General features: G+C 31.8%; 13 protein-coding genes across 20 annotated transcripts; 6 read left to right on the forward strand and 7 right to left on the reverse strand.

Annotated features, from left to right (window-relative positions):
- Positions 1-2,842: 2,842 nt before the first annotated feature.
- LOC111020994 (cinnamoyl-CoA reductase 1) lies at positions 2,843-4,491 on the reverse strand. The gene is made up of 4 exons (XM_088128070.1): positions 4,081-4,491; positions 3,811-3,993; positions 3,282-3,634; positions 2,843-3,185 (listed from the first exon to the last, which is right to left on the reverse strand). Exons 1-4 carry the CDS (start codon positions 4,366-4,368, stop codon positions 3,020-3,022), a joined length of 990 nt encoding a protein of 329 aa, XP_087984196.1. The 5' UTR covers positions 4,369-4,491; the 3' UTR covers positions 2,843-3,019.
- A 4,700-nt stretch (positions 4,492-9,191) lies between these two features.
- LOC148209453 (cinnamoyl-CoA reductase 1-like) lies at positions 9,192-10,945 on the reverse strand. Its single transcript, XM_088128149.1, has 4 exons — positions 10,566-10,945; positions 10,295-10,477; positions 9,802-10,154; positions 9,192-9,705 (listed from the first exon to the last, which is right to left on the reverse strand). The coding sequence occupies exons 1-4, from the start codon at positions 10,851-10,853 to the stop codon at positions 9,540-9,542; spliced, it is 990 nt and encodes a 329-aa protein (XP_087984275.1). The 5' UTR covers positions 10,854-10,945; the 3' UTR covers positions 9,192-9,539.
- A 9,992-nt stretch (positions 10,946-20,937) lies between these two features.
- Positions 20,938-25,731, reverse strand: LOC111020985 (cinnamoyl-CoA reductase 1). 3 transcript variants are annotated; one of them, XM_088128006.1, is made up of 5 exons: positions 25,481-25,731; positions 25,224-25,378; positions 24,152-24,328; positions 22,903-23,255; positions 20,938-21,382 (listed from the first exon to the last, which is right to left on the reverse strand). In XM_088128006.1, the coding sequence occupies exons 1-5, from the start codon at positions 25,611-25,613 to the stop codon at positions 21,208-21,210; spliced, it is 993 nt and encodes a 330-aa protein (XP_087984132.1). In that variant the 5' UTR covers positions 25,614-25,731; the 3' UTR covers positions 20,938-21,207. The 3 variants fall into 3 exon arrangements, with proteins under 3 accessions (XP_087984132.1, XP_022153491.2, XP_087984133.1); XM_022297799.2 differs by having other exon boundaries at positions 24,152-24,334; positions 25,481-25,729; XM_088128007.1 differs by lacking the exon at positions 20,938-21,382 and having other exon boundaries at positions 22,899-23,255; positions 24,152-24,334; positions 25,481-25,730.
- Positions 25,732-35,631: 9,900 nt separating this feature from the next.
- On the forward strand, positions 35,632-40,700 carry LOC111020988 (Ribosomal protein L1p/L10e family). Its single transcript, XM_022297801.2, has 10 exons — positions 35,632-36,297; positions 36,599-36,670; positions 37,267-37,308; positions 37,397-37,499; positions 37,874-37,938; positions 38,059-38,103; positions 38,187-38,294; positions 38,406-38,493; positions 38,698-38,744; positions 40,266-40,700. The coding sequence occupies exons 1-10, from the start codon at positions 35,668-35,670 to the stop codon at positions 40,353-40,355; spliced, it is 1,290 nt and encodes a 429-aa protein (XP_022153493.1). The 5' UTR covers positions 35,632-35,667; the 3' UTR covers positions 40,356-40,700.
- A 3,288-nt stretch (positions 40,701-43,988) lies between these two features.
- Positions 43,989-46,973, forward strand: NIP6;1 (NOD26-like intrinsic protein 6;1). Its single transcript, XM_022297711.2, has 5 exons — positions 43,989-44,477; positions 44,961-45,185; positions 45,270-45,464; positions 45,667-45,728; positions 46,481-46,973. The coding sequence occupies exons 1-5, from the start codon at positions 44,259-44,261 to the stop codon at positions 46,683-46,685; spliced, it is 906 nt and encodes a 301-aa protein (XP_022153403.1). The 5' UTR covers positions 43,989-44,258; the 3' UTR covers positions 46,686-46,973.
- Positions 44,780-48,107, reverse strand: LOC148209454 (uncharacterized). 5 transcript variants are annotated; one of them, XM_088127563.1, is made up of 3 exons: positions 47,581-48,107; positions 45,626-46,710; positions 44,780-45,523 (listed from the first exon to the last, which is right to left on the reverse strand). In XM_088127563.1, exon 1 carries the CDS (start codon positions 47,988-47,990, stop codon positions 47,652-47,654), a length of 339 nt encoding a protein of 112 aa, XP_087983689.1. In that variant the 5' UTR covers positions 47,991-48,107; the 3' UTR covers positions 44,780-45,523; positions 45,626-46,710; positions 47,581-47,651. The 5 variants fall into 5 exon arrangements, with proteins under 5 accessions (XP_087983689.1, XP_087983688.1, XP_087983686.1 ...); XM_088127562.1 differs by having other exon boundaries at positions 44,780-45,518; positions 46,566-46,714; positions 47,581-48,097; XM_088127560.1 differs by having other exon boundaries at positions 46,566-46,714; positions 47,581-48,097.
- A 1,071-nt stretch (positions 48,108-49,178) lies between these two features.
- On the reverse strand, positions 49,179-52,071 carry GOS11 (golgi snare 11). The gene is made up of 5 exons (XM_022297808.2): positions 51,821-52,071; positions 50,786-51,025; positions 50,142-50,309; positions 49,650-49,763; positions 49,179-49,435 (listed from the first exon to the last, which is right to left on the reverse strand). Exons 1-5 carry the CDS (start codon positions 51,869-51,871, stop codon positions 49,322-49,324), a joined length of 687 nt encoding a protein of 228 aa, XP_022153500.1. The 5' UTR covers positions 51,872-52,071; the 3' UTR covers positions 49,179-49,321.
- Positions 52,072-64,057: 11,986 nt separating this feature from the next.
- On the forward strand, positions 64,058-65,273 carry LOC111020971 (zinc finger protein 1). The gene has a single exon (XM_022297776.2). The coding sequence runs from the start codon at positions 64,342-64,344 to the stop codon at positions 65,161-65,163; it is 822 nt and encodes a 273-aa protein (XP_022153468.1). The 5' UTR covers positions 64,058-64,341; the 3' UTR covers positions 65,164-65,273.
- A 2,800-nt stretch (positions 65,274-68,073) lies between these two features.
- On the reverse strand, positions 68,074-71,485 carry LOC111020934 (uncharacterized). Its single transcript, XM_022297733.2, has 4 exons — positions 71,235-71,485; positions 70,829-70,878; positions 70,680-70,732; positions 68,074-68,756 (listed from the first exon to the last, which is right to left on the reverse strand). Exons 1-4 carry the CDS (start codon positions 71,459-71,461, stop codon positions 68,349-68,351), a joined length of 738 nt encoding a protein of 245 aa, XP_022153425.2. The 5' UTR covers positions 71,462-71,485; the 3' UTR covers positions 68,074-68,348.
- Positions 71,486-76,446: 4,961 nt separating this feature from the next.
- On the forward strand, positions 76,447-79,158 carry LOC111020936 (deSI-like protein At4g17486). Its single transcript, XM_022297735.2, has 3 exons — positions 76,447-76,837; positions 77,619-77,906; positions 78,688-79,158. Exons 1-3 carry the CDS (start codon positions 76,705-76,707, stop codon positions 78,951-78,953), a joined length of 687 nt encoding a protein of 228 aa, XP_022153427.1. The 5' UTR covers positions 76,447-76,704; the 3' UTR covers positions 78,954-79,158.
- Positions 79,159-81,345: 2,187 nt separating this feature from the next.
- Positions 81,346-85,290, reverse strand: LOC111020935 (defective in cullin neddylation protein (DUF298)). Of its 2 annotated transcripts, XR_002602766.2 has the most exons (10): positions 85,038-85,290; positions 84,265-84,349; positions 83,870-83,944; positions 83,747-83,783; positions 83,260-83,343; positions 83,083-83,143; positions 82,865-82,971; positions 82,402-82,467; positions 81,612-81,764; positions 81,346-81,512 (listed from the first exon to the last, which is right to left on the reverse strand). XR_002602766.2 is itself a non-coding variant. In XM_022297734.2 (9 exons), exons 1-9 carry the CDS (start codon positions 85,117-85,119, stop codon positions 81,669-81,671), a joined length of 693 nt encoding a protein of 230 aa, XP_022153426.1. In that variant the 5' UTR covers positions 85,120-85,289; the 3' UTR covers positions 81,346-81,668. The 2 variants fall into 2 exon arrangements, 1 of the variants encoding a protein (XP_022153426.1); XM_022297734.2 differs by having other exon boundaries at positions 81,346-81,764; positions 85,038-85,289.
- A 1,958-nt stretch (positions 85,291-87,248) lies between these two features.
- Positions 87,249-92,942, forward strand: LOC111020954 (protein RAE1). The gene is made up of 11 exons (XM_088127912.1): positions 87,249-87,358; positions 87,452-87,506; positions 87,736-87,813; positions 87,914-88,107; positions 88,928-89,069; positions 89,184-89,287; positions 89,499-89,617; positions 90,712-90,788; positions 91,483-91,554; positions 92,484-92,564; positions 92,661-92,942. The coding sequence occupies exons 1-11, from the start codon at positions 87,249-87,251 to the stop codon at positions 92,712-92,714; spliced, it is 1,086 nt and encodes a 361-aa protein (XP_087984038.1). The 3' UTR covers positions 92,715-92,942.
- A 2,096-nt stretch (positions 92,943-95,038) lies between these two features.
- LOC111020953 (ethylene-responsive transcription factor ERF003-like) lies at positions 95,039-95,952 on the forward strand. Its single transcript, XM_022297755.2, has 2 exons — positions 95,039-95,179; positions 95,453-95,952. Exons 1-2 carry the CDS (start codon positions 95,097-95,099, stop codon positions 95,883-95,885), a joined length of 516 nt encoding a protein of 171 aa, XP_022153447.2. The 5' UTR covers positions 95,039-95,096; the 3' UTR covers positions 95,886-95,952.
- Positions 95,953-104,699: the final 8,747 nt, after the last annotated feature.

Here is a 104,699-nt window from a genome sequence, read left to right on the forward strand (position 1 = left end):
CATGAAAATACCTTTTTTCTTAAATTAAAAAAGGGAATGAATGAAGAGGGAGAGTACATTTAACACAATTCAACCAAAGTGGAGGCACTTGAGACATAAACTTGAGAATATCCATTTGGGGAAAGAAAAAAAAAATGTACAACTTTTTATAGTGGAGAATAAGGCCTAGAAAATGTATCCACCCATGGCTTAAGCTTAATGGCGAACACTAAATAAAAATGGGGCCAATATAATTGGAAAAATCATAAGCACTTTCTTCAAAGAAGCTTCTCCTCTCCTTCATTATTCAATCTGCCAAAACTTGCATTGTTTTGTTCTCTCATAATGGATGGCCACTTGGAAGTCAAAATAGAATAATAATACTAAGTTTCCCTTGTGGATTATATTAATGTGGTTTTTGTTCTTCTTTCTGAACCCATCTTAATTTCCAACCTTTATATATATTATGGTTGTTTATAATTAGAGGCTCGGAAAGGGGCTTACAAGTTTGATCTTACAACATTTAAGATAGGTGGCCATCATGGATTTGAATCAAATTCCCTCACTCTCAATTAATTCTAGTCCCTTTGGACCAATGATCTATGATCTAGATCATGTTTTTGAACTTTAGTTTGTGACGATTTAGTATTAAGGAGGAGAGAAGAAAGGTGTCTGGACCATGAACACCCGAAAACGAGCAAGGGATAACAGGAAGAGGATAGGAAAGATTCGATCCGGCTCAGAGAGACGACTTGAGATTCCCGAGTACTTTAGATTTTGTAATTTAGTTTGATAAGTATTAATTTCATATGTATGCATAAATAGCTACAAGGTAAAAACCTTTTAAAAAATATTTTCATTTTCTATAAAATAAAAAGCTTAACGATCAAGTTTAATTTTTTATCGACCAAGATCAGACAAATTGTTTTATAACATAGTTAATTAACATGGACGGTTTTATCAACTTTCATTTAAAAGAATAAAAAAAGAAGAGAATATTGGAATTTTTTTATCATCTATTTAAAAACAGAAAATTTAAGCTTAATATTCTCAACTTATTTTTTATAGTGAAAAAATTGGCCTACCAGAGCTGACCCACCTACCAAAGCTCAACTGGGTACTGTTTAAGAGTAAGAAAATCTAGATTTTTCTGGCACCATCCCATTTATTATTTGTCAAATTATAATATTTAAGAATGGCATAGAACTTATAAAATAAAATATTATTTAATGAAAAATTGCCTCAAAGAGAACCAATTTAATTAAAGAAAAATATTATATTATATTCCACACTGTAGGTTAATTTATCTCTTTAGTTTTAAAATTTTTATTTTTTTCTTTAAACTTAGAATTTATTAATTCTTTTTAGTTCAACAACAATATAGAGTGAGACTAACATACGTTTAGCTCGACAGTAATTTCCACCTGTCTCTGACCAAGAGATTTTGAATTCAAATTCTCATTCCCTTCTTATCTTAAAGAAGAAGAAAAAAACAACATGGGAGACAAATGAATAAAGACGTGAGAGTTGAAGAAAGTAGAGTGAAACATATACGGATTGATATATTACTTAAAAAAATATGACATGTTGTACATGTCATATTATTTGATGAGATGAAGAAATTTAACAATAATATTTTAATTAGCTAAAAAGTACGTTTAAATCAAACCAGAGTCCAGTGTAATTTAAAATTTTAAATTACACCAATGATCAAATCAAATACTCATGTCTCCTAAGTCCTGCCTCGAGTTATGCTTATATTAAGGGTCTGACGTTTGATAACATTTTTGTTTCTTGTTTCCATTTCCAATTTGTTGCAACACAAATAAAGATTTTTTTTTTTATCATTATTGAATCTATGGTGCTGAGGTCATGCATTTCTACTTTCTTTATTAAAAAATAAGAAACAAAAATAAGAAGAAAATATGCATTTTCTTTCGTGGGTATAATATTGGATCAACTGCTCAAGTCAAAAATGGCTAACACATTATTTCAAACACATTGTTTTTTTCTTTATTTGGTCAAAAAACACATCCTACCATTTGAATTTCGCATCATTTTCTTCGAAGCTTAGATTTTTTTAATTTTATTTTCATTTAATTATTTTCGAAGTAAAATTTAATCTTAAAATCTCATTTAAATTTAAATAAGCGATGAAATTGCATTATCACTTTTCAACACTTTGTAATTAAATATAGATATTCTTATAGTGGATGAGCACATATTTTAGTTGGCTTTGATTTTTGTGATGTATTTGGCATTTTTCTTTGGCCAAGTTTGAGTGTACGTTGAGTTTATTTTAATATTTATATATGTGATCGATCCAAAACTAATATTATTTTTATTGATTCGCTTTTAGGTAATTTTCTATTTTAGTTTAAGTGGGAAACGCCTAATTTCCACTATCTATTTAAGTTTAGACTTTATAATTTAATAAAATTAAAATGGACTAATTCAGTTGAGTCGTTAGAAGCTAAAAGTTTAAATCTTCAAATTTTTCCGTCACTTTGACTCGGATTGTATCACAAATTTTACTAGCAAATGTCCTTTCTTGAAAAAAAGATTAATTTATTTTATTATTTTATATTATTTCAAGTATGTGTAATTTTCTTAGAAGCCGCTGACCTTTCTATATCAATATCAGTACTTTTTACCAGAGATTTTAATTTAGAGATTTCCATTTCTAGAATTTTCCAACTTTCTTTTTTTTTGTTAGTACAACAAAACTGTCAATTATAGTTGAGTTATACTCGTCTAGACAATTCTCCAGACTATTTGATTGGAGCAATTCGAGAATTTCTATGTGCATTAATTCAGGAGGATTTCTTAGAAAATTTCTTGAATAGGTGAAAAAGAAGGTAAGTAGTCCAGAATTCATATGTGAAATTAAATATATAATTAACTAAAGAATTACAATAGCTTGAATTGCAATTGATATTTCTAAATTACAAATAAAACTTTGGCATATAAAATTTTCTAACAATGCCCAAAATATTGTCTCAAAAAAAAAAAAAAAGGGCAATGGGAAGCCATGGAGAGATCATTGTTGAAATTGGGAGGGAAGTGGAAGATGACCCTTCTCTTGGAGGCTCTTCACAGTTTCATAGATGCATTGTTTGATTGGTGTGAACTCCATTCCCAATGACTTGAGCTTCTCAACTGTGTATTTGTAAGGCTTTTTCTTGGGATTCACCTCATCAGAGCACCTATAACACAATTTCCTCCATTATCATCAAAATGCTTCTAACAGAGATTCAACCAGGTGACACAAAATTAAATTATGAGAGCTAAAAGAAACTTACTTGGTGGGAAGAGGATATTCAGGAAAGTACTTGGCCAGAATATCAACCAATTCTCCACGATGAAGCATGCTCTCAACACAAATATATCTGCCAGAGGCCGAGGGAGTTTCATAAACCAAAACGTGGGCCTTTGCCACATCTTTAACATCAACGTAGCCTTGAACTGCATTCACATATGTCTTTGCGGATCCAGTCAAATACTTCATTATATGAACCACACTTGCATTCACACCAGCTTGCAGCAGAGGTCCCAACACCAACATTGGATTCACCACCACTAGATCCAATCCTCTTTCTTCTGCCACTGCCCATGCTGCCTGCTCTGCAATTGTCTTTGCATAGCAATACCAATTCTGTACATAACATATATAGTTTCATGGTCAAATCAACTGGATTGTGCTAAAGGTTGTCTTATTATAATATAAGTGGACTATTTCTGAATCTAAGTTGGTTTGGAAATAGAATCTCATGAATATTAACAGTTTGACTTGTATTTTTCGAAGTTTATTCATAAAGGTTATTAGGTTACCTTGGTGTTTTTGCAAAACTCAAGGTCACTCCAACAAGACTCGTCCACCACCGTGTCGGGGCTCCGGTTGGGGTTCATGTATACGGTGCCAATCGATGACGTGAACACCACTCGTCGGACTTTTGCTTCAGCCGCTGCAGTCATGACGTTCTTAGTCCCAATTATGGCTTGCTCCACCTTTTCCTGAATGTCGAATGAAAAATTAAATTTTTCCGTAACCCATCAAATAAACTTTTTAGATTCGAGAAAAGGGATGGAATTTGTTCTTACGGGGTCATCGGTCACGGGAGACGCGGTGTGGAAAACGCCATCACAGCCCATAATGGCGGATTTGAGACTCTGAAAATCAAGAAGATCAGCACTGAACAAAGACAATCTGTCGTGAGCTCCTTCTAGATCCTTCAAATGAGCATTCTTCTCATCGTCTGGGTTTCTAACAGTTCCTCTAACAGTGTATCCCTTCTCAAGGAGGAGCTTCACCAGCCAAGAGGCGATGAAGCCGCCGGCGCCGGTGACGCACACAATCTGGCCTGAAACTACTGACGCGTCAACCGGCATGGTGAATATGAAACGGGTTTTATTTGATTTTGGGTTTGAGGAATTTGAAGAGGATTATTGAGATGCACAAAAACGAGTTGAGATTTCGGGTGCTTTTAAAGGAGAAGAATTCCACCTACCCATAGCTTTAAAAAGTGGCACATGTTCATTTAAATCTCACTAATTTAATTTGGCTCTTATATTTAATATATTTTGGGTCAAAGTTGGACTTCTCGAATCAAATCAAGCTTCCACGAATGTTCTCTCTATATCTTAATTATCTCATCATTTTGTAATTTTTATTTTACTTTATTTTTAGTACTGCGTGGTTAAGAATGGAAACTCACTACCTATTTGACATATATGTAAATTATCGTTGAACTATCTCGTTTTAATCGTGATAATTGATTAATGGTTTGCAATTCTACTATTATTTTAATTCTTAATTTAACTAATTTTGTAATTACTTGGAGTCACTTTAATTCCTGATATATCTTCGCAGGTATTTAAAAGATTTGAAGTAATAGATCAAGAATAAAATAAAATTGTATTTGGTTGATAATTTTTTTTCCATGTGAATATACCTTGACAGATCTATTTTTAAAAATTATTTTGAATTTTGTGATTGAAATATTAAAAATTCTATAAACAACATTTTTATTTTTCAGTGTTTTCAATATTATTAAAAATATTATAAACACATAAGTAAAATATTGTACTTTTTTTCTTCAGATTAATTCGAGCCTACCCCAACAATTATTAAAAAGGTTATTTAATTGAACATATTAACTAGTAACTTAACTAATCTAAAAATTTGCTCGTTTATCGTGTGACATGCTAGATATTTAATGGTTTGATTTTATAGATAGACGACGTGTTTTTTTTCTTTTTTTCCATTCCTTCCTTCCTACACACGTTTAAAATATAATTATATATCTTTTTAAAATATCAAATACAGCTGTAATTGATTATCCACTAATTTAAAAGTTTATTTTGTTTATGTAAATAATTATCGTTTCTATTATGTGTAATTTTCGTTTGTTATTATTATTATTATGATTATTTTTGAAACATTTTTTCATTCGTTATTATGGGTAGTTCATTCCTCTTTTTCAAAAAATATTATATGTAACTTGAAATTCATAGGCTCCATTGACCGAGCAGAAGGTGGAGTGTTGGTCGTTGTTTTGGGAAATTGTTCTCATTTACTTTTCGAACAAATTTGATATCGTTTAAATTTAAATCACGGTTAAAAACTTGAATAATTAAGGGGACGTTGGATAACGATTTCTATTTTAGTTATCGGTTCCTTCTATATTTTCTGGTTTTGATTTTTAGTTTTCTATTTTCGAAAAACAAAAACCATATATATTTGATAACTATTTTTTGTTTTTTTTTCTTGAAAAATAGAAAAACAAACTTGTTTGATATTTTGGTATTCTATTTGTTAAAAAGTTACGGGGATAAAAAGATGAAATAGGGTGGGATGACACCGCACCCACCCTCCCACAAAAAATTTTTAGTCATCTCCATCTCATTCCCTGATTCTTAGAATCGAGATCCTGATCGAGAAATCCTCATTTAGGACATTCGATCTAGTAATTTAATTTTAGTTATTTTCAGAATTTTTAAAATAAAAAGAATAATAATATATATAAATTATATCTATTTTGCTGAAAGCTAATTATTTACGGTCTAAATAATTAGTTTTTTAAAATATTTAATATTTTATTCTAAAATAGTTAACGAAATATATGTTAATTATTTAGAAAATAAAGTGGGATCGAGAAACATGAAGGGAAATGCATTATCTGTTCTTAGAGCGGTAACCTAATCCTGTAGAGATTCTTTTCCTCCATATCTAATATAGAGACATGAAAATAAAAATTTAGAGAGATAGAATGAAATTTTTTAAAGAGAAAGAATAGATTTAGAGGAAAAAAAGTAGTGAGAGAAAAGTTAAAACAAAATGAAAAGAGAGAGTAAAGTTGAGAGTAAAAGACAAATAACAAAAATTAAAAAGAGACAAAAATTCTAGTGAGACAAAAATTTGGACACAAAAAAGCTCAAGATAATATTTGTTAGAGAAAGAAATAATTAAAAGAAAAAAGGAAAAAAGAGCTATAATGAAAGAAAATTGAAAAAAAAGAGAGAGAAAAGTTCGAGATATATTTGTTAGAGAAAAAATAAATTAAAAAAATAAAAGAAAGTTATAAAAGCGAAATTTGAGATTGAGAAAAGTTTATAAAAATATTAAATTTTTAAAGAGAAAAAATTAGAATGACATGTTAATTAGAACAAAAATAAAGAAATCAAAATTTTGGAGATATAATAGATAGATAAAAAAATTTAGAGTGAGAAATAAATTTGTTTGACATAAATATGTCAAAAAACAAAAAAGAGAAAATTGATCATGAAAACAAAAAATAGATTTTGAAAAACCAAAATCTTCCTTTTGTAATTGACATATACCTCAAACAAAAAAGAGAAAATTGATCATGAAAACAAAAAATAGATTTTGAAAAACCAAAATCTTCCTTTTGTAATTGACATATACCTCAATCAAATCAAGAGGTTGTGAATTCGAATCCCTCCCTAATATATTGCATACGCAAATTAACACCCACCAAAAATAAGAAATGAAATGGTTATTCAAGAATAAGTTTGAAACACGAGAATAAAGTATTCGTTCTCCCGTGATAGTAATATATCCATATTGGATATCCTTAGTTTTGTTCATTAATATTTCCATGGTATGTAATAACTATATATTTTTTTAAATTATTAGAATGAGGTTGACATTATGGTCTTTTAATAAATTTAAATTGCATGTTTTTTTGGGAGTATAACATGCAGAGAGGGGATTTGAACTTAGAACCTTTAAGTTTGAGGTATATATATCAATTATCGTTGAACTAGACTTGTTTTGTCAAATTTAACTTGCGTGTTTAGCACACATACTCGGCTAAATTTGACCTGGAGTCCAACAAAAAAATTTATATATATTCTGACTAATCTCTCATCAGCCTTTTAAAATATGAATTGCTTCACTTGGTCTTCTTGGATGATTAAAAAAATTCAAGCCCTCTCTCCCTTCAAAATTTGAATGGACCCAGAGAAATTTTTTATTCATTTGGATTTGGTTTTCAATTCATGCATGGATATGGAGTAACGGTTAGAAAATAGAGTCAAAATACTGAGGATTTAGCTACATCATCAGCCGCCTTGGATGGAGAGGACAGCACGGCAGCGCGGTTGCAAAGGCAAAATCAATGGTTGCTCCAAGTTTGCATCACCGTCACTGTCTAAGGCCCTAAGCCATCCAAGTTACTTTTTGGAAACAAAGATCTCAAAGATCTTTTCTAGTTGCAACGATATTTTCATATGAAGCCTAAGTAGATATTATTGTGGTATTTAGAAGTTAAATAGTCATTGTTATGTATTTGAGAGTCTTGTAGGAGAGTGAAAGTCTTATTATAATTATTGGTGCAGTATTCCACCGAGTACCGCAGGTCGGTTATAAACTAACTAGAACGAATTGTCGAGGTGCAACGTTTAAGACAGTAGGACTTGCACGAGTAACAAACACTCCAACGTTCAAGTTAATGTGAGCATGAACTGTGTCAAGTCGTTCTTGGGGCAGAATAGCGTACCTGGAATATGGGGTGGATTGTCCCTTTTATAGGCCGGCGGAAGGGACAAAGTAGTTGGAGCCGTTGCAACCGGCATTTACGGTTGTCGGGCTAGCCCCCCAGGTTGGTGGTCAGACCTGAGGTCGGTGAAGCTTTATCATCCTTCTTAGATCGATGGTGATCAGGTTGGCAAATAGGGATAGTCCGACTTTACCTCTTTGATGACTCCAAACTGAGCATAAACGTCCACATGTCGCTACTTAATTTTACCTCCAACAATAATGTTTACGTATCATACGAGCAACGCCCACGATTTTTCCCAAAATTGTTGACGCGTGGATGATGTGATGAAAATAGTTTAATTTGGGTTTGAGCTAGGTTTGAAAAAGAGGCTCTTAATATTGAATAATTGGGTCAATAAACTACCATGGCTTTCACACGTATGAAACTTCCACACCAGACTTTCCTCTCTTTGTTTTATATAATAGTGAAACACCGTGTTAATATAATTTTATCTCAACTTGATGATGGTGGTTGGAATTAGTACTTTTTTTAATCAACTGTTAAGTGGGTAAGATATATTAGAGGACAAAGCCTATTAAAGGGTATTTAATTGAACATATTAATTATTGTGGTGTCGTGAGCTAGATGTTCAGGGATAAAATATAGTCCTACAAAAATGTGTCTACACTCCTAGGGACAAATTCATGTTGGGTCAGGGTCACATGCCCCCAAGTATAATATAGTTTGAATATTTAATCAATAATGAAGTTTTGGTCTGTTGGCTATTGGCAACTCCATTAATATAGATCCTCTGCATAATACTAAGTTCGAGGGCATCGTGCCCTAATTTAGTCGCCGCTCTCAGGGAGCATATAGTCATAATTGATTCTCCCCAATTTTACTTTCTTCTTCAATTTTATCTTCGAAATTTCTGTATCGTTTATTGATTACTCTTTACATTATATGTAACCATCGGTTATTGTTTTGGAAATTGGATAGATTCACTAGTTTATTTTCAACTTAACACATGGATATCAAACTATTTTTTCTTATTTCCTATTCTAAAATTTTCTTTTCTTTAAATCACACGTTTTTACCTAATTGTTGTGCTCTTTGTTTTGCGTACACATTTGTCTCCTCTGTCTACCAGAACCATAGTCAAATACCATTTTGGCCAATAAAGTAATTAACCCTATATGAAATATAATATTAATAGACACCCAAATAAATTATTCCCTTTAATTTGATTTTTTGTTTCAAGTCATGCTATGGGGTCATGAGACCACCCTGCTCTAGAATTGTAATTTAACTAAAGAATAACATGCACTGAATTATATAATATTTCTAAATTACACAGGAAGTTTTTGATATGTCAACTTAAACATAGTTCAATTGATTTAGATATCTATTTTGAATCGAGAGGTCGTGAGTTTGAATCTCCACCCTTAATGTTGTACCGAAAAAAGTAATAAGCTTTAGGATATAAATTTTTTTTTGGATATATGTATATAAAAGTCGAGAGGAAGCCATGGGAAAGAGAGGAAGCCATGGGAAAGATTATTGTTGAAGTTGGGAGGGAAGTGGAAGATGACCCTTCTCTTGGAGGCTCTTCACAGTTTCATAGATGCATTGTTTGATTGGTGTGAACTCCATTCCCAATGACTTGAGCTTCTCAACAGTGTATTTGTAAGGCTTTTTCTTGGGATTCACCTCATCAGAGCACCTATAACACAATTTCCTCCATTATCATCAAAATGCTTCTAACAGAGATTCAACCAGGTGACACAAAATTAAATTATGAGAGCTAAAAGAAACTTACTTGGTGGGAAGAGGATATTCAGGAAAGTACTTGGCCAGAATATCAACCAATTCTCCACGATGAAGCATGCTCTCAACACAAATATATCTGCCAGAGGCCGAGGGAGTTTCATAAACCAAAACGTGGGCCTTTGCCACATCCTTAACATCAACGTAGCCTTGAACTGCATTCACATATGTCTTTGCAGATCCAGTCAAATACTTCATTATATGAACCACACTTGCGTTCACACCAGCTTGCAGCAGAGGTCCCAACACCAACATTGGATTCACCACTACTAAATCCAATCTTCTTTCTTCTGCCACTGCCCATGCTGCCTGCTCTGCAATTGTCTTTGCATAGCAATACCAATTCTGTACATAACATATATAGTTTTATGGTCAAATGGCCTGTACTTATTGTAATATAAGTGAGCTATTTCTTCGTCTCAATTGGTTTTGAGATAATCTGACCTGTATTTTTTGAAGTTAATTATTGAGGGTTATTATGTTACCTTGGTGTTCTTGCAAAACTCAAGGTCACTCCAACAAGACTCGTCCACCACCGTATCGGGACTCCGGTTGGGGTTCATGTATACGGTGCCGATCGATGACGTGAACACCACCCGTCGGACTTTTGCTTCGGCTGCTGCAGTCATGACGTTCTTAGTCCCAATTATGGCTTGTTCCACCTTTTCCTGAATGTGGAATGAAAAATTAAATTTTTCCATAACCCATCAACTTAGATTTTTTAGATTCGAGAAAAGGGATGAAATTAGTTCTTACCGGGTCATCGGTCACCGGAGACGCGGTGTGGAAAACGCCATCACAGCCCATAATGGCCGATTTGAGACTCTCAAAATCAAGAAGATCAGCACTGAACAAAGACAATCTGTCGTGAGCTCCTTCTAGATCCTTCAAATGAGCATTCTTCTCATCGTCTGGGTTTCTAACAGTTCCTCTAACAGTGTATCCCTTCTCAAGGAGGAGCTTCACCAGCCAAGAGGCAATGAAGCCGCCGGCGCCGGTGACGCACACAATCTGGCCGGAAACTGGTGACGTGTCAACCGGCATGGTGTTGTAGAAAAGGGTTAATTATTACTTATTAGTTTGTTTGGGGGTTGAAGAGAGAGATTGAAGATATGGATGCAGAGAAATGAGTGGCGATTTGGGTGGTTTTTATAGGGAGTAACAAATTAAAACTCACCTACCACAACTTTAAAAAAGAGGAAACAAAATTGCACATTTCTTAAAAGGGTTTATTGGGGTTTGCCAATATTATTTGAATATTTGGGTCAAAAGTAAGACCCACGATGCTTCACCGAAGATGCCTGCCTGTAGCTGCTCTCTCTCTCTCTCTCTCGGAATAATTTCTCATCAATTTGATATATGGTACTTGTTTATCTTTTATTTTATCATTTAAAAAATTTAGCTTTTCTTTTTTTTCCTTAAAACTTTTAACTCTTTTATAATATAATTTATGTAATTTTAGTTTTATGATTTAAATGTTTAAATCTATCGGCCTAAAAAGCACTCAACCCAACTGTAGTCCATCACCCAAAATGTCAAATTCGAATTTTACAGACTTGAATATAATTTAATTGATTAAAAGATAATTTTTTGTAAAGTTACATCGATTCTCAATTCTTCACTTTACTCATCGTTGATGAATTAAAAAAGAAAAACAACTCACACCGATAATTTTACTCAATCAAACCTAACTATAAATCTTTAAAAATAAAAAGTAACAAGGGAAGGTTTAGATCCTATTTTAGTCTCTAAAGTCTATGGTCTCTTATATTTAAGTAAAAAGATTTTGCCAACTTGATATAATTCTAACTAGTTAAGGTAGCTAATAGATCGTAAATTCAAATTTCTACCTCTACAATACAATAAAGGAAAAAAAATAAATTTAGTTCATTAACTTTTAAAATATCTATTTTAATTAATTTGCCATCATCATCTAATGTTCTACTACCCATGGCTCAAACTCAAACAAGTCCATTCAAACATTTATCTCTGAAAAATTTATTTCTCACCCTAAATTTTTTTTATTTCTAAATTTCTTCCTATAAACTTTATTTTTCTCTCTTCAAATTTTCATATTTTGAATATTTATTATTATTTGTCTCTCTTCAAATTTTTATGTATTTTTGTTTTTTTTAACAAACTAGTTTCATTTCTTTTTCTAAAATTTTAATATTTTTCCTAACTTTTTCTCTCTAAAATTTCATCTTTTATAACTTTTCTTTCTGTCCGTAATCTATTTTTTCTTCTGAAAATTTTATTTTATTTTTTCCTTCAATTTTCTTTTACGGTAACTTTTATTTATGTTTGTATTTATTTATTTTCTCTAAAAATTATATTTTGAATCTTGTTTATATCTCTAAATTTATTTCCACTGTAATTTTTCTCTTTCTTTATAATTTCTTTTTTTTAACATATCTTTTCCTCCCGACTTTACTTTTTTTCTCTAAAATTTTTCACTTTTTGTCTTTAACTTTTCTTTCACTATTTTTTTCTAAATCTTTTTATTTATCTCTAAAATTTATCTTCCAAAGGTTGATTTACATTTATCTAAATTTGTATTTTCATGTCTGTACATTAGAGGGTGACAAAAATTTCAGCACGGTTGTGTCCCAAAAAATAGGAAATGCATATCCTGACCCCGTCCCCGATTCTATTTTTTAAATAATTAATATATATTTATTGCACTTTTTTATACTTAAATTCTAAAAATAATTAAAAACAATAATAAAACCGATAATTTTTCTCGAGAATATCTCTCGGACCCAAGAATGAGGTGGAGACAGAGACTGAAAATTTTCACGACCACAAGAATGGGGGAGAGCATCCTCACTCGCACCCACACCATTGTCATCTCTACTCTACATCAAAATTTTCTCTCTCTAATATATATTTCAATTTTCTAACTTTTTAAAAACAAAAAATTAAAAATGGTTACCAAATATGTTTTGGTTTTTTATTTTTTAAAAATAGAAAACCAAAAACTAAAAACAAGATAAACCACTGTCAAAACCTAAAATGACGATGAAACGGACCTAAGGAATTTTTAACGGTCAGCAGTTTTCATTTGACAAAGACGACAACCTAGAAGTTGCCGAAGAACACGACAACAACAAATTGGGCCCAATTTGCTAAGTCATCGATGATATAAAAAGGAGTCAATTTTAGCAGCCTCTATAAATAATAATAATGCCTGATTAAAAAAAAACCTAAATAAATATCATATAAGTTCATTTCTATTTTTAATCTCTCCTACTTCTTCTTTAAAGTTTCATTATTGGTTTTTGTTTTCAATTAGAGTTTGCAGGCCTTTCTATATTTTTATTTTTTTTTAAATCCAACATGTGACAAGGTTTTTTTTTTTAAAGCAAGTGACAAGTTTATTTATAGTTGTGGTGGATAGACTTTAATTATGTGATATTTTGTTCGAATAACTTGAGAATCTAATAAATTATTTAGGGTGGAAAGTATAAATTCGAGTACTTTAAGATATATTTAATTTTGCAAGAGAGCAAGAGCAAGGTTAAGGTAGAAGTGTTTAAAAAATTCGATGATTCGAAAAGGTCTTTTGGTTGGGTTGTCCTATAAACTAATTTAGATTAGATTGGGTTCAAATAAATAAAAAACTCTATGAATTGAATTAGTTCACAGGTTGGTTTGAAGTAAGTTTGAGTTGGTTAAACTAATTGGAATGTATTATTAATTTAAACCCATTTTTTTTACACGGATATATTTATTTTAATTTTATTTCATTACATAATTCTTTACAACAACTTCTAAACATAACTTTTAAGTTTTTTAAGTGTAATTTTTCACCAATATTGTTGAAATACAACACTAACTATCTAGAAGCTTCTTGGAGTCTCTACATATTTCTCTTATGGGTAATAGTTAGTCAACTAGATTGTTCTTGAAGATTGTAAATAAATATCTAAAGAAAATGATCTAGAAATATCTTAGACTTTCCCTTAGGTTCCAAAGGATTCTAGCACTACAACAAATCAGAGTTTTAATGTCGGACAAAAAAAAATACGGAGGAAATGATGACGGACACAAAAACTTGAGGAAACCAGGACGGACCAGTTAAAAAGGGCGTTAAAATAAAATAAAAATAAAAATAAAAATTTTAATGACGGGCCAAGCCCGACATTAAAGATTACCCAATTTTTAAACCTAACTCTAGTTTTCACCCAAAAAAAATATCTGCCTCCCAGCTCCATAGTCTTCGTGGAAGGGTGCACGAACGGCAGTGGGAGCGACGGAGAACTCCGACGATGACCTCCATCTCTTCGATCGATGGCGACGTTCATCTCTTCAAGCGCAACACCTTCATCCCTCCGAGCGACATTCAGTTTGGTCCCTATATTTTTCCATATTTTTCTCCTTCCTCTCGATCTTCTTTTCTCTGTTTTCTCTATTTTTATTTTTAGATCATCTGCTGGAAAAAAGGACGAGAAGACGGGAAGCTCATTTTCCTTTCGATTTCCCCTGCTTTAATATGACTTTCTACTATATCTATGCTCGATCTCATCTACGATTGCGATTTTCTTTTCTTGTTTGTTTTTTGGACGATTTATAATCTAAATGAACTTTTATTCTTTCGTGAATTTGTGCAAGAGAGGGATCTTGATGCTTTGAGGATCTTAGAAGGAGAGTCCCTTATTGTTCTTCTCAGGCTATGAACCACCGGTTGAAAGCCCTAAATATCAAGTACCCACTCCCCTATTTCTTGAGGATAAATGTTTGTTAACTTGCTAATTTTGTTGATTAACTATTGCATACTTGAGTAACTTGATTGTGATCATTGGGATACACGAAACTTAGTTGAACGGTGAACTTCACAATAGAATGGTGTTTTTGCTGTTTGCACTCCGCCATGGACTCCACAATGGTAAGTTAGAGTGTTCGTTTCAATTACTATTAGTGTGGTACTCGCATTATTTCTTTAATAGCCACAATAAGTTTCAATTACTATTAGTGTGGTACTCGCATTATTTCTTTAATAGCCACGATAAAGGAAGTTAGTACATATAATTTTCTTCTCAACTGGAACTTTTCTTATTCTTGATGTTTACATAACTCACACTCGGTAGTGCATATTCTCCTTCCCCCATTTCATTTTTGGACGCTTTCGTCCTTTTATATTGCTTTTGTCTTCTGAGTTATTCGAATTTATATCCTCCCCTCTGATTTTCCCCTTCTCGGTATTGGACAAATTGGACTAATTGTACTCCTCGTATTTATGGTTTTGTTTGAATTTCTGTGATGTTTTTTCCTCATGGTTTGGTTTTCTGTTGAATGATTTGAGTATCTGCTCATCTGGGTTGCTTTTGTTTTGAGAGAATTCTATGGCATTTGGTTATTTCTGATTGTACTCTTTATGTATCTCTAGTTTCTTTAGCTGCAATACTTTGTTGGTCTTTTTGTTTATAATAACTTATTGTTATGTGAATGGATGTTTGGTTATGGAACCATAATTCTTGCATGAGTTGGTGTATTTGGTATTTTTGAAAGAAAATTAAGTTATATTTAAAATTGGACTTGAGTGAGTGCATTCCTGAGATGAGATTTTAAAAAGCATATTATCTGGAAATTTATTGTTTCTAGTTTTGGCCTTGATTCTATAAGAATGAGAAAGTTGGAATAGAGTAACTCTTGGTATTCTAATAAATGGAAAATATGCACTTCTAAGAATGAGCTAGAGCGCCTAGGCGTTATAGAAGAAAAAGGTGGGTTGCTAGAAGTAGACTTCCCCTCGGGACAAAATTCTTGCTTAAATTCCCAACGACCTTCTACTTAGCCTTGTGCTATATAGCTAGCTATTGAACGTAGAAGTTGGAGGATGAGATATCTTCTCTCTTTATTTTTTATATTTTTATTAAAGGAGGATGAGATATCTGGTTAAGAAAATAGGTCGTAGATTTAGAGATTCCATAATGTTTTGACTTGTTGGTATTATGAAAGTGCCAACTTTCATTGAGTTATTTTAACTTATTGTTTTCAAATTCATAAGTTCTATTTTTTTTTTTACACACTTGTGTTTGTTTCTTCCGAACATTTTGTCTTGTTAAACTAAAATGTAATTCTCCTAATGCAATGAAATTTGTTATGCAAATGAATCATTGTTTTTCTTAACATCTTTTGGTTACACGTTCCTTTTCTTTTGAAATGAATCCAAAATTTTCAATCATTAGGGTTCCTGTTATATGGTCATCTTTAAACTTTCATATATTAGAATCATATTGCCTCTATTATGAAGTATGCTCTCATCTCGATGTATTTTGTGTTGCATTGTATTGTTAAACATCCTATAAGCATGAAAGTGGTAATGGTCACGAGCCATATTACAGTTTGGAACGAGAAGAAGAAGAAGATTTGATTGAACGCCATGGTGAACGAATAACTGGATCTATCAGCCAAAGAAAAAAAGTTAACTCATTCTTGTACTCTTTTTAGTTATCCAAAAAAGAAAAATGAACTTGCACACTTTTTGTGATTTGGTTGGCTATTCAATTCTCTGTGTGGAGACAAATTATGGACATTTATGTTTGCAGAATTATCTACTATTTGATGAAGATATTGGGTCGAAAATCTTTCAAAGCCAAAGAGCTGAGGTATTTTTCCTTTAGTTTATAATTGAAATGAAATCTATACTCACTCTTGTATCTTCATTTACCTCTTTTAAATTTTAATTTTCTCTCCCTTTTTGTAGAACTGCTTTTCTCGCTGAGGATGGTTTATTTGACATGATTCGTACATCATCTTGCAATAAAGCTCTTCCAAGACAAGAAAAACTCACAGAGAAAGTACAATCAGTACAAGCAAAGAGTAAGTTTGCCTACTTATCTGATTGGAATACTGATGACACTAGGATTGTTGTTGTCAAACTTTTTAGGTGCCAATATTTCTGTTTGGGTTATTGTTGTTAGGTTGCAAATTGTTTATGCAATCATTTTCTTAAACTTCATCAAATTTTCATTGAAATCTTTTTAGTAACTCATAATTATTTTATTTTTCAAATCTTCTAGATGTAGTGTGTCCTCGTCAAGAGGGGTCTATAGAGTGTCGATACTACGTGCAAAAATATATACCGAGGAAAGGTGCAGAACTCTATTACTCCAATAAATGAACTTGTACATATTATTATCTATCTTTATGTGTTTATATATTGTATTTATTCTTATATTCAGATTATCTTTCTTTTTTTGTAGTTTAACAGAAAAAATGCATATCAACAAGAAGAAATTGACGAGGTTCGAATAGAATGGGCAACTTTTGTAAGAAGATTTGTGTAGGCCTACTTATGGATTCACTCATTTTGTTCATTTGATGTAAGTATTTGGGTCGGGTTACTTTATGTAGTTGTATTAGTATAATGGAAATACTTTGTGTTTATATTATTGTTGAATTGTTGTTGTTTCTGTAGTAGTATTAGTAGAATGAAAATACTTTTTTTGTTTATATTAGTGTTGGATGGTTGTTGAATGCACATTTGTGGAGGAATGGTGGTCTTATTCGTTTTTTTTTTATAGAAAGATGTTAAATATATATGGATGTTTATATGAAGTGTTGAATTGTTGCTGAGTGTAATTTTTTTTAGGAATATATGAGTGGTTGACCCATTAATTTTTAAATATGGAAGTTTATACAGAAGTGTTGGATTGTTTTGTTTATAATATATAGAAGTCTGGATTCTTATGCTGAATGTAGTTTTGTTAGAGGGACGGGCGGTCCCATTTGTTCTTGTATGGAAGGGTGTTAATATAGAAGTGTTTGTTTTCTTTATAACCATGCTAGTTTTGAGTTATTCTAAAAGTGGAGAGGTTATGTTGAAATTTGTACTTTTGATTATTGTGTGATTATTTGTGTTTTGAGTCTAAGGTTAGTTTTTGAGTTAAGTTTTATAATAGATATTGTTTTATAATGAATGAATGTGTTAAAAGTTTTAGTTGCATATTGAGATAATATCATAGGTTTGAAAGAAATATATATAGTTGGTTAGCCATGTCTGGGCAACCAAATATTTTTTTAATTAATTTATTCACAAAATAATGATGGTCAATGCCTGTCACGAAATATAGTCATTCCATGACGAACAGACGATGGCGTACAAACAATGACGCACATACAATGTTGGTTGTCACCCGTCATGGTTATCATTTCATGACGGGCATGTCCGTCATGAAAAACGCTATACATGACGGGCGCTGCCCGACCTTAAAATAGTCCTTTCATGACGGCCATGTCCGGATGGAAAGAGAATATACATGACGGGTAATACCCGACCTTAAAACTGTCCGACATGAAAGGGAAACAAGGACACTCGTATAGATGTCGGTCAGTGACCGACATGGTTATTATTTAATGACGGGCAATGCCCGTCATGAAAAGGCAAATTTGTTGTAGTGTAGAGAAATCTTTTGGATAAGAATAAATAAAGAAAGATCTAGTAAGATTTGAGAGGAGCCTAGAAAGTTCTTTTTGCTTCGGCTCCAAGGATCTTTCTCCTATAAATAGGAGAGATGTCCATGTGAATCAAGTGAAAGTGTGAAGAGGGTGAATCAAGAGAAGTGAGTGAAGAAGGAGAGGAAAGTTAGAGAGTGTGAGAGAGTCTTCCATCAAGAGTGTTCATATTTCTACTTTCCTAATAAAAGTATCTTTCTTCGAGCGATTGTCTCTTTCCTATTATGCTAATTCATTCAACACTTCGTATCAGAATTGCGCTAATTAATTCAACAAATATAAATAAACATTGACTTACGGATCTTGATTTAATGTTAAAAGTATGTAAATTATAAATGCTTAAGATATTAACATTTACTTTTTTTTTTGTTATGCATTATTTTGAATGAGGTGATCTGAATAACTCGAATCAACCCAACTCAAATATTGTACGGTTAGGTTCATTATTTAATAAAAATTGTTTGGGTTGAATAAATTTACAAGTTGAATAATTGGGTTCGGTCCTAGTACCTTATCCCAACCCAGCCTATGAAACACCCCTCAACTAAAGGGTTAATCTTGTTTTAGTTGAATTTTTATTACTTCTTTTATATCAAGTGCAACCATGTAACCAGAACGAAGCGACATATATCTTCAACCAAGAGATTGTGATCTCCAACCTCCACATATTGTCCTAAAAAAAGTGCAACCATGTATAAAATTGTCTTTTTTAATTTCTTTTTCTCTACACTAATTGCAAAGATGTCTTAGGAAACTTTTAGTGGGGTGAATAAAATTTTTCAAAATATAAAGATCAAAAGTGCTACTAAATTTAGGGAATTAATCTCCTTCCACTAAGACACCTTGTTACTTCTTAAGAATTAGAGGTTCGATCATTCGGTTGTACTAAAAAACAATAGTTTGATTCCATTTCATTATTGCTTAGATCTCCATCTTCCTCGTGTCAAATGCCACATCATACTTTGATTAACGGATAGATTGAAAATTAAAAAAAAATATTTAGGATTGTGATGATTGAAAATTAACATAAAAGTATCATTAGTAAATTTTAACTTTTATACACAAAATAGTGGGGACTTCAAGGAATATCTTTTGGCTTTCCTTGATTTTGAACTCGCTCCCCGCTAGAGAATGAATGTTGAAAACTCTTCGATGACATGTTTTTTTGAGTGCACAATTATTTCTTAGCAGTGTTTGTTTGGTACCGAGCTCTTTGAGGGCCTTTCTTTATCCATTCATGCTAAAAGGTAGTAAGTGGAGTCAGGCACAAAGTGATCCTCGACTGTTGAAAGAAGCCTTGTTCGATCTCCTCTTGAAGTGGTGACTCACCTGCAACATAAGTTTTTCAAACCTAAGTTCATTCCACTTCCACTTGACGAAGGCAAAAAGAAAGATATCTAATACGACAGTTTTTCGAGAATATAGAGAATGATACGATCATCTAGCCTTGGTCCTCATCATCTTATTCTTAAAATGCATGGATATGGGGACAATGTGCATACCCCAGGTATATGGACATAAATGTCGAAAGGGCTGTCGACCCTAGGATTTCAAAAAAAAGAAATAAAAAATTTATCATAACAACCCCCCCCCCCCCTCCCCCATTTAATTTTTATTTAAATTCACCTACCCCATCATTATTGATCAACCCCATATATTATATAAATATATCCAAGTGTGGAACGTAGTTTTGTAATAACTTTGACATGTTGGTTAGTTAGACGACTTTCAAACACGAAGTTCCACTTTCGAGTAAAATCGCATGATTGAATTAAAAAAGAAATGTGTTGATGACGTTAATATGACATAAAGATGTACGGAGTATTGATTTTAAACTTATAGAAATACTAATTTATAAATAGTTCATATGAATGAATGAAATTCCAAGTGAAGTTTATAACATCCGAAAAAAATAAAATAAAGCTTAGATTTTGTCAAAAAAGAAAATGCTTAGGTTAGTAAATTTATTTTTCTATGTGGAATATAGTTTTATTTAACCTCAAGTAATTTCATTTGACTTATTACAAAGATAAGTAAAGAAATTTATATATAAATAGAGTAATTTGGGAACATTTGGTAGTTGGTTACTCTCTCTTTTTTAGATTAAATTGTTTTGTATTAATCTCTTTTTTGTGTAATATATAGTTTTAATCTTTTTCTTTATAAAATGTTAGCTAGATTTACAAAATTAGAAGTCATTTGCAAAAGAAACAAAAAAAACAAAACAGAGACGAAACAAAACAAAATTAGAAGTCTATTTAATGATGATTTTATTTTTTATATTTTGAAACCATGCTTGTTCACCATTATTTTTAATCTACAAAAAAAGTGAAAAAAAAAACAACAGTCGTTAATTAGTAAACAAGTTTAATTTTTTAGAAACATGAAATAAAAAACAAAAAAAAAAAAATCACTTTTTTGCCTCTAATTTTTAAAAGTTAGCTAAGATTCCTAGAATCCTTCTTAAAACTTATACAAATTTGTAGACCATTTATGATTCCAAATTCGATAGACTTAATTTCATGTGATGATATGAATGTCATGTAAAGTTTCTACTCAATATGCTAAACGTTTTTATACAAATGTGAGACATACAAAAATGAAATATTTTTTTAAGCATATATAAATATACTCAGGAGTGACTTTAACTTGCACATGACTCAAGTAATTAAAGCATATAATTAATATATATATATATATATCATGGACCAAAAGGTCTTGTCCCACATATTGTTAAATCAAAAAAAGGGTAAAAGTTAACTAAAATATATATAAGACTTAAACTTATATATATGGACTATGCCTCGATGGATCGAGATAGAGAGTTTAAACTAAATACATATATGAGATGAGATGGGAATATCTTAAGGATCTATAGACTAATTAATTTAAAATACACATTTGGATTACATTTAAGGGTAATAAGTATGTAATTAAGTTAATTGGCTTCAGAGTGAAGCTTGGTTGGAAGTGGAAGATGGCCCTTCTCTTGAAGGCTCTTCACAGTTTCATAAATGCATTGCTTCACAGGTTTGAATTCCATCCCCAATTCCTTAAGCTTTTTCACACTGAATTTGTAGGGCTTTTTCTTGGGGTTCACCTCGTCGGAGCACCTACCACATTAACCATTGATCTCAAACACTAATTTCAATTTATTTATAAAAGCAAAAAAAAGGGTCAAACATATATATGAAAGCACTAAAACAAAATGCTTAAAATTCAATGTCTCTAATGGCTATAATTGTACAACTACATCCAACCATTTGACCCTTTCCAATTATGTATGCTCAATCGTTTTCTATAGCCACAAAATAACAAGTTTTATCCTTGATGGTTTGATTCCATTATGTTGAAGGCACGTCCCTATCATAATTTGTTTGGTAGATTTCTAGAATGGTGTCTCACAATTTCAAAAATAAATTTTGAGATTAGTTGAGAGATGAGTACGGTATCAACTTTGACATTACAATAAGTATTCACATCAAGTTTCGAGTTTTTATTTTTTAATTAAAAAAATATTATTTGTTTATTTTCATAATTATGTTTTTAGAATTCCAAATATATATATTTAAAAATTAGAAAAAATGATATAAGCAAGCTTTCTCATGTTTAGGTACATTTAAAACTAATTTACATGATTTAGAAAATAAATAGGAGTTGAACTAGAACTAGAGATTTTCTGTTCATTTGATATAGACATCATTTTGGAATCTTGGGAGATAGGTTTTATTGAAAGTCACTATCTATCCAACCTAAAAATGGAAAAATATTGCTTAATTATATATATATATATATATATATATATATATATTTTGGGGGGTAGTTGAGTTGCACCAAGAAGTCATACTTGGTAACATTTTACCAAACACATGACCAAAGCCAAAAGAAATTCTACATCCCTTTGCCTACTTTTTATGGGTCAACTAAAACCTGAAAATTGATCCTATGTTTTGATTGCAAAGCTCTAGTTTTCATTTTAGCTCCTTTTTATAATTTGATCCAACATTTTTTTTCTGTTCAATATTAATCAAATTAATTTGGCAAAATTACAAAAAAAAAAAAAAAAAAAACCCTCTCAACTTTGCCCTTTGTTTCAAAAATAATCTCTACCATTTCAAATATTTCAATACTACCATTGATCACTTTCCTTTAAAAAAAAAAAAACATTGACCTTTCATAAACATTTCAAAATAAGCAAACATCCATTAATATTTTGAATGGAAAATTAATAACGTGGCAATAATTAACATGTAAACTTGTGACGGTCTACCCAATTTTACCCTGAAAATTTATTTCTTTTCCTTGTCAATAGAGTTTACTTCTCTATTGTCCATCCAATTTAAATAGCTTCTTCCACATTTTCTCTCTTTTCAATTCAATCCACTATCACGTCAACTTTTTCCATTCAAACCTTAAACAAATATTTGCTTAAATGGTATTTTTGAAGATGATGATAAAAAGGTCAAGAGTTGTATTGAAATGTTGAAATGATAGAGGTACAAACCAAGTTCGTGGAATATATTTTATTTCTTTCTGTAAATTTAACCCTAGAAATAACTATTCAAAACAAATACACGAATTTGAAAAAAATAAAAAATAAAAGTAGAGAGATAAGTAAGAGATTTAAACTTACTTGGTGGGAATGGGATACTCAGGAAAGAACTTAGCCAAAATTTCAACAAGCTCTCCACGATGAAGCATAGTTTCAGCACAAATATATCGACCATAGGCCGAGGTTGTCTCATACACCAAAACATGAGCCTTTGCAACATCCTTAACATCAACATAACCTTGTACTGCATTTGCATATGTCTTGGCAGAACCTGTCAAGTACTTCATTATATGAACAACACTTGCATTTACTGTCTCTTGCAACAGTGGCCCCAGCACCAACATCGGATTCACTGCCACCAAATCCACCCCTTTCTCCTTCGCCATCGCCCACGCTGTCTGCTCTGCCACTGTTTTTGCATAGCAATACCAATTCTGTATGTGTGCATATGTCTTAATTATATGCTCTTTTATGTGTGTATAAAGTTAGAGTCAAAACACAATAAAGATACCAAAACAAGCATAAATCAGCGATAAAAAGTTTGTCAATTCGATCGTCCACTCCACATATTGTACTTAATAAAAGGTGAAAATATATATAAAAGTACTCACTATAATTGGATCCAACCTCACTTTACTTTTTCTACTCAAGAAAAAAAAATTGGCTTTAACTTTTTGGTGGTTCAATTGAATATAAATGACGAGGATATATATAAATGACATCACTTTACTTTTTCTATTCGAGGAAAACAAATCACTTGACTTAATTTGGTGATACAATTGAATATATAAATTATGACGACAATATATATGGGTGACATCATTTTACTTTTTCAATTCAAGAAAAACAAATGATTTAAGTACCTTTGGATGATGACTATTTGGTTTTTGATTTTGTGTTTTTAAAAATTAGATTTACAACCACGGGTTCTACTATGTATTCCTTTGTATTGTTATTAACTTTTAGAAAACATTTCAAAATCTAAACTAGATTAAAAAAATAGTTTCCAAAAACTTGTTTTTCATTTTAAATTTTGGTTTAGAATTCAAATAGAGAAAAGGTTAAAAACATATCGAAAAAATAAGCATAATTTTTAGATGTTAAAAATGAAGTTGTTGTCAAAGACGATTTCAATGGAAATAAATGATCACAATAAGATATGGTTTTTACTCATAAATAGTACGAGGAAATTCTCCTATTTAAACTCGATAATAAACTAAATCAACAACTTTATAAAACACAAAAATGAAAAGAAAAGGGAAAATTCAAAAACAACAGATTATGTAAATTTGAGAAAGTGCCAAAAGTTAAGATGGTATACGTTACTTACGTTGGTGTTCTTGCAAAATTCAAGGTCACTCCAACAAGATTCATCTACCACCGTTTCAGGGCTCCGGTTAGGGTTCATGTGTACCGTTCCGATCGACGACGTGAACACCACCCGTCGTACCTTCGCCTCTGCTGCAGCCATTATGACGTTCTTCGTCCCGATTATTGCCTGCTCCACCTTTTCCTATCAATCCAAAGAATTAAATCACCACTAAATTCAAAAGTTTAAGTCAATAGATTATAGAGATCCAACCGTTGACTATCAAAATCAATTAAGAAGGAAATGACATTACAGGTCAAACACAAGTAAAGGAATGATTGTACCTGGTTCAACACAAGGGACCTACCCAATTTAAACCATAGGTTAAAATGTGTATAATAATTTATTTATAATACTCTTAGAAATCCCCTGCTTAAAGATTAGCACAATACCAAAGAAATGTAGATACCATATTAAATTATTAAGCTTAAATAGGCAAGTTTAATATATATAATCAATCATTTGTTCATACCCTTGACTATCTATGTGTTAGAATATGAATAAATAATTAAGGTTATATCCGATAACATTCCTATTTCTTGTTTCTCGTTTTCAATTTTTTTAAGAAATCTTTTTTTCTATAAACATTGTCACAGTTATATAAAAAATTTTAAAACAACAAAAATAAGTTTCTTTTTTCTTGTTCCCATTTCCAATTTATTTCAAAACATAAATAAAAAGTCATACTTGAATTAGTAGAGGTGGAAATCATGTCATGCATTTTTCTTCCTTACCAATAAAGAAACAGAACGTTACTAAACGGGTCCTAAATATACAGTAATTTATAAACAATTTTTAAGTTCGATGATGATTTAATATGGTACCAAAACCAGTCTCACGTTAATAGAGAAGAAGAGTGATCCATGGTATATAGATGAATCTTCCATTATTTGGTGCAACAAAAAACAAAGTCAGATTATGTCCAAAATAGACAATATTAGTGAAAATAGTTGGGTACAACCAACGTAAAGTTTAAGTTTTTAGGTTCAACCAGAGAGTTCGACGTAAAAGAAAGACGAGTCAGTTAAGTTACCGGGTCATCGGTCACCGGAGAAGCGGTGTGGAAAACACCATCGCAGCCGATAATGGCAGCTTTGAGGCTCTCAAAATCAAGAAGATCAGCGCCGTACAAAGTCAATCTTTCCTTGGCTCCATCCAACTCCTTCAAATGAGCATTCTTCCGATCATCTGAATAAACAAACAAACAAAAAAAAAAATGAACAAATTGGACAAAATGATATGTTATATATAAAACAGTAATTAAATTTAATTAATTAAGCGATGGAGGACCTGGGTTTCTGACAGTGCCTCTGACAGTGTAACCCTTTTGGAGGAGGAGCTTCACGAGCCAGGAGGCAATGAAGCCGCCGGCGCCGGTGACGCAGACAGTTTGGCCGGAAGCTACGGCGGCGGCGAGTGGCATGGCTAGATCAGATTTTGAACGGTGGGAAATAAATTAAATGTGAGGGAAGAGTTATGAAAGTGGGTGGGAAGAAGGGAAACTGAGGAGCCAAATGTAAGGTAGAATGGAATACACAACAAATGAGTAAGCATTTTGGTTTGTTTTTATAAGGAAAAACAAGACAACTCTTGCTACTTACTAGAACTAATCTCTCTCTTACACCTACTACCCATTTATTTCATCATTTTATTCTTCTTTTTTTCTTTTCTTTGTTGACTTTTTCTTTTAATTTTTCCAAAGTGATGGGTGTGATTTACGCTGTGAATCCCTCTAATCGAAGCTTGTTACCTAAATTGAGACCTAAATTGAGGAATACAACGACCAGTAAAATTTTAGAACTGAAGAGACCAAAATAAATTTGAAAACAATGGATTCAATGAAAACAAAAAATTGTGTGTTTAGTAATATATTTGTAAACTAGAGGTAGTTACAAACTAAATATTTAGTTTAATCTAAATTTATATTAATTAATTAATTAATATTTTTTTATGAATTTTGTATAATTATTATTTTACAAGAAAACATTATATTTTACATATTTTAATTTTATATTAACGAACATAAAATGAGTTTATAATATGAAATAATATATTTATCAAAGTTTTTATCCCATATAATTCTCTATCTTAAAGTTTTCAAATTCTAAATTTGAAAACACAATTTCTGATATTCTCAACCAGGCCCTAAGAAATTGATATATGATTTTAAACTCTTTTGAAACTTTAAAATATATCTCTTAATTGTTAAAGCGGACATAGCTTAACGGTAATTGACATATATCTCCAACTACGAGGTTGTGAGTTCGATCCCTCATCCCTACATGTTGTATTCTTTTAGTATTTCAAGATCATCCTATTTAGTAATTTTGTTAAACAAAAATATTTTTTTAAGTACAATAGATAAGGGCGTGAGTATTCGTACATATGATTTCTTCGTAAAAAATCATTTGTCAATTACGTTGAACTATGCCCCATCATGTTACAATGAAAATTTATTGTCCATGAACTAAAATAAAATAAACAAATAAATAAAAACTCATATATAACATAAAGACAAAATTGCAACCTCATATATAGTTTAAAGGCAAAATTTAAAATCTCGAAAATAGTATAAAAACAAGTATGAGCATACCAATAGTTGGCACGCATCTCATATAAGTGTCATTCAACAGGTAATATATTTACTTCTTTTTATAAAATTGAAGGTTTGAATTCGAAAATATTCGAGTGCTGACTCATTTTACTATTTTACTGTTGATTAGTACTAAAAATTTCTATTATAATAAAAATTGGTACATTGTCCTAAAGCCGGCCTAAATAAATAAACCACATGTTGCCTTTAGTTTTTTCATTTTAAATATTCTACTCTAGATTGTTTAAGTCAAGTCCTAATAAATTGGAAAATTGTAATGAGTAGCGAAAAAATATGTCATCTATTTTTAAAATTTTTAAATATAGCAAAAATTTTTATACATATTGTACAGACACTCAAATCAGTAATATATCAGATGTATATCACATACATTAGTGCAATTATATTAAACGCTCATATTAATAATATATTAGATGCACATCACGTATATATATTAGTAGTCAGATATATTACAGATATATACAATGTTGTCATTTTAAAATTGGACATTTATATTGTTTAAAATGCTATATTTGAAAAAACTAAACGTGGTTGCTATTTTACTAATTTTATTAAATATTTTTCTCATATTTGTAATTGTCTCTAACAAATTCATATGATAAGTTAAAACAATTCGGCTTGGATCAAAATCATTTTGATTTTGATTTTTGTTTTGAAAAACTAAACTTATAATAACACTACTTCTACATATATATTTTTTAATTTTGTTATGTTCTGTTTTCAAAATCTAAGTTAAAGATTTTTATTTTTTTTTTGAAAACTTAAAGAGTTAATTTTTTAAAACTTATTTTGGTTTTTAAAAATGGGCCCAAGAGTCATATGTGCTTTTTTAAGAAAGGTGAAAACTACTAAATTAATTGTGAGAAAATAAATTTAATTTTTAAAAATAGAAAATAAAAAATAAAATAGTTATCAAATGGAATCGAGAGTGCTCATGTCATCAACTTGTTAATATTCAATATTTAACAAAATCAATAATTTATCAAGATATTATTTGATAATTTTAAAATATTATGCAATAACAATGGAGTAGGTGGGATGAAAAATAGAAGGGATAAGTATTTTTGTTTTACTTCAACATCGTGTGGCGATGATTCAAACCTCCAATATTTTGAATGAGAATATATACCTTAATCTATTGAGCTATTCGTCGGTTGATGAAAAATAAAATAAATATTATTTTGTAGGTATAGCATTACTTATCTAATAAGAAAAAAGCTACGACGCTACTATTTTTGTAATTTTTTTTAATACAAGATACGTATGAGCGAAGATTATAAAGGGAGATGCAACTGAGCTTAGATTGATACTATTTTTGTAGTTGTTGTCATTGAATTCTGCTGTCTATTTTAACTTCTAAAGATCTAAAAGAGAGTAGGATTTTTTTTTCTCTATTCGAGTTTTGATTGAAAAGAAAGGTAATTATATTGTCTTCTTCATTTTCATTTTTAATCCTATTACCTTATTTACTTAACTGTGCTTGATTTGGCTGATGGAAAATGGAATCGAGCGGCCTCATTTCAACAATTTTATTTTTCTAAGTTTGAGGGCTGAGGCAGTACTTTACTAAATTAAGAATCTCATGCCAATTTTTAAAACAATTATTGTTATTTATGTTTTGAAAAAATTGGAAATGAAAATAAAAAATATGTTTTTGTTGTTTCCCAAATTTCTATATAATAATTTTGGGAATGAAACTAAAAATAAGAAACAAAAAATATAAATAGTTGTCAAATGTTTAGATTTCTCAATAAAATTGAAAAAGAAAAACAAGAAACGAGAATGTTACCAAATGAGTTCGGACCCTTTACAACTTTTTTCTTTTCAGTACAACAGGTAAGGGTGTGGATGATTAAACTTACAATATTTTGGTTTGAGATATAAGTCAATTACCGCTGAGCTATGCTCGCTTTAGCGTAATTCTATAACATTAAAATTATTGTCTAGTAGAACGTAACTTAACGTAGCACGGAGAAAATAAAAAAACAAGGTAGAAGATAGCTTAGAGAAAACAAGAAAAGTAACTCTCAATTTGACCAAAGTTATTTGGAAAAAAGAAAAAAAAATACATATACATGCATATATATATTATTCATAAAAACGAAAAAACAATTTTTTGAAAACAACTCAATAAGTAGCTTGAAGAAAATAAACATGACCTTGTTAGATTGTCGATATTAAGGAGCTCTAGAAGGATACAAATTAAACAAAAAGCAACCGCGTTGAAATCTATTGATATACCTTCATTAATTTTTAATTAATCATCTATAGGGAAATAAATTCTTCCTAATTTTTTTAAATTATTTTTGATTTATTACCATATAAGACGCTCAACAACAATAATCGACACGTGTATCTAAATAAGAGGTCGTGAGTTCAAATTCCACTCATAAGTTGTACTTAAGAAAAAAGAAAATGAAAACCATAATTTTATGCCCACCTTATTATTATTGTTATTATTGAAAGGAAAATGACTTTTTTGTTTCAAAAATTGGTTTGGATATATTTTTTTTATTCGTATGAATTTATTGTTTTTCTTCCTTTATTTTAATTTCCCTTGTTGGGTGGTGGAGGGGAGGGTAGGAATTGAAAATTAGCTTGTTGTTTGCGCATATAGCATAGTAATCTTAATTAATTAGATATGTATAATATTCAAGTTTTTTTAAAATAATTCACTCGGATTTTTTTTTTCTTTGTGTTGGTGGGTAGAGGAGGTTGGATTGGACATTTATATGCGGTAGACATATACTAACGTTAATTAATTGAATGTATGTTATATTTTCAAAATGGTTTTAATTAATATTTTATGTATATAATAAGGTTTGGCTTGAAAAATAATTTGCTATGACTTCTTCAATTTCAGAGGGATTGTTTTTAGTACAATAATGCGAGGGTGAAGATTTGAATCTACAACTTTTTAATCTTGATATATAATTTAATTAGTTGAATTTCGAAGAGATTGTTAATACTTTGACGTATAACTATACTAAAATTTACATATATTAATATTAATTTCTTATAATTTGTAGTCAATATATTAAAACAAAAATGGAAAATATATATATATATATTTATTTATTTATTTATTTATTGCGACAGAAAAACGTAATTATATATTGAATTACACAACCATGAATAGCTTCTCTTTTTTTTTTTCAATTCATGTGAGATATTTTTACCACTATATCAAACCTATACCTAGAGTCTTGTGATTGGATCTCTGTAACACTAACAAAATTTAATAATAGGATTTTAATTGGGACACAAATTTAGAAGATAATTGTTCAAATTGTTTGTTTAGATTTGTTTCCAAACAAAACATTATCACCGCACAGTTCTTCCTAACCTGTCCAATATCATCTATTTATATTTTCTTTAATACAAATATTTGGGATGAAAATTTGATTTCACAACTTTTTATAAAACATAGGTGCCTTAATTTATTGAGTTATGTTGCGTTGGCAATATCATCCATTTATATAATCGCTGATAATAATATGAACTAAAGAGTATATAGTTTAAAATATAATTATAACTTTAAAATGATGAAAATGTAAATATTAAATTAAAAGTTTGATGTCTGAGCCATAAGTCTCCATTTAAAATTTTTGTTGTTGTGTGTATATGATAGTTACTCAAAATTTTAGTTTTATATCTAATATATCTTGATTTATAAGAAATTTTATAAAGTTTATAATTAAATCTATTGGATACAAAATTGAAAGTTTACGAAATTTGGTAAACACTTTGTTTGATCCAAAAATAGTCAAGCTCAGAATCCCTTAAGATTAGTACTTACCTAGACGATCTACCTTGCTCCTCCAAAGAATCTGTAAAACAAGTTTAACACTCAAGTCAGTCACAGTCTGATCTAACGCTCAGGATGCTAATGAATTCACGTACCTTGCATAAGGGGCAGACATCCCCTATTAGGAATGATCTCCAACAAGGCTTCCGACAATGGCATAACGGCCATCTGACCGCCCGTAAAACATGGCGTGTTGTTGGAGAATAGTGTCGCCAACATCCCAACAGATATATGCCTATAGGACGACTCAGCAAATGCGTACTGTCTCAAAAATATCTATCCTCATCGACACGTGGTAGGCGGTAAATAGCCTCCAACATACTCTTTGAAGTTTAAAAGCCTATAAAGTATAACAATTAAAATTTAGAGATCTATTAAACACTTTTCTAAAGTTCAGAGATTCATTATATACCCCACTTTCAAAGTTTAGAAACCAAATTTATAGTTTAAATAAATATAAATTAAAAAGTTGTTGGGGAAAAGGAGAGAAAAAAATTTAAATAAATATAAATTTAAAAGGGTTATGTATGAAAGGAATAAAAAAAATTTTGGTCAAACAGAGAATAGCCCGAGACGACACTCAAAACTTCAACATGTTAGGTGTCGTCATGCTGAAGGCTCCAACTTGAAGTCTTTCTTCACCAAACTCATGAAAATATTTGAAGAAAATGACATATCGACTCTTTTTTTTCAAAAGTTATAGTTAGATGTTTTCCTGGTCGGTTGACATGGTTCAGTGAGATAAGTTTTGTAATCTTCCAACTTAAAAAAAAAAAAGTTGCAACTTTAACCATTTGATAGAATTTCATTTGAAACATCGTTGGTAAAAATATTATCATATTTGTCAAATGAATTCGAAAATATGTATTTGGTATGAAATTTATAGAATTTAGATTAAAACGACATTATTATAGTTAAGTTTTGTTTTAACATTATAGTTGGTTTTGGTTTTCTTTTACTTAAATTTGTAAGTTTTTAAAAATTATTTAATGGTGCATCTTGTACATTAATCCAACTTAATTAATAAACTTGATTTTTATTAAATTAGTGAGATTTTTTAGAGTTTTTTTTTTCTTCAAATTAATGGGTTTGGAAAAAACATAATTAAAAAACTAAGGACATGGGAGAGGGAGCACGGCGTTTATGCTCTAAGAAAGCCAACGGATCAAAGAGGCTTTTGCCTAACAATGGAAACACCATATATTATATACTAAAAATCTAGGGGTATGTGCCCTTAGTCCCTTCCTGTGTCCACCCCTACTTCGAAGACACTCTCATCTTGCCCATGCTTTGAAGACACTCCTACCTTATACCTTTTCGACGTAGACAATTCACTCTTGTGATATTGGTTAAAACTCAATAAGTTGTAGGTAGAGACTGTTCAATAATGTAATGAGTGTATTTGATAACTTTTTTTAACTTAAAATCTAGGGTTTGATAAATTATCTATAAATTTGAATATAATTACATCTAATTTGAAAATAGTATATCAAAATTTGACATTATTTGTATGAGGTAATTTTGGTAGCTGTGGAAGGTTAATGGGGAGAGAATTTGCAAATTCTTTATGTTCAATAATGTAATGAGTGTCTCTCTCTCACAATTCTTTACAATTGCGAGAGAGAATCATGCTTTATGTTCTTCTTTCGACTTGGTTAATATTTTTCTTTAAAAACATATTGGTTTGGTTTGATAAAGATTTTATTTTTATCTCTAAAAAATTATGGTTATGCTTTCAACTTAATTTTAGTCGTGAGTGTTCAGACCAAGAAACGCATAAAAGTTACTAATTCTTTAGGTAGGTGGTCATCATGGAGTTTGAACTCATTCCTTCCTAATTAACTCGATCAATGAACCACGTATGACCGTTTACAAGTTTAATTTAAAAAAAATAGAAAACCGAAAACAAAATGATTATCAAATGAAGCATTTGTTTTCTAAATTTTTTGAAAAGTAGACTAAGGAACATATATGCTATATTACTGACAGATAATTTGTATTTGACTTTTCTTGGTGTTTTTAATCAACTAGGTGGACAGGTGTTGGTGACCGAGCTCAAGTCTTTTAATCCAACTCATATGGGTATTTTTTACCCATCCAAACAAATTCGATTCCGGTTTTTTATTCAAGTGGGCCTTTACCCAAGAAGTTAGTTATGCCACCTACACATAAATGCTTGTTGGGGTGGCAGAGTGTGGGGGAGAGTGCGTGAGAGAGAGAGTGAGAGAGATTGAAAAGAGAGAGCCATTTTTGTAATAGGGTGACGAATTCTTCTTCCATCCTAGGGTTCTGATTTTTCAATCTTTTTGGATTTTTTGTGGGAGCTGGGTACTGTCCAAGAATTGGTGTTTAGTGGCTGTAAATCTCCATGGGAGTGCATGAAGAATAGAAGCACTGATTTGAACAGAGTGTTGCTTCGATTCTTTGTTTGAGTTGCTGATTTCTTGATCATTGTTTAATAGATGGCCTTCAACAGTGGATGTAGATCTTCTTGATCGAACCACTTTAAATTTGTGTGTCCATCTCTTCCCTTAAACTCATCTGTTTTCATCTTTATCGTTGTTTAATTTTGTTGAACACTGTTTTGGTTGAGCTGCTGTTTAAGATTAAATTTGTTAATTGTTGTATTAGATCTTCTATTAGTAAATTAGATCTAATATTGTTTTTCAATATATGTAGGTGGTAGTGTTACAAGCATAATTTTCAAAAACAACCAACAAAAATGGTTACCCAAAAGATTAACTATTTCATCTTTCTCAATTCTCATTTTCAAAAGATGTTCGTAAAATTAAACATATTTTTTAGAAAGTACAAGTTTGGTGTTCTAAAAATTAAGTTATTCTTGAAAATAAACTTAAGAAATTATCAGAAAAAAATTTGAGGAAGTTAAACAAATTTTACAAAACTTTTATTCCGTAAAACAGAATTTTTCAAAAGAAAAAAAAATCTTAATAACTTAAGAAACCTACGTTTCAAATCTCCCATTTTCAATGCTTATCATTTCCATTATTCCAATAGCTTTGACACAAACAACAAATCTAAAACCAAATACCAATTAAAATCTACAGGTCTTTTAACCGGTTGTGAATTCGAATCCACAATCCATATAGGTTGTATATTATATAGAATATATAGGTCTTAACAATCCACTACAAAATTTTTCTACCATTTCAAAACGACGTTATTGCACCATTGAAAAGTTAGTAGATTAAAGAGTGATAGAATAATGCAGGCAAAAACATTCTTAGATTAGGTTGCGTGGCATTTCGAGATATATCACCTAGTTATTTGGTTTGTAAATTTTTCCGATCTAAACTATTCTTATTAGATAATAGACCCAAATCAAATAAACTATAAACCATTTTATTTGAATTCAAGTGAGACTATCACAAAATTGTTTCTGCCGTTGATAAGAAGACCCGGTGCTTTAGGTTATAAAACAGTATTACAGTTCGTGAAAATTGTCTCACCATAAAAAATAAGAAAAAGTTAGGGGAAATAAAATAATTAACTAAAAGAGATACTTTTTAATTAATAATAAACACACATTTGTTTGGTTCAACCGGAACTATTTTTAAAAGAGATCATGAATCTAATCAAATGGATAAAGTTTTGATATTTGAACTCAAAGAGGTGGAGATCGAGGATTAGAATTAAAACATGATAAAAAGAACTAGATTTTTTTTAACTTTTTATTTGGAGAGGTGAATCATAACGCTTGATAAAAAAAGAATTTGAATAAATACGGTAATAATATGTGGGTTGAAAATGGAACTCACAATCTCTTGATCGGATATATATGTCAATTAGGACTGAACTATGCTCGCTTTGACCTAATTGTTTTATTCATTACCAACAACAGAAAGATTATAGGAAGCTCTCAAAGTGACAAAGAGGTTGTCTATCTGTCTACCAATGCAACTTGGCCAAGATGATTCCTTCTAGGGTGATGTTGGTTCCATCTCTTCCAGTATTGAAATTAGATATATAGATAAATATTCGAACTTACGATTTTTAAGCCATATTATTAACAATTTTAGGACGGGAGCATCTTTTCAAAGTTTAGCAAATTATCGCTCAGAAACACAAATCGAAGATAATACTTTGAAGCTAAATTTTGTGGAGGAAATAAGAAAATCACTTTAAGGATTTGTTTGAACATGTCAAAATCACTTTTGCCATTATCAAAATCACGTTCTTTTACATTGATCATGTGGCAAATTAAAAAATTGATTTAGAAAATTTTAAAATTACTTTAAATGATTTTTAAAGTATCACTAGAATGATAATTTTGGAAAATCAATTATACTTAAATTTCTTTTTTTCAAAATCACTTATTCTACCATCACTCTCAAATACACCCTAAATTTATAAGTGAATAACCGTAGGGACTTTGTTAATCTATCTAATTACGAAAGTAGAGAGAATAATGAAAAATTATTGTTACATACATATGGACAAATTTTAGAAAATCCAAAACCCCTAATTTAGGTTCAAATCTTATTTTGATAACATTCTAAGTATTTATTTAATTTTAATCTCTAAACTTTTAAAATGCAATTTATTTTGGTATATGAATTTTCAAATTTAGTTTATTTTACTTCTTTAATTTTTTTAAATATTTATTATGTTCTCTAAATTATTTTTATAAAGTAATTATTTTGGTCTTTTTACCTACGTAAGTAGATAACATAGTCAAATAAGCCGTGATAATTGACATATATCTCCAACCATCTTAATTATGAGAAATCTGATTCGAGGGTAAATTTCTGAATAGTAATTAGTTGATTTTTTTTCCCTATTTGGTTAATTGTATTAAGACATAGAGCTAAGTTTTGGTTGTTTCGTTCCGAAAAAGAAAAAGAGAAAAAAAGTGAATATTGTATATCTAAAATTTTAATCTATTCCCATTTCCCCGCTGGAGCCCGACGCATCCACTGGAACCCGAGCCGGAATGACCGAAACCGACCCGTTTTTCTGAAACCCATACCCGATTAGAGGTTAAACCTCTAAACCCACAGTCCATTCTCTCCTTCTGGAGTTTGGAAGGCAGCCATGGGAGTGTTGAAGCACATCCTCACTCAATCTCGCCGCCATTGCCTCACCAAACCCCCTTCTCTTTCGACTCCTCAATTTCTTGGGTTCCACAGATCCCTCTCCTCCGAACCCAACCCCGATGCCGATTCTCCCCCCAACGAATCCTCCCGAAGAACCCCTCGCTCCGTTCCCATTCAGCCTGTCTCGTACTCTGTCAAGCCCAAGCCGGAATCGGCTCAGGATCAGGACTCTCCGGAACCTCCCCAAGCACAGTCTCCGCCGTCTCCTCCTCCTCGGCGGCCGCGGGAGCCGTTGAGTCCGGAGACCCGACGGACCTGGACTCGCGAGGATGTTCGGTATATGAAGGATGCTCCGTCTATAAATCCGGTATCTTATCCGACGCGTGTTGCTCCGCTTCCGGAAGATAAGAGCTCGGCTTCGGGCGATGCGGCTTTGGGAGAGGGTCAGGAGAGTGCGCAGATGGAGGAGGAGAGGAAGAGAATTGAAGCGGAGAATCAGTGGAGGAGGAGGGTTTTCAGGGTTGCGGAAGAGGATAAGGTAACTGCTCCATTTCCAATGCTGATCAAGGTCGAGAAGAAAGAGCAGAAGGTGGTTCTTGATTTGATGGACGCAATCCGGCAAGTGAAGGTCAGTACAAAAGATTCTGAGAAATTTCACTACTCAAGGGTGCATTTGGAGAACTGAAAGCTGTTTTCTTTCAAATTAAAAAGAGTTTAGAATACCAAAGAGGTAGATTTTAGAGTATCTGTCTACATGATCGATGGAATGGTAAAAGGAATGTGATTTTCAGTTGGGGGAACCAATATATGTTATATATTTTTAGGCAGACTAATGCCCATATATCTGTTATTAGATTTTAACTCATGAAGCAATTATTAACAATCTCACTGTTTAATCTTCAATGCTTTCTGATTTTATTTAAGTTCAGGCTAATGGCAAGCGGAATTTTGATGAGACTGTTGAAGCACATGCAAGATTGGGGGTTGATGCTAGGAAAATGGTAATGTATCTATCATCTCTGGACTCTCTGTAATGTTCTCTCTTGGTTGTATTGAGTTCGAATGATACTATTACCAGTGTTAAAATAATGGAATTTTAGGGTAGAAAGGAAGCCTGAATTTTCTGAGTCATCGGTTGATTTGAATGTGGTACCTGTTGTTAGTTTGGATTATGCTGGCCTTGCCGTGCACTATGCAGTAGAGTTCTCAAAATAGCTTTGTATGTGAGAATGAGAGATCCGAACTGTATCTTGTAGCATTATGATCTATGCAGTTGTGGTATAGTTGTGGTATTATGTATAGTTTGTGTGCCCTTTTTTCAGAGAGCATATATACAAATGATTTGGTTGTCTTATTCACGATTTGAATTGGTTGAAATTTAAAATTACCATGTTGTATGTTCTGTTACATGTTTTATCTAACTTTTTAAAGTTATCCACATTCTTCTTTATTTGAGAACATGGGGTAAAAATGATTCCTTCATTTCTCCTGCTGATTCTATGCACAATGATATGTCCTTTCCTTATGTGGTATTCTACATTATTTTTTTCTACTACAATATTGTTTGCACTCATAGCTTTCTTTTTCTGAAATGCAGCAAGTTCTGGGTAACATGACTTTGCCCCATTCCATTGGAAAGGTAGCATCTGAACTTTGTATGAATAAGCATGTCATGTTGGAACTCAATATCGTAGCTGATTTGTTGGAAAACCAATATCATTTTACAGTCTGTCAGAGTGGCTTTCTTTGCTGAAGGAGCTGATGCTGAGGAAGCAAGGGCTGCTGGAGCTGATATTGTAGGTGGCGTTGAACTAATAGAGGAAATTGCAAGTAAGAATTGATATTTTTATTTTTTGCTCTTGTACTCAACTTAGTGAGTCAATTTTAACTTTTTGAACCCTTAAGTAGTGAAACTAATATCTTAATCACATTTTAGGCCTCAATGTATCCTCTAGGATTGCCACTCAGAAAATAGTAGTTTCAGAAACTTTGTGGCATCAGCACCCAATTATCCATATCTTCTCCTTCGATCTAAATCCCTCACACAATATAACGTATTTCAAAAAGTCCCAATGAAAATGATCAGAAGCTTTACAAAATCAATTTCATCCTGACCTCCCTTGTTAAAATTTTATTTCTGAGTTCAGACAAACTTGGATTTGTAATTGATCAATGTTTGAGACTTCATTTCTCTATGTGTGCAGCCAGTCGGAAATTCAATGTTGATAAGTGTTTCTCAACACCCGAAATGATGAGGCGCATTGGCAAGGTTTATAGAATTTAAACTTTTTGTGAATAAGTATTGTTGTTCTATGCTGATGGCTTCCTATTCGAGGAGAATCTTGTAATAAGAAATTCACTCTACGTTTGATCTTACTGCGTGTATCAGATATCAAAGATTTTGAGACAGCGTGGGTTGCTACCAGATCCTAAAGTGAGCCCACAATTCTCTGTTTCTATGGTGTTGTTAGCTTATAAATTGAAATATTCTCTCTGATGTGCTGATTTATTGTATAGCTAGGTACTGTAACCAGTGATGTCAGAGGGGCCTTAAAGAAAGCAAGAGAAGGTCACATGCACTTTAAAATGGATGCTACATCAATTGTGCATGTGGGGCTTGGGAAGGTAAATCACTTTATTTAAAGTAGGTTGCTTGGTTTTTCTAAGGAATCAACATGCCGAGTGAAAGTTTCTAGGAATGCAACCTTCTAAGTCCGCTTTAACTACTTTCTTCAGGTGAGTCATTCGGAAGAGTCCTTACGAGAAAATATTGGCGCATTTGTGAATGCTCTTTTGCTTGCAAAGCCTGCAGGCTTGAAAAAAGGCAAGTTGTGTCTCTTATTTTTTGTTAATTTCTGGTTGATGAATGTAATGCAAGTTTTTCATCATTGAACTTAAGTGCTTCTGTCATCTTCACGGGATAAAAATATTTCCAGTCTTCAAACTATTTGTCAGCTGCAATAAATTTTGCTAGTTGGGGCGCGTTTTCTTTGGTTCTATAACTGAAATTACCCGTTATTACTTGCAGCCTCAAAATATGCTGGATATGTAAATTCCTTCCACATATGTAGCACGGTAATTCTAATAACCCTTGTTGTATTACTTGTAATATCAGAATTTCATATGGGGCATAGTGATAAACTGTTGAGTTCGACTAAAATGATTGTGTCAAAACCCCTTAGGAATCTACTTGGATTGTACAATATCCAAAGTTACTAAATCATACATTACTTTCTAATTGCAACCGTAATGAACATGGTGGCAGTCTTTATGCTACAAAAATTGCGATAATAGATCACAAGCTTATTTTCATTGCAACGTTAAGATTTCATTTTGATGTTTAGGCAGTCTGGATATTTAATGCTACGTGCTGCAAGTTATATGGCATCTTTCGGTTTGTTTCTTGCGACTCTTGGATGGATTAGTGAATCAAATGTATGAAAATTTCATGTCATAATTTACTAATGCCTTGGCACGAAACGAAAAGTTGAATTACTCCAACAATTTTTTTTTTAATTTTATAACAAACCGAGCTTACAGAGAGGATAAATGAAAGAATATACAAGGGACATACAAAAAAACAAGCCTAAAGGAGATTCACCAGATCCAATCCAAAATAATGACACATGACTGACTGCTAACTAAAAAAGTCATAGAAATTGACACCCAGAAAGAGGTATTTCTCCCAAGACCTCCCCGCCCCTTAAAAATTCTACTATTCCTCTCGATCTAAATACCCCATAAAATAGTCTAAAAAAAAAGAAAAAAAAGATCCCTCTACCCCGATAAGGGTACCGAGTATCTGGAAATCAGAAGAAAAATCTCAAAATATCATTCCCCCCCCCCCCCCCCCCCAAAAAAAAAAAATGCTCCACAAAGGATCCCTACCTGCCCGATAAGGGGTACTGAGTATCTTGAAATCATAAGAAAAATCTCAAATACTATTTTGCCAAAAAGGGTACTGAGTAATTCATTTGTAGCATGTATAAAAGAGTTACGGGAAGATCTGATGTATCTCCTCACTATTTCTCTATTCAATATCAAAGGATATAGCCCTCAGCCATTACAGAGCTAACCCACCAATTCGAGAGAGACTCTCCTAACCTATCTTTTCCTTTTCCAAAGGCACAGAAACAAATGTATACCCTAACCAGCTACCAAGCACCAAGCACCAAGCACTCATTCTCTCTCCTTACCGTTATGGCTACTTCTCTTTCTACCCTTCCTAGAGTAAGTATTAACAATGGGGGCCTCACAGAAGATTAACTATTTCGACAAATGTTAAATCTTATAGACCATAAACAACTCCTTAACCTGTGCAACTAATTTAGTTCCTCAAAACCATAATCTTTTAGGGTAACCTGTTGCTGATTTGAAAGAGTAGACAATACTACGTCGTCCCTAGTAATATTCGAGCATATCTGGAGCAGCCATTGGTCCTATTTTCTGGGGATACCAAACTAGAGATGAATGTTGTGGGAGTGATTGTTGCCGAGTTTTGTGATACGTATCTCTATAGGATCTTATATCTTTAAGTTGCAACTACTAAAATGTCTCATAGATGGTGAAGCAATTCATTGTTCTTCTTATGTGCAGATGGGTCCTGGATTCCCAGTTACGATACAATCTTTGTCCAAAGTTGCAGATCAATACAACAGAAAGTACTTAAGCGGTGTGATCCGCTGACATCTCTAATATAGATCCTTTCTTTTTGTAGCCATTTTTTCCGTCTTTGGTCTCCCCTGCCCCCAGTTATAATTTTATTGTGACAAATCGGGAAGCAGTCTAGATCTGAGTAGATTTTCTTCAACCATTTACTGAGGGCATATTTTCGTTTACTGAGGTACAAATTGTTAGCTTTTTTACCAAATTGTGGCAGAGTCATTTTGAATTTGCTCTGCTTTGTTGTATTTAAATGATCATCTGGGCTCTTGCCAATTTGTTTATCACTGAACTCGAGCTATGGTTTTTGTGACTTGAAAACTCACGTCACCTGCTTGTTCTGGAAAATAAAAGGCAAGTTTTCTGATAGAGTGGGGATTTGATGGAGACTGGATTTGTTCATAACTTATTGAATGAAACATGGATTTGTTCTTCTAATTTGGGTCATTCTGTATGATCTTGATGGTTGAAATTTTCTCGGTTCTCTCTTAGATTTTACTTGAATTTGCATTTGTTTTACTGTTGTCGTTATTTTTTTTATTTTTTGTATGTTATACAAATTTTACGATATTGGATATCGGAGCTTCAATAATTTTGTAGTTAGAGATGTGCATAAGTTGAATTAATCACTTAAAAAAGAAATGAGACATATATTTAGAACAAACGTTTACAACTTCGTTTTTCCATTTTTTGTTGCAATTTAGCTTTTCTTTTTCTTGCTTTTAGACTACGTTACATTAGTTTAAATCCTATTTCTCTAAATTTTTATGTTTATTATATCTCAGTATTCTTGAATGTTGTATACAAAAATTAATTTGATTATTAATTGTTTTTTTAAATTTATATTAGTACATTTTTTGTTCATTCACTAAATAATTAAAAGCCAAAGTCACGTATAGTATGATAAATAGGTTTGATTTATTTATTATTATTTTTAAAAGATGTTGAATTTTATTAAATAGAGTCGAGCATTTGTTATATAATTTTTTTAAAAAGTAATATTAGATTCTTAAAATTTGAACTTACAACATTTGAGAAGAAGTAATTTTGGATTATTTTATACTTCTCTCTAATTTCAAAAGCATTGCCTACTTTATATATTTTTGAGAAGTGTTAGCATAGCCTACCTTTTTAAAACTGTTTCATAATTTATATTTTGAAAATTTTGCTTATTCTAAATTTTAAAACTTGATGTGTATTCTTATGCTTATTATAGGTGTAATGTGATTTTATGTTATGTTGCACATCCTATATTTTCTAAACATATTACATATTCTTAGGTTGAAAAAAGAATACGAGTCCTTAAATTTTAAAAGTTTTGCTAGTTATTACCATTTTAAAAGTGTTACATTTTCTTTTATTTTAAAAGTGTCGGCTATTCTATATTTTAAAATGTGTAATGTATTCTAATAGCTATATTGAGGTATATAACATATTGTACTGTGTTAAAAAGTGACATGCATTCTTAAATTTAAAAATATGTTCTGTATTATATATTTTAAAAAGAATACTGTTATTCAATTTTTGCAGGTCTTTGAAAATATTACACGTCTTTCTCTCTTTTGTCAATATATATTATTTTTCCAAAATATCTCTAAGAAAGCTTCCAACTTCAAACACGAAGGGTCATTGCCAAAGGGAGCAATGGTAATTAATATATGCCTCCAACCAAAAGGTTGTGAGTTCAATCCTCCACCTCCACATGTTGTACTAAAAAAAACTACGAATGGCCATTCAAGTTTTAGCATAAGTTCAAGAGGCGATTAAATGACAAATCTGAAAGCTTGTTTGACAAGAAGATTGAAAATATTAAATTCTTTGTCACCCAATTACGAGAGAAGTTGAACAAAAGATGATGAGAAATTAGGCATTTAGGGTCACACATGAATGATCTAAACTTGTACCACCTACTCATATTCTACCTTATTCTAACTTTTTTAGGTTCCTCCCCTTTTTCAATTTGATTCCAACCATATTATTCTTGCCTTTTTCTTTTGTCACAAATGTTGATATTGTGTAGCGGGTTTGATTTTGTTTCGCTTTTTGATGAGTCAATGAGAGTAAGAGGTGAATAAAAAATGTAATTTTAATTGTAGTTTAGTTTACTGGTAACAACGTAATGTACATTAAAAAGAATCATTCGTTATTAAGTAGAACCACAAATTTGTTTTGCCTATTCATATTCGGCCTTACTCCTACATTTTTAGGATTCCTCCCTACTTTATCAATTGGGTACTTTTTATTATATTACTCTCTATTTTAAAAAATTATATTCGCTCTTAGGGAAAAAGACATAACATCCTCTATAGTTTTAGAATAATCTCAATTGAATGTTAGAATTCAATCACTTGGAGAATTTGAAGTCCTAATTATGTATAACTTTTGTGCTTTGTGTTGGACACACTCATCAATGTTGTAAAGAAAGCATATACTTTGAGCAAAAAAAGTGAGCCATTTTAGGAGCCATTTTAGCCTCACAATCCCAACGAACACAATTTTAATCAATCAATCTTAAACTATTCCTACTTCATAAATATCAATATGAATATAGCCCATCTGGTTAAGGTATTTATCCTCGACCAAAATATCGAAGGTTTGAATCTCCACTATCTACCTATCGGTAAACTAATAAATAAATCTTAATCTTAACCTCTTTTGGGGTTTTTTTTTCCTCATAAGGATTAAAGCAAGAAAAGCAAAAGCATAAATAGAAATTAGAAAGGAATGGATCAAAACCTAGCCACTTATTTTGAACAATACTTATGAAACAAATTTGGAATAAATATAAATAGTTTATATATCAATTAGAGAGATTCTCTGCACCACCACCTTTGATGGTTTATTTATCTTATACTATTAAATTAATTAGTGGACTATAAAACTAATTAGCTAAAGACTTTCAAGGATACTTTCTTAATTATATCACCAATAATCATGTGTTTGGGACAATATTTTAAGGTTTATAATTGGTTATAATGATTTGAAGCCAGCTCATGTGTAACTGAGATGTCACAAGTCCGTATGCTATGGTTTCACTTATAGTTTAAATAATGATATCTTATGGTTATTGAGTTAAAAGATTAAATATGTTATTTAATTTCTAAAATAATGTACATTGTTTTTTTCAATTTCGTCTTTACTGTTTAAAAAATTTTCAATAAGACTCTTACTTAGTATAGTACCATTGAAATTGAATAATGAAATTGTAGCATCAAATTTGGATTTTCTTATGACCCAACCAAGTATGTCTCGACAACTTCTTGTAGTTACCACCTCTACTTTCGAAACAAAAAATCAGATATGACACAACATTGATCATTTTCTTAAAATAATAATAATAATATATCGGATACGACGCACATGCATTGGTGTTTCATGTCAGATTTGAAAATAAAACAGATGACTTTAAAATATTAATATTAAACACAATACAAAAATTCAATAGCTAAGATCGAAAATAGTTTTAATGTTATCAAAGCACACATTGCTCAAGATAAAATATTCTCAAATAATCGAAACTATCTAAGTGTTTAGAACCATATTATTTCCATCATATCATCATTTTGATTCAGAAGATCACCAGATTGGAAAATTGTATGGAAGTGAGCATATATAGAAGAATGTATATTATTGAATGCATGTAAACAGTGGCATTTGAGAGAGAGAGAGGAACAATGATTTATTAAAGATCAAAACTTTGAGGAGAGATGGTCCAAAATTATTTGCAGCAATTCACTTCTGTTTCTCTCTTTTTTCTCTTGGGATTCTCTCAAGTCAACCAATTTTCTTCTATAAATATTAATTCAGCATTCAGCTTGGTTCACTCTCCTAAGACAAAGGGACAAAACCCAAAACAAAAACACGAGGAAACTGAAAACTTACTCTCTTTGTCCCCTCCCTCTCCCTTTCTCTCTTTCTTTCTGAGTGATGGACACAGATCAGGAAGCTCCATCCACGCCGGGGACACCTGGAGCTCCTCTTTTTGAAGGGATCAGGGCGGAACACCATGGAAATGGAAATGGTAAAAGATCTCTTCTCAAGAACTGCATCTCTTTCAATGCCGATGATTGGACCAATGAAGAAAGAGGCTTATCCTCCAAGGTCTCTTGTTCATTGTCGCCTCCTCCTATCTCGCTTGCAAGAAAGGTAATTCTCGAGAGATGAAAGAGCAAAATTTAAGATCTATTTAGTAATATCACAGTTTCTTATTTCTTATTTTCTGTTTATCATTCTTCGTAGAAGGAAAAAAAACTACATTTAGCAGTAACATCTTATTTAACTTTTTCACTAAAAGATGTACCTCAGTGTCAGTGATCGTTCCTTATTTCAAGTTCTCTAAAATTTTAAATGAAAATAAAAAGTTACATGAAATCTATCTTTTCTCAAATAAAATATTCAAAATTATTATATTATATATATTTGTTAATATTTGTGATGCATTTAATAAATATAGAATAGTAAAAGTATATTTTTATTAACATGATTGGAAAATTCAAGCAGATAATTAAAAGAAAACGTTTCTAAAAAACAATAAATAGGAAAAAGAAATTAGACAGCAATATCACTCAAAACAAGAAACAAAAACATTATCAAATGGTCTCTTAACCCCACATCTCGTTATACCTAAAGGTGGGAGCAGAGTTCATCAGTACTCTGATGCTCATCTTTGCTGGAACCGCCACGGCCATTGTAAACCAGAAGACACAAGGAACCGAAACACTCATCGGCCTAGCAGCCTCGACCGGGCTGGCGGTGATGATTGTCATCTCGTCGACTGGCCACATCTCTGGAGCCCATCTGAACCCGGCCATCACCATTGCTTTTGCAGCACTAAAGCACTTTCCATGGAAGCATGTAGGCGCCATGATCTCCATGCACTGAATCTTCTGATGCTTAGAAATCTCTCTGAGTTGCTTGTTTTTGTTTTTGTTTTTGCAGGTTCCGGTGTATATTGGAGCTCAAATGGTGGCTTCTCTGTGTGCTTCTTTTGCATTGAAATGGATCTTTGATCCAATAATGGGGGGAGGAGTCACTGTTCCTTCAGTTGGATATGAGCAGGCTTTTGCTCTAGAGTTCATCATTAGCTTCAACCTCATGTTTGTCATCACCGCAGTCGCCACTGATACTCGAGCTGTGAGTTACTCCTTGTCCTTGCTTCTTTTGACTTTGAATTCCGACTTTGAATTCCTGTTCTGAAAAGAAGAAACTTTGATATAAAAAAATATATATATATATATATATATATATACTATAGGTTTAATTTCTGCCAACCTAAGTATAGCTCAACTAGTTACCTAGAAAAAATCACAAAGTGATATGGAGTTGAAAATGGCAGGTGGGAGATTTGGCGGGAATCGCGGTAGGAGCAACAGTCATGCTCAATGTCCTCATCGCCGGGTATGTCCAAAACAATCCCAATAAATTAATCACGGCCCTTTAATTTATTATTATTATTATTATTATTAAATTACAAATTTAGTTCCTCAAACTTTTTAAATTATGTCTAATAGATCTTAATAAGTCTCTAAACTTTTAACGTTGATGTTGATGCTGTCTAATGTGTCCATAAACCTAAAAAAATATTTAGTAGAACTCTGAACTTTTAAAGTTAACCCGACATTTTTCATTTTTTTGTATCCCCTGAATTTTAAAAAATATCTAATAACCTAGTCTAAACCTACTGAACCATTTTTCTCTTTTTTTTTTTGTTTTTGAAAACATTTACTCAACCATTTTTTAGTACAATAATTGTGAAGGTGGGAGAGTGAACCTTCAATATCAAGAAAGGTAATTGGCCATTAGACCACCTCATCTAAAGTTTAAGAAATTGATTAACTTTGGGAATTTATAAACATGATGATATGCCATTAAAATACAGTCGATTAACTTTGGGAATTCTAAATAACCTTTTCACGTCATATGACTCAACCCGTAATAACTTCTCTAACTTGAAATAGATTGGCCAACTTAAGAAAAAATGTGGAACTTCTCTATAATGAAGTAAGAACCATAGTTAAAACAGATATAAACTAAGTGGCTCCTGTGTCTAAAACGAAACGGTTGGTAATCTAGAGCCTCTTATGAGCAACTTAACCTTCACTAAACAAGAAACAGACTAAAAGATTCTCATTTTGATCATGCTATTATAGGGAAACAACTGGAGCTTCAATGAATCCAGTGAGAACACTGGGGCCAGCCATAGTTACAAATAACTTTAAAGCCATATGGGTTTACCTCACAGCTCCCATCCTAGGGACATTGTGTGGGGCTGGCATCTACACTGCAGTAAAGTTGCCTGACGAACATGGCGACGTGCATAGGAAGCCTTCTGCCGAGCGCAGCTTCCGAAGATGACGACTCGACAGCTCCATTGCCCGACCTACCTAAATAACCCAAAAGATATGTTCATTAGATCATCGAGACAACTTCCAAATCCAAAAAAAAAAAAAAAAAAACAGTAAGATGTAAAACTGATGAATGAATTCTCTATAGTAAATACTTGACAGAACAGTGTCTATGGACCGGTTGCGATTGCGGGTTCCCGCGGTGTATTTCAGTTTTTACAAAGAGAAAAAAAAAAAAACTCCCAATAGTTATCTTGTAATATGAAATGAATCAATAGCAGTTGAGTTTTAAAATAAATTGGAGTAACATCCAGAAAACTGTATAATCTGTGTTTTTTCATTCCCGTGAGTTTTAGGTCAGCTTACATGCTCTTTAACTAATCTCGAGAGAGTCGTCTAACTCTACAATATTTGGTCGTCGTCTAACTCTACAATATTTGGTCGTCAGAAAACTAGTAGGATTTGAACCGGGGTTGGGATATCATGTTTCTGTTGTCAAAATGAGAGGGGAAAGTCAGATAAACCTTGAAAATCCTTTGATGCTACATTGAAATCACCTCAGAAAATTTAATCTACATATCCCTAATCCCAAATCAGCAATTATTCCCAACCATACAATAAGCAAAAAAACTACCCTTTTCTTCTAAATTCACACTTTCCCTTCAAATATTTATAATACAGAAACGAAATCTAACACTTCTTTCCATTGTAAGGAAGTTAGCCTAACCAATCATACCAGGGAAGATAATGTATAATTTATGACCAAATTTCAAACATTCATCGGAACAAAAAAAAGTTTTTTTTTTTTTTTTAAAAAAAAAGCATTCATCGGAACAAAGAAAAGTAAACCACATTCAAACAAGTTCAATTCACATCCAATCAATCCCTCTAGTTCTCGAAATCACCTCAAGGATCAAGACCTCCGTCGAAGGTAAGCATCCACTGTCCTCCATTCGTACTCGAAAAGCCAAGCCTCTCAGACCATTAAAATGTCCCGACTAGGGCTGGCATCTTTGTCGCCTCTGATCGAGAAACGGAGGGCGTGAAGAAGGAAAGAAGCGATCAAGACGCCAACCAGATCCGCGACTGCGTCCTTGGCAGAGGCTCCGGCGGACTTGAAGAAGCCGAGCTCGTCGGCGACCTCCTTGGCGGCTCCGACGAAAAGGGAAGCGACGGATCCGATCAGAATGGAGTGGCGACGGATGAATGGATACCGAATCTGACGGGCCAATGCATCGAAGAAGATGGTGAGAGTGAAACAGAGAAGAACGTGGTAGAGCTTGTCCGGAGCTAACCATGGATCCTCGTCGGCCATTCGCGCTCTGGTTTTTTGGTTTGACGCTCGCTCCAGTTTTGTTATTTACTTTATATTTAAAAATTTATTAAGACATTTTCAAAAAATAAAAGATTTCACTGATTTATGTTATGAATTTGTACGACACACAATGACCCATTCTAATTTCATATCTAAATTACTGTAATTTTAATTTGGTTCTTTCAATTTCTGGTCATTCTAATTTATATATAAATTATAATTGAGCTAAATTACTGTAATTTTAGTTTGGTTCTTTGATTTGGTTAAATTTTTCCAAAAATTTGTGACCAATTAATAACGAATAAATGTACTAAAACTAAATAAATAAATAATGAATAAAAATTTAGTATAAACTCTAAAATGTGCTTTTATTGATTTGAGTCTTTAACTTCTCAAATACAATCTCTCTCTTTTTTTTTTTAGGTAGAGGAAGTTGAAAATGTGCATTTCCTTTCTAAAATGGGCTCTCTTATTTGATGTAAAGTCCAAAATTTAATAACAAAATTGAAATTTTCGAAAGTTTTTGGACTAAATCCATAATTTTCATTTTCATTTTTTAAGGTTTTGTTTTGTTGGTCTCTTTCTCTAGCTTATAATTTTCATATTCAATGATTGAACTTTTTTCACATACACTGATTCCCTATATCTTTTTGTTCTTTCCAGGTACAGAATTGAACAAATTATATTCTTATATCATCAATGAGATAATTTTTCGAGAACAAAATCCATCTTATTGATGGATCCAATCTCAATTTTAAAACTTACCCGCCAAATTTTCAACAACAAAATACTGTCGAGTCAATCTTCCTATCCTTACATGAGACACGAGAAGATTTCTCCGTGTTATCTCCAATTTTGGTAATATGGCTTAAATATAAATGACAGCATCTCGGTCTCACAAACCACCAGCAAATAGTCAAAATTTACCCAGGGAAAAAGAACAATACAAACTATTCTTTCAACCCCACCCCGAAGAGCCAACTTGAGCACAATTCAACTGGTTAAGTCATATATTTTCGACCAAAATATTAGAAGTTCGAATCTCCACCCACATGTTGAACTAAAAAACCCATCCGGAGACAAAGAGGATAAATTTTCCCCATGTTGAATAACAGTAGTTATAGATGTAAGCACCAACTTCAGTTTTCCGGCCAGGTAAACCCGCCCCGGTAAATTTCAGCCAAAATATGAATAATATTTAATGAATTACTGGGAAAATTTGTTACAAGTAAAGTCAATAAGAAAAGATGAGCTGGACCCTGTAAAGAGTGTATCAAAACAAGAAGCACGTACAACTTTCAACACAGTTGCCAAGAACAAATAATCACAACTCACTTGGTCAACCAGTAGATAAAGATCAGAAATGTGCATACGGACGCAACAAGGGAGAGTATGATTGTGTCCATGGACTTTTTCCTCCTAATTGCTGCAAGAATATGATTTACCTGCACCATCATTGGAGTTCAAAATCAATCAAACAGATTCATCATTTGAACGCTATCTAATCAGGATCTTTGTGTATGCTTATGCTGATGAAGAGTTTATAAATTTAACTAAAATGAACTATCTATTCGAAATGGACATTACTCTCAGATATGCATGTATGAGATCATTTCATAAATTTACCAATGGAAAAATAGAGTAGCCACAACCACTTACTGATGGAAGGCGACTGCTAACATTACTAAGCTTTGAGTTGATGCCACCAAAGGTCGATCGCTGGAAGACAAGTGCACCTAGGGTTGCTTGGGCTTGTGAAATCACATTATCCATCTACAATATACAAGTTCAGTAAAAACCCAGTTAAAATTGATGATGAATATTTTTTTTTCCTTTTTTTGGGTATAAGATTCAACCATTGTCAAACAAACAGACAATGATATGAACGAACCACAGCAGGAAGAAAACAAAAAAAAAAATTGAGTCCAATATGTAAGTAGCTGTTTACTAACTTACTAGCATGAAAATCAACGGCAGGTTGCAAAACCTGATTCACTTATTCATAAGTTGCTCATTATAGTTATTAATATGGTAATAATGTCATTAAACCAAAAATGGCTCCATGTCAATATACTAAACTTTCAAGTTGAATATAATGGAATTCTTTTGTCTATGCAAATAATTATGATATGGCCATAGAGGTAAAGATACCTGTCCTGTGCTACGGCTAATAGATGCGTGCTCCTTTATAAGAGTTTGTTCTGAAGTACCCAGACCATCTTCCAATTCAAGTCTTGAACGATCAAACTCCCTGAAGTCGTCTAGAAGTGAAGCATGTTCTTGCTTAGCTCGCAGGCTGGAGCGAAGACGATAAAACTCCTGCACTTAAAATCAACAAAACTTGGTCTGAGATTCCATATAAGGAATAATCATAAGTACAACAGTGAACAGACTTTTTGCAGAAAAATGAAGAGAAAATAAGGATCTGGCAGAAGCTGGGACTATAACTAAACCAGGTCTCACAAATGAGCCTAAAAAGGTCCAATGGTTATCCCCAAACTCATCACTCCCCACATTCAGAAATGTCATTAATTAGAGGAAAGGGAGATAATCAATGAGGAAAAATAATGTTTTGCGCTCCTAAGTCCTACCATTATTACAAAAATGCCAAACCAAGTCCTGAGTTCACTGTTATGTAGTTTGCAGAATGAGAAGCTTAAAGCCTATCGCTTATCTAAAGTAAACTTATTAGAATAAACCGGAAAAGACAAAACCCAAGCAACTATCACATTCCTTCCCTTCCAATGTGAAGAGATTAAGATTGCTACTAGACAAGAATTTTTAAGACAGGGTACCTGCGTAAGATCTTGAAGAATTTCCTGATGTCTAGTCAAGGTATGGGAAACCATTTCCGAACCACCTGATGAGACCCAAGCTTGCATCTGTGAATTCACTTGTTGGAGCTGCTTTAATAGACGTTCTATCCCAGATTCAACATCACTCTCTGCAGTATCAACATTTGTAGAAACCTTTGTTGAAACTAGTTTTCGAAAAGAATTCATCTGCTCATCCAACTGAGCTTCAAGTTTCCTTGCCTGTAAACGCATAAGAAACATTTTCATTACACAAGTAACAATTAATCAAACAGCAGAGGTGAGATAATGTAGAATGAAAAAATATACTCTCTCATACAAACAAAATATATGAGATAAAATTGGCGATGCAGAGCGATATAGTCCTATTTCCAAAAGGTACAGTCTAAAAGAAAAAAAAGAATCCTCCATTATGAATAAATAAATCAATTTCATGATCCTTCCAAACAAGATCCAAATTTGAAAAATCTGAATGACAGAGGACGAATAAGTGACAGACCCAGACTGTCAATCTTTTTAAAATAGCTTATCTGTGTGTATAAAATGTTCTAAGTATCTTATCATTTCCAAAAAAACATAGCACAATGAAGCATAAAGAATTATGCGGAGGCAAGAACTACAATCCTGAGGTTAACGGCTTCATCGGTAATATCATAATAGAACGGACGCTGGCAGGCAAGACCAAAATAATATCTCAAATTCCAAATTCGGGATCCTGCCCGCCTCTGGACGATCCAACCGATCCTCCGAATTCGAAACTCGCCAATCGCCATACCTAAAGAGCTATAGATCATGAGCTAAAAGTCAAACCATCAATCTTTGCTAATTCTTGGAATCGCACGCAACGAAAATCGCTCATATTAATCGTTTTTCAAACAACAAGATTCACGGTTGCCGACAATCAGAAATAGAGCCAAAACTGAACCAAATCGAGAAAAATTATAGCAGTGAACCAAACAGATTCCAACCAACAACAAAAATAAATAAATAAATAAGGAATTCAAAGGAGAATTGGACCTGTTTGCGAAGAGCATCCCACGAGGTAGGCATCTCCATGGATATGGACATCGATTAATGATAAGAAAAACAGGGCCAATTTCAGCGAATTCTCTCTCGAATCTCTCCTTCCACCTCCAATTCCTCCTCCTCTTTTTATGGATTGGGGAAATTTCCGCTTCGGAGGACGAAGAAATGGGTTCGCTCGGAGACGAGACAGATCGTCTGCTGCAATCAACCGGTAAAAAAAGTTTGGCGAAGCAAAATACATAAATTTTTGCGTAAGCTTTAATCCTCTAAGAACGGGAAAAGGAAAACTTATCCTCTACAGCCGTTCCCATTTCGAAACTCTGAATAATTGGATTGTCACTGGGTCCCACAATTGTCAACGGATGAAAATTTCCGTTGACTTTTACTTTGCTCAATCTCTCAAAGAAACGTCGGCGCCTTAGGCGGTTGCATGAAAGTTGTCACCTCGTTCGATCTTTTATCTGGGCCGGGCTCATATTTTCTGGTCTTTGTCTAGGCCCAATATTCTCAAAGAAACCAGATTATGGGCCTTTGAAGGTTTGGTCTAATTGTAGTATTGGGCCATCAAACTTCATTCTGAGCCCAAGGCTTTATTCTCACGGGTCACATTACATTGGATTTGTATATATCTAATCCCTAATTTTGAAAAAATAAATTAAAATTAGAAAATGAAATTTGGCCTTAAAACTTTCAAAATTTACGTCTAATAGATACTTTAAACTTTAAAATGTGTCCGTCTAATAGATACTTTAAACTTTAAAATGTGTCTAGTAAATCAAGACCTATCACAAGATTTAAAATCTAAAAGGCATATTTAAAAAAAAAAAAAATATATATATATATATATATATTTTAAGACATATTTCAAATTTCTATTTCGTATTTTTGAATCATAAATATCTTAAAAGAAAGATACAAAATTGAATATCTTAAAAGAAAGATACAGAATTGGCAACATCTTCAAAGATACCAATTTAGATGTACATATGGATGAATTGATACCACATATAAACTTATCATGGCTTCCATAAAATTAAAAAAATAAAAAAAATAAAAAAAAATAACAGCATCATAGCTTGGTTTAATCAAAACTTCAAAAGCATAAAAAAATGTAAAAAAAAAAAAGACACATGAGAGCATCATAGCTTGGTTTAATCAAAACTTCAAAAGCAAAAATTTAGAAAAAAATGGGGCAAAATTGTTCCTTTTTTCCTCTCTTTTGTTTTTCGGTAATTAATGAACAATTATGGTTTAAATCTCATTTATTAGTCCTAAATTTTCATGTTTCTTTTACTTTTATTTCTAAATTTTTAAATATCTATTTTATTTGAGTGTAACTCCCCAGGTCCAAAATTTGAACCAAGATTTGGAATCTGGATTTTGCCCTAATTACCCCAGCCTTGTATCTCCTATGACCTAGCTATGACATTGTCCAAAGTTAAGCGTGCTTGACTTGGAGCAATCTTAGGGTCGATTGACCTCCTAATCTTCGTACCTTCTCATTCAGATGTATTACCAATTCATCCATATGTATCCCTCCTCTCTACTCGATCATCACATTTAGTTCTAGAAATTTATACAAATAATCACTTTAATCGTTACAATTACCTTTCTTATTTTACATAGACAAGTATATTTCGTGCTTTAGGTATTAAGCTTCCAAATGAATGTGAGTTCTTGCTCAACTAGTTAAAAATTAATGGAAAGGAATAAAATTGTTTCCTAAACTACTTTTAGCTTTGTAATCTAGAGACTTGAACCAAAAGCATGTAGTTTTGCTCCATAAAAATTTCTCAAGTCACTCCAAACTTTATGCTTTGCTTTGCTTCCCCAAAAAAAATACTTTGGCCAAATTATACTTTGCAAAGTTATATATGCTTATTCTACATGCAAGTCAACAAAACCAAGCCTTTTTTTTTTTGGAAGTATTACTTGGAAAAGATGGTTTAGAAGAATATTAGTGGCCATATTTGAATAGTAATAATTATAGCTTTTCAAAGTGGGTTGATGAGGAGAATAATTTATTAATCAAATCGTGTCATATTCTCTTTATAAGCTTAAGAATGAACCATTGTATTATATCCATCTGAATATAACGTTAGAATATACTCGATCGAGTTGAAGAGTTCAAATTGATTGCTAAAGTCAAGTTTTATTGGTTCACGAGAGATATGATATCATTTCATTGGTTTTGAAGATTAGATTCGAAAAGATATAAAATTTTCCCACGTCGTTTTATTTGATAGAATTTGATCAAGTTCGATGGTTTTATAAGATTATTAGTACTTCGTATTTAACCGATTTAATTCAATAAGTAGCATCTTAAAAAGAAACATATTTTATGGGTTGAATTTACTTTATTATTATACTAGTGAACCACTTTAATTAACACATCAATTGCACCAAGTTAAAAGTGGACAAAGAAAATCTACACAAAGATTTTGGGAAGAAAATTTTAGGAAACCTAAAGAAAAAAACCCAACAAAAAGGAAATCATGTACATTGGACTTTCTCTCCAGTTGGATATAAGCCAAAAAGAGAGACGAAATTTTTAAAAGTAAGTGCACTCTTACCCAATAGCATCTCCTTTCTTTTCAGTCAAAGACACTTCATTAACATAAACAATCAAAATGTTGATATTTTTTTCAAAACCATTTTGGTTTTAGTTTTTTTCTTCTAAGGGATTGCTTTTGGCAACTTAACAACCCTTAAATATTAAAATTGTTGTGAAAATTGAGGAAGAATATAAGGCACCACGAGAACGAGAACGAGAACGAAAACAACGAGAGAATATAAAATTAGAAATGTGAAAATTGGATATTTTTCCTTTTGAAGTTTTCTTTCTTCTCTCTTCAATTTCATGTACATTGTTTTGCCTCTTAATAGGCTTTTATGGTACTGGTGAGCAATATGTGTTATAGTGATAATTGTGAATAGGGTTTGTGTGTGCTTGACACCAAATTACTTTAGCAATAAGTATGACATCTGATGAACAAATAACATTCACAATAAAAATTATATACTTTACAAGAATTTAAAAATTCATTAACTTTGAATAATTTTAAGCCTCGTTTATAATATTTTGTTTTTTGTTTTCTATTTTTCAAATTTTAGTTTATAGACCATACTTCAATTGTGTATTTCTTAGCTTAACATATGTCTCATGTCGATTTTTGGTCTAGGTCAGAACTGCTTTGTTTTTATAGAGAGAAAGTCAATGGGGACTTCTGCGGGCGATTCTGTTAGGTGATTGTAACGAGTTTGAATGTCACTCAACGAGGAAAGATTTGCACAAGAGAGAGACAAACACATCAAAGCTCAAGTCAGTATAAATTCGACTTTAATATTAAGATCGAGCTAGTATGTGATACCTGATACTAGAGTGAGACCTTCTATTTATAGGTTGAGTGTCCAACAAGATGTTCGACCGACGGTTCCTATTGTCAAATAGTTCGCTGAATGTCGACCTGACGGGTGCGCAAGGTTGAAGATGGGCGAGACCTTAATTCAATTAAACGAGATTTTATATGGGTGTTTCCACAACTAAGTACAAAGGTCGACCCTTTAATTCTCCGAGTCTTCCGAGGAGACATAATATCGTGACCTTCCTCCATTTATTGATATTAAAAAAGAAATAATAAACTCTAGTAATTTTTTTACTTGTTCATATGAACTGCCGAAGGACTTTTAAATTATGAGCTACATTTTATTTAAGATTTATTTTATAACTTTCCATTTTTATCCTTCTAGAGTATGTTTAGTTAGTTAGGGTAGTTCAGTACCTTGTTGTAGACTTCTTAAGAGTTATTACTTTTAGATATTTCTTTTAAATCACTTATGCCACCTGATCAATAAGGTCGGTAGCGTAGTCTTTTAACTTATTCCTTTGAGATTATGGTCTTAATGATGTGAACATAACAATAATAGACAAAATAAATTTCAGTGTGTTTCGCCATTGATACTGAGAGCTCATCTTTTGAATTCTTGATCTAAGTTGTAAGCCCTAAACATTCAAATTAGGTTTTGATTAATCTTCTCGTAGAGTGTTCAACTTTGAGTAGAAAATTAGTTCAATCATCTAATCTTTTTCTTGGGATTGTCCTAAGTTGATTTGGATTTTTAGGTATTGACGGTTCGGAGTCCTCTCCTTTCATTGAAGAGTTTTTATCTATAACTTCCTATATTTCATATTACTTATTACGTAAATCAAAACAAACGAAACAGTAATCAAATGAATTGGGGCGACGAGATGTGTATATTCAAAATAATTATCAAACGGGTCCGAGACACAAATACAAGAGAGCGACATAATCAAGAAGATGTGATATATGTGTGTTTGATTTTTTTTTTTTTTTTGGTAGTGTTTGATGTGGGACAGCACCATGGAAACCCTAATAAAAGAGCTTCTTTTTTTTTCTCTCTCCCTCTCTATTTGATATCAATTCCTCAATCCAATTGTCGGCCATTTGTCACCTTTTGAAGAATGCATAAGGACAAACCACATTTCCTATTCACACGTGGGGAGGTCCCATTGGCTTCTCAATTAAGGCTTATTTGGGTCTCATTAGGGTTTCCCATTTGAAGTGATTGAGAAGTGTTCTCAGAGTTTTGTTGAGAACAACTCTCTGTTTGGATGGATAGAATCAAGTGAACAGTTGGAATCAGAATCTCTTTTTCTATTCTCCTCATTTTAAATGGAATCTTTCCCAAACAATGAACTCTGTGTTTAACTTTACAAGTCTTAAGTTTATCAAATTCAACTTCAAATTTTAATATATGATAACGATTCTTATGTAGCCGATAAAGCTAAAGTTGTTGACTTCGATTTGCTGCCAATTCCAGTGGTTGAACAAGGATCCGTTTGGTAACGTTTCTATTTCTTATTTTTGTTTCTTCAAATAGAATTGTATGACTCCACGCTCATGGATGCAATAATGGTAAAACAATATTTATATTTATGTTTGAACAAATTAGAAATGTGAACAAGAAACAAGAAACTTAAGAATGTTTCTATAGAAAAATGAAAAACAAGAAACATAGATAACTTTCAAATGCTTAGATTTCTTAATAAAATTAGAAACAATAAATAAAAAATGAAAACGTTACCAAACGGCTCCTAAATTTTCATACGGGATGGACAAAATTTTATATTATAACTTTTTATATACAAATCTTGGTCTTTACTTTGTTCCAAATACTTTAGACTTAATTTGGTTCATTTTTTATCGTTATGCTTTCAAAAATATCTAGCAATTTTAGTCCCTGCTCTCAAGTTTTGTTCATTTTAATTCTTGTACTTTCAAAACGTTCATTTTAGTTTTTGAACTTTTAAAAAATGATCATCTTATTTGCAAAATTTTAATAGAAATTAAATTTATACACATCGGAACCCCTTTGATACAAATCTATTGCTACATTTCAAAAAATTTAGGGTTCACGCATTTTTTTTAAGTACAAACAAATATGGTGGGAAAATTTAAACTCATGATCTTTTGGTCAGAGATACATTCTCAATTACCGTTGAACTAAGCTCTTGACGGCTGACTCATTTTTTTTTTTCTGAATACTCGGTTGACTCGATGAACAAATAATTAATATTTTTAGGGTACTAACTTTATAATTTGTATTGGATATATATTTATATTAGTTAGTCTTTTACATTTTAGTCCTGTTTCCAAATGTGCCTCTCTGGCAATTTGATTTTGTAGGGATGATGAGTGTTTCTTAGCTATTTTTGTGTTTTTTTGGTTGGATTTTAGGTAATTTATTGGTTGTTTTTGGACTATTTTATAGCATAGTTTTCATATAGTAAAATTAATTTAATCACTTGTTGGAATTTATAGTTTTTTTTTTTTTTAGTTCAACATGGACAGAACTTTCAATCTTATGATTTCAATTAATAAAAATCAAAACTTTCACGGTGAAATTGGCTAACTCAGCAAGGTGCAAATTACTCATTCAATTTATAAAAAAATAGATAATTTCCTAATATTTTTTAGAAATTGGAAAAAAAAAATCATTGAGAGCTAGGGTGATGACTTTAATTAGTGTGATTTTCTATCATCATAATTTTTTTTTTTAGAACAGTTTTCTGTCATAACTTAAACACGTAAATTACTCATTCAATCAAGTCCTATTACACCATGATTATTGTAACTTTGTTTCTTGCTTACTCTTGCAAAAATATAAAATAAAGCTATTACTCACTAATTAATTAATTACTCTTTTATTACGAAACAACATTTGAATTAAATTTCTGACCTACCCAATCTCGACGAAAAAAAGCAAACTTATTGCAACTACATCAAAAACCAAGATTTCAGACGTGAACGGCCGCTTTCTTGGAACTAATTCATAGGGTACAACGTGTGAACACTATATAAAAAATATAACAAGCGTGCGATACAAAGCATCAACCTACGGAAAAACGAATTGATTGACTATTGAGTGCAACCTCGTAACGAGATCGACTATGGGTAGTGAAGGTGCGCTTAAAGTCTTATATAACGCATGCTGATGTTGTCACCGACCAATGTTTGACTTTGCCTATGAAAAGCTCCAAATAGGCACACGGTAGTTTAGAGTCGAAAGAGCTCGAAGTTGGAATTCAATAACCTACAAGTCGGCCCCTAAGAGTGAAGTGGGAAGAATCTCTGTTGCCGTATCCGATGATGCTAGCACAGTCAAAAGAATGAATCAAGTGAGAATTGATTCGTTTAAGTTTCCGATAACTTTTTTTAAACTAAATGCAAAACTTCAGAAGATGTGTAACTTTAGGAGAAAATAATAACAGTGTTCTTTTTTTCTTTTCTCTTGGAGTACAACATGTAAAATGAAGGTAGAGATTCGAACTCATAACCTTCTAGTCAGACATAAGTGCTTTAATTAACCCGTCAAACAAAAATTTTCAACGATTGTTTTGAGATCCTTTACCATTCTCGTTTTTTTTTCTTTCAAAAACATGTTGATTTAATAACGGATTAGTTTATGTTTTTCGCATTTTATAATTTCCAAGAGACATTCTCAAAATTATATACAAATTCTAACTGCAACAAATTTTCTACTCTATTTCATGGTAATTTCCGTTTCAATTTGTTGTTCTAAACGATTAAACTCGCTTACTCGTGATTTCTTCCTTATCTTTTGTTTTTATCTCTAAAAAATTCATAACTAAATTAATTTTTTTTTCAAAAAATCAACATATAAAGTTGAATTTTGTAGTTCCTAAAATTTATATTTAAGATTCAAATTGTCCCATCACCCCAACTGTATTTGTATTTTTTGAAAGGGAAAAAAAAGAGAAATGAACAAGATGGTAGGGTTTACACAAATTAAAGGATGTGATAATAGAAAGAAGTTGATTGGATGAATAATACCACTTGTGGATGCTTACCTAACCCTTTAAATTAAATTTGTGAAGATATATATATATATATTCAACTTTGGATATAACCACAAAAATGGATGTGAAATTTCTTTTTTATTTATAAGTGCTTAGCTTTGAGTGGACAAAGAGGCATTTCTTCTAATGTATTTGAAGTCACAATCCTCTCTTCCCACTAACTCATCATTGTTTTTGTATTCTATGATTCAAATTCTACACTCACAAAAAGTCATATACTATGAGAAATTATAGTCATAAAAATGAAATAGTTCTCTCATAAACCACATAGATATATAAAAATTAAGTGATAATGTTTCACAGTCATATATTTTGATGATATTGTGAGAGAGGTGATATTAAAAAAATGTAGTTGAGTTATAAATTTAGTCCGTCTTTATATTTTAGCCTTAAGTTTCAATTTGATTCCCTACCATTAAATTTTTATTATCGTTCTTATACTTTGATACAAACTTGTATTCCATTTTTTTTTAGTAATAGTAATGATATTCTTCAATACCATGTTAAGAATTACTAGTATCCGCTAAGAATAATTGAAGTTTCAGCATATATATTATATCAAGTTATTTCTGAATGTGGAACATTTTATTTTCGTGATGTTGGGACTTTGACGAGTTATATTAATTGAAGTATGAGTTTTGATCCGGTTTTAAAATATTATTTTGACTGAAAAGTAGAACGAGAGACTAGAACTTTTATCGTTCATTTAGAGGCCCAACCAAGAATACGACCCATTTGGATTTCCACGACTCTATATAGATTATAGTATGAACATATATGTTTTTTTTTTTTTTGCAAAATTGTAGGAACATATGTAGTGTAGCAAGTTTTGATCAAAAGATGGGATGGTATTAATGAAATTTGTAAAAGTATAATGACTTAAATTAAATAATTAAGATAGATGGCAATTACATTTTCGATGGTATGGTAGAGAATTATTCAAGTCGCGTATTCAATTTTCGTTGAATATAAATTTCTTTATAGTAAAAAGATGAGAAGAAAAAACGAAAATGATTCTAAAATAATGTTTTTATATTGTATGAAGACTTGATAGATATTCAAGACTATATATTGAATGTTATTAAAATGAAATATGATCGAGGAACATAAAACTAAGCACATCAATCAAAAGTAGTTGAGATCATCGGAGATCGTTTTATTTTTATTATTTATATAGAGAAAAAAAATTATATATGTATGCTTCATATGTGATTTAATTGTAAATTTTTGTATTTTTTCATTTTATGTTAGAAAATACCAGCCATAATATTGATAATATATGATATATTATAGAGGTAATTCCAAATATGGAAAAACATTTAGCAAAATAGCAACTGCATTTAGTTCTTTTAAATATAGCATTTTTTTTTCAAAAAAACGGAGGGCCAATATTAAAATAACATATTTACCAAAATGATATATATCTGTAATATATCTATAATATATTTGTAATATATCTGACTAGTAATATATGTATATGATACTAAAATGAGTATTTGTAATATACATCTGATATACTACTAATATGAGTGTCTGATATATGTACTTACAATATATATGTGACATACCTATGATATACTACTAATATCATTATATGATATATGAACGAAGGAGAAACGAATAAATTTTATCCGTGAGATCTAGAAAAAGAAAAAAAAAAGGTAAAATTGGAATAATGTAACATTCCGAAATTAGAATTCTAACTATTTGAAAATTTAAGAAATAGATAATATATTTTAAAATACATAAAAGATTTTTGCTACAATGTATTAAGAAAGACGCGGGAGGGAGCGGAGTCAAGACTTGAAATCAACTATTTATTAGAGGCTTTGAAAAGAAAATTAAAAAATAAATTTTCATTGAGAGAGAGAATAGAAATCAAGTAGGTTAATAAATTAAACGACAAGACTTAGCCTAGCTACGACAATCGACTTGTCGTACAAGTATACTTTGGTTTTTTTCTTTTTAAGAAAATACTTAAAATTATTTGTATTTAGCTTCTATTCCTAGTTAGCATTAAATTTTTCTCATGTAAAGTTCAAGTTTTTTAACAAGTAGCGGCGTAGCTTCCTATCAAACAATCTTTTATCATAACTATCAGCTTTATAAATTAAAAAAGTCAAAATAGTTCAAAGAAATAAAGAGAGAAATTTTCATTTATGTCATAATGTAAAAAATAAATTAGTTAGAATTCCTTTTTAACAGCTTTTTCGTATTTTTGTAAGGATCTAACCATCTAGATTTCTTATCTATCAAACTATGTTTTGAATTGTTTTTTTCATCAAAATCGTATTTAAAAGGTTGATGCATAAAAAAGAAGAAATTAAAAAAAAAAAAGATAACTACTCGTCTTAATTACATATTCCGTAATCAACAAGTATATTAATTAAGAGCAAAAAATTAACAATTTAAAAGAAAAAAAAACTTTTCACAAGGAGAAATTGAAGTGGCTTCAACTTGTTGTCTTGATTGATTATGCCAACAAATTAATTGATTTTGGGCTGATTTGATTAAATTATTAATTTGAAGAAGTTGCTATTGTAATGACCAAATTCATACTCTTAGCAAATAGTTGAAGACACACAAATTAATGTTGAATAACTTTTCAAACGATGGATAAGAGATTGAAGTGACATTAAATTTATTGAAGCCAGGTCTAGAAAGATATTAAAAATCACATCATTGTTTTGAATTTTGTTTCTTAGAGGATTCATTATATTTTATGTTCTTGATATACCCAAAATAAAACAATTAATCTGTTTCAAAAAACAATAATTGGTTAAAACCTTAAAAGTATGTATATATATATGAGGAAAATTAAAATATAATTTTTAGTTCATACCAAAATTTATCCTCATTGTCCCTCATGTTTAGAAATTTTTATTTTAGTCTTGAATTTTAATAAATCGTAAATTCAATCTTTTTAGCTAAAACTTTTATCAAAAGTGATATGACCTATTTTTAATATTTTCAATCTTAAATATATTACTCAAAAAAATATCTTAAATGTTCAAAATTTTTCTAGTAATAATATTTCATTTCATCTTTTTAACTTTTTTCCTTAAAAACAAGGTGGGTAATCAAAATCACACCTTTTAATTAAAGATGAATGTTTAACCAGTTGAGTTAAATTCAAGTTAGTTTTAGATCATAGAATATTAATTATACAGTGATGTTTAGTTTTTTTGTCATAGATATTAATCAACAATAAAAAACACATAATGTCAATTTTTTCATTGATTAATTTCTTAGAACTTATTAAAATTAGAAACCAAAATAGAATTTTTTATAAATTAAAAAAAAAAGAAAGAAAAACTCTCGGAATAAAAACTGTATTATAACCCAAAAAAAATAATCTCTTTTAACCAAAAAAAAAATAACTTTCTAACAAATAAAAAAAAACAAGAGAAGAGATATTTGCTTTTAGTTTTAAATACTATTTTGGTCCATATATTCTTATAGTTTGGTTCATTTTGATTTGGTCTCTATAATTTCGACTTTCATTCATTTTAGTTGTTGAACTTCAAACGTCCATTCTGGAATCTGTACATTTAAAAAACAACCAATTTAGCTCTTTAGCACAAATTTTATACACCATGGAAATCTTTTAATACACGACTAGATTTCAAGAAATTTAGTGAATGAATTGCTAAAATTATGATCGAAAGAAATTATGGGAGGAAAATAAAAATGAAGAAATTAGAAACAGAAAATAAGGTTTTGAAAATAAAAAAAAAAACTAAAAATGAACCAAACTTAAAATACAAAACCCAAATGAAATGAAAATAAACAAAAATCGAAAGTTATAAACTAAAATTATATTTAAATTTCCCTTTTGCTACACCATATCAAGTATTTGAAAATTTTCTTTTAACATCGTTTTAATAATACATCACATAACAAATAGCATTATGTAAAATTTATAGAGATTACAATATAAGACAACTTAAAAAAAAAAAAAAGTCAAAATCTTAAGAAAAAATTAAATTATTGGACATCAACAAATCATCTTTAGTAAAAACTACGGCACCGCTATTCGTTATGGACAGCATCTTCATGTCCACCTATCTCATTTTTGCACTCAAATCTCATCATGTTGTTTACTCTAATTTCTACCAATTTTAACTTTTAGGGAGACAAAAATATTCATGAATTATTTTATTTTAATCTCTCAAATTTCTTCCCCTTAAACTTTATCAACGGTTTTATTTCAGTAATTTCAAAGCTCTACCGTCCTTGTTAATTTTTTTTTTGTTTTTGTTAATCATTTAACAAAAGTTCAAATATAATCAACGAGCATGAATAAGGACCTACTATCCAAGTCATCGTCATGTAGAACCTAAATTTCCTACCCCTCACACAATTTTCTTAAATCTAGACTTTCTAAATGGTTTTATTAAGATATGACTCAGCACCACAAATCTAAAAGGTTCTTAAGGGACATTGGTGGTATGAGTTCAAACTCTATCTATCTGAAAATATAAAAGAAAAACACTTCTCTATCTCCTCTATCTCAAGCTTTTTTTTTTTTTTTTACAAGGATCTATTTTTTAGGGAAGAAACAAACAAGTCTCTCTTCTCTCGTTATTTGTCAAAAAGTGGGTAGCGGGTAGGAATACTATCATCTCGTCAGTGCGAAAGTATTGTTTTTTTAGTACAAAACTCAATCTCTTGATTGAAGATATATGTCAATTACCGTTGAACTATTCTCGCTTTTGGCATGAAAGTATTGTTTATACAAGACAAACCAAATTTTATATGATTATAAGGTTGTCTCGTGAAATTAGTAGATGATGTAAAAAAAGCTGATCCGACCACTCGGAGTATATATTTATTTTTCGAAAAGGAAAAAAACAAAATGGGGACATAGGCCATATGTGTGAAACCCTGTCACACGCAGGCGCCAAACATCAGAAAAGCTCCTTCTTCTTATTCGCTTGACTTCCTATATTAAGACCTTCTAACTGTAAAACAGTGCCCATCTCTCTGCTATACATACAAACCCACTACCACTTATTACCATATCAATAACCTTCCCAAATTTCTCTCTCTCCTCTCTTTTCTCTCTCTCTCTACTGTGAATTTTCTTCTTCTTCTTCCTCCTCCTCCAATGGATCTTCCCACATCAGAACTATCTCCTTCCGAAACTTCAACAATCATCTCAACTTCAGAGTCATCTCCCCCATGTCCAAAACCGCCCCCTGAAAATGGAGATCCAAAAGCTGACCAATTAAACCCCAATTCCGAACTGGGGTTGGACCTCAGCCTCTGCAACGACGATTCTCATCATGGGTCGAACCCAGAACTCAATTTAATCGACTGCTTCCATTCGAATTTGGCGGAATCCGCCGCCGCTGGCGAGACAGAGCCGAGGGTTTTCTCCTGCAACTATTGCCAGAGGAAATTTTACAGCTCTCAGGCTCTTGGGGGCCACCAGAATGCCCACAAGCGAGAGCGGACACTCGCCAAAAGGACCCAAAGGGTCGGGTCGGGCTCCAATTTCGGGCTCGCGCATCGGTATTCGAGTATGGCTTCTCTGCCTCTACACGGCTCCTTCAGCAGGTCGCTTGGAATTCAGGCTCATTCCATGATTCACAAGCCTTCTTTTGATGTTTCTGGAATTGGGTCGTCGGGAATTTACGGGCACGGCAGCGGGTGGGCGCGGCAGCCGCTCGGTCAGCAGCCGGCGATTGGGCGGCTGGTGCAGCAGGGGATTTCCCACGTCGGAGGTCTCAGAGGCATTTCGTCGAACACTGGAGCTGCACGCTTCGAGGGTGTGAAGAAATTCTCCCCGCCGACGCCGATGCCGACACCGCCGACGCAGCAGGTCGGAGAGTTCTGGTGGGACGGCGGCGGCGGCGGTTTCAGCCATTTGAAGGTGAAGGCTAAACAAGAAGAGTTGTTGAAGCTTGACCTGTCTCTTAAGCTCTAATCAGAAAGGGAACTTTCTTTCTTTCTTTCTCCTTCCAAATTTTTTTTTTCCATTTTTGAAATTTCATGTTTTTTGCTAAGATGGGAATTGATTTAGATCTTTTTCTTTTCCTTTCTTTTTCCCCTTTCTGTTTCCAATACTTGAGAAGATTGTCTCTGTAAATAATCCATTTTGGCAACAGAAACAAAAGCAGACCTCTTGAGAGGATAATCCTTAAAAAATTTCCCATTTATTACATGACACAAAAAAGAGAAAAAAAAAAGTCTCTGTTGAAATTACTTTGGAATTTGAGAAAGTAATACTCTCTCTCTCTCTCTTTGTGTTTCTCTCTCTAGAAAAAAGTAGTGATGGAAAGAGATTCAAGTCTCCACTAGTAAAAGTGGCTAAGCTTTAGGTGTAGAGGAAATTTCTCATTCATGCTTTTATGGCCGTTATAATTAAGATTGATTCCACACGCATACACTAGAAGAAATGTGGGCTATTATTGAATACCAATACTCTCCATATTTATTCATTTCAAATTCAATGAAAAAAAGAAAATTTTAAGATTTTTATCTCTTGAATTGGTTGGTATAGAAAAGTGGGATAGTTTCAATTTTGAAATCCAAGCTAATTTCTTTTCTCCGTTTTATTTGTTAAAGTTCTCGAGGAGTTATGTGACAAGTGCAGAAGTGGAGGATCGAACTCACAACCTCTTGATTGGAAATATATGTCAATTACCACTGACCTATACTCGCTTTGACATGCAACAAAGCAATTTAATAAAAAGTATAATACATAAGGAAAAATGTGGAGAAAAACATGAAATACGAAGTTGTTACATAGTTCAAAATCCACCATCATGTTCTAGACTTCTTTTTGTCTATCAAAAAAGAAATAGTTGCAATTGCTAAAGATCGAATCAATTTGGCCTTTGTTGAAGAAACTCTTAAGTTCTTTGTGAATGAATTGCTTTCAAACACGAGTTGTTCATCAAGAAAATAAAAATAAAATAACAAGAGAGTTGCTGAAGAGGCTTCTAGAGAGTCTCTCTACTTAACATCGTGTAGGTCACGCAGTACAGTTGGAACAAAAATTATAACAACAAAAATTACATAATAAATAGAATCTTAAAAGTACGATTAAAAAATTTCAGAGACAAACATGAAGATATGTCATAATTCAAGATCCAACATTATATTTTAGGCTTCTTGTCAATCAAATATGTTGAGGAGGAGAGAGAGGATTCAAGAAAGCTCCAATATAGTATAGTCGGACAAAAGGGTCACAAAAAAATTCAAACACCAGCCTTTGAGGGACAGACTGGTTGGTAAGAGCTTGAGGTCTCTTGGTCATACTGACTTAGAAGTATCAAGTTTGAACTTTTCGGTGAACTTGATACCAAAAATCTTTTGTGTCTCTTGAGTCCAAGCCTTGGGGCAGGTATAGGTGCTCCTGAGTATAGGGAAGTCCAACTCCGACTCCTAGTTGTTTGGAAAAAAAAATTCCAAAACTAAATAGTATGATGTGGTGGTCCATGAAATGAGCATAAATTTGGATGCTTGTAGTTTTCATTTAATGAGACCACCATACAGAGACATATGAATATATGTATGCAAATAGAATGGTTTGTGATGGAGTGGATGACAACATTGTTGACCCACTTGCAGTTGAAAGTAATAGACCATCACATTAGAAGATCAAAAGAGGTAGGTATAGAGATATAGCAAACCTTGTGAAAAAGTAATGAAGCCACATTGACATAATTACCCTCCCCCTCCCCCCTCAGCTATTCTATCACCATCATCATTTTTTCCACATTATTAAATTGTGGGTAAATCTTCATTGTCTTGATTTCTGACCTACAGGATCTCCTAATAAGGCCAAACCAGTGGTGGGGTTTCATATCCAGAGCAAATCATGTTCACCTTAATCATATATCTAAACCATGATCATTAGTCATAATAATGGAACTAATTTCTTCTACTATCAAGATGTACAAGTAACAGAAATCCTGCAATTAAGACACTTGATGACAAGAATAAAAAGAAATCTCTTACCTTTATCACACCCACAACCTTTCTGAAAATGACTGAGCAAACTTTGGGTTTTGGCCATCTGTTGCTTTGTTACTTCATCAGTTGGGGTGTCCATTATTTGGGTTAGACTGCCAATTTTGCAACCTTGAAGAATCATAGCCTTTGATTTTTGCCTCTCAACAAAACCCATAAGTGATTCATCTGAGGTTGAGTAATGAATCAAGTTTCATCAAATCAAGTAATATGTTATTTACTAAAACAAGTTGGAACAGAAATGAATGTTCAATAAAAAAAAAACATGGCTGAACTCCGAACAATTATTCTTCAGATACACAACAAAAGTAGCCAGAGATGGACCAAAAAATTGTAGATCTATGATCACATACATCAGGTGAAGTTTTAACCAATCAGTGTCTTCTCTCAAGATAACTAGTCATCATTAGAGAAGGTCTCAACTCCAATATATTTAATTAGACTACTTTGCTTTATGGAAAAAGAAAGTATATAACATGAATAAAGCATCCTTTTTCTCTAATATTCTACCTTCAAAATGTCAAGTTAATGCTTTAATGTGTCTGATCAAATCCAAAAAAAAAGCCACCTGTTTGGTCCAAAAAAATTGTTTGTATATCATGAATTTATTGTACAAAGTAGAATTCAAGCTACATCTATAGTAAGGAGACCTGGGACAAAGGTGGGGCTGGAATTGTTCTGACCTTTGGGTCTGCAATTGATAAGCAGGAAGACAACCACTTAGCTGCCCACTTTGATGACAATGACTGGAAATCTATTTCAGTCCCATTCCACTGCCAATGACTTCATCAAAATTCAGTACTACAAGTATAACTCTGGTGGGGGGGGGGGGGGGGGGGGCGGTTGGGAGAGAGAGAGAGAGAATAAATGGTCTGTAGCTGGGTACATTTACATAACACAAACAGAAATCAATTGTTCATCATGAGGTAATTGTCACAACAAAACGGGCATGAACCTTTTACCTATTAACCATTTACATTGTTTATGATGTAGGCTACTGCCTCCAGCAATATATTATTAAACAAAACCTAAAACCAGTTGGATTCTTGGCAAACATTCTCCCATTTCTCTAGCTTCATCAAGGAAAAGTACCATGTGCAGGATATTTCGGTCATGTTAAGAGAGGCATTTTCTTCATCTCTTGGCATCTGGAGAGGATCCTCCACCGTCGTTTGGATGCTGACCATTTTCTTGTGATGTAGACTCGCTCTCGCGCCCTTTGGGCAAAACTGGAGCAAGTTCTATTTTTTGTCTGCCAAGATGGTCTTCCACAGATTTACTTGATTCTGACGCATTCCCCATGTTGTTTTCCCCATGTTTGACTTTACCACCTTCTCGATCTTTTTCAGAGTTCTTTGTCGTACCACTTCCTGATGGTTTTCTGGATTCAACAGCAATTTCCTTTATGGTCTCCTCAAGTTTATCCAGTCTTATTTTTACCTCCTGTAGCTCTGGATTCTTTTCCTGAATTTCTTCGGTCTCTTCTAACTCCATTTGTTTAGCTTTCTCTTCTTCTTCTTTCTTCCTTTTCAGCTCCAGGTCCTGATATGGTGACTTTGGTTAAGAAAACCATTGAATAACTGAAAATCACAGAAAAAAATTGTTAAGAGACAAATCAATGAACCAAAGGAAAACTTCAAATATCCAAATCCCTGTGGATTTGAATGGCGTTACCACTCATTGCCACCTAGCCTTTTAGTACCCAAGAAAAAACAGTTTTTTTTGCTTTCCATTTTATACAGAAACAGATTCCTCATGACCATTTTATAAGCAATAAACAAAGTACCTAGGATCCAGAATGATAATTACAAAAGGTTGACTCTATCAACATTTCAGTTTTCTATAAAAGATAAGGCCAATAAGTAGTATATAAATTAATCTAATTATATGAAATCAAAAAATATATATAACTGTGAACTTTTGGCTTCCCGACCTTCCACATTCCCAGATTTACTCACTGCATGTAGCAAAGGCTGTTCACATATGAAATTATTACATTTTTTAACACCAAACCACTCTTGAAACCACTAGATATCATAACTTTAATTCTTGAGACAATTACTAGTTATCATAATAATTCATAATTTAACAGTCTTTAATGATTGAGCTTTTAAATCAAAGTTTATGATGCCAAACATGAACATATAGACTAATCTAGATTTAAGAGACGAAATGATGATGCAGTCATTTCATCTCTTACATTGATATCTAATTAAATAATTACTAATCATGAAAACTTAAAGATTATTCCATGGCTATATTTGAAAACTACTGTCTATCTTTAAGAATGAACAATAATTTTCCAACTTGGAAAACTTATTTGGTAAGATGGTTTTTCAAACTGTTAAAAAAACAGAAATTAGAACCATTTAACAAAATTTTCAAAAAGATAGTTTGAATTTTAGCTTTCTTTTTTTTGGTGGGAAGTTCGAAAATAAGATTTTGAAAACAGTTTTCAGATGAATGTACCTCAACAGCCTCTTAAACTGGAATTAATGGTAACTTAACAACAATATTTATGATAATCCAAAATCACATAAAAGAAAATATACCTACAGCACACTAATTCTTGAATGACCTCTAAAACTTAAATCTCTTGTCTCATAAAGGAACGGCATTTTTTGCTTCGGGGCAGGATGAGAGGGGCATTAAAGAGGCAGGAGCTAGGCGATCTTATTGAACTTTTTTTTCTTTAATGAAAATCATACCGAGCTTTCATCGAGAAAACTGAAAGAATGCAAACAAGCCTATAAAATGACAAGTCCAACACAAAAGGAGCCTAGACAAAAGAAAAATACTTTGCCACTTAACGTCGAGGACCAAATCTTGTCCTCACCCCCATTAGAAAATTGACAACTCATTAATTTTTTTAAAAAGTCTGTGTTTTTTATTTCTCTCTAAGTTGTCAAACATTTAATGGTGGTAAGGATAAGATTGCTCCTTACTGTTAAGGAGCCAAGTATTTTTCTAAACAAAAATCCTATGTGTTATAGAAACAAAAATGGGCTCCGACCAATAAGACTATTGCCAATTATGACACGGTTAATAATTATGATCCTCCATGTAAGGTTTTTCATGCATAACTACAAATATATATAGGAACATCTAGTTAACAACCATAAACTATATATTTTGCAGAGGTACTGCATAAATGTTTGGCATCGAACACTTGAAAGCTTGCTACATCAATAATCAAACCCTATTCGAGTTATCATATAAAAAGGGTTTGCTATTGTTTTCCAATCCTGTCCTGTAAATCATTATAACCTTAGCATACGGTGAGAATAAACCAAAATATGGAAGACAGTGAAAACTAAGGAAAGATCATTCCTGTAATGACGTTAAATTATGAAATCAAGTTGGGCAAATGTCATCAGGCAATATTAAGACTAAAGAACATACAAAGCGGTAAATGCAGAATGTAAACTTAAGAAACTTGAAAATGAGGCCCTTAAATTTAGTTACCGCTTCCATTTTCCTCATTTCATAACGAGCATATTGGGCCACCAAATAAACAGCTGTTTCAGGAAATAAGTGCATTTAGGCAAATGATTAAGACACAGATAATGACTCTAGCCAAACACTGTATTAGGAGAGAGAGAGGTAGAAGGTACCCAAAGAAGGCATGCAAACAAAGAAGAGTTGCACCAGATGGAAATCAATCCTGAGCATGAAAGAAAGATGTTAAATACATGTATCACGGTTGCAAGGAGAGAAAATTGATGGACCATTTGATACAAATTCTTTTATAATAAAGCTTTACAAAACAAATGGTGCTGGGTATTGCTATTGAATATTCAAATTTCACCACCCCATGGAAATGTACACAATCATACAGCACGACCCACTCCATGCCATCAGATATTACAGATACGGACACAAAATGTTTGATAAAATGCCCCAGAGAGCAAGAAGATGAACGAACTCAGTGCCCAGAAACAGAAGCTACTCCAAGTATCAAACTACACAACGGAGATTAAACAGCCATGTAAGACGAAGATAGAGACCAGAAAGGGATACCCAAATTTCTTCTTCTTGGGAGGATCAGTGAAGAGGATCTTGGAGGCGGTCATGAAGTCCAGGTTATCCAGCTGCTTATAAGCCTCACCGTAGCTGCTCAGATCCGACTCAACCTTGTTGTTGCCATTGTTATTGGTGGGAGTGTGGGATTTGGAGCAGAATGATCTGGTTTGGAAAGGCTTGAATCGCTTTGAAAATCGACCCCAACTGACTCTGGCGCCAAACATTGTTCTTGAACGCGATGGAATTTGGGGGAAGTGCAATGAATATATACAGGTCGCTTATTTTGATGGGCCTGACTACTCTTCATTTGCCAGGCCCATTAAACTACCAAGGTTTGGGCTGTGGCTCGCTGATTTTGATGGGCCTGACTACTCTTCATTTGCCAGGCCCATTAAAGTGCCAAGGTTTGGGCTGTGGCCCACCCTCCTTCCTCTCAAACATATTTTTATATTCATTTCACTTTTAATAATGGCAAATGATTCTTGATAATGGAAAAAATGTCTCTTCAAAATGCATTCTAATTTTGTCCAATTATATTTATAAACATAGTATTAAATTTACAACTTTAATTATAATATGCTAATTTCAACATAGTTTGACTGATCTTTTAACTAAAAAACGTGGATTATAATCATTTCTTTTACCTTCTATTAGACAAATTTAGACATACCAATTCGAATATAGCTCAAGTGGATAAAATATCTTAATATCATCTTAAAGATTGATAGTTCAGTCTATTTCATAAGTTGAACTAAAAAAATATGATAAAACTTGAATATTAACTTGAGAGATGTTATAGTAAGAATGGGAAGGAGAAATAATCTTAGCAAGGAGTAAATTGGTGGAAGTGTCAAAATGTTAGAAGCTTTGGCCATCCTTGAAAGCCTTCAAGCATTGGATTTCCTGTGTCTTTTCCAATTAGGGTGGAATCCGATTCGTTGGAAGTTGTGAAGATCTTGCAAGGAAAGGTGTCCGATTTATCGAAAATAATTTGGGTTGTGAATGAAATTCAGGCCTTGAGTTCTTTTTGTGAGGTAACTGATTTTGTAAAGGTGGATAGGGAGGCAAATTTCTGCGCCCACGCCATTGCGCAAAGAGCGTCTGAAATTTAGGAAAGTGAGGTTTAGACGGTTTCTATCCCTTCTTGGCTGGGCTGTCTGGACATTAAGGATTTTGCGGCTTTTTAACGAAGTATTCCTTTTTAAAAAAAATGATTTTTATTTTAAAAAAGTAGAGCATAAATTACATTATTATTAATTGACATGTGTTCCAAATTTTGTTAGAGGTATAATAATTTATCTAAAAAAATTAGTTCATTAAAATTATTTTTCTTTTACAATATTGAATTATTAATTATTATTATGTTACATGTATATTAACAAGGGATTAAAGTAGGAAAAAAAACGTCTATTATGATGGACCCACCTTAGTGGCTAACCTAGAAAGCTTCATCATTATATTCCTCTTCTCTTAATTTGATACAACAATACGTGGAGCTAGAGTTCAATTCTTTACTCATACTTTAACCAGTTGAATTATACTTAGATTAACTTTTTAATTAATTAAATATATATAATTTATATATTTATAACTTAAAATGATATTCAATTTGAATAAATTCTCAACTTTAATTTATCAAAACAATAGAATTGCTATCTAATCAAGATAATCTTGTAATGCCAAACTGAGCATAGTTCAAGTGGTTAAGGCACCTATCTCTGATGAGGAGGTCTCGATAAAATTTTATTCTATTGCAAATCTAAAAGAATTTAAGTATTTACAACTATTTTAAAATTAAAAAAAAAATCATGTTCAATATTATTTAGTAAGCTATCTTTAAGATTAAAATTATTTTAAAATTTACTACAGGGCCAAAACGGGTTTAATTTTAGATCATATGTTTTTTGTACACAAAGTTTAATATTTATTTAAATAAAATGAAAAGAAAAAGAAAAAGAAATGTTCTTACCTTTAACTTTGTTTCCTCAATGATACAAAAAAAAGTTGTATTATTTAAACGAATGTCTTTTGGTTGCCACTCTGATTAATTTTAGATGATTCGTTTTAGGTTGTAATTCCACACTTTCTGCCTTTGTTAAAAATATATATATATAATTATAAAAAAATAACCCTTTAAAATTCATGCATTTCTATCACTTTTTATGCTTAAATTTAATGAAATTGGTACACATGATTACATGATTATATATAACATGAATAGAAGGTCTACCAAAAAAACAGCAAAAAATCGAACAAGAAAAACAACGAAACAAAACCAATAACAAAATAAAAATTACAAACAAAAGCAAGAAACTACGAACTAGAAAAGAAAAAATAATTCAGTTATGAAAATAGACTCCATCAAAGTTCAGCCTCTGAAATTAATACTATCACGTCAAAGTGAAAGCACAAACATAAACATCACTTTGAATAAGATGTAATATAACTGAAGTCGGGCTATATACACCTCCATGAATTCTAGAATTACGTTCTCTCTGAATATGAGATATAGATGCAGCCCCAAGCAAGCCCTCTATATTATGGAATTATATTCACATCGTATATCTAAGTGACCGACCTCTACTAATACGATAGATCCACTTCAGCCATGTATCTTATGGACAAATACGATATGAAGAGCCCGTTGAAGCGATCATACAACCCGAGACAAGATTGCTAAAAATACAATAAAAGAAAATATGGTCTTAGTTTCAATCCCATAAAAACAAAGGACACAAGAACCTAGATCAAAAGGACATCAATCACGAGTCGACGGACGATCACGAATTGTGCCAACCAGGTCAAGAAAGAATGTTTAGGGATAGGAAAAAAAAAAAAAAAACCAAATCGTATGATGTCAAGGCACGTAGGTGCCCTTGGAGTGAAGAGCGGCCCAAACACTTGAGATAGAAAACAACCCCGATGTCGTCGCGGAAGTCCAAATAATCTTGTCCTCCATCTCCAAACTTGGAGATATAACTTTTACAAAAGCCTGTACTTCCAAAAGATTAATGGAAAAACATGGCTCATGTCACTCTCCATCTGGACCTATGAAATTAGAAACTGTTGAGAGCTAGTAGCACCATTAATAATCCTTACTCTATATCGCTATACTAAGGTACTCAAAGGAAGCCAGGAGCCAAAACATCACTGACCATTCCCAAAACAATATTCCTAACAAAGGGACGAAATGAATTTAGAAGACTAAGAATAGCCTTCCAACACTAGGATAGAAATAACTTGAAAATGAGGCTTGATGAACCAAATGTAAAGAATAGGTGATTAAGTCATTCCTATTTTTTTAATAGGTTCTAGGTTCAAATTTTCATTACATGTCAGGTAATATTCTAATCAAAATTTGTATTTTTTCAAGTTCAAACAAAATTTATAACGTCTCATAAATTAAATATGGTGTATTCACGCTAACCTGAGAATGGTTCAGTTAGTAAAATACCTATTTTTTGACAAAAAATAATATATCTTCATTTAAATCCGAATTGTACTAAAGGAATATGAAAGATGACAGTATTTACGTATGTCATTTTCCTTGGTCTTTTAAAAAAAAAATGTCATATTCTTTTAACTTCTAGAGACATTTGTGTCATGAAAGGATAATTAATACTAAAAATAAAACCTTCTTTCAAATTTTGTATGGAGAAGAGAGTTTTCATTTTAGAGAAAATAACCTTCATTTACTTTTTGGTACTTTCTATCATTGTATTTATCGACCCCTATCTTAAAAACATTCAATCACGCCAATTCACGTATAACTCAAGTTAACTCAAGTGAATAAGTTATTAATTGTCATCTCAAATATGGATGGTTTGAACGCCCACCAATAAAATTGTTGAACTCAAAAGAAAAAAAAAACATTCGATTACATTCGTAAATGGTAGAATATGATGAATATGCTTCTATTGGTTTAATTTCTGTAGTTAATATCATTAATAAAATATTGACATAACATTCTAATTTAGTATGTTCAACTGTTTGCAACATCACACAAAGTTAGCTAAAATCAGTCTAATAGATATGCCACTATAATATTTCATTATGTCTAATCCAAAGTTTTATATAATTTAAGTTTTTTAAAGGAGTTGATAGATTAAATGGACTAAATGTTCAAAGTTGAACCACTAAAATTTAGATCACATCTTATAAACTTGTGTTTTTATACCATTAATCCTTTTTTTTAAAGTTGAATAACATGTGAGAGCAGGGGCTTGAGAATGTGGGCGTGGGTCGCAATTTTCCATCAACACGGATAATGTGACGATGTTTGACTTCCTGGCCCAGGAGAAACTCACACCAACATAGGGATGACAATGAGTAAGACATATTTACAAAATTTGATTGATATGGTGATAGAGTCTGTTGCTTTGATGGACCAATTAGGTCGTGGATGCCTTAAGCTTAAGTAGGAAGACAGAGTTGGCGACATTTATGTGTGAGGAAGTAGTAGTCACCAGTAGGATCGTGGTACCATATCGCATCATATTCGACTGAACTTGAAAAATTACCCACAAGAAGCCTTTGACTTTTTAGTCAATGATACATACATTAATTCTGTAGGAGATAATATGCATAGAAAACTTAAGGAAACACAAAATTAAAAATCCGAACCCAACGTAGCGTTTTTTTCTTAAGACAATTTTGTTCCCACGGTGCTCAAGGTTTCATGAACAATTGTCTCCCAAGATAGGACGGATATACCAACCTGTGAATGCAGCACTTCACACACAGGATTCAACGAACTCACAATATTTAAGTATTCGTATAGAGGAAACGAGAGAATTTTGAGAGATCTATGTTCCAAAATTGAGAAGAACCACGTATTTATAGACTATTTGTGGTCATTTAAATAGTCACATCATGTAAAGTTATGTCTTTTGATAAAATGATATACATTTACAAAAGATGCACAAGTTTATGAAAAGCTGTGATGGTTCAATTTTAACAAAAATAATTTTATTCAAAAAAATTCCAATAAATTGAGGTAGGTCTAGATTCGTAATGTTCTATAATTATTAAGCTTAAATTATTTTATTAAAAACAATAAAAAAATTTTTGGTAACTTTTTTTTAATAAAAAGATCAAAATATAATATTTAAAAGTATAACGATGAAAATGAAATAAACTTAAATGTTCAATTAGAGGGTGAAAAAAGGAGAGACACATTCCTCAATTTATTGAAGAGATCGAGTTCTCTACTCTCAACTCTTACAACAACTGGTGGCACCCACTTGAATTACAAGATTCCCATTTCCCAACCCCACTTAAAAATTCATAAACTTTTGTTAATAATCAAGAACAATTATGGTTACCCATTAATTTAATTTCTTTTTACTTTTTGCGCGGAGCACTTTTTTTTGTTTATGTTTCCGATGATCATTTTCTATTGGTTCGAAGATATTTAGCAATGGAGGAGTTGTTATTAGTTGGAGTGAGGGAGTGAAGTGAGATCGAAATGTTGTGCAGAAGAATCTCCAGCAATGGCGATTCCGGATCGGCGCCAGTGTACCTCAATGTGTACGATCTGACGCCCATTAATGGCTACGCATATTGGTTCGGCCTCGGAGTTTATCATTCCGGTGTTCAAGGTTAGCGCTCTCATTAAGCTTCTCTTCTCGCTCTAATTCCTCGTTTTCTATGCTGGATTCTGCTGTTTTAGATCTGCATTTCTGATGCTTAATCTGGATTTGGAAATTGTTGAATGATGAATCCACTTTTGGGGGGCGGCTCTGGGTCCTGACGAGTTCTGCTTCTGTTTGGTTGGTGAGAAATTGAGGGAAAATTTAACGAGCTTTGAGGTTTTTGCATTCAGTACCCTCGTTTGTTGATCTTGTTAGTGTAATTTACTACATTTGCTCAATCTTTCCCGCTGTTTTCTGGACCTCCCATTTTTACGGGCTCTGTTTGGTTGCTGAGAAAATTAAGGAAAATCAAACGAACTTCGAGGTTTTTTACTTTCAGTAGACTCGTTCGTTGTTCTTGAAGTCTAATTTACTCTTGGATGATCTTTCCTGCCGTTTTCTGGACCTCCATTTTGACGAATTCTGTTTTGTTGGTGAGAAAATGAAGCAAAATTAAACGAACTTCGAGGCTTTTACTTTCAGTAGACTCGTTCGTTTGTTCTTGTAATTAGTATAATTTACTCTTGGATAATCTTTCCTGCTGTTTTCTGGACCTCCATTTTGACAAATTCTGTTTGGCTGGTGAGAAAGTGAAGGAAAACTAAACAAACTTCGAGGTTTTTGCTTTCAGTACCATCGTTTATTGTTCTTTTCAGTGTTAATTTACTCTTTGAAAACATCTTTCCCTCTGTTTTCTGAACCTCCATTTTCCATCTGAAACTGAGAAATCTGTGCGATTCTGATGCAGTTCATGGGATTGAATTTGCATTTGGGGCTCATGAATATCCGAGCACAGGGATATTTGAAGGGGAACCGAAGCAGTGCGACGGATTCAAGTTCAGAAGATCAATTTTGATTGGGAAAACAGATTTGAGTCAAGCAGAAGTGAGGTCATTAATGGAGGAACTTGGTAAAGATTACAGAGGAAATGCATATAATCTAATCACCAAAAATTGCAACCATTTTTGCAACCAAGTTTGCATGAAACTCACTGGAAATTCCATCCCAAGTTGGGTCAATCGTCTAGCAAGAATTGGTAAGATCCCACCTCTATTCCAATTGTTCTATCAATTTGCATTTCCTTTTCTGTTCCTTGCTGTTTTTTCTTTTTCCTCTTGCAATCATGGTGCTAAAAACCCTCGTTAGTTACAAATTTAGTCCCAAAAAGTGTTGTTACAAAAATGTAAACTTTAAAAGTATTTATTAGATGGTTTGACTTATCAGACATTTTTAAAAATCATCACCCTATTAGATATGAAATTGAAAGTTTATCGGGTTAACTTTTTATTAAATTATTTAACAGAATTATTAGATAGTTACATTTTGTTCATTCATCCTATCAATAGATATACTACAAGGTAAAGCATTTGAAGCCACTTGCAATTAGTTAGATATCGAATCATTCAACAGATTTGAGCTAAAAGTTAGCTACAAAGACTGCAATAGGTTTTTAAATTAGAAAAATTTGAGAACAAGTACTAAAATAGAACGTTCTAAAGATTAATGGTGTGTTTAGGAGTGATGGTATAAAGAGTGATTTTGGAAAAAGAGATTTAAGAATAATTAATTTTCCAAAATCACTAGACCTTGAAAATCAACTATAAGTAATTTTAAGCCATTTTTAATTTATCACGATGAATGGAAAGGGAGTGATTATGGTGATGTCGAAAGTGATTTTGCCATGTGAAGATCACCCAAACACACCCTAAGAATCGAAATAGGATTTTAACCGATTTTGTTTCTGTTTGTCATCTGATGAAGACTGTGATGAATTTTAGTGTTTGGGATGAATCTCTGAGATGGGTTTTGGAATGCAGGGTGGATTTGCAACTGTGTTTTACCAGCAACCTTAAACTCCACAAAATTTGGACAAAACAGAGTGAAAAAGAAGACAAGTGAAGAAGAAGAAGAAGAAGAAGAGAAGAAGAAGAAGGAATCGCCAATAGTCCAAACAGCTGAAATTGCAGCTTCTAATTCATCTTCTTCTTCTTCATCTTCTCCAACCATTCTCCGCAGAGGCAGAAGCAGAACCAGACGACCTCGTCCTCCACCTTCTCCATTGATTCCCACTTCCAATTCTTGAAGATTACTCCTCCCCCCTCTAAATTATCTCTCTCTCTCTACAAAAGGCATTTTTTATGGGGGTATTTCAGTGATTATGTAAATTGTGTATTATTAGGCAAAGTGGGTTGTTTGCCTGTCTCTTCAGTGTTTTCCCCTCCATTACTGTCCCATTTTCTTGGATTTTCTTGAGCTGCCATTAAAGTTACAGGTTGGGTTTTGAAGTTTCTTGATGGGCAAATTCATTTTTTTTTTGTTGCAAATATGATCTTTTGGAATGATCAAGAGGGGACTTTATTATTATTATTATTATTATAAATTCCCAAAACTAGTTTTCAAATGGGAGATATAGGTTTTATGTTCCGTGTCTCTTCTCTTTGAAGTTTGAAGTAGGTTTTGACCATGTTAGAATTGATATCTACTCCTCTTAAAGTTAGAAGTTCGAATCCTATAACTCTAATTTGTTGTACGGAAAACAATGATATTGAATTGACTAGAAATTCTCCAATGAAATTTCTAATGAAATTATTTTTCTAATTGTTAGATTACATATATAAAATGAAGTTTGCAATAAATTATTAAAAAGAAAAAAGAGTTACAAATTTTGTGCATAATAGTAAACGTCAAAAAGAATTCATATTTTTTACTTCTATGTTGATTAGATTTGGTGAGTAAATTTTAATTTTAAACATTCAGTTTCTTCAAAATTAAATAAATAATTTCCTTCAAATTTACCAACAAATTATGCATACTTTTACCAATAAAATATTCAAAATCAAGCCACATAGTAAAGTCTTCCAACTCTATAATAAAATGTGTAAATCCAATTAAAAATTGATGTTTACGTGAAGTACACATCAAAGTATCATAAAAAGTTATGAGAAAACGACATCAAAGTATATGCATGCTCCATAATTTGTTATACTAAAAAAAAAGTATCAAAAAAATCTCGAAAGCTAAACTTACTCTGTCGTGATATTATTGTTCCTTAGGAAACAACTTTTTATGGATAAGTACCTCAAATTATGTAAAATAACCCTAAAAATTAGCCATGGAGTTGGCAAAGAGTCATTGGAAAGGAAAAAAGAAAATTTAAATAACCTAAAATTAAGGTGCAGATTTGCAAGGAAAGCTGCGCCCTTTGTGACTTTGGTGTTTCTATTTGTGCTCTTTTTGAATGCTTTAAGGGTCAAAAAGTTTGAGAAATTAACCATTTTTTTGAAATTGGTGCAACCTGCCATTCACTTTCAAACAATAAACATCTACTCCATGTGGTAAGCCTTTTGTTTAGATTCATTGAAAGGTTTTGGTTTAAATAGTATTTTTCCTTCCCTCTAAATTATTGCTTTCTTTTTAGTTTAGTATTTTGAGTTTTAAAACATTTCACTTTTGTGACCATTTTTTTCGTTTAATTGAGGTTGAAAAGATAACATACAAAAAGTTCAATAATGCAAATATAGCAACTCAACAATATAAGTAAGTGGAAATATGCTAAAAGAGAAAGGAAAAAAAAATGTATAACACACTCTTTAGTAATTAATATAGCTATATTAGTAAATATCTAGATCAATTATCAATTAAATATTTTAGTAATTAATTTAGTGAACAATATTAATATTATAAAATTAATTTTAAAATATTAAGTCGAGCTTCTATTACAATATCCAAAAATATCAACAATAACGGAGTAAACTATTGCCAACATGAGCTTAGTTCAGGCGGTTTACGACAGAATGATATTATTAAATCAATTTTGATTTTTAGAAAATTATATAGCATTAGAAGGCTATCACACACATTTGAATTTTCTGTTCCTGGAAACTAAGGGACAAAAAACACACAAAAATGGAAATAATAACTTTAGTCATTCTAAAAATGACTTATACAAAAAAAAAAAAAAAAGGGTTATTTGACCATGATTCCACCTAAGATCTATAATCTATTGGCAACCTTGCTTTTTCTTTCCCCCTCTTTTTTGGGTCTTAATTGTGGGGAAAGTATTCAGAAGGCATTAGAAATAGGAGCACTTGCAAAAGTAGCGAAATAATAATAATAATAATAATAAAATTTTGAAAAGTTTTGCAAAAATAGCAAAGCTCAACTTGCATGAAAAAAATAACCAATTTAATGAATACAGAGTCTAAACAATAATATACTTCATATATATATACATGGTTTGATGTACAATTAATAAAATCGAAATAACTAAAAATAACAAAAACCAAAATTCAAATATTTTATCATATTTATTTATGTTATCTATCTATAAATTATAAAATGAGAAAATTTTAAGTTATCCATTAAAAATTTACTTAGAAGTATTTCCAAATTCTTCCTCTCCAACATTTCAACTTGAGTTGCTCTTTCATGCATACACAAAAGTCTGTAAAATATCAGTCAATTGGATGCCAAAATGATGAAGAATGGATGCAACTTTAACAATTTTGCAGAATCATCCACATGAATATTTGGAAATGATAACTTTAACATAATGGGAATTACCATCGATTTCAAAGGAGTTAAAAAAAAAAAGGAATAATAACTGAAAATCCTGCTGCTACAGAATGTGCTCGAACTGAGCCTGCAGAAAGAGCAATGTTGATATAGGTGGTTAGAAGCGAAGCCCTTCGAAATGATGGCGTATATAGAATCTGAAGCGGGACGAGAATAAGATACTTGCTTCGACAACTGTGGCGTATACATCAAATACATTGTATGATGAAGACACATCAGGATTTTAACTCTGTTTTGCATGTAACCATTCGACAAAATTGTCGAGGATCAAAGGCCAAGCAAGCTCCGAATCGTAATTGCTCAGGTCAGGATAGCTTATCTGCATAATGATCATCAAGTGTCACAAACTTGAATTGAGGGACATCAATACCATATACTGATGAAACAAACAAATGAATTGAAGGTGGATAGAGAAATTATTGTTGCATCATACTGCACTTTTCCTTATGATTTTCTATATGCTTGGAAGTTTGTAAAGTAGGAGAAATTCTAGGAACTATTTCAACCACTGCACCATCCAAATACCCATTTGATAGACCAATTAGAAAACAAAAGAATTCACATACTTAGATACTAGTTCTCCATAAAATTATACTTGTTTGCTCACAACTTCCTTGGCATGTTTTTATCTTTCTTAAAAAATACATTTCCGTTTTTAGCCAAATTCCAAAAATAAAAACTACTTTTCTTAGTTAAAATTTGATTGGAATTTGAGGAAACAAAGAAATTCATGAAAAAGCTAAACAAAATGCTTTCCAAACGGGACCTTAAATACCTACCTTTGAATACTATTTTCTTCACAGCATGTTATAGTAAATTCCGTTAGCAACTATTTACTTCTAAAATTTTCTCACTGTTCTCCACTGGTAGTGCAATAGATGGGAAGCAAAAAAAAATAATAATAATAATAATAAAATAAATGTGCTTTAGGAGAGAGAGAGAGAGAATGAATGTACCTCATTGCAGAATCGAAAGAAGCCCATCCATTGATCCATGTTAATAACCTTATAGTCACTTTGTAACTGCATACATAATACGAGCGAATAAGAACTTTATATTCTGCCTTTTGGACGAGAGGAAGATAGCAACTACGGGATTAAACAATCAATAACCCAAATAAATGAAATCCTACGCGAGAAAATTTTGATACTATACAATCTACACTTTCTACAGCATGTCTTTCAAATTACCTAGATGGCTACGGCTACCAGAAGAAATATGGTAAAGTCCCTTTTATCAACACTTGGCTAGAGAGAGGCAGGGCCATAACTCAATAACATACCTCTCTTATACGTGCTACTATTAAATATCTAGAATTAGAAGTACTATAAGGCAGTGCAGGAGTTAATTGCAGAGGCAAATAAGCCATGCCCATGGATAAATGTGGTAAATTAACAACAAACATGATGCTGCACTCACCTTCAAGTATTCAACAAACGCATTGACTTGGGAATGAAATTGAGACCCTAAAACAAGATCCAGCAACTCACATATGCTCTCTATGTCAATACTCTTTTGCTTCTCCTCTAAGAAAAATATCATGGAATAAAGAAAATGTAAAGGTCAAATTACAATAGAGAATAGAAGAAAATGAACCAAGCCTCAAGATTAAAACACACTAAACACAATTTGTTTACCTGTTAAACAATACTGAAATGCATAAGAATAGAAGTCCCCAAAGTTTGATGGCCTCCTTACCTTCTCAAAATGTGAGGAATCGATAATCAAAAAACTTTAAGCAGGAAAGTTAAGCAATTTGCACCAACTATATTTGCTTCTTTATTTTGGAAATTTTAACAGGACACGTATTGTACCTCTTTCTCCAGATCTGGTAGCGCCTTCTTTAGTTTACTAACAGTGTCAGCCCTCAGGGATTTGAGGCCTCTTCGCCATTCTTCCTATCAAATATGCAATAGGTTAGATTCTATCAAATAAATTTACCGAAAAGAGGGTAGAAGGGACTAAATGCTTCATCTTGTCATCACAGAGCAATTACGAATAGATAATAAGATGGGCCATCATGCAAAGAGAATGAAGAGTAAAGTAAACAAGAGAGGAAAAGAAAATATATAAAGAATTTATAAATCTTGTCAACAGAAGTTTCTGAATAAATTGGAGCTGGGGAACATAAATGATATAGGTAAAATATACTCTTCATGGATTACCATACTAAATAGATAATAGAGATGAAAGGATTAAATGATGTAGAATGCAGAAAATAAAAGGACAGAAATACTAGAAAGAAGATCTGCCATATAATTTATAATATTCCGAGGCCCACAAGAGAGTAAATATTCTTACCAGGTTAAAGTATCCTTGTTTTTCAGATTTCATTTTCCTAGTATGTGCAATCCATTAGTTTCTGGGCAATGAGGTATATACACAAACATATTGAGCTATTATATCAATCCAAGTACAACTTACCATGCAAGCATTAAGATCCTCACATCAGTGTGATTCACTTCCATGTCTGAACAAAGAGTTTCAATTCCTTCTGGACTGTTACAGAAATAGTCAGTACTGCATACCATACATATTTTATGTATACAAGTATTTAGAAATCTCCTTAAAGATAAGGAAAACAACATCCTTGATCATAAAAGGAAAATGGATGGAAATTTTTGAAGTAGAAGGATACTGTTATACAAGAGTAAGGCATGAGACATCAACCATAAAAAGAAAACAGATTCATTACTTAACTTGAATGTTTCTTGGAATTTAAACAGTATAATACTGAATAAAGAAAATATTGGTACAACGCAAAACTAACTAGCAATGTTGAAAATTGAGATACTTCCATGGACCAAAAGTTTACTTACTCGATCAAACCAGAAGAGCTATTGGCATATGAATAATATAGACTATCAATCCGTTCCAACTCTTTTGTGCTCGCTCTACTTGAGGCTGAATAAATTTAGAATATTAAGTTCATGAGAATTGACACATTATAATTTTACCCAAAAAAAAAAAACCACTCAAGCAATATAATAAATAACAAAATATCAGCAGATGATGAAGTTTATTCCAGCAAGACTGAACAAAATGTAAAGAGGGGCTTCCATATCCCCAGTCCCCACAGCAAAGTTTACTACCCAATTAAATTTGAAAATTCGTAAAAACAAAGAATAAAAGTAGTTTGCATGTTGGGAGCCTTTTGCTTTCAATCTCTAACTCTACAACTCCTGCCTTTTGCTTTAGTGATATCGACTCGCTCGATGTCATCTTGAATTAACTCTTACTGGTGCTTAAGTACACGTATGTAACAATCTGTATAATAAGCTCGAAATTTCCAAATTTGATAGCCGTCAAATAATCAACCAAATACTAGAGCTATTCATCCCACTGAAATCTCACTCTATTTAAAGACTAACTAAAGCATTAGCATAGCAAGATGCTAACATAACATCCAAAAATGATAAAAATCTCCTTAGACAAAGGCATCGTGGGAGTAATTGATCAAAATTAAACCATGCACATGGCGACGGCAAGCAACAAACCAAGATATATACATAACACGATGATCGATTTCCATGGTGAGAATTCCAAGTAGAAGAATTCGAATTGTGGAAAGAAAAAAAAAAGGATCAGGTACCGGAACGAAAGAGATCCACTGCGGAAGAATTAACGGAAGTTGAATTGGGTTGACCGGTTTTCCTCGTAGCAGAGCGCCGCATCTTCTTCTTCTTCTTCTTCTTCTTCTTCTTCTTCTTCAACAATCGGATTGCTACAGAGGAGATAAGAAGAGAAAAGCAAGAAGAAGATTGTTTTTTGTCGCACCAAATTGAAGAAGAGGAAAAAAAAAAGCGTATAACTTCGGCTTTCCTCTTCTAATTTTCCTTTCCCTTTATTTTGTCCAAATATATTTTATAGGTTTAGATTTTATTTGATTCGATTTTTAATGAACTTTATTTTATCTTCATTCCTAATCCTATTCCTACCCTTTCAAGTATTCCAAAAATAAATAAATCTGATTTAATTCGGAATAAATAATAAAATAAATATGTACATTTTAATATAGCGTAAATTTTAAAATTTTACAAAAATATCCCAATTCAAAATTAGAATTTTTGGTTGTGGGCATGCTGGGTTGATTGAAATTATTGTATTGACGTTGCAAATATGAACTGTTTTGGTTGTGAGGTGCTGGTATTGGTGTTTGATTCAACTTATTGAATCAAGTTCTTCGACTCCTAAAACAACTTTATTTATTGTCTAATCAACCTCTATACTTTTAATGTTTTTCTGCGAGGATTCATAGTAATATTTTCGATATTTGAGTTTTAAGAAAGGTTAGGTATTATAGGTTGTGGATAAAAACTATATGTATTACAAATATTAGGAAGGGTTGGGTTAGGTAGGGTTGTTCAATGCATTTGGTTCCATCGGTAACTGAACTAAAGGTTGGTCCATAAGACCGGTACGCCCTTAATTAGTTCTACTAGAAAAATATATAATCTTTAAGTATTTAATTATGATATCTTCGAATTCATAAATATTTTTTTTAGATAAAAAATTTGCTTATACATATCAGACATAAAAGAAGTAAGGTTGGGTAGAGGGTACCCCACCCTAGAGCTACACAAAAGCTTTCCAATTGTTTATGACCATGGAAAAGTTGTAGTTATGAAATAATTTCTTATAATTGATGCACTACCAAGAAGCAGTGTACTATATATTCCTACAAAAAAATATCAAAAGAAGAAAGTTTATACTAAAAAACACGGGAGTTCCTTTCCAACCATAGATGCCATAAGAGAGCTCTCGAAGCACAGTTCCACAAAAACTTAGCCTTCTTAGGAAGGTTCCACTTGTGAAGGATCTCAAGAAGCCATCCGTCAATTTGTTTAGGGAAACAAATTGACATACTGAACAAATCTAAGAGAAAGTGCCAACCTCACGCGACGAAATGACAGTGAATGAAGATATGGTCAAGGTTTTCACTGTTTTTCAAACAAAGGCGGCAAACCGAGGGCGAGAGCATCCAATTGATGCATTTCTTTTGAAGCATTTCATTAGTATTCAAACTTCTGTGTGCTAAGGACCAAAGAAACGCCTTGACCTTCTTTAGAGTAGAAAACTTCCGAATTGCCGGAATGAGAGAGGACTTCAAAGAGGGGTTGCAATCTACCATCTTCAAACAAGCATAGCGAGTACTAGTAGAGAACGTCACCCTACCTAAAGACTAGCCAACCCGATTCTTCCTTTCTCCCAGCCGCACCACATCAATTGCATAAATAAGTTCCATCCAAAAATCAAAGAGGACTCTGAGAAATACTAGATCCCATCATTCTAGTTACCATTCCAACAATCCCTTGAACTCAGAAATATGATACATTTTTGTAAATGTCAAAAAAAAAAAAAAACAGTAAGTAAGAATGAAAGAAAGAAGACAAGGTAGAAATGTAATATTGTCAAAATAATCTATCCGCTTTCAGAACTATACTGTCTGGAAGCCCTTAAGCCCACAAACTGCAAAAAAATCTCCAACTCCATTCTTCTTCTCACTAATAAAAAATCTCTACAAAACCCCTACAATTACAACCCGTCTTTGCTCAATGGATACAAAACACCCATGCTTTGTTTCTCTCTTCATTTTCGGATTCCTATCTAATGACCCGGGACGTAATCCGGGACGTGAAGAATTTTTTTGCTTTATTTTGAAATGTTCTTAAAATTTTATCTATTCCATATCTTTCCTCGACTATAAAAAAAAATACCTTTCTTCTCATTATTCTTCCCCTTGAACCTCGAACTCCATCTCAACTGAAGGTAATCTACTTTCGGAATCTCTCTCTGTCGTTTAATGTTGTTGGCAGAGAATGTATCACTGTACTTTTGCAAATCTGTTGATGTCGGCGTTGTGAATCTTTCAGGTAGCTCCGAATGGAACCCAACCCTAATAAATCGTTCGAGGTAAGGAACTTTTGATGTCTACTTCGTGTGTTGCAGATTTTGGATTTCGGCTCAATTTGTAAACCAACTCGACGCCCGAAGTTGACATGGTTTAGTCAGTTTTAATCCGAAGGCCAATCACTTGGTTGCGACTTCATGGGATAATCAGGTCCTTTTCTTTCATCCCTCTATTTTTTCTCTTTTTTATGTTGTGCTTTTACTTGCTTTTTTCTTTTCCAGTTCAGGGTTTACTTTTACGAGAATAAGGAAGATTTGCACACTATTTTTAATTGCTCTTTTGGAAGTTGAACAAATTAGACTAGAGAATGTCAAATTGATATATAGCATTCGAGGTTTGCAAGTTTATTCTATAGTTACATGTTTAATGGTTTCTGCAGGTTCGTTGTTGGGAAATAATGCAAAATGCGGGTAATATTGCCAGTACTCTTAAGGCTTCAATATCTCATGGTCATCCGGTACGTTACAGTTTATTTTTGCTTTTTTGGTTTATTAGAATTTGTTTCCGTAATATCCAAGGCTCTCAAAAGCCATATTGCATTTTACTTTTCTGCTTAGGTTTTATGCTCGGCACGGAAGGATGATGGAACAACGGTCTTTTCTGGAGGCTGTGACAATCAAGTTAAAATGTGGCCCTTACTGTCAGGTGGTCAAGCCATGACTGTGGCCATGCATGAAGCACCCGTTAAAGAGGTTGCTTGGATCCCTGAGATGAGCCTGCTGGTCTCTGGAAGCTGGGACAAGACATTAAAGTAAACACTTATTTGTTGATTCTTAAGTTTATTTCAAAGAAATTGAACACGTATCTTGTGACACTCATATATTCTCTGCAATATGAGTGAAATAGTTTCAAAATTATAATTTTTTCGTTATTGTGGAGCATGAAAAACATCCTAGGAGTCAGGTTCACACCATTTGTCTCTCTAGCAAGCTTTTGTGTTGTTTCATTTATTTCTGTGGGCATGTGTTTGTTCAAACTAAGGCATGCGTAAGTAAAAGATGTGGCTCTGCTGTTTAGGGGTATGCTTGTTTGATGGTATGAGTAGTAATTTTTTCATTTGAAGTGTTGCCATCACGACTCACCATGAGTTGATGTAGCATTGCTCCTTTATTTTTTCCTCAAATGGTTTTATTGTGATATATTTCACCCTAAGATGAATTATGAATAAGAGGGTGTGTTTTGTTTTAAAATGTATTTAAGCGCGAGCTTTCTCCGTGTTGAATCTTTTTAATCAGTGAGATTCATCTCACCTTGAAGGAAGATGTAGCTTAAAATAAGTGGGTTCATATCAATGTAGCTCCTAACTCTTTCTCTCTCTCGCTCTCTCTTATTTTTAGCATTTGTTCTTCGTTTGATATGATTGAACTTTCATATGTCAGTCCCCAATTGATAAGATGACTAAACGTGCCCTTTGAAGACAGACAATATGTCATTTTCTGCTCTTGCATGTTCACCCTTTGCCATTTATTTGTCTACCATAACACGTGGAAAAGTAATCGTATATCATGGTAGATTACCTATGTTTTCTAATTATGATTAAATTCTTTTTTATGGATTTTCCATCAGTTTAGGTATTGGGGTACAAGGCAGCCAAATCCAGTGCATACACTACAACTTCCTGATCGCTGTTATTCGATGACAGTAAGATATCCATTGATGGTAGTTGGTGCTACAGATAGAAACTTGATAGTATTTAACTTGCATAGTCCACAGGTATGGTTTTCTTTCTTTCGTGTCGCTTTGTTTTTAAATTTTTTTTATTTTATTTTATTTTTTATTTATTTTTATCTTTCATATTTCAAGTCTAATACTATTAAGTGTTGACAGAATGAATTTAAGAGAATTGTTTCACCTTTGAAGTATCAGACAAGGTGTGTAGCTGCCTTTCCCGATCAGCAAGGTTTCTTGGTAATATTTCCATCCCTTTCTCTGTTTTCATTTGTTCATATGTTTACTTTCTTTCAACTTCAAGTATAAATCTTATGCATATATCTCGATGATATTTTGGTTACTACTTGAAGGTTCTTATTTATTTACTATCTTTCAGATGTTCTCAATGACTGAAACTGTTTGATTCCTTGTTGATCATATTGTGAGATTGCTTAATCTGATTTCATTAACCATTTCAGCTTGGTTCAATAGAGGAAGGGTTGGTGTTCATCATCTTGACAAGTCTTTGGCGAATAAAAATTTCACTTTCAGGTGCCACAGGGAAGGATCAGAGATATATTCTGTCAACTCCTTGAACTTTCATCCAGTAAGTTTGAATGGATTACTTATTTATTTATTGAAGCTTCAAAAATCCAAGAAACTCCAAAACCTTTGACACATAATCCCAACATTTTATGCTAAAAGAACTTTGGAAGAACATAGTAGAGAGGTCTTCCCTAGCTTTTGAACACAGCATACACACATTCAGATTTCAAGCCCAATTAGGACCACGTTTTTTAAGCCTATCATATATGCTTCCACCCTTCCAAAAATAGTACCTAAACTAAGAAAACCTTTCTTGGTCTTTTCATCTTACCCAATGAACTTACCACTTCCTTCGAGATCAAGGGAGACCTTCCAATCCTTTTACCATGGGTTTAACAATAAACATATGTTGGTGGAGTTCAATTTCTAGATTTTTCTATCCTCCTTCAATCACGACGTGTGCCATTAATTAGCTGCAAAGGTTACAAGCTGCCTTCACTTCCTCATCTCTAACATTTCTTTTAGTAATGATCTTAATATTGCATCATGGAAAGCTTGAACAACCTGATTTTTTAGTTTTGGTAAACCACCCAGAATCTTCTTTTCCATGAGTTCTAGCTATCACTTCGTGGCGTTGCTCATTTGGTTTTCTAGGAAATCTCCTAAGCCATTTGGCCAATTGAAGCTTTCTTCTTCTTTTATAGATTTTGACTCCCAAACTGTCACTACACAAAGGCTTAGCAATCATGTTCTAACCAGCTAATTGCTTAACCTTTTCTCTTCATTTCGACTCCAAAGAAATACACTTAATTTCTTTCAATTTCAATAACAACATTTCTTGGCATTTGGAAAATGGTCATATTCTGCATTACCAAAGACCACCTTCCCCCTTAGACAAGCAAAAATTGTTCCATATGTGAACTTTTCTTCCGGTTTTTTCCTATAATAGGAGTTCATGCTTACAATTTGGAGTTCTCCCTAATAATCTTCTGGGGTGGTTATTTTTATGACGGACAAGGATATTTCCTGATCCATGCGCACTTGGGGTGGTTATTTTTCAAATTAGGTGATTATCTGCTGCCAATATCCTTACTCTACTGAATTTTGACTCATGATTCTTTAAACTTTTTGTTATTTATTGTGTTGCACTCTCGTTCAGGTGCATCACATATTGCAACTGCAGGGTCGGATGGTGCTTTTCATTTCTGGGACAAGGATAACAAAAAGAGGCTGAAGGTGCCTTCAGATCCTTATTAGTTTTTTAACTGCTTAATCCTCTGTCTTCTTCAAGATTATAAAATAGCTTGGTGGTTGCGTAGGAACTACAAGTCTATGCTTATAAACAACTTTATAACACAGAAAGCTTGTTTGGTGGGATAATGTTTTAAAACAAGTTCCATGTAAGTTTTTGGCTCAATTAAGTCTTTTGATAACTTAACATTCATGGCCAGTTAGTTTCTGATCTAAGTTTCATGACCATAGATCAAGATGTTAATTTATGACAAGATTAAGTTGAGTAAAAAATATAACTTAATGCACCGATGTACTCGAATAGTTGAATTAGATGGAACTGTGTTTTTATTTAATCTTTTTGTGGAGGTTGGCAGATGTTGGAGTTGGAGGTATTGCGAGTATAAAGTTCTATAATATCAGAAAGAGGGAGAAAAGGAAAAAGAAAAAAAATTGCAAAATACAACTTATTTTAGTTTTACAGTTAGTTCTAGTATAGTATATAATAGGTAGTAAAAAGATTAAAAAGGCAAAATTTCTACTTCTATCCCTCAACACAGAGCTCTAGAAAATATATATCTCACGCTCACCTTCACTGTCCTATGTAAGTGTGATTTTTATGTGGCAGGTAACGCGTCTGAAAAATATTTAGACGATTATTCTTAATGAATAATGGATGGTTATCTTTTTTGCTTTCCAGTCCAGTTTACGGTGCAGTCAGCCCATAACTTGGAGCACTTTCAACCAGGATGGTTCAATTTTTGCATATGCAGTACGTATCATCCTGAATATGTTTATTTTTTACTTATTGCTGATGCTCGCTTCTTTAGTTTTGCCACCGCCACTTTTAATCAGGATGGTTCTTTTGCATATTCAGTACGTAGTTATCTTGAATATGTTTCTTTTTTTCTTATTGCTGATGCTCGCTTCTTTAGTTTTGCCACCACCTAACCCTTAAAGGTTACATGAGTGAGCACCTATCATAAACCGTTATTTCCAACGTGTATAATGTATAAAAATTATTCATTATCTAATTTTGTCACCCTCTCTCTATTGGCCTTACTCCAGTCATCATTCTGAACTCTTGCCTCGTCTAGGACACACGTAAAAGTGGTTGTTGTTCAGCTTGTGACTACTTACTACTATGATTGCGTGATCACATAGGGAATAAAGAATGCCCTTATTCTCTTACATATATAAACTTATAAAGTGTTTTAAGTGTTACAAACTAGTTGAAAAACCATTCAGAAAGTTTCCTAATTCAGAGTTGGATATAGGGAAGGGCTCTTGAATTTCTTCATTATCCTGTAAGCTTTTTCTTTATTTCACTCCAATCCATCTCTTTCGATCCTATCACATTGTTATATCTGCTATTTTGATTCCAAACTGTGGGAATCCTTCTGTTCATAACTTCTATTTCATTTCTTTTTTGTTAGTTTCAAGAAATTCTTTCTTTTTCGAGAGAATTAAGGTTTATAAAAAGTCTTCCAATCCTACCACATTGGTGTGACTGCTAGTTTGATTCCAAACCGTGGGAATCCTTCTGTCCATAACTTTTCTTGGTTTCTTTTTTGTTAGTTTTGAGAAATATATTGACCAATTCCAATTCCTTTCTTTTTCAAAAGAATTAAGGCTTTAAAAAAGGTGGGAAGTTTGTTCTTTTGAAGTAAGCTGAACTCGTGACATGTGGGATTTATACAGGTGTGTTACGATTGGAGCAAGGGAGCAGAAAATTACAACCCTGCAACAGCAAAAACCTACATTTACTTACACCTGCCACAGGTACATGATGTCCATAATTTTGATAAATTTGTGTACTTGCTTAGCATGTTGTTGCAGGTAAATTACTGAGAATTTTCTCTTTTTGATGTAATGTAGGAGTCTGAGGTTAAACCCCAGCCCCAGGCCACCGCCGGGGGCGGCAGGAAGTAACAATATTCTTCCATCAAATTCTAAGAAAATTCACTGTAAATTCGACAACATTCTTTTGTTTTTCTTCGGATGTGTCTTATTTTATCTTGTCAATTACTAATAAATTAACTAGGATAGAAATTGTAGGCTACAAATATGACTTAGTTTTAGTTTAGAGCGTAATGCACCATGTTTTGTATGACTTCAAATACTGAGTTTTCAAATACATATGATTTATAATTGTGTTTCTTTTGATTTTACTTTTCCTTGTAGCTAAGAGATTTCTATTTTTTACCAAGTTGATCACTAATGGTGATGATTTTCTTTGAGGTTGGACGATTTAAATTTGGAGAATGGATGGAGTCAGACTTTTAATTCTATTAAAATTATAATGTTGTAGAGTGCTGACATGAATTCTGAACATCTTTAAAATTTGTAATGATTAATTACAGTTCCTTTCAAAAGAAGAAAAAATTACTCACAGTTACTTTTTAAATAGAGTAATGATTTAGTTAAATATTATTTTGATTTTTAGATTTGTTTATTTTGGTACCTTTATTTTCAAAACGTTCTTATTATTATTATTATTTTGTTATTTTACTATTTTTGAAACGTTTATTTTGATGCATGTATTTTTAAATGTCAACAATTTTAAAAAATTAAGGGAGGTAAGAAGTCAAATAGGTTCATACATGAAAATATTTGAAAGTAAGATGATTTCAAGATATTCTTGGTGATTTATTTATTGTACTTTAAAATTGGTAACAATTTAGTTACTTAATTTTAATATGTAATAATTTAGTTTCTATAGTTTAAAAGTTTGTAACAATTTAATCTTACCGTTAAAATTTTTGTCAAAATTAAGTATCGGCTTGTATCTTTTAACAATTTAGTTTTTGTAATTTATAAACACATTTGATGTTTTATCGTTTTATCAATCTAAATGTATAAGAAAGTTAACAAAATTTTAACGATAGAGACTAAGTCGTTACAAATTTAAAATTACAAGGACTAAATTGTTACATACTCTAGTTTGAGAACGAAATTAAAAATTTAGGGACTAGTTCAGGGATTAAATCTTACTGAAAAGAAAATACAGGGACCAAAAATATTTTTTAACCCATATAATTTTTTCCTCTAATTTGTGCATGCTAGTTGATGAAATATAATACCTTTGTTAGTTGAGTTACAACTAAATTTGAACGTTTTATTAAAACGTACTAAGTTTGAACTTTTTAGATGCATGATTAAGTGAAGGACTTATTAATAGTCATTCATACAAGTCTTTAACTTGATTTTTTAAGAGAGTATTAACTTAATTACTCTGTCAAAACTTTTTCAAGTTTCTATAACCATTCTTAAATTTAATTTGTTATAGTAAAAAACACAGAGCTGTAAAGTGAACCAAAACAAAGAAGAAGAAAAAAGAGAATGAAATTGAAAACATATAATCACTTCTTATGTTATACAAATATACCTCACATTTGTTGCATGCTTTGTTAGATTAAGAGGTAACATTATTATTATTATACAAATATAAAGTCAAAATTGGAAGCTAAATAAAGCATATCTATGTGCCTGTGAGTGAGATTCCACAAAGTAAAGAGCCAGCTGTGTGGTTTTTTTTTTTTTTTTTAATAATTATGTGAGATTGATGATTCAATTTAAGTTAAAGTTGAAGTTTGGATCCTCTCCCCTAGAACTAAAGTTTTTTTTCCCTTTAAATTGTGATTTTAAGGACATTAACTATAGATATTATAAACATCAAGTAATTAATTATTAGAATTTTGCTCACCCCTTTAATTTGTTTGGGTGACCTCGAACATATGATAATATAATCCTTGTTGTTAAATAATGATCATGTAGCATACCACCTCAGGACATATATTCATGTTAAAAAAAAACTCGAACAATTTAGTCCTTATATATTTTCGTTGAACTAATGATTTAGTTCATGAATTTTCAAATTGATAACAATTTAGTTCCTATAGTTTAAAATTTGTAGGAAATTTAATCTCCACCAAAGTGTCGAGACTTATTATATATAAGAATTTAGTATTTGTAATTTACAAGAAACCGTATCGAATCTTAACTATATTTTTCACTCGTTGCAAACTTTAAACTACACAAACTAAATTATTACATATTAAAGTTTAAATACTAACTTATAGTTTTACTAAATTAAAAGTACAATAACTAAGGCGTCATTTGGAAAGAAACAAAATTATTTTTAACCTAAATATAAAAATACCCCTTAAGCCTTCTCTCTCCTTCCTTAACCACCTAACAAAACTATAATATTACTCAAAAAGAAAAGAAAATAGAGTGGAAAAAGAAGGCCAAAAAAATGATGCACTATAAATTTCCACTATTCCCATTCACTTTGGTTGTGTAAAATTAAAGATGGCGAGACCTCAACACAAGTACAGAGGAGTCCGGCAGCGCCATTGGGGCTCTTGGGTCTCTGAGATTCGCCACCCTTTATTGTAATATTCTCTTTTCTTCTCCTAACAATTATGATTATTTAGTTACGTAACAATTTTATTTTTATTATATTTTAATCTTTGCTGGGAAGAATTTCGTCATTTAGTATGTAATGATCATTTTAAACAAACTTTTCAATACTATACATTTACGTGCATCTAACTAAATCGTTACCTATTCATATTTATGAGTAGAGTTGTTACCAATTTTAAACTACAGAAACTAAATTGTTTCGATTTAAAATGACACTAAAATAAGTTTTTCGACCTCTTTAGGAAGACAAGGATATGGCTGGGAACTTTTGAAACGGCTGAAGACGCCGCTCGAGCTTACGACGAAGCAGCCAGAATAATGTGTTGCCCTAATAATCTCTCCTCCAATCACAATGCGCCACCTCAGTACTCCTCGTCCGCATCGACGTTGGGGCCGGTGTCGAAGCTTCTCACTCCGACTTTGATCGATAAATTGGAGAAATGTCGAATGGCTTCCTTCCAAATGGCCAAAAAGAAACTCCCCACCAAAACGCACCTATCCGACCGGAGTCGCCGTCCGGCGGCGAAACTCGACGGCGGAGGAGTTCAATCGCCGGAGACTCAGGAGTTTCACCGGCTTGAAGACGACCACGTAGAGCAAATGATACAAGAGTTGCTTGATCTTGGCTCCTTTCACTTTTGCCCTAATAATAATATTGCTTCTTCAAATAATTAAAATAGATTAAGAAATAAATTTAGTGTTTTTCTTTTTCATTTTTTAAACTTCTTTTTTTTTTTTTGGAGTAATTACTCTTATAAAATATTAAATAGATTACTAATACTATATAAATAATTTTTTAAAAAAATTGTCAAAGTAAACATAGGTCAGTGGTAATTGGTAATATCTTCAACCAAGAGGTTATGAGTTTAATCACCCACTCCCACAACATCGTTATATGAAAATTTTCAATATATACATATATAAAACAATGGTCATCCATTTTCAATATATTTGATCAATACTCTTAAGATATGTAATATATATTTTATCCTCTTAAGTTAGGTTCAAATCGATGTAATTAATGTCTCTTAAAAAAAATCAACGTAATTAATGATCAAATGTGTATTACTTATCGAATAAGACTTAATTGAGAATAGAAATCAGTAGTACCTTACATTTAGGAAATATTGATATACAATTTTGTCTAAATTAGTTCCACGCCAATGTAATAATATAGTAGAAATTCTTATGCTGATAAAAGAAAGAAAAGTATATATATATAAAAAAAAGGAAGTGAAAAGAATTATTTCATTGGACAAAGTACACAATCTACGACCTTGGATCATGTGAAAGAAGAAATAAAAAAGACTATGAACAGGAGCTGAAAATAATATAAGATAAAAAAAAAGAAGAAAAAAAATGAATAAAGTAGGAGTGAGATCAAGCATGATCTAGACTAGACATGTATGTTTGTTTGTCTAGAAGAATATCACAACCAACTTTTAATATGTTTTGAAGCTATACCTAATAAATTAGTGGATCCGTCAATCTGGGCATGACTCAACTGATTAAAGTATCTAATTTTCGATCTCAATTGATTAAAGTATCTATCTCTGATTCGGACTGGATATGACTCAACTTATTAAAGTACCTAATTTCCGATCTCAATTGATTAAAATATCTATCTCTGATCCGTCAATCTGAACATGACTTAACTGATTAAAGTATCTAATTTATGACCTCAACTGATAATTAAAGTATCTATCTCCGATCAAAAAGTAGTGAGATCGAATCCCCACCCGACATGATGTATAAAAAAAACAAATTGATGGATCATAAATTACTAGAATTTATATAAAATTAAAAAAATCAGTAATTACTAACAAGTTAAATAATTATTTTATTATATTCTTTAGACATGTTTTATTGTTTAAAAAATAATTTTCATTTATTCCCCCGTGTTTTTTCCGTTTTTTTAGTTTAACAGATTATGGAGGGATCAGACTATCCATCTTTGGAACAATAAATAAGTGCTTTATCTATAATGTTTTTGGTAAAAAAATTTTAGGATATAGAAATATATAATCATGGAGGTGTAAATTAAAATTTTACCAATAGAGAAAGTGAATATGCATTTCTTTTTACAATTTGTGGTTTTCTTTTCCTCTTTAAATGAGAATACTGGTTTTTTAAGTCAAAACTATTTTGAGAAGAATACCATCTAAAATTTATTTTAAAAATTTGAGAATAGATTTTAACTCCCACATCTTGATTGTACATAATCTAAACACTTAGTCAAAACTAAACGAGAAAACTCAGGGTAGCTTTATTTCTCTAGTGTGGGGTCAAATTGAATATAATCAGGAAAACCAATATACATAAAGTACAAAACAAAAAATATTTATCTTCTATTTTCAACCGCATAATAGCTAAAAAATAGTCAATTTTAATGTAGAGAGCTATGCACACGGACCTGCAACTAGCATAGACTCTCAACAACGGTGCAAGACTTTCTGCCACCATATATCAACACTACAATACAAATGTTATAGTACAAATTAGTTAAGATATGTATCACAACCCAAAAAGTTGTGGATTCGAATATCTACCCTACTTGTCGTACTAAAAAAATCATAAGTAATTTTCAACACTATCATTATAAATTTAACCATACAGTTTTATTTTTCAAATAAAAGTTTAACATATGAAAGGTTGAAAATAGTAAATCAACAATTTATTTGATATAACAATATTGCATAAATGCGGCAGTATTTACCTGCAAGAAGAAGAATTGACTATTAGTTTTTATTTAAAAAAAAATGTCACTGCACAAAATAAATTTTTACCCAAAAGAGAATCTTAAAATTTTCTATTTACAAGTATGGAAAAATGGAATTTTATGAAGCACTTGATGACAACCCATATAAAAACAAGTGAAAATGATATAGATAGAATGAGTATGTGGGTCAAAAATGATTTTTTTTTTTTTTTTTTTTTTTGGATAGAAGGGATAATAAAGTTGTCAAGTCCCTTATCAAAATGAGGAAAAAAAAAACAAAGGAAAAGAAAAGAAAGGGATGTAAGTGAGAAAACAAAATGAGAATGTTTTGAAAGTGAAATTATAATCATTATGATATTTTCCCAAACCTCATTCATATTTTGAACCGCTAAATACCCGTTAAGTAGTACCATGAGGGACATATGAAAAGAAAAGGAGTGAAATAGAACATGAAACCGTAGGACTCGTTTGATAACATTCCCGTTTTCTGTTTCTTATTCCTGTTTCTCATTTTTTGAGAAATAGACATGCTTGAAATCTTGTTTCTTGTTTTTAAAATGTGAGAAACGTTTCTAAAAAAGGGATCGATTTTTGGAAACTACAAAAATAATTTCGTTCTTGTCATTTCTGTTTCTGTGTGAGGCACTATTTGAATACAATTTATTTGGTGCGGCAAATTTCATTCCACCACGTCGTGGCTGACTGGTGCTAAAGAGGTCTAAAAATCCATGTGCAAATTGTTCGATTGTTAACCTATGCCTTTTTTTTTTAATTTAAAACCTTTTGAAAATTTATTCTTTTATTTAAAGTTATTATATATTTTCTTAAAACAAAAAATTTCTATTTTCCAGTTAAAAATGTTTTGAAATTTTATTTTTTATTAAGCTAATAATTTATATTTTTATATGAAGAAATTTATATTGTAAATTATATTTTCTTGGATAAATTATATTCTCCGAGTATATTTTATGTTTACTAAATTTTATTTTAACTAAAAATAAAAATAAGTCAACTTTAATTAAAGATATATATTCTCGGTCAGAGTTTGTGAGTTCGAATCTCGACTCTCACAAGTTGTTGTACTAAAACAAATTAAAAATGGAAACAAGGAACATGAAAGAGTTATCAAACATATTTTTGTTTCTATTATTTTATTCAAGAAACAAAAAACAAAAATGATTATCAAACATATCCCCGTTTCTAATTCTAAAAAAAATAGAAACAAGAAACATGAAACAAAAAACAAGAAACGAGAACGTTACCAAACGTGCCCGTAATATTCAATGTAATAAAAGAAATGAGGGAAGCTACAATAGAAAAATATTGACAGGAAAAATACTTCGAAAACAACTTGTTCCGGCGTTCGTAGCACAAGACTTTACTACTTTAGCTGCGTTATATACCCATCACTCATGTCATACTCCTTGAAAAAGCTCGAACGGCCTTCAACAAAAGGGTATTTGTACCCAAAACCGACACCTCTAGGTAGTACAAAGTCAACCTCTTCCATAGATGGGTTGACTGTGAGTTTTTTAAAAAATGACTTAATGCCCCCATATCCGAATCCCGCGAGTGACTAAGCGCAAGACGAGCCATAACCATAACGGGCAAATTGACCACAACTAAGGTCTAAAATGTCAATGTGGATGGAAATATCGACGTCTCAATTTCATGAAAATATTGATAAAATGTTGATGTCGATGGATATTTCTGTAAAATTTAGAGAAATTAAAAATAAAAATAAATATTTAAATTAACAAATAAACATCTTTCCATTTTTAAATAAATTTAAAATTATTAATATTAATATTAGGTATATATTAGTGACATTTTATTGATTTATCCCTGATGTCGATGCCAAACTCATAGATACATAAACATGTCGATGAAAATACAACGTATCAACGAATATTTAATACCATGACTACAACTCATATATAAAGAATCAACCAACTTTTTTATATGTCTGGTAATCTCAATTAGAGATGAATATTAAGGTCCAAATTAGTGATATTTTATTTTTATATATATGTTTTTTTTATGATATAATAGAAATGTCAGATTCTTGATATTGAACGCTTATGGACATATATGAAGTTATTGTTAATAGAAATATCTAATAAGTCGATAGAATTTTAATACGTACAATTTCTCGATCCGTAGGTTCGAATCTCAAAACCAAGTCCTTAAAAATCTTCCATTATTACCCTATACAACTTCTTGTTAATTTTTTAGATTAATTTGTGATCCTTTTAATTAAGCAATAATAATGTGGGTGAATTAAAGTTGTGTGCATGGGAGTGGAGACCATCAATTACCATACAAATTCCAACAAAATTAAGACCCACACCTTCCCCTTTTTTGCTTCATAATTGGCTTCTATTTTTTATTTTTATTTTTATATTCATGTAATTATATATGCTCTTCCCCCATCAATATTCCACAATAAAATAAAATAAAAACTCATCAATAATGATGATTTGTACATGTGAAATTGATTGTGTTCCCCATTACAATTTCTATATGCCTCTTAAGTTTGATTTGATTTATCTGAAAAAAAAAAGAAGATTTGATTTTATATTTTACATCTAGAAATCATCATTTCTTAATTTATTACTATTAGTTTGCCAAAGATGGAGATATGTTCATAAGTATTATTATTTCTTGTTCTTATTTTTCATATCTTTTGGTTTTAGTTTTTAGGATGTATTTGATACAATATTATTGTTTTTCTGTGTTTTTGGATTTGGAATTTTGAGAAATATGTGCACATGATAATATTATAGGGTGCCTCATTAATAAAATTAACAAAATGCCTTAATTTATCTACTCCATTATCGTTCGAATTTGTAAAATTTAACTATAAAACCAAATGAGTAAATATTATTATTAAATACCTTATATTTTATCGTTAAGATGGTTAAACAGTAAAAAAATTATGCACGTGTGAAGAGAGAAAGAAGCATTCATCTTCTTCAAAAGAAATAGCCAGCTTTTCTTTCTTTCTGTTTTTCCTTTTTTTTTTTTTTTGAGTTAATTGAATTGTGTTGTTGGTTGGTGGGAATTTAAGTGAGTTTAATATCCCATATTAAGTTATTAAAATCTGGATTTACGTAATTTGCAATTTGTTTGTCAATTTTTTATTTATAAAATTTAACATGTAGTATAAAATACGAGTTTCGTAAATTTAGAGTTGTGTAGTTTGGTAAAACCAAAAAAAAAAAAATTACAAATCAAATATAAGCCCGACTTCCTAACTTCAAGTATACAAGTATAAGTCTAACATTTTAACTAAACAATTTTTTTTTAGTACAGAACAAATTTTACCACATTACCTAATAAATTAATATAATGAGACATCGTTCTTGTAACGTCCCAAGTCCAGAATTCAGGATCCGGATTCTAGCACCTCTCTGCCCCGACATCCCCTGCGACCCGATCGCGTCACCGTCTAGTTCTGAACTACTTAGAAGAGCGTAGTTCTTTCAACAAACTTTGTCCTCACTTATATGCTTCCTAGTAAAGCAACTAGGAGGTCACCTAGCCGAAAATTGCTCCAGGTCAAACACGCTTAACTTTGGAGTTCTTACGATTGAATTATCGAAAAGGAAAAGGAAGGTGCACATTGTTAGTATAGGTTAACTATTATTTCTTTTAAGTTTTCTTAACCATACTTTCTATAGTCTCAGGATCCCTCTCATTCGGATGTGGTATCGATTCATTCTAGTCGGGCGTTACATTTCTCTAATTTAATACTTTGCTATGTTAGTAAATTTAAAAACTAGTACTAATGTCTAAACCTCAAATTCTAGGTAATGATGACAAATATTTCCTAAGTATTTGAATCAATGCTTTGTTTGTCACTGTTTTTCTACGACAAACAAAACACAATATACTGAAGAAAATCAAATTATAATTAATTGTGAATTAGTGAATTTTACTCCTAAAAAAATGAACGGTCCATGCAAATTACTTTTTAGATCCAACCATGTTTACTTTTTCATTCCTTAAAATCAATATAATGTCCAATATTAAAAAAAGGAAAAAAAAAAAGAGAGAAGAAGAAAATGACTTGCAATGCGTGCTCCAATCCACTAATTGATAATATTTTTCAATGATGAGTTTGAAAATTGTGTTCATGTGAATCATATTAGGGAAGATAGTGATAACCCATCATTTTGATCCTCTTTGCCTTTTTTTCATCCCCTATTTACTTTTCTTTCCCCCCTATATTGTATCAATGATTACAATGCTACTTTTTTTTCCCTTTTTTAAAATAAGCGAAAAAATTATAAAATTTGACTGATTGTCCATTTTCAGCCGTCCACCTGCATTTTGAAATTTAAATGGTCTATTTTTTAAATTAGAAATGACAGTAGTTTACCTTTCTCACCTCACTATTTATCTCTCCAACTACAAATAATTACAGATTCTAACCATGCGATGAATACCAAAATTTAATAAATATAATTAAAGTACACTTTAATAGCACTGATTTGAAGATGATTATTCGTTTTGCACAAATTACTAACAGATTACAGTGATCGTCTCAATAGGATACAACGACTAACTCCAATAGAATAGCAACTTCGAACTACTCGAATATAAGAGAACTTTTAGACATTTGCTTTCAACACAAAGAATAACAACACGGTAAAAGAATAAGGAATTATTGTGAGATGAGGAGAAAACTCAAATGAGGAATGTTGGGGCTTCTCAAATGAAGAAAACAAACAACTATATATAATTGTACATATATAAAACTCCTCACATATAAATTAACTTCAACTTTAACAAACTGAATAAAAAATTCTCCATTTAAAATATAACTTCAACTTCAAGTTGCTAAAAAAAGTGTAAATTCAGCACAAAAATAAAACAAAAATGACAGAAAAAAATAAAAATTTGTTACACAATGTAAAAATAACATTCATATAACATATATGTGAATGAATTTATCAAATAGTTAAACAACTATATTCAAATTCTTAATACACGAATTTAATCTTCGAAACGTTAAATTCGTATACTCAATTGGTTTTCAATATTTTTAAGTTTTACTTTCTCTCGCATATTAAAAATTCAAGAAAGTTTGGTTTTTAAAGTTTTTGAAAAATAACGATTGAGCCTTAGAATTTTACAAAATAGTTATATTTGATCCTTGATGTTACTTTCTTCTTTTTTTTTTCTTTTTTGGTTAGCTACACGGCCCACATGGATCGTACCGTGTTGAATGTTTTTTACTAATCTATATTATATTATCAATATTGATATGATGCTAAAGTAAACACAATTCAGTGATAATTGACATATAATTATGAACTAAAAAATTAAATACTCCATTTAAGAACTCTACCTGTTGGGCTCTTAAGGTATGCATTGGAAGTGTTTGAAGGGAGAATTATCACATAGACTTGCTTTTCGCCTGAAACCGACAAAAATAGATAAAAATTCTTAATTAAATTAATACTATGATCTAATTTTTACTATTAAAAGTGTGTGGAGGCCACGGTAACAATATTACAGCTTTAAAACATAATAAGCATTTTATATATTAGAGATTTAATGGGGTAAATATTTGAGTGATTTTAATGGTTATTAGAAGCATGATAATGAGTAGACAAATAATTATTTATGACTATTAATTGATTTCTTTTTTTCTTATAATTGTGAAGAAAATAGTTATTATTGGGAAAAAAAAAGTTTATAGAAATTTTGCCATCTTAAGATTGTCTCTTAAAACTATTAAGAAAACGATATACAAATGCATTTTTCATATTAAGTTTACGAACTCAAATCCAACTGGTCCCTAGTGGACTGTATGGGCTATTTAATGGGCCCATTTCATCAAAAGCCCAATGGAAAAAGGCCTTAAGCGGCAGAGAACACGGGTACGTAAATTGTCTGTTGTTTCAAAAATTGATATCTCAATTTAAAAACTAAATTCAAATTGGAAGTTTTCAAAATTGCTCATTTTTAAATTCATTTGAAAATAATACTAATTCGAAACTTATTTAAAAAATAATAGTTTGGAAATATCTCTGGTAGGCCACCAAATTCACTTCAATAGTAGGTTGTGCCACCAAATTCACTTCAACAGTAGGTTGTCTCTTGAAGAGACGGCATGCAGCATCGGCTCTAAAAAAAATTGATATGTCATCTTTCCAAGAAACAACATATAATGTCATGTTGTTGAAGTAGTCTCGTTGGCGGAAGTGATTTTAAAAATTCAAATACCAAATAAAAATGAAGACCAAATTTCAAACTTCAAATTTTAGTAAATCTTATTATCATTTATTAGAAAATGTAATTATTTTTTAGTTTAAGGGTTCGAACCGCTAACCTAATAATGCTTATCTTAGTTTAAAATATGTAATTTTAGATCATTTAATAAAGTAAAAAAATTATTTGAAATACAAGGGAAAAACAATTCAAGCTTAAAATTACTAATAATGTGACATGAGAATAATAAACAAGATCAAAATGTATTCTTAGAATTTGTGAATAATGCACCACTTGCCTTCTTCTATCAAATTCAAGCTAATGTTGAACTAGGGTTTGTCTCATTACCTGACATATATCGATATATGTCTAGACTATGTGTGATAAGTAATTAGTACATGATTTTTGTCATTTATATCTGTATCGATCGTCATAGAGTCGATCTTACATTCAACTAAGTTAACTCAATGACAGATTGAGCACTTTTGTGGAGGGAGTTTTGTTTAGAAATCTAACGAAATAAATAGAAAATTGTATGCGATGAAGTA

Source organism: Momordica charantia (genome assembly GCF_013281855.1).
Source record: "Momordica charantia cultivar OHB3-1 chromosome 8 unlocalized genomic scaffold, Mcharantia_2.0 BLBB01000008.1, whole genome shotgun sequence".
Classification (NCBI taxonomy): domain Eukaryota; kingdom Viridiplantae; phylum Streptophyta; class Magnoliopsida; order Cucurbitales; family Cucurbitaceae; genus Momordica; species Momordica charantia.

What these genes read in the sequence shown, in the direction of transcription:
- LOC111020994 (XM_088128070.1), bottom strand. Translation starts at nt 4,368, where the DNA reads ATGCCGGTTGACGCGTCAGTAGTTTCAGGCCAGATTGTGTGCGTCACC. An exon ending in CTCCCGTGACCGATGACCCC is followed by an intron (nt 3,994 to 4,080) that starts GTAAGAACAAAT and finishes TTCGACATTCAG; the next exon opens with GAAAAGGTGGAGCAAGCCAT. An exon ending in GAATATCCTCTTCCCACCAA is followed by an intron (nt 3,186 to 3,281) that starts GTAAGTTTCTTT and finishes ATTGTGTTATAG; the next exon opens with GTGCTCTGATGAGGTGAATC.
- LOC148209453 (XM_088128149.1), bottom strand. Translation starts at nt 10,853, where the DNA reads ATGCCGGTTGACACGTCACCAGTTTCCGGCCAGATTGTGTGCGTCACC. An exon ending in AGTTTTGCAAGAACACCAAG is followed by an intron (nt 10,155 to 10,294) that starts GTAACATAATAA and finishes TGTTATGTACAG; the next exon opens with AATTGGTATTGCTATGCAAA. An exon ending in GAATATCCTCTTCCCACCAA is followed by an intron (nt 9,706 to 9,801) that starts GTAAGTTTCTTT and finishes ATTGTGTTATAG; the next exon opens with GTGCTCTGATGAGGTGAATC.
- LOC111020985 (XM_022297799.2), bottom strand. Translation starts at nt 25,613, where the DNA reads ATGCCACTCGCCGCCGCCGTAGCTTCCGGCCAAACTGTCTGCGTCACC. An exon ending in AGGCACTGTCAGAAACCCAG is followed by an intron (nt 25,379 to 25,480) that starts GTCCTCCATCGC and finishes TTGTTTATTCAG; the next exon opens with ATGATCGGAAGAATGCTCAT. An exon ending in CTCCGGTGACCGATGACCCG is followed by an intron (nt 24,335 to 25,223) that starts GTAACTTAACTG and finishes TTGGATTGATAG; the next exon opens with GAAAAGGTGGAGCAGGCAAT.
- LOC111020988 (XM_022297801.2), top strand. Translation starts at nt 35,668, where the DNA reads ATGGGAGTGTTGAAGCACATCCTCACTCAATCTCGCCGCCATTGCCTC. An exon ending in GGGTTGATGCTAGGAAAATG is followed by an intron (nt 36,671 to 37,266) that starts GTAATGTATCTA and finishes TCTGAAATGCAG; the next exon opens with CAAGTTCTGGGTAACATGAC. An exon ending in GCCTGCAGGCTTGAAAAAAG is followed by an intron (nt 38,494 to 38,697) that starts GCAAGTTGTGTC and finishes TATTACTTGCAG; the next exon opens with CCTCAAAATATGCTGGATAT.
- LOC148209454 (XM_088127563.1), bottom strand. Translation starts at nt 47,990, where the DNA reads ATGGCCGACGAGGATCCATGGTTAGCTCCGGACAAGCTCTACCACGTT.
- GOS11 (XM_022297808.2), bottom strand. Translation starts at nt 51,871, where the DNA reads ATGTCCATATCCATGGAGATGCCTACCTCGTGGGATGCTCTTCGCAAA. An exon ending in GGGATGCTCTTCGCAAACAG is followed by an intron (nt 51,026 to 51,820) that starts GTCCAATTCTCC and finishes ATGCGTTTACAG; the next exon opens with GCAAGGAAACTTGAAGCTCA. An exon ending in TTCTTCAAGATCTTACGCAG is followed by an intron (nt 50,310 to 50,785) that starts GTACCCTGTCTT and finishes TTTTAAGTGCAG; the next exon opens with GAGTTTTATCGTCTTCGCTC.
- LOC111020971 (XM_022297776.2), top strand. Translation starts at nt 64,342, where the DNA reads ATGGATCTTCCCACATCAGAACTATCTCCTTCCGAAACTTCAACAATC.
- LOC111020934 (XM_022297733.2), bottom strand. Translation starts at nt 71,461, where the DNA reads ATGTTTGGCGCCAGAGTCAGTTGGGGTCGATTTTCAAAGCGATTCAAG. An exon ending in TGTTTGCATGCCTTCTTTGG is followed by an intron (nt 70,733 to 70,828) that starts GTACCTTCTACC and finishes TTCCTGAAACAG; the next exon opens with CTGTTTATTTGGTGGCCCAA. An exon ending in AAATGAGGAAAATGGAAGCG is followed by an intron (nt 68,757 to 70,679) that starts GTAACTAAATTT and finishes TCACCATATCAG; the next exon opens with GACCTGGAGCTGAAAAGGAA.
- LOC111020936 (XM_022297735.2), top strand. Translation starts at nt 76,705, where the DNA reads ATGTTGTGCAGAAGAATCTCCAGCAATGGCGATTCCGGATCGGCGCCA. An exon ending in TTATCATTCCGGTGTTCAAG is followed by an intron (nt 76,838 to 77,618) that starts GTTAGCGCTCTC and finishes ATTCTGATGCAG; the next exon opens with TTCATGGGATTGAATTTGCA. An exon ending in CAATCGTCTAGCAAGAATTG is followed by an intron (nt 77,907 to 78,687) that starts GTAAGATCCCAC and finishes TTTGGAATGCAG; the next exon opens with GGTGGATTTGCAACTGTGTT.
- LOC111020935 (XM_022297734.2), bottom strand. Translation starts at nt 85,119, where the DNA reads ATGCGGCGCTCTGCTACGAGGAAAACCGGTCAACCCAATTCAACTTCC. An exon ending in AGTGGATCTCTTTCGTTCCG is followed by an intron (nt 84,350 to 85,037) that starts GTACCTGATCCT and finishes AAATTTATTCAG; the next exon opens with CCTCAAGTAGAGCGAGCACA. An exon ending in CGTTTGTTGAATACTTGAAG is followed by an intron (nt 82,468 to 82,864) that starts GTGAGTGCAGCA and finishes TTATGTATGCAG; the next exon opens with TTACAAAGTGACTATAAGGT.
- LOC111020954 (XM_088127912.1), top strand. Translation starts at nt 87,249, where the DNA reads ATGTTGTTGGCAGAGAATGTATCACTGTACTTTTGCAAATCTGTTGAT. An exon ending in TTAACTTGCATAGTCCACAG is followed by an intron (nt 89,070 to 89,183) that starts GTATGGTTTTCT and finishes AAGTGTTGACAG; the next exon opens with AATGAATTTAAGAGAATTGT. An exon ending in GTTCAATTTTTGCATATGCA is followed by an intron (nt 91,555 to 92,483) that starts GTACGTATCATC and finishes GGATTTATACAG; the next exon opens with GTGTGTTACGATTGGAGCAA.
- LOC111020953 (XM_022297755.2), top strand. Translation starts at nt 95,097, where the DNA reads ATGGCGAGACCTCAACACAAGTACAGAGGAGTCCGGCAGCGCCATTGG. An exon ending in GAGATTCGCCACCCTTTATT is followed by an intron (nt 95,180 to 95,452) that starts GTAATATTCTCT and finishes CGACCTCTTTAG; the next exon opens with GAAGACAAGGATATGGCTGG.